Source organism: Eschscholzia californica, unplaced genomic scaffold (assembly GCF_041429995.1).
Source record: "Eschscholzia californica isolate CP2 unplaced genomic scaffold, dmEscCali1.0.p SCAF_2, whole genome shotgun sequence".
Classification (NCBI taxonomy): Eukaryota; Viridiplantae; Streptophyta; class Magnoliopsida; order Ranunculales; family Papaveraceae; genus Eschscholzia; species Eschscholzia californica.
In genome coordinates this window covers 23,899,986-24,044,164 of record NW_028238309.1, presented here as the reverse complement: position 1 = coordinate 24,044,164, position 144,179 = coordinate 23,899,986, and the positions used below count along the sequence as shown (strand labels likewise).

The 144,179-nt window shown below is 35.9% G+C and overlaps 2 protein-coding genes, 4 long non-coding RNA genes and 2 pseudogenes across 8 annotated transcripts; 3 read left to right on the top strand and 5 right to left on the bottom strand.

Moving 5' to 3' along the window:
• Positions 1 to 40,439: 40,439 nt before the first annotated feature.
• Positions 40,440 to 40,982, top strand: LOC147557050 (secreted RxLR effector protein 161 pseudogene; annotated as a pseudogene).
• Positions 40,983 to 56,200: 15,218 nt separating this feature from the next.
• On the bottom strand, positions 56,201 to 58,339 carry LOC147557049 (uncharacterized). The gene is made up of 2 exons (XR_015235006.1): positions 57,725 to 58,339; positions 56,201 to 56,642 (listed from the first exon to the last, which is right to left on the bottom strand). It is a non-coding gene; the product is annotated as an uncharacterized LOC147557049 (long non-coding RNA).
• Positions 58,340 to 80,571: 22,232 nt separating this feature from the next.
• LOC147557048 (uncharacterized) lies at positions 80,572 to 82,701 on the bottom strand. 2 transcript variants are annotated; one of them, XR_015233834.1, is made up of 2 exons: positions 82,077 to 82,701; positions 80,572 to 80,985 (listed from the first exon to the last, which is right to left on the bottom strand). It is a non-coding gene; the product is annotated as an uncharacterized LOC147557048 (long non-coding RNA). The 2 variants fall into 2 exon arrangements; XR_015233833.1 differs by having other exon boundaries at positions 80,572 to 80,998; positions 82,077 to 82,679.
• Positions 82,702 to 89,928: 7,227 nt separating this feature from the next.
• On the bottom strand, positions 89,929 to 91,140 carry LOC147557047 (uncharacterized). Its single transcript, XR_015235025.1, has 3 exons — positions 91,007 to 91,140; positions 90,849 to 90,888; positions 89,929 to 90,265 (listed from the first exon to the last, which is right to left on the bottom strand). It is a non-coding gene; the product is annotated as an uncharacterized LOC147557047 (long non-coding RNA).
• A 5,275-nt stretch (positions 91,141 to 96,415) lies between these two features.
• LOC147557046 (uncharacterized) lies at positions 96,416 to 97,437 on the bottom strand. The gene is made up of 2 exons (XM_086664112.1): positions 96,662 to 97,437; positions 96,416 to 96,554 (listed from the first exon to the last, which is right to left on the bottom strand). The coding sequence occupies exons 1-2, from the start codon at positions 97,353 to 97,355 to the stop codon at positions 96,520 to 96,522; spliced, it is 729 nt and encodes a 242-aa protein (XP_086520238.1). The 5' UTR covers positions 97,356 to 97,437; the 3' UTR covers positions 96,416 to 96,519.
• A 7,882-nt stretch (positions 97,438 to 105,319) lies between these two features.
• LOC147557045 (uncharacterized) lies at positions 105,320 to 110,262 on the top strand (annotated as a pseudogene). The gene is made up of 11 exons (XR_015233832.1): positions 105,320 to 105,649; positions 105,906 to 105,988; positions 106,060 to 106,195; positions 106,885 to 107,378; positions 107,468 to 107,515; positions 107,915 to 108,089; positions 108,176 to 108,288; positions 108,376 to 108,472; positions 108,640 to 108,859; positions 109,079 to 109,223; positions 109,488 to 110,262. The product of XR_015233832.1 is annotated as an uncharacterized LOC147557045 (transcript).
• A 137-nt stretch (positions 110,263 to 110,399) lies between these two features.
• On the bottom strand, positions 110,400 to 113,705 carry LOC147557044 (uncharacterized). The gene is made up of 7 exons (XM_086658739.1): positions 113,650 to 113,705; positions 113,138 to 113,380; positions 112,387 to 112,446; positions 112,177 to 112,250; positions 111,355 to 111,429; positions 110,941 to 110,967; positions 110,400 to 110,782 (listed from the first exon to the last, which is right to left on the bottom strand). Exons 1-7 carry the CDS (start codon positions 113,703 to 113,705, stop codon positions 110,733 to 110,735), a joined length of 585 nt encoding a protein of 194 aa, XP_086514865.1. The 3' UTR covers positions 110,400 to 110,732.
• A 4,428-nt stretch (positions 113,706 to 118,133) lies between these two features.
• Positions 118,134 to 130,428, top strand: LOC147557043 (uncharacterized). Its single transcript, XR_015233830.1, has 2 exons — positions 118,134 to 120,045; positions 128,370 to 130,428. It is a non-coding gene; the product is annotated as an uncharacterized LOC147557043 (long non-coding RNA).
• Positions 130,429 to 144,179: the final 13,751 nt, after the last annotated feature.

Below are 144,179 nucleotides of genomic sequence, written 5' to 3'. Positions count from 1 at the left end.
CACCGGAACTAAATAGAACAGGTACAATAACTAGTTCTCATGTTTACTCAGTATAGAAGTGAAATAAAGTACCGACCAGTGAAGGGTATTACCTTTGATAGAACAGCATGCCAGTGTATGAGCTTGATTTTCTAGGTTTTTATCAAGGAAGTAAGCGGAATGTAAACTTACATGATATTCAATTTGCATGCAATCTTCATCGTGTATCCCAGCAACATAACATCACCACATTCAGCCGGTCAAACAAAATTACGTATAACATTTCAAGTCATCAGAATGCCAACATTATAAGAGAAGTAACCTAATCGCCACTTAGGTCTGTTAGAAAGGTTGGAGTTCTAAACGCAATTGTTGAACTAGTATTTCCTCAATGGTGTCCGAAAGGATTGAAAGATTTTGCCTTTTTTGTACATCCAAGGAGTTCGCCAGTTCCTAAATACAAAATCGGCAACATATCAATAACCACTTAACTAGTATAAAACCGACAATGCATATATATATATATACAGGAACTGTTTAGTCTAATATCATATGATACAGAAACCCCTAAACCCTCCTACATATGTGTGCGTATCTCAAAGTGTTGTGCTCTGAAAGACTTTTAGATCTGTTCAGCAATAATATAATGAATGTTAGTTGGATGCGATAAAAAAATCCTGGTCTTCTAACCTAACACTATTTTTGCTATTTTCTTTCATTTTTTGTGTTATTTTCCAAAGACAAAGAAACAATGAATTCTTATTCTAGTCCGCTATATAGTGGTCATTCCTGAGTAGATTTTCCCTCGAATCAACAATCACCTTTTCTTGATAAGAACAAGAAACCAATCAGCAATTACTAATCGGGGAAGGCACACAAATAACTGCTATAAAATTAGTAGCTACGATTACAACTCACCTCGATCTTGCAAAGAAAGCTTAATGAGATTCCCTTTGAAGAATCATAAGAGCTCTTCAAGGAGATCAGCTTCAACGGGCAATTTGTTATTGGCCAACTCTGCGACATCTTAATGAAAGCATCGATTCCCCCTGCAACATGAGAGGGCTTGTTATTTGGTCGAAATTTTAAGTGTAGAGACGGTTTGTACAGCTAGACTCTCACATAGAATGCTGATGGGGTTCGGCACAACATCTCCCCTTCTTGGATTGGGTTAGCTACGAAGGCGTAAATTAATCGGTCATGATCTACGTTTATTTCTATAGGCCAATTAGGTATTTCTGTTTTTCTAATTGTACTTTTTCTATAGAACAACCATTCATAAATCAAAAGGGCCATGATACTGATCACTAGGTTTGACATTTTACTATTTCGGAAAACTATGAATTTACATCTTCATTGAAGTTTGAGGATGTATGATTGTATTTATATGCATAAAATTAACAAACTCAGAGCCAGAAGATGTGAGCTTTCACAAGTTCAAGAGTTTACATTACTTTTTGTATGAAACAATTGTGTTCATGTAAAAAAGATTTTGGTTTTTAGAATTTAGTAGAGTTAGATGTCATGCTATGTAGTTCCAACACATCTCATGCAGCACCATACGGCTTACAACTCGACTGCAAACTCGACGTTGTCATATATCTCTGACGATCTGAACTTGGTTCCAACTATCCCCAAAATTGGATGATGCTTAATGTCACCACGACATACCATCCTGAAATCCCATAACGTGAGCTGATCTCTTCTCAGCATCCTTGAGTGTTTTAGGAGAGTGCCTATAGTAAGGCAACATTCCCAGGTCCCACCGTGATTTTGTATTCTCCCAGGCTATTGTTTTCTTTTTAAATTAAAACCCCACTTATTAGAAACCCTAACACCAACCATTCTCATCTTCTTTTTCCACCATTTTCTAGAGAGAGAAAGGGTGAAGGAGTTCAAACAAATAAATAAAAAGGTGAAATCCAAGAAGGGAAGGAGGAATCAAGGTGTTGGTTATTTTTGATTCGTTGGTTCTTCGTGTGGGAGTTCTTTTCATTGGTAGCTTTGGATTGAGGTAGGTTTCTTCTTCCCAATGATTTTAATAGCCCTTTCATAGGAAATCAAGGGATTAGATAGTATTTATAAACCCTAAACTATAAACAAATCAAATTAGGTCAGGGTATCACCAGTTACGGGTTAGAGAGGACATTCCTAAGACTGCATTTGTGACACGCTACGGTTCCTATAAGTTTTTGGTTATGCCGTTTGGGTTGACAAATGCTCCAGTGGTTTTCATGGATTTGATGAACCGTGTGTTTCGGGATTTCTTAGATAAGTTTGTCATTGTATTTATCGATGGTATCCTTATCTACTCCCGAACTAAGGAGGATCCTGAAGATCACTTGCGACTGGTACTAGAGAGATTCATGGAACATCAGTTGTATGCCAAGTTCGAGAAGTGTGAATTTTTGCAAGAAGAAGTAAAGTTCTTGGGTCATGTTATTTCTCGCGTTGGAGTATCAGTTGACCCTTCTAAGGTCGACGTAGTGTTTAATTGGAAACAACCCACATCAGCGACGGAGGTTCGCAGTTTTCTAGGTCTGGCTGGATATTGCAGACGGTTTATTAAGGGGTTCTCGAGTATAGCAGGGCCATTGACGAACCTAACTAAGAAAGAAATTCCATTTCGATGGTCTACCGAGTGTGGCCAGACATTTCAAGAACTGAAGACGAGGTTGACTACTGCACCAGTTTTGACCATTCCTGAGATTGGTGTTCGATTGGTGATTTACACTGATGCCTCTATTCAGGGGCTGGGTTGTGTTCTTATGTAGAGTGATAGGGTGGTTGCCTATGCCTCGAGGCAGTTGACAACACATGAGCAGAATTACCCGACTCACGACTTGGAGTTGGCAGCTATAGTGTTTGCTTTGAAGATTTAGAGACATTATTTGTACGACAAAAAATTCGATCTCTTTACCGACCATAAGAGCCTCAAGTATCTATTTTCTCAGAAGGAGTTGAATATGCGCCAACGTCGGTGGTTGGAGTTGATGAAGGAGTATGAGTTTACACTGCAATACTACCCGGGTAAGGCTAATGTGGTAGCTGATACCCTAAGCCGACAACCGAGGGGTATCATAGCAACATTAATGATGAATCAGTGGAAGATGTTAGTGAAGGAGATGTCCTTCAACCAAGGATGCAATGCGATCAATTTGTCGGATAGGACAATTGATGAGGAAGATCATCAAGTCCAGTTGATTTAGGGGTCGTAGTGTTTAGCTAGAAACCAACTACGATCGTCGAATTACGAAGTAATTCGCGGCTAACTTCGATCGGATCCTACAACGAGTTACATAAAGAGTGTCAATTTGATTGGAGGATATGACTAGAGGGATGAGATATATAATCATGGGAGAGTCCCATAAATATGTCTCATAGGCCTAAAGGAAGTTTAGGCAAAGATAGCATAAAAGCCTCGAAAAGGGCTTTTGGGCCTAAATCGATTGGAGCACTTTTAGGGATCGGATTGGGCAGAAATTTGGTGGGGCGGTTCCTACCGTAAGGAAGGTTAAATCTGCCAATTTTGGCTAGGTTCGACCGTCACCTCCTCAAAGAATTGAGAAAATATCAACTAGTTGCTATTTTCGACTATTTTCTTAATCTTATTCAAAACGGTCTTTTAGGAAACCAAATTAGAGGTGGATTCTAATTAGGGTACTATATAAAGACTCTTAGGTCAATGAATAAGGTGTGGAATTTCTCTCATAGCTTTCTTACTCTACCAATTCAAGTAGAGAAGAGAAAGTGAGCTAATTCCCAACCATCTATCTAGTCAAATAAGAAGTAGTTCTTCATCCAATTTGATTGCTCGGTGTCCCAATTATAGGAACTATAACTGGAGCTCTTGGTCTTCTCGAAAGCGATTGGAAAGGTTCGAGGGAAAACAAGCGACTAAGGTAATGATAAATCTAGTTTTACTTAGTTATCATTATTGGCTTATGCATGTGATCCTGAATATACTAATGTTAGACAAATGATGTCTGAGATTCCGCTTAGAACATTAGTAGACTACGAAACCCAATAGTGGCTTCAGAGCCTCTTGCACTTAGCTAATTTTGTATAAGTTTAGGACAAATCTATGCTTGTTTAGATAGATAGTAATGTTTAAAAGTGTTTTAGACATAAGAATTTGATTGATTTTGATTGAGATTCAAAGAATTTTCAAATTGAATTCAAAATCGTTCTTTGAAAAGTTTCAAAAACATAGATTTTGATCCAAAGTTGGTTTGATTAAGAGTTTTTTTTGAGTTTTGGAAACTTTGAAAAACAAAATTTGGAATTTCCAGTAGTGTTCTAAAAGGTTGAAATAGCAAATATGATTCGCAAAAGAATTTTTTTTTTTTGGAAACAAGGAGCTTTTTAGAAACTCCTAAGATCCGGCCAGGATGCTTGGGAAGCTTCCTAGCCGGGCCAGGACCTGCTGGAGGACACGTCTCTGGAAGCGAGCAACAGCTCCCTGGACCCGATGGTCGCGTCCATGGCACCCGAGTCACTGCTGTGACTCGGACTCGACTAGACGCGTCTAGAGCATAAACTGAGACACCTTCCCAGGTCCGGTCTTGCACCAGACGCATCTAGTATGCGTCTGGAGCATAGACCCGCGTCCTGGCCTATGTCCAGGACGCGATCAGGGCTACAGATAGGTCCGGCCGTGACATGCCGGCCTTTTGGTCGTGCCATGTCCGAGCCATGTCTAGGCCCATGTTTGGCCTAAACCGGGACTTGTCTTGGACTTTTGTCAAGACTTGTCCCGAGTTTTTCGAGCTTGGAAAGAGGAAATTTTTTTTTCTTTATTTTTAGAAATAAGACATTAAGATGGGACAAACCGAAATAGAAATTAGGTTTTTCAATTTGGGACGGAGGGAGTAATGGAAAACTCTTATTGATAAAATCGGTTTCCGATTATGACCCACTTGTTTGGAGAATCGTACCTCATTCTTCATTTCCTGAATGAACACTCTGAAAACATCGGATTATCATCAATCAAGTTCCGATGATGTTGAAATACTCAAAATTCCTAACCCAATTTTCGATGAAAGTGGGTGTGGTTACTGCAATGAAGACCAATTAGAGGAGTTACGGTTCAAACACCTTGAGATTCTGCTAACAACATTAAGTGGCACCATACAACCCAACATTAGCTTGAGTGAAAAAATACCTAATGATTATGCCCATGCAATGTGGGGGTGAGAATTATGCCCTTGAGCCCGACCTCGTCCACGGGCACTCGAGCCCAACGACGATCATGGACGCCTTTGTCTGTCTCAGGCACAACCCACCCAAGCTGTCAAATTTTCGTGGACGGGCATGAGTTAAAACCTCTACTCGCATACCCGTCCGTGCCTGCACCCACTTAGCGTCACCCATTGATAACCAACCAAACTAGAGTCGATTTCAATCCAAAGAGCAAATGAAGTGGTGTAATTTAGAATCACTGATCTTGTGTAGTTGTATTCAATTAGAAAATTGATTGTTTTGTTTAATTACTAGAATCAGAGAATTGAAGAAATCAGATTCGTAGGTTTTTTTTTTAATTAACAGGGGTTATTGTTGGAGGTATTGGGTTGATTTCTAACATAGAAGATTTCTTGGAGTTGGTAAAACTTCAGCAGCATATGCTACTCACTTTGCCATTGTTACTGGATGCGATTGGGGTTGGTACAATTTTTTTCCTTTTGGATCTAATGGGGAGTATGGATGAATCTATGTATTAATTTGTTCATCTAAAGATGTTTTGGATCAAGAAATATGTGTTATTGATTGTTACTAAGGGTTAGGACTAGGCCCTAATTCTTTTTTCTTTTACATTAATGAATAATTTCGGGATCGCTTCGATTTAGGGTTCCCATGACTATTCAAAGCCATATGCATAATAGGAGTCCTAATTGTTGAGAGCTTCTTAGACTAGTGATCCTAAAAAGTCATATTCTTAATGTGTGCGTAACTTAGAGGGTGTTTAATTTTTACACTTATTAAGTGATTTTCACTTAATAAGTGTGGGCCGGCAATTTTAGAACGTTTATTTTTTCACTTAATAAGTGAACATCACTTCTAAGTGGTGCTAAAGTAAGTGCAAAGAAAATCACATGTCCATAATTTTGAAGTTTGCAGCCATATATTGGAATTAGCTGCAGAGAATTTTGACTTTAGCATTTAAATTGTCATATAAGAATACCTCAGTGCCGTTATGTTAGGTGGATGACCTCTACCATCTTAATGTACTTGGATTTTATTGCTAGCTTCAGTGAAAAAATGCCTAATGATCTAGTTTAAGCCTTAAATAGTGAAAATCGTAGTAATGCATCCATTTTCACATTTCAGGTGGTCAACTTGGTGCAATCAAATACTTTATGATGTTTGCTATGGCAGGGACCATAGCAGAGTTCGTTCTTCCGCGATTCAACCATTTATTGCAGGAAAAGAAACAATCTGTACTTGGGGATAGCAAGAGTGGTGAGTGGTTGAAAATACCGGAATCGTCACCCATCCAAATACTAGACGAAGAAGCCCTTGCTGCAAAACGTGCTCGTGAAGAGTTATAAACTCAATGAGTGATAGAATGTCTTATTAACACTGTTTTCGCTTCTGTGAACCAGAAAGTTGATAACATTAAGATTGATAACCGCATTATGTCTTTCCTTTTATGTGTCTTGCCGGCATTTGAGAATCTACATCTGTGAACCAGTTGAAGAGTTACAAGCTGAATAAGTGATTAAATGTTTTATTAACACTGTTTCTGCTTCTTCCTTATGTCACTGGGATGGATGGCATAAAAATGCGTATAAACTAGATGAAGAAACCCTTGCTGCAAAACGTGCTCGTGAAGAACAACTTCAAACAGTTCTTGGTAATGTTAACAAAAAAGAAAGTTGATAACATTAAGATTGATAACCGCATAATGTCTTTTTTTTCTGTCTTGTCGGCATCTGAGAATCTGCATCTGTGAACCGGTTGAAGAGTATAAACTCAATAAGTGATTGAATGTTTTATTAACACTGTTTCTGCTTCTTCCTTGTGTCACTGGGGATGGCATAAAAATTACAAGTTGATAAAGGGACTATTTATTCAATTTCTTGTAAACGTGTATGGGCTATAATGATTGGAAGAGGTATGAGATAGGTAGATATATAATACAACTCAAACTGTATAATGGGTTTAAGATGGTTTTATACCAAAATTTTATAAAGTTGGATGGACTTGGCTGTGTTTTAAAATATCTCAGATCAATATAATATACAAATAGGCAGTAATAGCCTTCTTATACAGCAGTCAGAAGGTTGAGCTATCGATTCATTAAAACCTTCGATCTAGGGTAACAGTTGAACCATCAGTGGAGAGATCCGTGTAAGTGATCTAAACATTGAGACGATATAGTATTAGATTTGCCTGTACTGGCCTATGCCCTACATCAATGACTTGTAAATATTATTCTAAAGATGATACGTGAAATATGAAAATTCTATATACATTGGTTGCTTGTGTTTAGGTTTCAACAGGTTTAATTGATGATTTCTAAGTTTGGCTTTGAGAGATTCAATGTGAGTATCTGGTCATCTAGAACTGAGGATGTGTTCTATGAGGCTCTAGCCTATTAATTTTGGATCTTCTGTCATTTTTGTTTTTCTTTTCCTTCACGACTTTTAGTACAGTTGTTTTTCCTGGTTTAGAATCGACTAATAGAGACAAGATTTTGAACCGTAAACCCAAAAGTTTGGCAACTTTCAACCCAAAATCTTAAATGCTTGATATTTTAAAAATTATAATTACATGATGTGCAGTATTACAATTCTATTATAATAGGGATTTAGAAAATAAATAATACAGTAAGTAATACCCAGTCTATCATCTTTATTTATCACAACCTATGATCTTTATTTATCACAACATAGGACACAAGGGTTTTTTCTTTCAAAAGTTCTTAACTACAGGTGATGTTGAAGATCATATGGGGCTTCCTAATTATTCAGAACTTAGTAATGATGTAATCGCACGACACGATCAACTCAGATCTAGTTATTCTGTTTATCTCTTGTATCTTCTATTAGTGTGTACAGTTTCCTTCAACATCTCAATTGTTTTCTCATTGATATGTTTTCTAAATTTCATTTCTTTCCTATATCTTTTATTAGTGTGGACAATTTCCTTCCACATCTAAATTGCTTTCTCATTGGTATGTTTTCTAAATTTCATTTCTTTCGTATCTTCTAATCTCATCTAATGCCTTTATACTTACCATTTGGAAGAATAAAATAAAATAAAGGTTTAATTACATTGTCATTATAATCATGTCTAATGAAATTTTGTGATTTATCATGCAGAATGTATTCTCCATTAAACTAGTATGACCATTTTATTAAATCGGAAATGTTGTTTGGGGCGACAAGCTCACACCTACACACAAGTGACCCAATGAGGCAACTGGAAAAATTTATTATAATGATCTGATTTTTTTTTTATTTATCATGCAGATATCTTAAGTGTGTTTTAACTAACTTCATAGCTCAAAAAACTCCTTAAACGGAAGAAGTTGCAACTGACAAAGTTAGTGCTAAAGTGATAAGCAACTAAACTAAATGATATGTTTTATTTCTCTTAGTTTCCACCAGTATTCTAGCAAGAACTTCAATCTCATCTAAATTTGAGAAATCACCATTCTGCCTCATATCATAAATGTAACTATTAAACTGAAAACCAAGTAGCGTAGTGTCAAGATTAAATGAATTGAAGTTTGTAAGAATTTAGGATAGATGGATTGAATGAATTTTATAGGTTTTAGGATAGTTAATTGATTTTATATGAATTTAGGATAGTTAAATTTAATAATTTCGGAACATAAAATTAAAACACTTCAAAAGTATGAATTGTGAATTAAACCCAGAACCTTAGGGTCACCCGTCTACATCGCAAGGACCATTGAGCCACACTTTAGTTCATGTCATCTTTACGCATGCACAGGTTGATATAGAGTTATTAACACATATAAAAAAAGTTAAAATACTTAATGAGAGACTCAAACTCACAACCTTACAACTCATGCCGAGTTGTGACCGATGCCTTAACCACTAAGCCAAAGCCTTCTTCATGTCACTTATATATATCATTAGATACACAATTATATATATATATATATATATATATATATATATATATAATTTACTACCATTACTTTTTTTTTCGGGAGGATCAGGCCGCACCCCCTCGCACCCACATAGATTCTTCCCTAAACAAGCATATGTATAAAACCTCTGAATTTTCAACCAACTTCAGCTATTGATTTATAAGAAGCCAAATTCCTTCTTAAGCTAATAGTCATTTCAAAATTCTTGGAAACTGTAGATGAATCCCGAAAATTGTTCCACATTCTTTACGTATCCTCACTATTGGGGAGGTAAGAGCGACCCACCTTGAATCGTTGAAGAGAGAAGAGCGACTCGGTTGGGGTTGAGTTTCTTTTTAAGAGAAAGAAATGGCGAAGTCGTTTGGAGAGGGATATTTTTCTTATGATCTGGACCGTAAAAGAATCAACGGTCCTGATCTGTTTCTGGTGGAGGGACTGAAGACAAAACACGCTAGAATCATGAACTGAAGTGCGAAGTTTTTAAAGGCTGAAACCAACCCACGTGAATTGTGAAATCGTGCTAGGTGTCAGCGCTTCATTGGGTCGCTTTTCTGTAGGTTTGGGGCTTTCACGCCAAACATCATTTCTTTTTATTAATTTACCAAGATGAAAAAGATATAATATTAGTATTGTGTTTGGACGAAAGAATCATGAATCCACGTGTTCATGAATCCATGTGATTCTTTTTATTTGTTTAATAATTAATAAGAATCTTTTCATTCTTATAATTTTCTTTTCAAAAAAACTACTAATCATATGTGTGTGGTTCATTGTTTCTCATAAATCCCTAATGGTGTTTTGGTAAAAGGATTGTCACTAGTGTATAGGGACACAATGTCTTCTTTTTTCGTGTCTTGTAAATAGGTAACTCTGAATCTGTAGCTGAGTTATAAATGTGAGAGTAGTCACACATGGGAAAAGTGATAACTAGCAACCAAGAATATAATATATAGTTCCTCTCCACTCATTGCCAATTGATTTGAGTTGGATGAACACAAACTTAACAATAAACTAAATAAGTGATTGAATGTTTTGATTAACATTGTTTCTGTTTCTTCTATATGCCACTGAAATGGCATAAAGCACAAGTTGATGAAAGGTCAGCGATAGTCACTCAGCCAACACTTTGCCGACTACGCTCTTTAGCGGATGAAAAGAATACATCTATATAATAAGGGAGAAAGATATTTTTTTTCAGTCCTCTCAATGGCTGAGATTTAATTAATTTGACCAGTTTATTTTTTATGGCTGACATTTAATTTCTCAAAATTTGTTGGTGGGGATGCAGAGTAAAAACGATCTAACAATTGAGATGAAATTAATACATTTCAAAGGGTAAAAACCAAAAGAGACCAAAAGAGTCAACTATTAAAGTTGACTAAATTAACAAAGAGTAAAAATAAAGGGCCAAATTTAAATTATTTTCGGTGGTGAGTCAGATTGTGGTGCTCCTCTTAACAGATTAAGCACCCTTCCTTACTGAGGCTTTTTAAAACCATGAGAGTCCGAAGTGCCAAAACAGATAGTATCACTTGCAGGTCTGAAGGCTAGTTTGCATCACTCTATAAACGTTATCAACACGATTAGCTCTACTGCGATATGTTCTTCGAAGGGCGTGTTGTAAATCAATCTCACATCAGTAGTGAGCCGGAGTGTGGTGCGACTCTCAAGAGGTTAAGCACCATTTCTTAGTGAGACCTTTTAAAATTGCAAGATCTGAAAAGGCCAAAACGGACAGATGAACATATACAATTGTAATCATGGACACCAATTCTCCGCGAATGTAAAAGGTAAATTTCTTTTTACAAATAATAAACTTAGCCAACATCCAAAATAATCCTAGTCGATTTTTTTTATAAGAATCTAAATTGTGTACTTCCTGTTCTGAAATAGTTTTAAGCAAGACCATACACTGGGGTTGGACCATTGGTCCAAAAAGGGGGCCAAAATGAAAATCCCACCCAAAGTTGCCTAAAAATGAAAGGGAGGTCCAATGTGTCAGTTTGGGGGTCAAAATTACGTAAAGGGCCCTTAGAAAATAAAGTATTTACCGTTCATGCCATCGAAAATTACAAAATTGCCATCGAAAATTCTCGGAAAACGATTTTTTTTCTGAAAAATAATCTGACAACCCGTCCATCAGAATCTGTACTGTTCAGAAAATTACGGAACAGCCACCGAAAAATTCCCGGAAAACGAAATTTTTTTATTTACTGGAAATTTTTTTCTGTACAAGACATTTTTGCTGGGCGGGAATTTGAAATTTCGTAAAAAAATTTGAAAATTTGGGCGGGAATTTGAAATTTCGTTTGAAAATTTCAAAACTTCGAAAAAAAAAATTGTGACCGGGAAATTATTTTATTTACTGGAAATTTTTTTTCTGTACTAGACACTTTTGCTGGGCGGGAATTTAAAATTTTCAAAAAAATTTGCTCGGGAATTTGAAAATTTCAAAATGTCGAAAATTTCAAAATTTCGAAAAAATGATTTCGTTTGAAAATTTCAAAAATATTTGAAAATTGGAAGTTTTTGTGTACGGGAAATTATTTTATTTACCGGGAAGAGATGGTTTGCTGGGCGGGAATTTGAAATTTCGTTTCAAAATTCCAAAAAATTTTGAAACTTTGAATTTTTCGTGTACTGGTAAATTATTTTAATTACCAGTCAGTTTTTTTTCCGAGGAAAACGTTAGCATGTCCCGTCCAAGTGCAAGGGGGGAATAAAAAAAAAACTGACATTTGGACCTGCAACTAATTTTTGGGCAAGAGTGGATTTTTTTTGGGTTTACCCCCCAGATTTTGGACTGTTGACTCAAAAAACTCAAAAACTAATCTTTAATCATACAATCTAACCTAAAATTTAGTACTCCCTCCGTCTCATATTAAGAGTCTCACTTTCCTTTTGGAGATGTCTCATATTAAGAGTTCCACTTCCTTTTTTATCATATAAAATCTATTTACTTTCCCACAATTCCCTTACCTTGAGTCAACTATAATTTGTTGGAATTTGTTTTTACAATAAAAGTACTTAAATAATTAGTGAGGTGGGAAAATGACACTCTCTTTAGTTTAGACTTTTTTTCTACAATAAATAAGGGTATAAATGGAAAAATAAAATTTATGAAAAAAAGTTGGAGTTTCAAAGCGAGACTCTTAATATGAGAAGGAGGGAGAATTAATTATTCATAATTAATAGGTTTTGTCGTCACTAATAATTTGAGATAATGATGAATTGAGAAAATAAATAAAATTTGACAATGAAGAGAATTAAATTTGTGACTTCATGCTCGAGGTACAAGATGTTTAACAACTAAGAGCATCTCCAATGGGACACTCTAATAAACACTCTAAAAATCTAGTTGTCAAGTGTCAAATAAAGATTCTCTTTCCTAGTGTCAATATAGAGACACTCTACATTTGTTTGGTCTCCAATGGAGATCTCTAAAATCTCTTACTTAATACACATGTCCCTCTTCAATTCAATAGATAAAAAGTAGTTGAAAAGTAAAGTTTTCTATTGGTTGAAATAATAAAGTAACACTTAGAGAGTCTCAAGTAGACACTCTCATTTTAGAGATTCTCTCTCTAGACACTCTATAATAAATGTGTCCAACTCATAATAGAGTGTGTAACAAAGTGTTCCATTGAAGATGATTTTTTAACAAAAACTCCAAAAAGTCATATGTGGCACTCTAAGTGTTAGAGATTGAGTGTCCCATTGGAGATGCTCTAAGTAGCTCTTTTTCTTTGAAATCATTTAAGAATTTCAAATTCTTATATCAATTTGGTATTTAGATATCTCTAGTTATCTGAGAAAACCTTTTACTTTGAAGGGGGCTGGTGCGATCGCATTGGTTGCGTCCCATTAAACACAACATTGAGGGTCACATATGCACGACCAAATGGGTAGGTTTCCAATGTCAATCTTTGTTCTTTTTAAATCTTTTTGTTGTTTTTTTATAGTTTTCCGAGACAACATTATTTTTCGTGTAATTGTTTTATAATAATTAATTGAAAAATCTACGATAATTTCTTTTATTTCGTACGAATCCAAGTTGTGTACTTTCTGTACTGTGAAATAATTTTAAGCACGATCATACACATTAAAACTATACTAGTACCATGAGAAGATTAATCTTTAAACACAAAAACTAACTTAAAACTTATTAATTATCCATAACTAATATGCGTTGTTCAATACAAAAAAATAGTTGTTGTTGTAACTAATAGTTTGAGCCAATAATGAGTTGGGAAAATAAATAGAAATTGACAATGAAGAGTATTGAACTTGTAACTTTGCGCTCGAGCTACAAGATGCTTAACAACTAAACAAATTTTTGTTTTTTAAATCATTTAAGGCTGTCAAATTCTTCCATTAATTGGGTATTAGGTGCCCCAACTCTTTGAGAAAACATTGTAGTTTGAGGGGGTAAGGTGCTATCGCATTGATTGCACCCCTTTAAACACGCCGCTAATGGTCACAGAGCTACGACCAAATGAGCAGTATGTCCGGTAAGAAAAGATCTTTCGGAAATAGCCATAAAATCTTGGATGCCCCATAACGAACATAAGTTTCCTAACATGGACCTTTACTACTTCAGTATTCCTTCACTCAAGTCTCTAGGCACTTTTCTTTAATTATTTATTGATCTGAACTTGTCATATTTAGCCGTCTTAATGTTATAGGTCTCGCCCATAAATGTTATATGTCTCGCCCATAAATGAGGATAGTTTTGACTTTAGAAGGAAGTTTCTTGTTCTTGATCTAAGTGGATTGCTTGTTTAGGTTGAGAGAAAATCATATCAGCTTGCGGGTATTGGCGTCTGTCAATGACTTGTCAATATTATTCTAAAGATGCTATTTGAAATATGAAAATTCTATACCCATTTGTTGCTTGTGTTCAGGTTGTAAGATGTCTTTTTAAGAATTCCTTAAGCGTTGCTTTGAGAAATTTTAATATGTGAGTATCTGATCATCACGAGCTGAGTATGTGTTCCATTGACGTATTCATTTTGGATCTTCTAAGTCATTCTTGTTTATTTTTATTCGTGTTGATGACTTTTTAGTACCGTTATTTTTCCTGGTCCATTTTTTAATGGAAACATTTTTTTAAACTGTTTTTCGAGAAATAAAACACGCGCTTTTGAAAAAAACGAGTTAAAAAAAATAGTTTCTTGAGAAAAAAATTCTAATAATTAAAAATCATGGAATTCTTGTTAATTACCAAATAACCAAAAAAATCACAAATTTCATTTGACATGTAGTTATGATGACAAAGTAATTAATACTTCTAGTGTATTTTATTCTTCTAAATGTTAAGTATAAAGACATCATATGAGATGAGAAGATAAGGAAGACAATGAAATTTGGAAAGCATATTAGTGAGAAAACAATTGAGATGTTGAAAGAAACTGTACACACTAATAAAAAATGTATAAGATAACCGAAATTGTCGTGGAATTATGTTATTCCTAAGTTGTATAACTAGGAAGCCTAGTATAATCTCCAATGCCACTTGCAAAGTTGCAATTAACAATTTCTGCAAGAGAAGCCCATGCATTTGGTACTAAGTTGTGTTGAGCAAGGACGATACAGTCACATTATTTGTTATTTTTTTAACCCCTCTTATTATAAAATAATAAGTTGGTTCTTCCTTAAATTTTGATTGAATTTGATTCTATATTTCTTGAACAACATGTAATTATAGTTTGTAAAAATAATCAATCATTTATGATCTATGATGGATTATACTCATTCACAAATGGGTGTTGGATTGAAAGTTATCAAACTTCTATAAAGAAATACACTTTTCCATTATTTGTGTTGTGACAGAGCATTTAAAAAACTTCTATTCTATGATTTTTATCTATGTTAATAATTCATTAATAAAAGGAAAACAAAAAAGCTACCCAACAATATTACATGAAGTAAATTGAGACAAAGTATCAAATATATGAATCTCATATGCCCCCATTGCCACCACCTTCACCTAGCTAGTTAAATCATTTTGTGAAGAACTCGTCCCAGTCCTTCTACGAATTCGTCGACAACCACCATTTCTATGAAATCTCTGAGGACTATAAATCTTGCCAACACACAATTCTACACCAAATATTATGCATCTTTTCTTTACACGATAATGGTCCACTCCGAAATATTTATTATTGTCTCCCTTATTTAATTTGTAAATTCGAAGAATATCATCCCTTTCTATTTTATGATGCTTATAAAATTTTCTCCAACTGTTTGTCAATGCATAACTTTGGCTTGTCTTCCAGTACTCAAACTTCATCTCCCAAATCTTGTTCTGATTGTCTAGAAATCTTAAACTCTTATTATTTTTATTCGAGCTTTCTGCTTCGAACATGGACGGAAAATGTTTTACGACATCCTCTTTTTTAAGTACAAGTCTATTATAATCTCCAACATCGCTTGCAGTTAATTCTTTTTCAAAGAGTAATTCTCCATCGATGCTAGGTTGTGCTAAATAAGGATCATATGCAGACTTTGTTTCTTTGATATCAACTTCGATATTAGATAGTGCAGAAGTACTCATCCCGGAAGCAATGCCACGAAATTCGGGTCTCATGTAGATACAATGTCTAAAGCTATCTGTGTTGGCGGGTTCAGGAAATTCTACTATACCCAAACTCAAATTAAGTGGATTTAAATCAAAGAAACCGGTTGTATTATAAATCGGGTTTGGGTGCACTTTGGGTGGGTGTAAACCCGACTCAGATTGATCATAACTTGAATTTTCTACTGAAGTTGAACCAAAATTCAGACTCAGTTCAAGTGAAGCAGAAACTGACCAGTTTTTGTTTGGCTCTTCATATAGATTTCGGCTCCAAGTCTGGTGTGGATTTGGGTAAGCAGCCATGAGAATAAAGAAAACAAAATTTATAGAGAGAGAAAGATGAAGACGAAAGGTTGATCGAGACAGAGAATGGGGAGAATCAGTGGGTGAAATTTATAGCAGGTGGGTTTTTCCTGATTGAAGTCTAAAATTGGGAAACTAATCACTTGCTATTTTCTAGGATTACAAAATAATTAGAAACTCCTTTTTTTTTTGAAAGAATTAGAAACTATTGAATTGAATAGGGAACGAAATTACATCCCGGTGCTATTCTGTGAAGGGTGCCGTTAAAAGCATCCGCCAAACTGCTGTAAGCACCCGGTCAAAAGCACAAAGGGATGTGCTAAACGCACCCGAAGCACTTGGCGGAAAAAGATCCCAAAAGTCTCATCAACCAAAGGTCAGACATAAAAAAACGGAGTCAATTTACTTTACAATTCATAGTACTGATTCTACAAAAATATCATGAGTGTAGAAGTATTTAATTTGATTTCTTTGTGTTGGATTGTACATCCAATTCTATATAATTATCTAAAGTCAAACTTTTCTAATTTTGGATAGTTTGTGGCATCTGTCAAGTGTCTGTTTAGTTGATTATGGAGGTGGTTGTGGTGGTGGTGGGTGCAGATGTGTTTGTGGATTGTGTTGGTGATGGCGGCTATGGGTAAAGCAATTATTACTCCAATACCTAACCTAACTACTTTGAGAATACCATGGGCGCCTAAATGAAATAGTTAAGAGTCTACTTATTGCCTCTATGGTGCATGAGTATGTTTACTAGTATTACCCTAGTTGTAGTGCATCCACTCCGAAAACCCACAAGTCGCAAAATAGAAACCACTCTGAAAATCCAAAAGTCACAGGATCAATACTAGGTGGTGGTGAAAATACATGGGTGTTGTAACACTTTGACTTACTACTCTTTAATGGGTTTTTATGCAAGTGTTTTCATTTGATTCTTTTTAATGTTATTTTCAAGTTTCAGTAAGATAGTAAGATGGCATATGTTCCTCCACATAAGAGGCATTTGGAAGTGTCAAATGGCTCATCACCCACTCCATATTTGCTTGTTCACGAGCTTAAGGAAACCTTGAAATTCAGATCTTCTCATTCGAGTCAAGGGAGTAGGAAAGATAGACTAACTTCTCAAGGTGAAAATTACAATTTCTAAATAGTTAGTTTGTTTAATTTCAAATGTTGTGTTATTGGGGTATAGCTGAAAATTTAGTAATCTTCTTCTCTTTTATAGGTGAAAAAGATAGTCTAGAATCGGAGCAAAAGGATATTATATCGTCGATAAATCAGGATAATTTAGACTTCAGAAGAAAGCTTCTTGTTCTTGATCTTAACGGATTGCTAGTTCACGTTGAGAGGAAATCGTATCAGAATAATTGTACTGGACTTTCACAATAACTTGTCAATATGATTCTAAAGATGTTAATTGAAATATGAAAATTCTATATCCATTTGTTGATTGTTTTTAGGTTTTAAGAGGCCTTTTTGTGATGATCTACTTAAGTTTTGCTTTGAGAGGTTTAATGTGGGTGTCTGGTCATCAAGAACTGAGTATGTGTTCCTCTCAAGTCTCACCTATTCAATTTAGTTCTTATAGGTCATCTTGGTTTTCTTCGTGTTGATTACTTTTTAATACTGTTATTATTCCCAAGAAATGGAAATGAATGACCAATAATATTCGTTTTCATTTTTCGATCAACCCTTTACAGGAAAAGTGTGAATGAAGTGGTCCATCTTGTAATGGGGGACATGAAAAATAAGCTGCTTTTTATTTGGGTAAGATCATTTCATAATGCCTTCAATCTCCATTTGGAGTGGTTGATTGATTTTCGCTCCTATTCTTTTCCCTCCGCAGAATGGATCCCATTGCACCCAAACAGGACTTGGAACTATCGATAATAAGTATAAACCTTTGGTATTGAAGGAGCCACGAAAACTGTGGGATAATCACGAAAATAGTCTTCCATGGCAAAAGGGAATTTATAATGAATCAAACACTTTATTGCTTGATGATTCTCCATACAAAGCTCTTCGAAATCCTGTAAGTTAACTTCCTTCTCTTCTTAGTTCTTAATTATCCTCTTTTTTGCCGTATAGTCGGTGGATTACATTAAGTTTACACTTCACAATACACACACCCATATACTTTCGTGTCTCTACCGCTTCACTTATTTGTGTGGTTTATGTTATTTAGCTGCATACTGCTATCTTTCCTACTACATATAAGCGGGGAGATATAGATTGTGAGAGGCGGTTTAGATGGCTTAAAATTAGGCAGTTTCCAAATTGGATGGTTTCCAATTTTGGTTCAATTTGGAGTGGGAAATTCCAATCCCACCGGCTTATAATATATATAAATAGGGGTTTGAGTGCTTGTACTCAACACATCAACAACAAACACAACAATTATTCTTTAGAGAGAGGAAGTGAGAGAGAAATTTTGTTCATAGTTTTGAGCGGTGTTTAATTTCTCGGTCGTCGAAGATCTAGTATAGAAGGTTATTTTCTATACGGTACCATCTTGGGACGAACTTGCGGGTTGTGTGAGTCGTCTTCATCTATCATTCAATAAAGTTTTCTTGTTCGCCCGAGGACGTAGGCTTTAAGCCGAACCTCATTAATTCTGTTCGTATATTTAGATTTTGGCTTAGCTTTTCGATTAATTTTCATAATCGGATCAATTTCTGAGATAGGTTCGATAGCTTCCGCGAACTTTTAGTACTAACAATTGGTACCAGAGCCTTGTTGAGATTGAACGAAGAGAAGATGGGATCGAGAAGTGGTACGGTCAAATCAGGGAAATATGAGATAGAGAAGTTCAATGGGAAAAATGATTTTTCTTATTGGCGGATGCAGATTGAACGAAGAGTGCTTGTATTCAACATTGGGAAAACAGGGGCGATGGCGCAGCGGAATAGAAGTTTTCCCTACTTGTATTAGAATATGAGAAAAATATGTAAAAATAGCGGCAACAATAAAAGAAAAACAGAAAGTAAATAAGACAACAATTTTAACGTGGAAAACTTTCTCAATATGAGAAGTAAAAATCGCGGGACAAGTAGTACACTCCAAATCCACTATAATAAATAAAAATCGCGGGACAAGTAGTCCACTCCAAAGAATCAATCTAACACGAAGAAAACCTCACAAGAAAGAGTAAAACAACCCAGAAACTTGCAGTCCAAACGAGTCTGAATTCACTAGGATTCCGGACACCAAATACCAATCCAACTGTCCAAACACTAGATAAACAAGTCAGGAATACCTCTGTCAAATTTAGCTCTATTGGGAAAGATCTCACCATGGGATTGTCCAAACACCGAAGACTGTACGTGCTGAAAAACTCAGCTCTACTGCATGCCTCCTCTCGGCAGACCTCTTTCTCTCTCCTCTCCTCTCTTCTCGCATGCGTTTCTAATTATGTTTTTCACACTTCTAAATTAGTTTAAGGGTAATATGTTATACTCCCTTTAAACCTAATTCCATCGACCCATAGAAAATCAACTTGATTCAACACTTACAACATGATATAACCACATTCGACAGTTTAGATTAAATTATGTAAAACATATCCAATCATTAGAAAGCTAAAAAGAAAACTAGTAAGCGCTTGTGTCTTTTATGAAGGGTCGGACCTCTGATCGCATTTGTTGAACTAGTATTTCCTCAATGGATCTGAAAAGATTGAATTTGCCTTTTTCTTGTAGATAAAATGAATTCACCCGTTCCTAGATAAAAAAATCATCTACACTTTTTAACCACTCAAACAAGTCAAAAAACGATAACAGGCATATTTAGTGGGATTGTTCAGCATAAATTGTATAAATATCAGGTATTATCAGTTTCTGCATCTCTCTGCAGATGTAAAAGTGTTATGCTGTGGATGCCCCTTAAAACTCGTCCGAGATAATATAATGTATAGTGACCTAGCTGTGTTAAACGATAACAAAATCCTGCTATTCTAGGTGGTTGATTCAGCTATGACGGTGTTAGATAACTTATCGCGGATGCTTACTCGTGGGTGATAATATAATGTATAGCCGTATAGGCCAACATCCAACTAGCTCTTTTTTCATAAATCAGTTGCAACATTCATCATTAGTTTGATATCGCACTATTTTGTTAAAGTGAGTAAATACACAAAATTAGAATATATGTCTTCTCTAAAGTTCGAAGATGTTAAATCTGCACAAAATAGCGCCAAGTTTTATCAACTTAACTTGTAATTTTGTTTTGAATGATTATCATTTTAGTATTAGCCTCTATAAATGTCCAACAACTCGTTTTGTTTTGAGGACCTAATTCGGTTTGTTTGTTTTTCAAAACTATCACTTATCTGCCGCATCTATTTTTCTCTCCTCAACCTCACTCAGAATGTGTGTTCTGTATTTGTATGCATAAAATTAATTCGAATTAAAAAAAAGAATATGATATTGTATCAAAATTCAAGAGTTTTACCTTGTCTTTTAATTTTATATGAAACAATTGTTTTCATGTGAAAAGAGTTAGATGCCCCCCCACCCCCAGGCATACTTTTTTTTGTTGAAAGGGAATACATTAATATTTAGAAGTCTTTACGATAAACTAAGAATAAAAACATAAATACAATAAGTAAAGAAATACAACAAAATATCAGAACTGAAGAAGTGCAAATTATAACTTCGGTTTGTAGAGCAGTCTTCATTCTGTAGCTTGCAAGGCTGGCAGCTCTTCTTGAGTAAGATACAATATTTAAACTTGAGAGTCCGTCTGGTATCTATAAAGATGAAGCTCGAATGTAACTTCTTGTAACACTTAAGATGGATTAAGCATACACCCAACATTTCCGGAAGAAACGAGGGTGTCTGCAAGATGGAATCATAAGATGATTCCGGGGTATCCCGTCAGTATTCTCCATGTACAGAGACCATATCCGATCGAAATCTACAATGTAGAAATAGTTCAGACACCTGGGAAATGGGATCGCCGTCATAGCCCGAGTATGAATACCCTGCTAATCCGACATAAGTACACAATAAAATTGCGTAAAAGGGTGGAAGTGAATATGTTACAGAACTTAGATTCAGAGGTACACCTATAATATCACCAAATTCACAAGTACTCATCAAAACGTGAGTTGGAAGATAGGTAACATAAACTTCACGACGAGTATGGAGCTTAAGATGCAAAGTATGGTGTCGTCCAGGATCAAAAGGTAAGTTAATACTGATATTGAATCTCTTATAGGATAAACGGTATGAACTCATGATCCACAAAGTTAGTCGATGGATCCACATAAATCCAATATGATTCCAGGAGGTGAAAGCTATTTGGGTGCAGTAATGGAATACGATAGGATGAGGTGAAACCTAGGGTTAGTACATCGATTACCATAAAAGGGATGAAAAACACCACCATATGTTGGGCTCTAAGCTCGCCCTCTAACGATACAAAGCTAATCATCAATGCAGATTAAATGCAGATTACCATAAAAAGGAAGACATTCAATGCAGATTAAATGGGTATCTATGAGGCAAGATTGGGTGCTAATAGGTTGAAGGTAAAGACTCCAAATTGATAACAGTCAAGATGGGGGTGTAATAAGCTGAATTAAAAAGACTACAAATTGATACCTAGATGAGATGAATGATCTCTACTGGTACAAGAAGTGCAATGATCAGATCTGAGAACAACAAATCTATGGTTCATATAGATTCAACGGAAGTAGAAAGAGATGAATAGATGATGAAAATAAAAAGAGTTAAGATTCAGAAAGACTTCCCTCTGGAGATGTCATGCTGCTACTCTTCTAGGGTTACTAGTGCCTTGATTTGATCACTTTTCTTCACCACTAGCTTCCAAGATAACTTTCCCACGCTTGACTTAGTGATTATTCCTTGTTTTTGTATTGGTCGGATCTTTCTCTATAGTTGGCCTAATTAAGGTTTGGTTGTTCGTATGAGGAGAGGTGGTTGGTGTGAGTTGGGAGTGTGATTGCATGTGGGGTTTGAGTGGTGTAGATGATGATGTAGAGGAGATTTGTTGATGTTTTAGGGTTTGTTGTAGGAAAGGAGAAGGGAAGAGACAATCACTTGTTTGCGTCAGCCGGGTCCTTCTCTCTCCTAAAAAAACAGCCTTCCAATGTTTCAGTTACAAAAATACCCCCAGGCATACTTGGGAGGATGAGAAAGTTCACACTAATTAAACATTTAATATCTTTTTTCATGTAGGTAAATTAATAAAATGTTCTCAATGTCACACTAATTTAATGTACAATACATTCTCCGTGATAAATCATAAAATTTCTTTTGAAATGCGAATATAATAAAGAAGTAATTAAGACTTCCATTTTACTTCTCTTCCATATGAAGAATGGAGATGAGATCGGAAGATAGAAAATCAAAAGATGGATAAATACAATTTAGAAACTTATCATTGAAAAAACATTTGAGATGTTGAAGGAAACTGTAGACATTATGTTACCTTTAAGTTGAACTATAACAAGAAAGAACAGTAAAATAACACTATTAATGCTAAATATTTATGGTTCTTAATTGGATTAGAAAGCCACATCTCTCTATCTCTTTCTATTATGTAATTGGGAGAAAATTTACTTCAACAACAACAACAAAAAGAGCAGACTATTTTCGTAATCAAATGCGACAATTTGTTTTTAGTATAGTAAAATGAACATAAATTAGAGTGTTAGGAAACTATCGTAGAAAAGTAAGTGAATATTATGTTCTTTTTTCCATCCTTTTAATTCTAAATATTGGTCTTTTAATAGTTGATACAGAGAAGAGAGGAGTTGGTGTTAGTTGTCGTCAAACTATGGTGGTAATGGAGGAAGGAAGGATAACAGAGGAGGATAAAGAAGAATAAGATTGATTATATTCCCTTGCAAAACCAGTCCTATGTCATAGAATGAGTTGTCGTTGTCAGCAACGGGTTTTGTAAAGTGAGAAAACAAAGATGATAGAATTGCTTTTGAAATTGAGAGAAAAAATGTGAAAGAAATTATTGACACTAAGGTTCTTTTTGTTTTCTAATTTTTTTTTTCAAATCTGAAATCACAACTCGGTCCCATTTGAAACAAAGACCAAATATTTGAAATGGCATTTATACCTCTGTGATTTAAAAAATTATGTCTCATAATCAGATTTCACCACCAAAAAACCACCACCACAAACTACCACCACCACCACAAAATGCCACCACCATATAACACCACCAACATGACCACCTACAGGACCACAAAACCACCACCACCACCACCATCACCACCACCACCACACCACACCACCACCACCACGAACCAGATCGCCACCACCACAACAAACTAGCACCACTACCACAAACCTAACTCCATTGTCACAAACCGAACTTCCACAACCACAAACCACACCAGCACCACCACATACACACCACCAAGAACACCATCACCCACGACCACCACAATAGGAAGATGCTTGAACCCTCATGGTGATGTTACTTGAAACTGTTGTCGGACCTGGCGAGGCTTCTTTGTGAACTTTGGTTGCAGACCTACCAGGTAGTTAGATGGGCGGGGGGGGGGGGGGGGGGGGGGGGTGGAGAGTAGTAAAGAGAGATGCATAAACTAGGGTTTCTACGGGAGAAGAAATATATAGTTTATAAATTTAGGCTTTTTTTAAGTTAAGATGATGAAGAGGACATAAATGTCACGTTTTTAATTCAGACTCAATAATTCAGATTTGAAAAGCAAACATCTGTTTTGTAAAACAATTCAGTGAATTCAGATTCAGACAAAAAAAATGCAACCTAAGTTTGTATAGTAGAATTAGTGTGTTGAGAGCCAAATTAGGAACACCGCCAAATACATAAGCCATATTTTCTAGTTTGTAAAAAATTTGGGGCCAAATTGGGATAAACTCATTCAATTAGTTTTTCACAATTTTCAAATTACGTTGCTCCATAACATTTTGGAGATCATCTTTACTTCCAATAAATTGTTTTGGTAAGTCTAATTAATATCAACAACATTTAATACAGATATACTTGACCTGATTCTGCAAAAGTCAAATGTCAAATAATGCAACATAAAATTTATTTGGCCATTTTGGTTTCAGACTATCTCTTATTATAGAGTAGGGGTTTTTTTATTCGTAAGCGGATTAAGGGGCCAACTTCAGTTGGTTGGAGTAGTTACTAAGTCGGTGTCCACCCACTAGGTCTCGAGTCAGAGACACAGATACTATATAATCTTTCTGAAAAAAGGAACTATCCCTTATCATAACTTGTGCTATAACAACTTGCGGACATGAACACTGGAACCAGAGAAAACAGGTACAATAACTAGTTCTCATGTTTACTTGATATAAAAGTTAAGCAAAGTACCGAACACTTAAGGATATTACCCTAGATAGAACAACATGCTAGTGTATGAGCTTGATTTTCAAGGTCTAATTCAGCCTATAGAAAGACCTTCCACCGTCTTCCACAAGACACGATATCACAACCCGAAAAGATTACGTACACTGAGTTTCCAAAATTCGCCCCCAAAAGATTCAATCAACATTCATTCTTTCAGTGCAAAGAGCAATCTGACTGTCTTGAGCGTCGAAGCAATTTTCGAACCCTTTGCAGGTTTTCTCCCAAGTTTACTAGGAGCGGGGAGTAGGAACATGAACAGGAGAAAGGAATTTTTATCAACCTAACGGAATATTCAATCATAATGGATGTTGTCATGCAACAAGTCCATATTTCTTGAGTAGTTAACGGAAAGCCATTTTTCGATATCAGCACATGCCAGTGTATGAACCTGGTTTTCTAGATTTTAATCAAGGTAGTAAGGGGAAACATGCAATCCTTATCGTGCATCCTTGATATTGGGAAAACGGCGTGTGACGGTGCAGCGGAATAAAAGTTTCCCCCATTTATGTTAGTTTGTGAGAAAAATATTTAGAATAGTCACAACAATAAACGAAGAACAAAAAGTAAATAAGACAACGATTTCACATGGAAAACCTCCTCAATAAGAGAGGTAAAAGCCACAGGAGAAGTAGTCCACTCCAAATCCACTATAATAAGCAATTGAATTATAAATTACGTCCTCCTTGTTCCAATAGAACAAATCCAGAGACTCAGACTCTAAAAAAAATCAATCTAACATGAAAAAAAAAACATCACAAGAAAGAGAAAACAACCTGAAAATTTGCAGTCCAACACGACCCTAGATCCACTAGGATCCAACAACCAAATACCAGTCCAATTGTCCAAACACTAGATAAACAAGTCATGAATACCTCTGCAAAATTTAGCTCAATCGGAGAAGATCTCGCTGTCGAATTTTCTGAACACCAAAGACTTTACGTACTGAAAAATCCAGCCCTGCTGCAGACCTCTTTCCCTCTCATATCTTCTCTTATGGGTATCTAATTGTGTTTTTCGCACTTCTAAATTAGAATAAGAGTAATATATATATATATATATATATATATATATATATACTCTCCCTTAACCCTAAGTCCACCGAGCCATAAAAAATCAACTTGAGCCCGAATATGGTTTACTACACCAAACCCAACTAGAAAAAATGACAACACTTGCGACATTATACAACCACATTCTACCGTTTGAACTAAATTACGTAAAACATATCCAATCATTAGAAAGCTAATATCACAAGAGAAGAAAACTAATCAATGCTTGTGTCTTTTAAGAAAGGTCGGACCTCTAAACGCATTTGTTGAACTAGTATTTCCTCAATGGCATCCAAAGAGATTGAAAGGTTTTACTTCTTTTGTACTCCCTCCGTCCCAGATTAAGTGACCACTATTCTTTTTTTAGACGTCCCAAATTAGGAGTTTGATACCTAATATATCATACAAAATCCCTTACTTTTCCATGAATACCCTTTCTTTGATATTTTCAATATATAGTGCATTAATTAAGCTATTTAAGACATTTGACAATTTTCAATACAAGTATTGGTTTTGGTTAATGTTACTCAGACTCCCAAAGTACAGAAAAAGTCAAGAAAGTAGGCATTTTGGAGTCTGGGTTTTATGTCATTTCACCCAAAGTAAAAGTGATTTACAAATTTGGTGACTTCTGGTGCCTACTTTTTTGACTTCTTCTGTACTTTGGGAGTCTGAGCAGCATTATTCATTGGTTTTTCTTTGCAATCTTTCAATTACTCCGAGAAAAGTGAATTACTTCAAAAAAAAGTTTCATGTACTTTCGGAATCGAAATTGTAATCCTTGAATTACTTCAAGAAAAGTTGTCAAATAAATAAAAGTAAAACTGGAAGAAGAAAAATTATAAAAATAAATTGGATTACCAATATGGGACTCTTAATTTGGGACGGAGAGAGTACATCAAATGAACTCGCCAGTTCCTATATAAAAAATCAGCCACATTCTAACGACTTGAACAAGTCAAAAATCGAAAAGGCCGGACTGTTCGGTATATATTGTATAGTATGAGATGATATAGAAAACGATAAGCCCTCCTATCTATTTTCGTAGAAGTAGAAAAGTATATAGATGCACTTATTATCACTTTCTGCGTCCATGTGCAGATGTAAACGTGTTTTGTTGTAGATGTCCATAAAACTCGCCTACGATAATATAATGTGCAGTGACCTAGCTGTGTTTGACACGATAACAAAATCTTGCTCTTCTAGGTAATTGATTTAGCTACGACGAGGTTAGATAATTATCACATGCTCCGGGCTCCTTATTCTCTTTCCATGGCCGGCCCAAACAAGTTTGGGGACCGAAGCTAAGTTGGGAATAGGGACCCTCTTAATTATAATCAAGAAATAAAAATGAAATTCTTTAATGTTGCTTGAATGTGGGTTTGATCCTCACAGACCATCAAACAAAATCCATGAACTTATCCACTAAGTTAGAGTTCCAATTTTGTCAGTAGTTTAATTATTATTCTATATATTTCCTTTATACTAGCTCATTAAACTCCAAAGAAGAGGCCCTTACCTATGTTGGGGCCCAAAACAACCGTTTTGGTTGCTTTGGACCCGGTCCGTCCTTGTCTCTTTTCATAGGCCAACTAGCTCTTTTGTAATTGTACCTTTTCTTTTTAAAAGGAATATTCATAAATCAATAGAGTTGAAACATACATCATTAGTTTGATACCGCACTATCCTGTTAAAGTGAGTAATATACAAAACTAGAATATATATCTTTTCTTAATTTCGAAGATGTTTAATCTGCACAAAATGGGACCAAGTTTTAACAACCCAACTTAGTAAGTTTGTTTTGAATTAATGTCATTTTGGTTCTCAATTTCTAACTCATTAGCTTCCATAAATGTCTAACAACTAGTTGGGTTTTGAGAGTTTAATTTAGTTTGTTTTTCTCAAAAGTATCACTTACACGTCTCATCCATTTTTCTCTCCTCCACCTCACTCAAAATGTGTGTTCCGTACTTGTATAGATAAATTAATTCAAGTTCCAGAAAGAAGATATTGTATAAAACTTCAAGAGTTTACCTTGTCATTTAATTTTACACGAAAGAATTGTGTTCATGTAACATACTGGGGAGGATGAGAAAGTTCAAACTGATTAAACATTTAATATTATTTCTATTTCATGTAGGTAAACTAATGAAATATTCAAAGTGTTCACACTAATTTAATGTACAATACATTCTCCATGATAAATCATAAAATTTTCTTTGGAATGTGAATATAATAAAGAATTAATTAATACTTCCATTTTACTTCTCTTCCATATAAAGATAGGAGATGAGATGGGAGGATAGATAAGCAAAAGATGGATAAATACAATTTAGAAACTTGTCAATGAAAAAATATTTGAGGTGTTGATGGAAACTGTAAACACTAATAAAAGCGATATGAATAGAACCAAAGTATACAAGTCAGACGATGAGCATGTGGGTAATTATACATGACGCATCCTTGCAAGTGGTTTACCTTTAAGTTATTTTATAACCTGAAAAAAAAATGAAAATAAACACTACTAATACTAGATACTTATGGTTTTCACTTAGATTAGAGAGTGACGTCTCTCCATCTCTTTCCATTATATAATTATGAGAAAATACACCGGAGCAGCAACAATGGTAGTAGGCAGGGCCGTGTGGTTGGGGGCGCGAGCAGGGCGCTCACACTCGCCCCCACCACTAAGGGCTCACTTTTAATTAAAAGTATAGAAAAATGAACACAAAGTAGAGGGTTAAGACAATGTCGTCCAAAACTAAGGTGAACATATGTTCATCTTTTTTTCATCCTTTTAATTTTTTAATTTTCTCTCTAATAAAGTTGTAAAAGTGGCAAATCAATTGTATGGAATTGTCGAGTTGATGTAATTTAATCTCGAAAAAATGTAAAGAATAAATAGTATTCACTGATAGTATACCTGGATTTCAATATGAATCGATCAATTGTTATAAAATTTATTCTAGTTACAATTTATTACTTAATTGTCTTTTCTTAGTTTCTTGTGCGGCATTTTTTGTAATCTTCAAGGCCTTCTGCTCATTCTTTATCTAAAATAAGAACTAATGCTAATTCTCCAAGGCTTTCAAGTCATTTCTAGAATAAATTTTTCTATTTTCTCTCTTTATTAACCGAAAAATAATTGTCGATGTGATCAATTGACAGACAAGTGGTGCTAGAAAAAACTCTTTTCTTCTTCTTTTCACTTCCCTACTATCTTCTCTTTCCACCAACACCATTGTCACAACCATCATTCTCTTTTGTCCTCTCTTAATCAGTTGAAATGAAAAATTTAGATTAGTTGAGAGAGACAAGAGAGAATTTGATGTTGATTAGGGTCGAACTGTGGTAGTAAAGGATAATTGAGTATAGAGGAGGTTAGCGAAAAGAAAGATAAATTATTTACTTTTAAAACCAGTCCCTTGCTATAGAAAGAGCATTGTTGGCAACTGGTTTTGTAGATTTAGAAAACAAAGATGATAGAATTACTTCCCAAACTGAGAGAAGAAAATGTGAAAGAAATTATTGACATTGAAATAGTTTTGGCATCAGACAAGTAGACCCCATATCTCACTTTTTGTTCCTTCTGGTCGCCTTGTAGAGAGTAACTCCAATCCGGATAGTTTCATCGGTTTCTCCATCCCAAACTCCACCATGAGCATCAAACAACTTCTTTTCGCGAACTATTGCATCATTTTCGGCTTAATTTCCTTAGACAATATTTCTAATCTCAATCAATTTCTTACCAGTTTTCGTTCGGCTTCGGGCAAAATAATCAATTTTGTCAAATCTAACATTTTTCTCTAAAAATTCACACCCTATGTTTAAATGTATGATCATCAGAACTCTTAAAAGTCAAACAGGCCTCCTTAACGGATAATTATCTTGGCACCAAACCCTTCATTGGTGCTCGCAAAATCCAATCATTCTCCTCCATAATCTCTCAAATCCAGAATAAACTTGTCAAATGGCATGTTAACCTCCTCTCCCAAGCGGTCACACCAGCGTTATCTCAACGGTAGCGGCGGTCGTTCCCCGATACGAGATGCAGTGATTTGCTCTCCCCAAGAACATAAGCAACAACATTGAGTCCGTTCAACAGACTTTTTGGTGGGAAAAATTCAAAACCAATCACACTATCAAGTGGTCATCCATTTGTTTCTGCCAAAAACTTGGGGGCTTGGGGATCCGCCTTCCGGGATAGAAAACCAGGCCTTCCTTAGATAGCTGGCGTATGCTCACTGAATCTAACGCTTTGCGGGTTAAAATCCTGAAAGCTAAATATTTTCCGACTACGCTCAGGCCAGTTTTTTTGAGGACAAGTTTCCTTTCACTGATCGTCAATCGACATTCTCTACCTACCCCGTTCACTCTGCTTACATCGGACGCCTATTACTTCAGTCCAATCAACGATACTCACTCGCCTCATCCGGACTTGTATACTCTCCCGTCTTTGGTCGATGAACATTCCCACTCTTCTACTGACGCGACGACCCTCCCACCTATTGTGCAAGACACTTCATCTTACGTTGCTTCTCCATCAGAGGAATCTCACGAGCTTCCTTCTGACACTATTATTCCGTCGCAGGGTATTTCTCCTCTGCAAAATGATTCTCCTCCGAAGTACCCTTCACTTTCGAACTCTAACACCACCCCGGTTTCAGTTGCTTCCCCCCGAAGAACTTTTATCCTCTTCTCAACCAGTCCGTACAACGAGACGTCCTGCCCATCTGGTTGACTATCTTTGTTTTTGTACTACTGCGCCTACGACTTCGACCAAATATCCCTTAACTGACTATGTCAGTTTTGATAAATTTACACCTTCCCATCAGGTATTTCTTACTTCTGTTGTCAACACGGAAGAACCCACATCCTATTCCGCCGCCAAAGTTTTTCCAGAAAGGCGTGCTGTAATGGATAAGGAAATTCAAGCTCTTGAACAAAATTGAACTTGGTCATTAATTTCCTTACCCCCAGTTAAGAAACCAATTGGTTGTAAATGGGTGTACAAAATCAAATACCGCTCAGACGGATCAATTGAAAGTCATAAAGTGCGACTCGTTGCTAAGGGTTATACCCAAGTTGAAGGCATCGATTATCATGATACTTTCACCCCAGTCGTCAAACTGGTCACTGTTCGTGCACTTCTTTCCGTTGCTGCCATTAAAGATTGACCCCTCCAGCAGTTGGATGTGAATAATGCTTTCCTCCAAGGTGACTTGGATGAGGAGTCTACATGACTATTCCGCCTGATTTTTCCAGGAAATCCCTTTACGGATTAAAATAAGCTTCTCGACAGTAGTTTGTTAAATTTTTTACCAGCTTACAGACTGAAGGTTTTAAACAGTCATCTTTTGATCATTCCTTGTTTTTTTTTTTTGATGGTCTGACTGCCATTTATGTCTTAGTTTATGTGGATGACATCATCATCACCGACAATAATGTCTCGAAAATTTCATATCTTCAACTACGTCTTGAAAAACGTTTTTCTCTTAAAAACTTTGGACGACTTCAATACTTTCTTGGAATCGAGGTGTCTCGTTCCCCGAAAGGCATTTTTCTTTGTCAACGCAAATATACGTTGGACACTCTTCGCGACTCGGGTTTCCTCGGAGCTAAACCAAGTCTTTTTCCTATGGAACAAAATTTAAAGTTATTACGTACTGATGGTACACCATTAGACGATCCGACTTCGTTTTGACGTCTTATTGGTCGCCTTCTCTATGTCACGGTGACTCGTCCTGACATTTCCTTTTCTGTTAATTACCTTAGTTAATTCATGCATAATCCTCACTCCAACCATATGTATGCGGCTACTCGAGTTCTTCGTTATTTGAAAGGCACCATGAATCATGGTCTTCCTCTTTCTTCGTCCAGCACTCTGACTGTTAGAAGTGACTCGAATATGGATTGGTATCGAACCCGGTTTACGACCCGCCAACCCGTTTACAAGAATTTTGGAATCGTTAGCGGAGCTGATTATTGAGACAGAGCTGGTATGCGAAGCAAGGTTGTGAGGCAGAGCTGGACTCCGAGACAGAGCTGGGATGCTGAAGCTAGGCTTATGTCGGTGATTAGTGTTATTTGTGTATAATGTCGGTTGTAGAGAGAGTCGGTTGTAGAGAGAGTCGGTTGTAGAGAATCGGTGAGGCAGTGGGATTAGGGTTTAGTGGCTACATAAACTAAACCCTAAGGAGATATCAGTAAGCACAATCTCACGAATCTCTTGTGTAAACTTGTTTGCTTATCATAGTGGAAATCATCGCGCCGTTATCGCCGTGGAGTAGGTCTCACCAACCGAACCACGTAAATCTCTGTGTTCTGTTCTTAATTGTTCTTTATTATTCCTATTACTAGTCTTGGATTACTCGTATTGTTCATATTAACCCCGATTGGGCATAACACTGACCATTTCCGATTTTATCGATTCTGATTGGGCCAGTTGCCCTATCACCCAGCGCTCGACCACCGACTACTTCACTATGCTTGGTTCGAGCCCGTTGTCTTAGAAGTCCAAGAAACAACTGACTGTTTCCCGATCCTCGGCTGAGGCAGAATATCAGGCTCTCGCTACACTCACTCCGGAACTGCAGTGGATGAACTATTTGTTTCAAGACCTCTGTGTCCCGATTCCAGAACCTTTCTAATATGGCGGTTACGCATATTGCCGCAAATCCTGTCTTCCATGAACGAACCAAGCATATCGAAATCAATTGCCATTTCGTTCGTGAGAAAACTGAATCTGGTCTTATTAAGACGACTCACCTTCGCTCCGCCGATCAGATAGTCGACATCTTTACGAAACCACTTGGTTCTGATCCATTTCATCGGTTAGTCTCTAAGTTAGGCTTGATTCAGATTCCTTCCTCTGCTCCAACTTGCGAGGGGGTGGGGGGGGGGGGGGGGGTGGGGGTGGTATTGAAGTATATTGAAGACAAGGAAGATATCTCCCCAAGATAGAAAGAAATACAAAATATGGCAATTGTAGTTTATTGTTCCCATTTTGTGTTGTTTCCTCTTTGTATTGTTTCCTTATTTACAATTTCTCTACAAACCCTATTGTACACTCTGTAAATATGTACTCAATTCTATCAATGAAATCACCTTTGATTATTATAAGCTTGTGCGTTCTTCAATTTAATATACTTTTCCACAATTTTCAAATTATGTTCCTCCATAACATTTGCAGATCATTCTTGCTCAGAATAAATTGTTTCGGTAAATCTAATTGTTACAAACAACATTTAACACCGATATACTTAACCTCGTATAAGTGTAAGATTATGCAAAAGTCAAATGTTAAATAATTGCAACATAGAAGTTACTTTGGTCATTTTGGTTTCAAACTATCCTTTATCCTGCCAATAATACTTGGTTGGAGTAGTTACTGAGTTGGTTTCCACCCTCTAGGTTTCAAGGACGAGACACATATACTATATTATCTTTCGGAAAAAAGAACTATTCCTTATCATAACTTGTGATATAAGTACTTGCGAACATGAACACCGGAACTAAAGAGAACAGGTACAATAACTAGTTCTCATCTTTACTCAGTACAGAAGTGAAATAAAGTACCGACCAGTGAAGGGTATTACCTTAGATAGAACAGCATGCCAGTGTATGAGCTTGATTTTCTAGGTTTTTATCAAGGAAGTAAGCGGAATGTAAACTTACGTGATATTCAATTTGCATGCAATCTTCATCGTGTATCCCAGCAACATAACATCACCACATTCAGCCGGTCAAAAAAAATTACGTATAACATTTCCAGTCATCAAAATGACAACAATAGAAGAGAAGTAAACTAATCACCACTTAGGTCTGTTAAAAAGGTTGGCCTTTTTTGTTGAACTAGTATTTCCTCAATGGCGTCCGAAAAGATTGAAAGGTTTTGCCTTTTTTGTACATCCAAGGAGTTCGCCAGTTCCTAAATAAAAAATCAGCAACATATCAATAACCACTTAACAAACTCAGAGCCAAAAGATGTGAGCTTTCACAAGTTCAAGAGTTTACATTACTTTTTGTATGAAACAATTGTGTTCATGTAAAAAAGATTTTGGTTTTTAGAATTTAGTAAAGTTAGATGTCATGCTATGTAGCATCTTTGAGTGTTTTAGGAGAGTTCCTATAGTAAGCCAACATTCCCAGGTCCCACCGTGATTTTGTATTCTCCCAGGCTATTGTTTTCTTTTTAAATTAAAACCCCACTTATTAGAAACCGTAAAACCAACCATTCTCATCTTCTTTTTCCACCGTTTTCTAGAGAGAGAAAGGGTGAAGGAGTTCAAACAAATAAATAAAAAGGTGAAATCCAAGAAGGGAAGGAGGAATCAAGGTGTTGGTTATTTTTGATTCGTTGGTTCTTCGTGTGGGAGTTCCTTTCATTGGTAGCTTTGGATTAAGGTAGGTTTCTTCTTCCCCATGATTTTAATAGCCCTTTCATAGGAAATCAAGGGATTAGATAGTATTTATAAACCCTAAACTATATACAAATCAAATTAGGTCAGAGTATCACCAGTTACGGTTAGAGAGGAGGACATTCCTAAGACTGCATTTGTTACACGCTACGGTTCCTATGAGTTTTTGGTTATGCCGTTTGGGTTGACAAATGCTCCAGTGGTTTTCATGGATTTGATGAGCCGTGTGTTTCGGGATTTCTTAGATAAGTTTGTCATTGTATTTATCGAAGATATCCTTATCTACTCCCGAACTAAGGAGGATCATGAAGATCACTTGCGACTGGTACTAAAGAGACTCATGGAACATTAGTTGTATGCCAAGTTCGAGAAGTGTGAATTTTTGCAAGAAGAAGTAAAATTCTTGGGTTATGTTATTTCTAGCATTGGAGTATCAGTTGACCCTTCTAAGGTCGACGTAGTGTTTAATTGGAAACAACCCACATCAGCGACGGAGGTTCGCAGTTTTCTAGGTCTGGCTGGATATTACAGACGGTTTATTAAGGGGTTCTCGAGTATTGCAGGGCCATTGACGAACCTAACTAAGAAGGAAATTCCATTTCGATGGTCTATCGAGTGTGGCCAGACATTTCAAGAACTGAGACGAGGTTGACTACTGCACCAGTTTTGACCATTCCTGAGATTGGTGTTCGATTGGTGATTTACACTGATGCCTCTATTTAGGGGCTGGGTTGTGTTCTTATGTAGAGTGATAGGGTGGTTGCCTATGCCTCGAGGCAGTTGACACCACATGAGCAGAATTACCCGACTCACAACTTGGAGTTGGCAGCTATAGTGTTTGCTTTGAAAATTTGGTGACATTATTTGTACGGCGAAAAATTCGATCTCTTTACCGACCAGAAGAGCCTCAAGTATCTATTTTCTCAGAAGGAGTTGAATATGCGTCAACGTCGATGGTTGGAGTTGATGAAAGACTATGAGTTTACACTGCAATACTACCCGGGTAAGGCTAATGTGGTAGCTGATACCCTAAGCCGACAAGCAAGGGGTATCATAGCAACATTAATGATGAATCAGTGGAAGATGTTAGTGAAGGAGATGTCCTTCGACCAAGGATGCAATGCGATCAATTTGTCGGATAGGACAATTGATGAGGAAGATCATCAAGTCAAGTTGATTTAGGGGTCGTAGTGTTTAGCTAGAAACCAACTACGATCGTCGAATTACGAAGTAATTCGCGACTAACTTCGACCGGATCCTACAACGGGTTACATAAAGAGTGTCAATTTGATTAGAGGATATGACTAGAGGGATGAGACATATAATCATGGGAGAGTCCCATAAATATGTCTCATAGGCCTAAAGGAAGTTTAGGCAAAGATAGCATAAAAGCCTCGAAAAGGGCTTTTGGGCCTAAATCGATTGGAGCACTTTTAGAGCTCGGATTGGGCAGAAATTTGGTGGGGCGGTTCCTACCGTAAGGAAGGTTAAATCTGCCAATTTTGGCTAGGTTCGACCGTCACGTCCTCAAAGAATTAAGAAAATATCAACTAGTTGCTATTTTTTACTATTTTCTTAAACTTATTCAAAAGGGTCTTTTAGGAAACCAAATTAGAGGTGGATTCTAATTAGGGTACTATATAAAGACTCTTAGGTCAATGAATAAGGTGTGGAATTTCTCTCATAGCTTTCTTACTCTACCACATCAAGTAGAGAAGAGAAAGTGAGCTAATTCCCAACTATCTATCTAGTCAAAGAAGAAGTAGTTCTTCATCCAACCACCATTGGTGTTCTAGCTAGCAACAAGGTGGGAGATCAATTTGATTGCTCGGTGTCCCAATTATAGGAGATACTAATGTTAGACAAATGATGTCTGAGATTCCGCTTAGAACATTAGTAGACTACAAAACCCAACAGTGGCTTCAGAGCCTCTTGCACTTAGCTAATTTTGTATAAGTTTAGGACCAATCTATGCTTGTTTAGATAGATAGTAATGTTTAAAAGTGTTTTAGACATAAGAATTTGATTGATTTTGATTGAGATTCAAAGAATTTTCAAATTGAATTGAAAATTGTTCTTTGAAAAGTTTCAAAAACCTAGAGTTTGATCTTTGTTTGATTAAGAGTTGTTTTTGAGTTTTGGAAACTTTGAAAAACAAAATTTGGAATTTTCAGAAGTGTTCTAAAAGTTGGAAATAGCAAATATGATTTGCAAAAGAATCTTTTTTTTGGAAACAAGGAGCTTTTTAAAAACTCCTAAGATCCGGCCAGGATGCTTGGGAAGCTTCCTAGCCGGACCAGGGGCTGCTGGAGGACGCGTCTCAGGTAGCGACCAACAGCTCCCTGGACGCGATGGTCGCGTCCAGGGCACCCGAGTCACTGCTGTGACTCGGACTCGACTAGACGCGTCTAGAGCATAGACTGAGACACCTTCCTAGGTCTGGTCTTGCACCAGACGCATGTAGGATGCGTCTGGAGCATAGACCCGCGTCCTGGCCTATGTCCGGGCCATTTCTAGGCCCATATTTGGCCTAGACCGGGACTTGTCTTGGACTTTTGTCAAGACTTGTCCCGAGTTTTTCGAGCTATAAAGTGGATCTTTATTCGAGTGGGAGTTTTATCCGATTTTTCTCCCGCTTCCAACCAAATATTTCCAAAATTAACCCGGGCCATTCATGGGCCAAAACGGAATTTCTCTTAAATTTGATTTTGAAACTCATAAGAATCAAAACCAAGACACACCATTAGTCTAATTCTTCGAAAATAGACTTAAGGTCCATACATGACATGTCGATGTCCACAAGAGTATCTCCCGGATATACATGCATATATAATTGTTAGCTTTGAAATATTATATGATTGCATGTGATGTGAATGCGGAAACTAGTATGACCATAGAAAGTATTTCTTTATTCTTGTTTTAAGCACGGATGGGTGCAAATTTGTAATAATTTTAATTTCAAGTTTACACGATCTGCAAATCGTTTAAGTCTTGTAATTAGAGTTTAGGGTTTATGAGTCCATTGAAGAAGCTCAAGGATGTGATCTAAAGGAGAGCGGGAGAAATCAATGGAGGTTCAATGATGGAGATCTAGACGAACCAAAATACGAAACAAGATGCGAACCAAAGGAGATTAGTTCTTCTAGGTTAGGAGCCATACTATGATCCATATGTGCTTGAGTTACTTTCTCGCGCGCATTTACTTACTTATTTACGCTTTATGTCATGGATGTTAGGCTAAGTAGTTCACTATAGACACACGCCAGACTAGCGTAAAAATCCCTAAAAGTAATTTTGAGTGAAGTGCCTATCTAGATTAAGACACTCGTTGCGCCCTTGTTCGTGATGGTGGGTCTACCTCCGCAGGGTGCCATCTCTATCTCAGGACAATGCGGGTAGGCCTATCGCAGCGGCCTACACGTCTAAATGGTTCCACTCAATGAGATCAGCAAAAGCGTTTTGGATACTCAAGGCAAAAGGATGGATTTAACATAAAATATGTAATCCATCAACCGAGAGTCATAAGGTATGACCAGTGAAGTAGTTCACTCACCTAAATCGATGGGAATTAAGGGTAGGGCCATAGTCCTCTTAATCCTTGAGAAATGGGATCTCGGAATCGCATTATTCAATCAGGGACATCTTTCTTGAATAATGTGGCAAAAACCTGAGTCTTTTTGCAAAAAATATCGAATGTAATAGTTAGCAAAAGACTTTTTCTGTTTCATGTAGTTTTACTATGACAGAAGTCAGTCTTTTCAACCTATGTGCAATCCTCGATGAGGATAAATTGAACATGGACAACTTCCACGATTGGGAAAAGAGATTGAGAAGTGTTCTCAAGTCTAGAAACAAAGAAAACGTACTAGATACCCCTATTCCAAGGATAACTGCGACCTCAAAGGTTGAGGAACAAAAGCAGGCCAACAGTATCCGAATGAAATCGGTTTTAGTAACTTGCCTTATGTTGGCTACCATGGAACCTAGTCTTCAGAGGAGATTCAAGAAAATGGATGCGCACACAATCATCTGATGATTAAGGGACATGTCCCAAAACAAATCACGGTTGAGGAATTACGAGACTTCCAAGGCAATCCGGAATGGCATTGGAATGTCTGAATAAAAGAAAGAACTTCAACTGATTCAGATGAACAAAGGGAAGAAGGAAGGAATTCACGTTTCCAACCAAGGTATCTATGTTATCGAAGTTAACTTAACAAATATTTCTGATTCCCCATCATGGGTATTTGATACCAGATGTGGTGGTCATATCATTTCTGATATGCAGGAACTTAAGGGAGTCAGATATTGATCTAAAAGGGGGTTGGTCCTACGTGTAGCAAATAGAGCAAAGGTTGCTGCGAAAGCTGTGGGAACCTATAGTCTACCTTTGGAAACTGGTCTAGTTTTAGAACTTCATAATTGCTATTATGTATTTTCTATTTCTAGAAACATTATCTCTGTCTTAGTTTTAGACAAAGAGGGATATCACCTATTAATAAAAAATCGGCGTTGTTCTTTATATAAAGGTGAAGTATTTTGTACCAGTGCTAAGTTATGCAACGGTCTCTATATGACAAATATTGAGAAGAAGCCTTTAACATAAAAACCGAAGGGCTACGATCAGATGATTCAAACCTAAGTTACCTTCGGCATTGTCGTTTGGATCACATTAGTCTGACATGCATGAAGAAGCTTCATAAGCATGGACTTTTAGTATCATATGACTTGGAATCATACGACACGTGCGAATCATGTTTAATGGGTAAAATGACGAAATCTTCCTTCAAAGGAAAAGGAGATCATGCCAAAGAACCATTGGAACTCATACATATGGATGTATGTGGACCGATGAGTACTCCGGCATGAGGTAATTTTGGCTACTTCATAACGTTCACGGATGACTTCACTCGTTATGGTTACATAAACTTGATGAAGCATAAATCCGAATCGTTTGAAATGTTCAAACAATTTCAGAATGAAGTAGAGAATCAACTTGGAAAGAAAAGAAAAGCCATCTGATCCGGTCGAGGTGGTGAATATTTGAGTCGAGAATTTGATGCTCATCTTAGGAGTTGTGGAAAATTTTCTCAACTCACTCCACTTGGAACACACCAGATGAATGGTGTTTCCAAAAGGAGAAATTGCACCTTGATAGACATGGTTCGATCTATGATGAGTTTAGCCAATCTTCCAAATACGTTCTGGGGATATGCTCTGGAAACGGCTGCTTTCACACTTAACCGAGCTCCGTCAAAAGTTGTAGAATAAACGCAGTATGAGTTACGGTTTGGATAAGTTCCAAAGTTGTCTTTTCTCAAAGTCTGGGGATGTGAAGTGTATGTAAAACGTTTACAAGGAGATAAACTCGCACCCAAATCAGACAAATGTCTCTTTGTGGGCTATCCAAAAGAGACAAGGGTTTACTACTTCTACCACGAATCCGACAACAAAGTGTTTGTTGCTCGTGATAGTGTCTTCCTTGAAAAGGAATTTATTTCCAAGAAGACAAGTGGGAGAAATGTAGATATCGAAGAAATTCAATATGAGCAACAAATAAACACTGATATGGAGATATCAAGAGGTTTAGCGGCTCCTATCTATCCACAAGAGATGGAAGAGGATAATGAGGTCGAGTTGGAGGAACTCATGGAACCTCCCGCACAAGTCGAACCAAATTCGCAGGAGACATCTTAAGTACTTGAGAACACTCCAAAAGTTGCTCAAGCCCCTCGTAGGTCTCAAAGGCTCAAGGGTTTATCTCAGAAAACAGACATCCCACTGTTAGAAGATAATGAGTCGAGTACCTACAATCAAGCTATGGAACTTGATCGATTTGCTCGATGGTGCAAAACCAATCGGATGCAAGTGGGTGTTCAAAGTGAAAACTGATAAGGATGAAAACGTTAGCGTTTTCAAAGCTATACATGTGGCAAAAGGATACAAACAGATTCATGGTATAGACTATGATGAAACCTTTTCCCCTGTCGCAATGCTTAAATCCATTCGGATCATACTACCAGTTACAGCTCATTATGATTATGAGATTGGCAAATGGATGTCAAAACCGCCTTCCTTAACAGAAAATTGGAAGAGGATGTGTACATGACACAACCTGAAGGTTTTGTAGATTCCAATGATAATGGAAAAGTTTGCAAGCTTAAGAGATCCATTTATGGACTAAAGCAAGCAAGCCGGAGTTGGAATCTTCGATTCAACGAGGCAATCAAAGAGTTTGGTTTCCTTAAGAATACAGAAGAGTATTGTGTATACAAGAAGGTTAGTGGGAGCAACCTAGTTTTCTTGGTCCTTTATGTCGACGATATATCAATCATAGAAACGACATTCCGATGTTGGAATCAGTAAAGAACTGGCTTCAGAAATGCTTTTCCATGAAGGATCTAGGGGAGGCAGAATACATATTGGGCATCAAGATCTATAGGGATAGATCGAGGAGGATGATTTGACTCAGTCAAGAAACTTATATAGGAAAGATTCTTCACAGGTTCAAAATGGAAGACTCTAAAACAGGATTCCTTCCCATGTCACATGGCATAGTGCTAAGCAAGAATCAGTGTCCTAAGAGTCCTGCTGAGCTAGCATACATGAAAGATATTCCTTATGCTTCGGTAATAGGATCAATCATGTACGCCATGATCTGCACTCGCCCATACGTCTCATATGCCTTGAGCATGTGCAACCCTTACCAATCGAATCCAGGCGAAGCGCACTGGGCCGCTACCAAAAATATTCTAAAGTACCTGAGAAGGACTAAGGATCACTTCCTGGTATATGGCGGGGAAGATACACTCGAGGTTGTAGGCCATGTGGATGCAAGCTTTCAGACAGATAAAGACGACTTCAAATCACAGCCCGGTTACGTCTTCTGTCTGAATGGAGGAGCAGTGAGTTGGAAGAGTTCCAAGCAAAACACTATTGCAGACTCTACCACTGAAGCAGAATACCTAGCAGCCTCGGAAGCTGCAAAGGAAGGAGTTTGGATTAAGAAGTTCGTAATACAACGTGGTGTCGTACCTGGCATAGAAGAGGGAATAGCGCTTTATTGTGACAACAATGGAGAATCACCCAAGCTAAGAAACCTAGAGCACACCAGAAATCCAAACATATCCAAAGGAAGTACCACGTGATTAGGGAAATGACAGACAGAAAGGATGTGGTCATTTGCAAGGTCATACGGATGACAATGTTGCAGATCCGGTAACTAAACCGTTACCTTAGACCAAACACAACTCACACAAGAGGGGCATTGGTATAAAGCGCATTTAGGAATGGCAACAAATTTAATTTGGATTCATAAAGGAGTTTATGTACCTAATTACTTACATTCGATAAATAAAATAAAAAGAGTTTTATTTTGTCCTTAAAATCTGGTTTAGATTTTTAAGAGACAGTCTATAGATAAAGAAGTACTCCGAATAGGCTTGTCAGATACGTGATCTGGTGAATGAAACACTATTAAGTGAACTTGGAGTTATTCATTATCAATTTCCTAGTCTAGGTCATTGCATGGACAACAATGACTCATGAAGACTAGCACGGGAGGTCGGTGAGATAGCGCAGTTTCATGGGCTATAGGAATAGTTTATTCGACTCGACTACGTGGGTGTATAATAGTGATTATACGCTGGATAACCCTCAATATGAGAAGTACATAAAGAATGATGAAACGTCAAAATACTTCTCATAAAGACAAAATTGGAGAGATTCCTTAAAACATGAGTGTTCCGCTCATCTTATGTAAGGAATGTCCGACTTTGGTTCCGTTAAACGCCGCGCCGTAAAAGGAGGTTATAAAGGCGGATACTGGGAAGGACATAATAGACATGAAGCTGAGTGGGAGTGCAAGAATGGATTATGTCCTCCTAATTATATTAGGATACAGTGTCCTCGGACCACCACGAATAACAACTGAAAATGCATGGTCGTGCTCAAATGGATTAAATGTTAATCATTTGTCTTTACAGTTGTACTCGGAATCAAGAAAGTCTGAATGACGTGACGTATCAAATGGGATACTAAGTGACATGTGAATCGAGCATTGCACTTGTTCTAAGTACAAGTGGGAGTCTGAAGGAGATGTCCTTCGACCAAGGATGCATGCGATCAATTTGTCGGATAGGACAATTGATGAGGAAGATCATCAAGTCCGGTTGATTTAGGGTCGTAGTGTTTAGCTAAAAACCAACAACGATCGTCGAATTACGAAGTAATTTGCGGCTAACTTCGACCGGATCCTACAATGGGTTACACAAAGAGTGTCAATTTGATCGAAGGATATGACTAGAGGGATGAGACATATAATCATGAGAATATGTCTCATAGGCCTAAAGGAAGTTTAGGCACAGATAGCACAAAAGACCCGGAAAGGGCTTTTGGGCCTAAATCGATTGGAGCACTTTTAGGGCTCAGATTGGGCGAAAATTTGGTGGGGAAGTTCCTACCATAAGGAAGGTTAAATCTGCCAATTCTGGCTAGGTTGGCCGTCACCTCCTCAAAGAATTGAGAAAATATCAACTAGTTGCTATTTTTGACTATTTCCTTAATCTTATTCAAAATGGTCTTTTAGGAAACCAAATTAGAGGTGGATTCTAATTAGGATAATATATAAAGAACCATAGGTCAGTCAATAAGGTGTGGAATTTCTCTCATAGCTATCTTACTCTAGCACATCAAGTAGAGAAGAGAAGTGAGCTAATTCCCAACTATCTATCTAGTCAAAGAAGAAGTAGTTCTTCATCCAACCACCATTTGTGTTCTAGCTAGCAACAAGGTGGGAGATCAAGTTGATTGCTCGGTGTCCCAAGTAGAGGAGCTACAATTGGAGCTCTTGGTCTACTCGAAAGCGATTGGAAGGTTCAAGGGAAAACTAGCGATTAAGGTAATCATCAATCTAGTTTTACTTAGTTATCATTATTGGCTTATGCATGTGATCCTGAAGATACTAATGTTAGACATATGATGTCTGAGATTCCGCTTAGAACATTAGTAGACTACGAAACCCAATAGTGGCTTCAGAGCCTCTTGCACTTGGCTAATTTTGTCTAAGTTTTGGACCAATCTATGGGGAAAAACCCCTGTATTCAAATTCTCATTTCTCAATCTCTTCAAATAGACATTTCTTGCTAAAATTCTTTTTTAACCATGGAAATCATACATTCATTAGTTTTAGTTAGTAAAGAAAATCCTATAAAAAAGAACCATCATTAGAAAAAGTCTGATTTTGATTATTAATTTGATAGTTTGAATCTTACCAAATGGACAGTCTAATGTGGGCGCCAGGAATATGAATAAGATACTACTTTTCGAAATTTGAGTTTAAATATGGAAGCATGTGAATTATTTAAGGAAACTAAAAGGGGAAAGGTTTATAATAACTTGTTCTATCATAGTAGTGTATTAATGAAATAATGGTACAAGGTTTTGTCTGGTTTACACCATGCAAACTGCATGTGGCGTGGGCGAATGGAAGTTTAAAGGCACCCACATGTATGTATCATCACTAGGAGCGTAGGAGCCTTTATTTTTGTTTCATACCGGAGACAATCCGAAGGATGATCCAAGGCATCAGATAAAACCCGTGGATCAGTATCTCCTCCCTTCAAAATATTGTGGTTGTTCCCTCCAAATGTGATTGTTTGTTAACAATCGCCTTCACATATAAATAAGCCATTAAATCAGACTTCTAAAACTACTTCGAATTAACAGAGTTTAAAGCATTCAAGAGGTCTTCAATACTTACTGATGACGTTCCGAAAAGGTAATCCATGTTTATCCTGGGAGACAAATGTCTATGCTGGTGGTACAATAAACAACGTGAACTATTGTCTTTTAGGAAAGAGATGACTCGCTTTCGTTCTAATTAAAATAGGTTACGCACTTTGTCCTCGTTTATTATTTTATCATCTAAAATACAATTCCCATCAGGAATTTAAAACATAAAACGAACAATCTGTTTTTTTTTAGAATTTTTATTTAAATCGAACTTGTTTATCTCTGATTAGTTTCAGAAGAAAATTATCGTTGTTGAAAGAAACATGACGATAATAGAGTATACTACAAACAACAGTTAGGGCGCCCGGTGCTTATAGATTTGTCGGCTCTTATAGATAAACTAGTTGTTGGGGTCGGTGCATATAGAGTCCCTTGGTAAAAGTAGTTTGGCCAGGTGTCTTTCGAACACCCAACTGTAAATAGTGATATAAGCTATATTAAAAGATATAAACTATACAAGTTGGCTCATGAGCCTGCGGATAACTCAACGTGCAAGGTTGTTATTGTTATGTCTAACAGGATTAAGAAGCCATACCTATATCTTTTGCTAACACAGTTGGGAGAAAAGTCATCATACACGACACTTTGTTTATAAGAAACAAAAGTGGTGCAGAACTAAGAGCATCTCTAGTGCAAAACTCCATCTTAGAAACTTGGTGTGCCCCATAAATTTTCTGAGTTTTTCTTAAAAAATCATTGATGGGCCTAGAAAGTTTCCTTAAAAGGTCACCACCCGCAAGTATACGGGCGTCAAGTGATAGTTCCGCTAAGACCGGTTCGTTCCTCGGGGACTAAGTCAATCTATTCTGGAATCCTATAACTAATAAGGTTTTCTTTTGAAATTGATTTTTGTGATGAGACGATAAAAATAACAAACTTGATTAAAACAACGGAAATATAATTAATGGAGAAACTTATGAGGAGAAAACCTAGGGTATCGGAATCCACCTTAACGTGTATAAATCGTGACCTAATCAATGACAACTCAAATCTTTTTTTTTTATAACTCAAGGAAGGTAGCCAATTATACCGACATCGGAAAATCTAAGCTTTTTAGAACAAACACACCTAATATTTTAATTTCAAAACACACATTCATAAGACAATCAAACTATTAACTATCCAACCTTAAGCATGAGACATTAAAGACACTTAGTCTAAATATGACACATCAAAACATAAGCATAGTTAATGAGAGAAATATCATGAACTAAGTGAGAAAAATGAAATTTTCAATATAAAAGCATCTCGAAGATATTCGTTGTGAGAAAATGGCCAAATATTTATACAAAGCTAAGGTTTCATCCTAACCCTAGATTAATTGGTTAGCTACTCATAATGGAAGAGATTAATACTAATAAGTATGAAGAATAAGAAAGAAACATGGAAGAAGAACTAAACTTTTATCACAGAAAATGATATTCTGTCTGGCAGCCAAACGCTCTTTTGGAGAAAATTATTTTCAGCACCTAGGAAAATTATTTTCCAGCAGCAACTCCGACCCAAACACAGTCTTCTTCTCCAACAGGGAGCTCTTTCTCTCTCTACTGTTTCTTTCTTCTTCTTTTTTTTTTTTCTTATCTCAATCCAAAACAATGAGCATCAACAACTAAAAGAAGATGATTAAATTAGATGAATAACCAGACACAATCTTCTCTCTCTCTCAACAATTTCTGATTTCTCTATCTCTCTCTCTACAATTCTTTTTCTCTTTCTCTCTTAATACTCTTTCTCTCAATAAAAGATTACGAAACAGAACAAGAAGAAGAAGAAGAAGAAGAAAGATAGGTGATGGTGGTTTCAGTCCCTGTTCTAGCCGTGAAGAGATGTTCCCACTCTGTCTCTGATGTTCCAGTTATAAAGAAATCCAACCCGATTTGAAATCCTCTGAATATGGTTAAAAAATCAATATGAATACTTTCCTTCTTCTTCAATTGAATCTTTCCCACAGTCTCTTTCTTAAAGAGAAAGAAATCTCTTCACTCTTCAACTCAACTTACTTTCCATCTCTGATAAATTTCTAAGGATCCTTCTGTTGTTAGTAGAGATTTTCCAACCAGTAGCAAGAAATCAGCTTCTCTTCTCTCTCCAAGAAATCTGCAATCAATCTTTTGAGATCTCCCTCTTCAATCTCAACCGAGAGCTCGATTATGAAATAACTCTATCAATTTCCATCTTAGCTTTTCTCAATGGCTCACGATCCCTCTCTCTCTCTCTCTACTTTCTTTATTTTCTCTCTACTGTAAAATGTAGGAGATAAAGACGAAAGAGGGAAAGAAATAAGATTCCCTTAGATTTGGGAATCATCCAATCAGGAAAGCTTGCTGGCTATGCCGTTAGTTGTCACTAGGAGCTGATACTGTACACCTCGGAAGACTGAAGAATAATGCAACGCATTCCCAGATAATGCCATGTGCACGGGTGAAATCCAGGCCAACTGATCTTCTTATATGATTTTAGATACATAATAATATTGTGGGCGCGGATACACACGATCAAGTTCCAAATCCCGAATACCATCCCGCTCAGCCCACCAATGTCGCGAAACTTTCACCTCGCCGTCAGATTTGCGCCACGTCTTGTTGGAAGATTTATGTTGGCCTTTGGTCAACAAATTTGGACCCAAACTTTGACTAACTATAATTCTCCCATCAGAGTTCCGATTGGACTCTCGTTTTCGTCGTTGGGTTCGTCTTGGATTCTAATTTCTATCAGAGCATCAACATCAGCCAATTCAGTGGACTATCATAGTCACCAAATAACCATAATGCCCTCAAGAGTGTCTTTCTCCCGTTTTTAACAATTTTCGAACTCAATTTCGTAAAAGACACCTCGACAAATGAAACACATAAATCATCAGAGTAACTGCTCGAAACAGACTAACTAGCCCAAGTTAAGAGATTCAGAAGGGACATTTTCATGTCTCATCAAACATCCCCAAATTTAGATTTTGCTAGTCCTCGAGCAAAACAGAAAAATACAACTAAATCTATTTCACCACTTTCGTAAGGAATCACGATTGCACTTAGCCCGTGCAACAGGCCGTTAAACCTCTAAGTTTCCCTAGAGGACGAGTTTTGTCTCGTGAGGGTTTGCAGTGAATATACCTACAAAATTCAAAAATCTCAAAAATGCAGAAGGGTCTAAATATAATATGGACTAAAATTGTTTATCCGGGAGACTTTCGAAAGATAATAGAAATGAAATCCAAGTCGACCAAACCATACAAACGCTAAAAATCCCTTCACTAATAATCTAGACTCGAAGTGCATGTGACCAGCCAATATGAATACCATTTCGGTTCAGAACAGACAAAACTTTGATTACTTTCTCGATACATTTCGCCTCGACTGTTGCCTCACGGTCATACACTCAAAAATTTAAGTCACTCAAAAATGGTTCACTCTATGTGTTAGTATCAATATGAAGGAAAACTCAACACATTAAAAAGACGGACTATAATTTTTGTGAAAGACTGATCTCATTGGAAGGAAACAACCACTAATACGGAATGGTGAAGCTTACCAACTCTTCTCACCTGATCTACTATCTAACGGTGTTTCCTAGAGGTCAATAGAAACTAGTGATAATGTGAACTAGAACTCCTGAGAACTCGACGTCTTCAAATCTTGAAGAACTACTACTTCAAGGGATAAACAATTAAACTAAACAAACGTTTTTTTTTTTTTTAACAGACTCTGGTAATCATAATACAAATAAGACTTTCTTCACAGTTTCCTTGGGTATAATTCTCTCCACTTTGCTTCATGCCTTTTTTTCAGGGTTCTAAATGGTGGATCGAGTTTCTATCTTCCTCTAGTTGACACTGTTTTCAAGTTTTCCAGACTACAAGAGTAAGGTTTGCATTCCTGAGGACATCCCTATTGGTTGTAAAATGTGAACTCAAGAGATCAAATGAGCTCTAATGAATATTGCGAGGTTGAGTAGCTTTTCACTCTACTCGGAGTTAGCACTAAAGAGATCACTCAAAACAAAAGGAAAGACTCAGAATCTCACATAGGTTTAGTCTCCACTAACGATCGATTAAGTTCTCTCGGAAAAGTCAACTCTTCACCTATCTAACACTCACATGGCTAGTGCACAGACAACTTCAAGACTCGAAATTCATGAAAAAACCATTAGCAAACGGATAGCTCAATCAACTAGACTGTATAACTATTACCAAGCAAAAACAACTAGACTCACCTTTTCAATCCAAAAATTAAAAAATTTGAAAAATTTTAAACCCTTTTGAATTTTTGAAATAAGGACTTAGTAAAAAATTCCCTATCCCGAAACTTAAACAGAACATTGTCCTCAATGTTCTGAAGACCATGCAAAAATAACAGGACGTAAGGAAAGATGTTACCATATTCAGAAGTCCTATGCATGGGTTGCCTCCCAGAAAGCGTTAAGTTTAACGTCTTCAGTCAGACGATATAGATGATTCAACAAACCTTAGGTAACAGCTTCATAAACCAATAGGCGAAACATCTGAGGATCTACCCGAAGTGATTAGTGAATGATAGTCTCACACTTCTATAAATATGCAGCAACATCGGTGAGACTATTGTGATCAGAGGGAAATCTCCAAACGTAGACGACAGAAACGTCGTTAAGTTTAGCAATGGAGTAAAAGAAGTATAGTCCTGATAGAAAGGATCTATGTAGGGAGAAGAAACCAAGTGAGAGATTGCACAAACTTCTAAACATGTTTCTGAGGGACACGATGCAAGAGGATCTAGAGGGCTATCAAAAGCACCCAGAGTTAGACTAGAGATTTCCAAAACAGGTGCACTGAGTTCTTCCAAAGGAATCACTCGATTAACAGACTCAAGCTCCCTGGAAATTGGTTTTGATAAACCTTCTGTAATTTCTTTTATCATGATGTAATCAGGGTCCTTGAAGAATTTTGGATCTTCACCTAAGTCAAACGAGTCATCACCCTAATTTAATAGATTGAGCACCCATGACTCATCATCTTCGTTTCTAGAAAGAGTTTCGTGTTTATCCATAAGATTATAGATAAAACGAGAAGGTGTTGATTCCGAAGATGACATGACCTCGACTTTTCACTCCTCTGGACTTGGCTCGAAAGTTTCGTCAGAACTAACAATTGACTCATACGAGGGAAGTGGTGACTCTATGGTTGGCAAACTAATCGACTCAGATACTAATAAGGAGGTAGACTCTGATATGTTATATATCTCATTACTCGACTGAGTTGTTGGTAATGCATCTTGAACTAATAACTCTACCAAGTTCAACCCATTGAACTCATCCATGTCATCAGGGAGAAGTCCCGCATTAAAAATATTCATCTCCACTGTCATATTTCCAAATGACAATATTAAAAGACCACTTCTACAGTATATGACAGCATTTGATGTAGCTAAAAATGGTCGACCCAAAATGGCAGGGACTTGACTCTGGGTGTCATGAACTGGTTCAGTATCCAAGATGATGAAATCTACAGGAAAGATAAACTCACCAACTTTCATCAAAACATCCTCTACTATGCCACGTGGTCGCCTAATAGACCGATCTACCAACTGAAAAACTACAAAAGTGGGTTTTATTTCTCCTAACCCTAATTGTAAGTACACAGAGTACGGAAGAAGGTTGACACTAGCACCTAGATCTAACAAATCTCGTTCAATCTTATGGTCCTCTATAGTGCAAGGTAATGTAGGGCTTCCTGGATCTTTGTACTTAGGTGGAAGGTTTTGCTGGATGATAGAACTCACTTGTTGAGTCAAGAAGACCTTCTTATGCACATTCATCTTACGCTTTCTAGTACATAGGTCCTTAAGGAACTTGGCGTAAGCTGGGATCTGTTTAATTGCATCTAGTAATGGCATGTTAATGTCTACTTGTTTAATCATTTTCATTATCTCCTCATACTGAGACTTTTTTTTTGCCTCTACGAGACGTTGAGGATATGGAGCTCTAGGAATGTAAGGCTCAGTAACTACAGGTGGTTCTTCAGACTCAGGAGTCTTCTCAGACTTATCACTATGGACTCTGGTTGGCAAAGAAGAAGGTTCATGATCTATTTCACTATCTTCAGGAACTCCTACCCTATTATCAATTACTCTACCACTTCTAAGGGTGGTTACTGCATTGGCTTGATCCTTTGGTTGTTTACCTAGTGTACCTTTTGGGTTTTTCTCAGTTGACTAGGAAACATACCCTTTTCTCTCTGGCTAAGGGCTTCTGAAAGTTGACCTACCTGGATTTTCAGATTATTCAAGGACTGGTTGGTCTCTACTTTGCTTTTAGCTAGTTTAATGAAAGCCTCCTCTAGAGAGTTCTTGTTCCCCGGAGGATATTGTGCACTACGCTGAGCATAGAGATTCCTAGAGGCATTAAACTCAGGAGGGTTTATTGAACTGCTAGGTTGACTCTGGTTTTGACCCTTGGACCAAGAGAAATTGGGATGATTTCTCCAACCTGGATTGTACGTGTTGGAATAAGGATCATACTTCTAACGATTGTCTGGCCTAGAGGTTTGATAAAGAAAACTAGCATGTTCTTTTTCACCATAACCAAATAACAGGGTACACTTGTTCCTTGTATGAGAAGGGTCTCCACAAACGGAGCACGGATAAGAGATGGATTCATTTCCAACACACATGACCTGAGTGGGATCCTCCCTGAATGTTTTAGGCTGACCAAGCTCTAGGGCTTCTATCCTTCTAGCCATAGCGGCAAGTTTGGTTTCTGAATCATCAATCCTACAAATGCCACCTCTAATCGGAGTAGGATTTTCCCTAGTAGGGGGTCCTCTAGAAGTTTCCCATTGGTGGGATTTCTCAGCTAAATCTTCTACAAATGCCATGCAATCATCGACGGATTTATAAGTAAAACCGCCACCACATGATGACTCTACCATGGATGTTGTGGGATAATCTAGTCCATCATAAAGAATCTGGACTAGTATGCTTTTTTCATAACCATGGTGTGGACACTGCAGTTCCAGTTCTTCAAATCTCTCAAGATATTTATAGAGAGATTCTCCTTCTTATTGCACAAAATTGTTAATACTTTGCCTTAAAGAGGTAGTTTTGTGCTTAGGGAAGAATTTTAAAAGGAACGAACTACTCAATTCTTCCCATGTTGTGATGGAATAAGGTTATAAGGCATACAACCAACATTTTGCTTTCTCTTTCAAAGAGAAAGGGAATAACCTAAGTCTCAAAATTTCATCAGGCATATTGGGGGCATCCCGGTTGCATTCTGAAATGAACTGATAGCGATTAATGCTTCGTTTTATTCCGAATCACACGCTTAACTCCGAAATATGTACATAACATGTAAAACACATAAAAATCATTGATAACACTCGAAACTAACTAATTAGTCTAAGTTAGGCTCTGCAAATGTGACATTTTCATATCACATCAAGATCCCCAAACTTAAACTTTTCTAGTCCTCGAGCAAACAAAACAAAATAAAAGCCTAACTCACTTTTGGAAGCATCCCGGTTGCATTTAGCGTATGCAACAAGCCTTTAAACCCCTAGGTTACCCCTAAAGGACGAGTGTTGTCTCGTGAGGATTTCCATAGATGATACCCACAAACATCGAGTTTCAAATACACAAGGATCCAACATCCAAATCATAGATGAGCATGATTCATATAGTAAAGGGTTTCAGCATGTCAACACATAATGAATCAAGTAAATAAGCTCATGTAAACGCTAAAGACCTCTTCACTAATGATCTTACCCTAAAGTGTTAATGTCATACTATAATGAGCAACATCTATGTTCCGAAGTCACAAAACCTTGATTCCTAAGTTAGTACATTTCGCCTCGACTTCGGCCTCACGGACATACACTCCTAAGACGAAATCGCTCAAGAATGGTTCGCTCGTATGTGTGAGCGTGATCACTAACATAGACTCAACACATAAAAAGGGGTGAGGACAACATTTTGGAACGAATGATCTTCGAAAAAGAATTAACCACTAAATAGAGTGAGGAAGCTCACTCGCCCTTCTCACCCATTTTACCCTCTAAGAATGCTTTCTAAAGGTTAACGGATAATGGAGATGGATGACGATGGAGGATTCCCGAGAATGTCGAACTCTTCATGATAGAACCTCTTAAGCACTTCCACATTCGTTTCTTGCTTCGAATACTTATTCATGAACAAAAACACCAACAGATATATACAATCACATCACTCACACAAAAGAGCTAACACATGCTCAAACATACACATAAATCACTTTATTTCACATTCTTCTTTCTTTCTTTTTTCATATCACTTTTTCTTTTCTTTTCTTTTTCCTTTTTTTTCATTCATTTTTTCTCTTTTTTTTTCATAACACAAATACAATCAACCAAAACAAAATACAACACACATAACTCTATATTCGTGCAATCAACTATTCTTTTCATACTTGCTTTTGATATTCTTCATTCTTTACTTCTCATGTCTTCATTCTCGGAGTATAAGATGATGGATGGTGATGGAGTATCCGCCTCCCTCTAGTTGACACTCTTATTGGATTTCATGGACTACAAGAACAAGGTTAATTCGCTATCCTAATGTCACTCCTAGTGGCTAAGAAAATTGAGCACATGAGATCAAATGAGCTCTTTTAATAGTTACGAGGTTGAGTAGCTCTTCATTCTACTCGGAGTTAGTGCGGAAGAGTACACTTGAAGGACAATTTAGGCTTTGAGCTCTCACATAAGTTAAGTCTCCACTAATGACTACTCTAGATCTCTTAGAGATGTTTCTTCTTCACTAAGATGTTACTCCCATAGTATAACACAAACACTCAAAGACTCGACTTTCATGCAAAGACCATTAGCAATCACAAAACTCATTAACTCGACACATATGCATCAAAATTCTTAAAACTATCACTATAATCACAAGCATATATACTCAAAATGTTCAAAAATTTTCAAAATTTATAAATTTTGGCTAATTTGAACCCTTTTGTCTTTGAAACCCATGGTCATGCATTGGTTATGGTCAAATCCCGCATCCCCTAACTTAAAACTAACATTGTCCTCAATGTTCTAAGCATACACTCACCAAATAATAAAGAGGCACATCAATTTAAAGAGAAGAGTGGAGAGATATTACCATAACCCGAAGGAGATAAAAGATGATACTACCAAGACTCATGTATAACGAGGTTCCAAGTTGATGCCAAGCTCACGCCATCCCCAAACTAGGAACAACCCATGTCTCAGAAGTAAAATATATAAGAAATGCTCCTAAAATATCAACAAATATCATGAGAATGAAGCACATAAAACACACGGCCATATAAAACATACCACTAACGCTGGTATACACGAGTGCATCGAGCTATGCAATTAACCTTTGATTCTCTTGCTTTCACACAAGAGCACGAGTTATGTCTCGTGGAGGGTTTCCAGAGATGTTACCTACAAACATCAAGGCCCATCTCAATTGGCCTTACGATCATAAAGCAAAAGACGGAAGATTTGGGGGTTAACCCAAAGAAACCTATTTTCAAATGGTAAAAGTCTCACAAGAATATTAAAGGAAAGAAGTGCAAATGAGACGAAAACCGAAAAGAAGCCATCCCCAAACTTAGTGGATGCACGGTCCACTAAGTAAGCATGAATGCTAGGGCGACGACTAAGAAGTCGTCAAAAGGATCAATATATAAGTGAAGGGAGAGGAGGTCAGTCGAAGGCAAAAAGTCATCCTCAAGCTTAGTGAATAGAATATCCACTAAGTCCCTACACATGCTAGGGAAGACGTCCGGAGTGTCTCAGAAGGGGTCAACAACCAAGTCTGAGATCAAGTGGAAGGTCGAACTAGACTCTAAGGATAAGGCAATAGGCTCGGGGACCAAATCAAGGTTCATGATTTCCGTAGGAAAATAATCCAAAAAGTATCCGCTATCTCTTTAACTACTATGTTATCGATGCCCTTAAAGGCATCGGGAGCCTCAAAGTTGGTTGCAACACCTTCACTTCTACATAATTCATCCAAGTAATCACAAGTGCTAAAAATTGGAAAGTTCAACATCGTGTGATCCCCGAACTTGCTCATAGAGCTATCATCCTGAACATTAAAATCTAGTGTGGTCCTATTATGGTGAGATGACAATGGTCGAGGGAGTGAGCAATGAGGGTCATCGGTCAATTCAATCTCAAATGGTCTATCAGGAGCTTCTTCGACATTTAACTTAAGACTAGAGTTAGGTGTATTACCCTCACCATCATTCATAGTTTCCTCTTGAGTCTGGGGTGCGCAAATCCCTTCCTCCTCGATGATAGGCTCCGACTCAATTCTATCAACAATATTGAGAATCCATTCCGTGATCTCTTTTATATCTCGATTGAATCTAGTTTGATACTCTAAAAATGCTTGGAGAGTATCTTCAGAAGTCTCCTCGTAATAAGGCACATGAGTATAACTAGACAAAGACTCTCGCGGAACACGGATCATGGGACAATACTCGGTCAAATGGTCTAAGCTCGCACAAATAGCACAAACTGAGCTAATGGTCTCCATGGTCCTTTCTTCACTACCTTCATGTAGATACCTAGACTCGACTCCTTGAGTGGAGTCATCGAGTCGGGAATTGTCATCACTAAGTGAACCGTTCATATATGCTTGTCGATAGTCACGAAGACTTCGACGCGGTCGATCAATACTAATATAACTACGGTTATCATCAAATGACAAATCCATACATGAAGGTGTGGTCATTCCGAATTCTTGTCGATAGTCTCGAAGACTCTTACGGGTTTGATTACCCTTATGTTCATAATCCCTAAGACCATATTCATGACGAGTCTGACCGACTCCATACATCCGTCGATATTCACCCATGGTCATCCTAGGTCGGTCAGGCTCAACTCGCCTATTCCTAAAACTAGTAGGAACATTCCTATATAAGTTTGAGCAGTCTTGATGACTTGTAGATGGTCGATTAGTGTTGAAAATTCTTAGGATAACGTCATCCTCATCATCATCAAATGACCAACTTGCCATGATATCACAATATTCAAGGATGCAAACACACAATCACAAAATGGGAACTAACACTTATAAACTAAACAATCACACACAAGTAAAAAAAGGAAGAGAGAGAATGCGATACTATCGAGTGATCCTCTCGTTTCGTTTGCCTCTTTGCTTAACTTCTCGATTCCTTCCTTTTCCTTCGCCTTTATGTCACTTTGACTCTTTTCTTAAAACGGTACCTAAAAAAAAATGAAATTAAGAAAGTACAAAATAAAATAAAGACGTCTAAGAAGCAAATAACACTAAACTAATGTACAAAACAACAATCTATATCCTAACTACTAAACCTATTCCCGTGCGTCCCATGTTGTCGTCCCGAGTAAACTGAGCAGCAGCTCCGCGTTTTGGAGATCCCGAGCAGCAGGTCTAGTAAACCCGAGCTGCTGCAAGCTTTTTGTTGTTCCAGGTGGAACAACTGCAACCGCGGCCTTCCCAAGCCGTGTTGCAGCAGTCCCTACCTGCTGCTCGGTCGGCCAAAGCTAGGTCGGCCTAGTGTAGTGGCCAGCCGAGCTTTGGATGGCTACTCCTTCCCCCTTCTTCTCTCTTTCTTCTCTCTAGCAAACCCTCAAGTAACTCAAACCCTAAATTTTTTATGTAGAACTCTAGCCTTCTTTTCTCTCTCTTGTTTGTTTTGTTCTTGATGAAGAAGATGAAGAATAGTAGCCTAAACTACTAAAACCCGAGACTACTTTGACTTAGTCAATTCATTTATAATTTGTTGACTTTAATCCATAAAGAGAGGGTGCTCATATAATTCTTCCTTGTCATTCTTCTTTGGGTTTTGCTTTAGGCTTGATTTAGAAACCAAGAGGTGCCTGATGAGTCATGAAAAAGCCGCATTTGAATCTCTTAATTTGGGTTAGTTAGTCTATTTCGAGCAGTTACTCTGATGAATTGTGTATTTCTCTTTCCCAGGTGTCTTTTATGGAGTTCAGTGTGAAAAACGGATACAATAGAGAGAGAAAGACGTGTGAGGGGTAATTTGGTCATTTTTTGGTATTGGTGCTCTGGAAATTTTGGCAAATATTGACACTCGGATGAAAATAGAGTTCAAGACGAACCCGTAGGCAAAAGCAGAACTCAAATCGGATTCCGGATGAGAACAAGAGAGTGGGTCAAAGATCGGAGTCAAAATTAGTTGACCAGAGCTTTAAGCAACACGTGGCGGATTCAGGAACAAGGGATGGACGGTAGATGTGCATTCCGGTACACATTCGGGACATATAGGACGTCGCGCGGGACTTTCCCAAGAACGTGATTTGATACTCACGTGTATTTAAGCTTCGGTACCCCTGGACAATATCCGACGAACGAGGTAACTCCCTTGCTGATCTGAAGGATCTCCTTTGGTAAATGCATTGTAATCCGAGAAATCGTGCTACACTGAATCTTAAGATTCTACCAGCCAGTAACGATTAGTCACGCAACAACTACTAATTGACGCCAAGATTTTAGGCAGATCCTCTTTCTCTTTCTCATCTTTATCCTCTCACTTAGGAATATCTCTTTTCCTTCCTATCCATTCTATTAAACAAAGAATCAGAGAGAAAGAGAAAGAGAGAGAGAGATTTCTTTCTCTTTAAGGCAGAGAAGAAAACTGAGATTGAGATTGAAATTGAAATAAAAGAGAGAAAGAAATCTTAAGGGAAGAAGTGATTTTGGGATTATGAAGATATCATCTCTACTTGTTACTCATATGGCTGTGGTTTTTAAAGAGATGGAGGGAGAGAATTTTATGTGACTGAAGAATCAGCAGAATTGTCAATAGAAGGAAAGATGAGCAGATTTCTAGTGAGAGAAAATTGAAGAAGGAAAGAGAGTGATTGAAGAAGGAATCGATTGGGAAAGCAATATCTCTCTGATCTCTTCTCTCTCTATATGGAAGTTTCTACAAAGATCAAAGAGATATTAAGAGGAGATATGACAGCAAGGTTTCTGGTTCAGTTTTTCTTCTTCTCTCTGTATTATAAAACAGTGAAGAAACTGTTGGAATCGGAGCCGATTTTGGATCGGTTAAAGTCGTCAAACTCAGAAACGAAGCACGCCATTGCGTTCGTCTCGTCGAGCTCTTAAGTTTAGACTCAAGAATCACTCAAATCCGATTTCCGGATGAATGAGATATTCAAGTTTAAAGTTTGATCGATTTTTGGTTGATTTAGGGACTAAATCGCAATCAGGAAAAGTTGGTTTGGGGGCTATTTACGCAAAGAGGACACGTCCAGATCAGACGGCCCAAATCCCAGCCGACACGTCTGTTGCTAAAGAAGTGACCCGCCACTTTACTTTCCAACAGATGCGTCCCTAAAACCCAACAGAAGTGTGTCCCTTATGAATGCATCTATTCGAAACCTATTTATAGGACCCAAATCAACTCCAAATTTCAATCCGTTTTTCCCAGAGGGTCAAGCATTGTTAGAAGATCATATTAGAGTATCTAAGAGAAAGATTTTGTAGAGTTTTCAAGGAGTTTCATTAGCAAGAAGTTTGGTCCATTTGCATAAGTCAGAGGTTAGTATACTTTCAAGTTCGACTGCTTTCTGATTCGAAGTACCATTGAATCGAAAGGTTAATCGTTGTATCCTGGGAGACAAACGCCGGTAACTGTTTGGTACTATACAGGGCGTCAATTGTCTTAAGGAAAGAGGAATACCTCGCCTCGATTAAAAAAAAAAAATTCTTCTTCTTCTTATCCTCCGATTTTTCTTTTTCTTTTTAGTCTATCTGATTTCTTAATCGAAGACATTCTGATTTTCCAAATCAGAAGTGTGTTGATTTTTTAAAGTAATAAATCAGTAAACACAAAAGGATACAATTCCTCTTTCCGATCTTAAATCGATAGTGAGATTCGACTACGAATCATCTGTTCTGGATAACAGACATTATCGGTTAGAAATACGAAAGATATTGAGTTGTTCTATTCCTTAGTTTTTCTCCATTAATTTGGAAAGAAAGTGTTTTTGATTGATTTACAAATAAAATCAAAGTAGTAACCAGTTTCACCAGTGATTCGGTTATAGACTCGCTGAGTCAACTCGTTGAATCGGTCCACCGAAACCAACAGAAACATAACCAGGAGCATCTGATCTTTGGGCAATAAAATAGGGAGCTTTCTCCTTGAACCATTTTTTGGTCCTCTTAGAGCTTCATTGAACATTTAGAGAGAGAGAGAGAGAGAGAGAGTTTGTTTTTCATCTACTTTTCTGTAATTTTTATTTTGTTCTTTTTGTGAGAGAAAATAACAAATAGAATAGAGAGAGAGAGAGAATTGTAACAGAGAGAAAGAGAAGGTTGTAACAGAGAGTTATATAAAAGAAAGAGTTTTGATTGTGATAATCTTCTATTCACTATTGTCTCTTAATATTTTCGGCTACAGTAGAGAGAGAGTGTTTGAAGAAGAAAGAAACAGTAGAGAAAAAGAGAAAACAGAAAGTTAGAGAGAGAAAAAGAGTTGGGGAAGACGAGAAAATTGCTAGGAAAATGATTTTCCCAGAGAGAAAATGCTTCCGAGAAGATGAGAAAACGGCTCCCTTAGGGCGCGTTTGGTTAAATCAGTGAGAAAAACTTTATCCTTCTTCCATTTTCTCTCTTATATTTCATGTGTAGTTTAATCTTGTTTCATCAGTAGCTAAAACTTTCTGAATAGGGTTTATCATGAAGTTCTAACATATTATTTTTGATGATATTTCTTTCATGTTCTAATATCTTGAAGTGTTTTGATTTTTATAAAAGAATTCTTAGTTTCAATGGACGAATATTTCTTCATTAGCTATACTTTTAGTTTGACACATCATACTTAGGTTAGGTCCTTTGATGGTGTGTGCTTATAGATTGATAGTTAATAGTTGCGAGTTCGATATTTCGATACTTTGAGTTTTCACTTTAGGATTATTCAGCTTTAATTCGAATATTTTGCGGGGTTTGGTACTTTCGGTTACCAAAACTTGAGTGATAAAAAAGATATGAGTGATTGGGTCGTCGTTAATACTTGTTAAGACAGATTTTAAAACCATAGGTCTTCTCCCCCCATTTGATTTCACCTTTTTAATCGTTTTAATATTTTATTTTAAAACCAAAACCAAAACCAAAATCAAAACCAAAAACCGTACTAATTCTAAGTTTTAGAATAAGTTTAACTAGTCTCTGAGGAACGAACCGGTCTTTCCGGAAATATTACAACTTGACACCCGTGCACTTGCGGGTGTAGACCTATTTAAGAAACTTTGTAGGCCCATCAGTGCTTCCATCGTTGTCTCTACATCTTCAAATTGTCACAAAGGACTAAAATACCCTCGGACTTCTTTCTTTCATAACTTCCTCGTCTGAACTCGGAATTGACTTCCGTTTTCACTGCCGGACTCGTCATTGACTCCACTTGTCAATTGATTTGCTTGAAGTCTTTTTTTCTCATTTTTGTCACATGAAATGATAGCGATTAATGCTTCGTTTTATTCCGAATCACACGCTTAACTCCAAAATAGGTACCTAACATGAAAAACACATAAAATATCATTGATAACACTCCAAACGGACTAATAAGTCTAAGTTAGGCTCTCCAAATGTGACATTTTCATGTAACATCAGGTATCATTCAAGTGCCTCATCCATTTTTCTGTCTTCCACCTCACTCATGATGTGTGTTCTGTATTTATATGCATAAAATTAAGGGTTCATGGGTATATAGACCAAAATAATGTTGAAAAAGGGTATAGGGTCCAATCTTCCCAAATAATGGGTTTTTAGTCCTTTTGCTCTTGGGACTAAAAATCCTTAGTATATTAGACAAAATACCTTCCATGTCCCTAAACAAATTTCGCGGGATTTTTTAAAGTGGGGCCAGACCGAAATTCAATCGGCATATTGTAACGTGATTTAGGGTTTAAAAAAGGGAAAAAAAATGATATAATTTAAACAAGATTTTCTCTCTCATCTATCATCTATTTTGAAACCGCATCAAAACCTTTCCTAAACAGATATTTCCAAATAAATTTTCTCTCTCTTCTTTACAGATTTAGAAACCAAATCAGTTTTCTCTCTCTTACTATGTAATTTTTTTTTATTCAAATAAATTTTCTCTAACTTATTAACTTAACTTTCAGATTTGGAAAGAGTATATTTTCTGGGATTAATATACAATACGTATATATCACTTTCTCTCGCTTAACTTTCAGATTTGGAAAGAGTATATTTTTCTGGGATCAATTTAGCGTGATTTGGGGGTTAATATACATAACGTATATATCACTTTCTCTCATTTAATTTTCGTTTTTACTTAAAAATAACCAAACATCCTTTACAAATTATGAAACATGTTCATAAATTATGTACAATTTACGAACATTACAGCAGCATTTGTTTTCGTTTTTACTCATACATAACCACACAGCAAATACAAATTATGAAACAAGTTCGTAAATTATGTGTTATTTATTACGAGGAAACCATCATTTGTCATGTATACAACGTAATTTATCCAATATTTCACATTATTTATGCCAGAACTTTATTTTTTTTTACATAGGTACTGCAGTATCTTCTCAACTATCTGAGTCATTCAACAAACAACAGTTACACGCTTTAAATCATTCTTGACAAAGGGACTGAATCTTCTCTGATGGAAATCTAAACAACGGACCAACTTCAGTAAATATTTTATCCCAACCATCAGATTTTAGTTTCGCAGTCTTACTTAGGTTGCATGCTTATGTAGGAAATTCCACCAGTAACAGCAAAACTACAGAAAGAAAAACATATACATCAGTCAACAAAACATATAATTTACCAGAAACGACATGTATAATACAGTAAATTATGTATAATGTTTTATAAAATTCATCATGTGTTGGAGACAACAGAACTTTAGTTTGAATAACAAAGCTACTATTATGTAAAAAAAATATATTTAAAGTGCAATAAATTACATATAATTTTTGGAACATTACATTCTGTTACAAAAAAAAAGTACGCAATGTTCTCTGGATCAGAAATGGTATCGTTACCAGATCAGATATAAAAAAAAATGTTCTAAACATCAAAATCTGTAACCTAAATCTAATGAAGAATAAAATAATACATGGATACAAACATAACATAATCGAAGATAATGAATTAGTAAACAAGGATTTAACATTAACATTATAGATCGGTTATGAAGATCTTAGAGAAAGAAAATCATGAATAATGATGAATATTTGAGAAGATGATACAGAGATGAAATCTATTATAATGAAAATCATAAATATCTTTAAAGATGATGATGAAAAACATTAGAAAGAAAGATTAAACTTGTTACATTAACTTCATAAGCAACTGTAGATCTTAACAAAGGTACGAACCTGAATCTTTTCGATGGAAATCGAAATCAACAATGGAGTTTTCAGCTGGTTTATTGGATTGGAATGAGATCTGAAGCTTCTTCAAAAAGATAATGAATATAGGTTTCGATTTTAGGAAGAGAAAAAATTATGGTTTCCGATTTTGATTAGAAATGAAGATAATGGTTTTGGTTATTAAGATCGTGATTGGAGAGAGAAAGAGGGAGATAAAATGGAAACCGAATATTGGTGGATTTGATTAAAAACGGAAGTTTTTCATTATATGTAAGGTTAGATTAGTTATTATGAAATTATAAGCATCCTAGAAATTTGGGTTTTTCTCTCGAGATGGATACAAATGGTCTAGATATCTATTTGTTTTAATATTTTGGTTTATAAAACCATTTGAAGTTTAGAGTGGATTAAATGTGTTATTAGGGGTAGACCTTTGGGTTATAAGCCCAAAAGTTATAAAATTAATTCGAATTAAAAAAACGATATTGTATAAAAATTCAAGAGTTTACATTGTCATTTAGTTTTACATGAAACAATTGTGTTCATGTAACATACCGGGGAGGATGAAAAAGTTCATACTAATTAAACATTTAATATTATATCTTTTTTATGTAGGCAAATTAATAAAATGTTCAAAACGTTCACACTAGTTTAACGTACAATGCATTCTCCATGAGAAATCATAAAATTTCATTTGAAATGCGAATAGAGTAAAGAAGTATTTAAAGACACCAGAATGAGATCGGAAGATAGAAAAGCCAAAGATGGATAAATACAATTTAGACTCTTATCAATAAAAAAACATTTGAGGTGTTGAAGAAAACTGTAAACACTAATAAAAGTGATGTGAATAGAAAAAAACTATACAAGGCAGACTATAAGCACGCAGATAATTAGAAATGGGGTATCCAAGCAAGTGGTTTACCTTTGAGTTACTCCATAACTGTGGAAAACAAGGAAAATAAAAACAGTTAATACTGGATACTTATCGTTTTCACTTGGATTTGAGAGTGACATCTCTCAATCTCTTTCCATTATATAATTAGGAGAAAACTCACTGCAAGAGCAACAAAAAGAGCAGACGACTTCATTAATCAAATGCGACAATTTGTTTATAGTATAGAAAAATGATCAGAAATTAGAGGGTTAAGAGAATATCGGCCAAAACTAAGGTGAACATCACTTTCATCTTTTTTTTCATCCTTTTAGCTTTTGATTTTCTCTTTCATTAAAGTTGTAAAAGTAGCAAATGAATTGTAGGAAATTGTTGAGCCGATGCAACTAATTTTGAGAGAATGTAAAAAAAAATGGTATTCACTCGTAGTATATAAGGAATTCAATATGATTCGATCAATTGTTATAAAATTTATTCTAGTTGCAATTTGTTGCCGATGTGATCAGTTGGCCGATCGATGGCTGACAATTGGTGCTAGAAAAATATAATCTTTTCTTTTCCCTCCTCTCTTGCCTTTCCACAATTGAAATAAAAAAAATTGGAATAGTTGAGACAGAGAGACAAGACACAAGTTGATGTTAATTGAATGGAGAATTGAGAATAGATAACGAAAAAAAATACCAAAAACATAATAGAATGAGTGTAGTTGGAGCCAAATGAAAAACCTTATGCTCTTTCTGTCCAACTGAAAATCAAGTTGCCTACCTACCGGCACACTCGAAAGTTACCAAAAACATTGATGTACCACTTGAATTCTGTGTTGCTTCGAATCTAATAGTAAGTCAGTTGACAATTGAGAAAAACAACACATTTTTTGGTATTGAACATTAATAATATTTAAACAAAGCCTACTTCCATAAAAAAAAAAAGGGAAGCCTAGTACCCAAATATCCATAAAGATAAAATCAATGACTTGCACTTTCTTGCAGTTTGTTCAGTTTATTGTATTTTCTTTATTTTGTGTCTAGCATTTTTGTAATATCTAGGGGTTTCTTTTCATTGTTTATTTAACATATAAACTTATTCTCGAAATTAACCTTTTACCGTTTCTTTATGTTAAAATCATCATGTTAGGGGGCTTGTCCAACCCACCAGATTTTAATGGGCCGACAGGCAAAGGCCACCTCGAGTTTCGAGCAATTTGCTAGCGCATCAAATGAACTTCAAACAATTCGCTAGCCCATTGAACATAAGCATTTTGGGACAGGTTTCAAGCACTCTGTTCTATTCCATCCCTTAGGTAGGAGTCCAGGTTTCTTGTCGTTTGGTCGGTTAATTGTGTTTTCTGTATTTTTTGTCTAGCATTTTTGTAATATCTAGGGCTCTCTCCTCATTGTTTATCTAACATACAAACTTATTCTTGAAATTAACTTTTTATCGTTTCTTTATGTTAAATTCATCATGTTAGGAGGCCTGGCCAGCCCGCCAGATTTTAACGGGCCGGCAGGCAAAGCCCATCTCGCTAACCCATTGAACACAAGCATTATGGGCCAGATTTCAAGACTCTGTTCCATTCCATCCTTAGGTAGGAATGCACTTTTCTTTTTCTATTGGTCAAGTGGCTTTCTAGCTATCTATACGCCATCACTGAGCAAATTAACTGCCCATCACTACAGTTTGTCAGGGCATGTTTTTTGGTCGAAATTTTAAGTGTGGAGCCTGTTGACTCGTTTGTATAGTTACACTCTCACATAGAGTGCAGATGAGAAAATTGGGGTGAGAGGGTCCACGCCAACCCCCCAACCCTACCCTCATGCGAAAATGTAAGTGTACATACGAGTCAGGTGTCTACATATAACATCTCCGTTTCGTGGTGGGTTGGTTGAGCTGGAAGGAGTAAATTAATTGGTCATGAGCTCGGCTTTTTCTATATGCAAATTAGGTTGTTTTGTGATTGTACTTTTTCTTTATTTTTCTATAGGAAAACCATTCATAAAACAAAAAGTTTACATTGCATTCTTCAAACTATGAATTTATATCTTTGCTAAAGTTTGGAAATTTATTATTGTATTTTATTTACATAAAACTAACCAACTCTCCATCAAAATATTACAAAAGTTCAAGAGTTTAACTTGTAGTTTAATTTTTCTATGGAACAATTTTGTTCAGATAAACAAGTGTTGGGCAGTTTTGTAGACACATCCCACAGGTGTTATAGGCACCTCCCAAAGGTGTTATAGGCACCTCCTTCTTTCACAAATTCTCTCTTAAAATTTTCCTTGAGGGAAGCGCTTATAACACTTATAGGAGTCGCTTTTAAATCTTCCCAAAGGAGTATGGTTCTTAGTATAAACTAGTAGAATTGGATGCCTGTTATGAGTTATCCAATATGAGATCCTATAAAGACTTGCCAGAAAGGGGACTCATCAGGAGGATGAGAAAGTTCATACTAATTAAACATTTAATATTTTTCTTTTTCATGCAGTATACTAATAAAATGTTCACACCAATTTAATGTACAATACATTCTCAATCATAAAATTTCATTTGACATTAGATTAGAATGACATCAAAAAAAAAAAAATTAATGATTCTATTTTACTTTGTTCTTCCAAATGTTAGATATAAAGACATCATGAGATAGAAAGATACTTTCAACAAAAAAAAAAAAAAGATAGAAAGATAAAGAAAAAAATGGATAATTCCAATTTAGAAATATATCAAATAGATAACACTTAAGATGTTGAAGCAAACTGTAAGAATGCTTCTATAGTCACCAAGTGAAACTGTTGTAAGCGGACGACCTTCTCATTGCTAATTTCAGCTCTATTTTCTTCTAAAACAAAGGTTTTATTTGTTCTAAAACAAAATCGTACATAAGAGTGCACTACTGCTGACAACCTACGACAAACAATAACACCCACACCTACGAGAAGGAACTTCAATTTCAAATTACTTAGAGGAATCGTAAAAAGAAAGGAATCGATACAAGTAATTAATTGATAAATAGGGGTCTAAAATTACTTACAGAGAAATCAAATAGATATACTTACTATTTAGGAGAAATTATCTCAAGTTGAGTGAAAATCCAACATCATGAAAACCTAAAACATCATTGAAGAATTTAAGAAAAACTCAAATCCTCATCTGCCCTAAAGGTAAATCAAGTGAAAAATGATCAGATTCTTTCTCAACAGTCTAAATCATACATTCATTAGTTAGTAAAGGAACCCCATTAAACAAAACCCCCAACATTAGAAAAGCTCTGATTTTAATTATTGATTTGATAGTTTATGTCTTGCCAACTGGGCAATGTAACGTGGGCATTAGAGAGAAGTTAGTGTTTGAATTGATAATCCATTTGGTTCGAATAAGACGTTATTTTTGAAGTTTGAGTTTAAATATGGTGACATGGAAACATGTGGAATATTTACGAAAAGTTCCACATCCGTTATCATACTAGAGTATGAATTAAACAATGGTCCAAGGCAAACCGCGTGCACATATGATCGTCGCTAGGAGCGCAGGAGCCTTTATTTTTGTTTCATACAAGAGATAATCCGACGGACAAGATTAAATTTATATCTGACCGTTGTAATCAACTATAATCCAACAAACAAGATTAAACCCGTGGATCGGTACCTCATCGACTCCTCCCTTCAAAACATTGTGATTGTTCCCTGCAAATGTGACTGTTTGTCAACATTCACCTCCCACCAATAAATAATCCATGAAATCAGACTTCTAAAACTACTTCGAATTAACAGAGTTTAAAGCTTTAAGAGTTCTTCAATACTTACTAGCATTTGAAAGATTTTCATATCCAAGTACCTCCGATCCGAAAAAGTAATCTGTTGTATCCTGGGATCTGTTGTATCCTGAGAGACAAATTGCCTATGTTGTTGGTACAATAAACCGGGGAAATTTTTGTCTTAAGGAAAGCGATCACTCGCCTTGGTTCCAATTAAATAGTTTTTGTTCTTTATCCTCGTTTATTATTCTATCATTTGAAATACAACTCGTATCTGGAACTTAAAACAGAGTACGAACAATCTGTTTTTTGTTAAGGATGTTTTTATTTAAAATCCAACTTATTTATCTCTGATTAGTTTCAGAATGAAATTATCGTTGTTGAAAAAACAGTACGATAAAACAGTATACCACAAACAACATTTTGGGCGTCAGGTGCTTACAGATTTGCCGACGCCCATAGATAAACAGATTGTTGGGGCGATGCTTATAGAGCCGCCTGCTAACAGTAGTTTGTCCCGGTGCCTTTTAAAATGCCCTGCTGTAAATACTAATATAGGCTTTAAAAAAGATAAACTATACCAGTTGGCTCATGAGCCCGCGTATTACTAGATAGTAGAAGAACAAGAACGCGCGAGTTTGTTACCATTGTGTCTATAACATGATTAGGAAGTCATATCTATCTCTTTCGCTAATATAGTTAGGTGGAAATTCATCATACACGACAATTTGTTTATAAGAAACAAAAATTGTACAAAACTAAGAGCATCTCTAATGCAAAACTCAATCTTATAAATCGTGGATCTAGAACTTCGAGGAAGTTTCTTCATAAAGCCTCCACGACTCTCACTCTATCCCCATCTCTGTGTCTTTCCTCTCACATTTCCGACGAAGGAAGTGTTTCATTTTGCCAAAACCCCCTTCATCTTAGACGAAGGAAAATGATTTCGCTTGAAACTTTAAAACCACAAGGGTGTGAAACTCTTGAGCCCATGAAACCTCTTCCCTTCACCTTCATCTCAGACGTTAGGGATTCTGGTGAATAAGAACCCTTCTTTTTGCAAGAGTAATGAGAAGAAAGAGTGACAATGGTGGCGGGCATCCAAGATTTTTTTCAACCAAAATATTGGATTCACCTAAACAAAACGTTATTATCCAAAGTCGCATTTTAAATTTATCTTCTTTTGATCTTTTTGAAAAAAAAAATTTGCAAGGCTAGTAGGGGCATCCGAATTTTAAAAATTTGTGTTCGGGAATCAAAAGCTTAATGAAACTTTTATTTGGGTCACACGTTTTTTCTGACTAACAAAAATTTAGAACCCGCGATCAAGGATTTCAGAGCCCTCGAGTACTTTAAACCTTCAAGCGAAATAATTTATGAGATTTTCACGTAAAACACTTTCCACTCGTTTGATTCGAAGAGGGTTTCATTTGTCAGTTTATGTAAATATTATTTATTTTGTTTGGTTAAAAAATGTGACATTTGTGTTTTCTTATGTTAAAAGGCAAGACTTTTGTATTTTTTTTTGTCAAAAATCAAAATCCAATATTTGTTGCAGCCCTTTTGCAAACGGTTGCAAACTTCTTGCAAGCCATTACACCCTTCTTTTATCGTTTTTTACAAAACAATCGTTCATATATCAAAAGTGTCACAATGTTTATCATTTAGTTTTCAACAACAAAAGAAAGTTATTAAGTTTGACATGGCACTATTGATCTAAAGTGAGTAAATATACAAAACTGGAATTTATATTTCTCTAAAGTTTGATAACGTTTAATTTACACAAAACTAACAAACTAGAGCCAAGCTTTTACAAAATTTTAACTTGTAATTTAGTTGGATTAATACTATTTTGGTTTTCCATTTGTGACAGATTAGCTGTTTGAGCATCTGTAAATGTCTAGTAGGTCGGTTTATTTCTAAAACCTCACCTTTTTCGTGTTCATATCAAATGTATCCTTGTGGTCTGTTGCAATTTTGATGTCTTTTTTATTTATAAACCTCAACCATTTTTTTGTCCTCCACATCACCCTCTCGTTTGGATGTATGGTATCCGCATAAACAAACAAATTCAGACCGAAAAAACTCGGGTTTTACCAAAGTTGAGGGTGTCCCTTGTAGTTTAATTTTGTACGAAACAATTGTGTTTATGTAAAAAAAAAAAAAGATTAATTCTGTCTTGGCCCCCAATTTGTGACCAACTAGCTGTTTTGGCTCTCATAAGTGTCAGACAGTTCGTTTTGACCCCTATTGTTTCGGCAGTTCGTTTTGGCCCCTATTTTTATCAAACATACCCATTTTTCCCCTGTAGGTTTTTTTTTTAATTCTTGTGAACAATTTTTCTTTTCTTCAAATTATTATTTTTTTTTTTTGAATATCTTCATTTTCTTCTTATCTCTCTATTTTTTTCAATTCCTCTCTGACTTTCTCTCCCTTCTCTCTATTTCTCTTCCCTCTCTACCACAGTGCCACCATAATCTCTCCGTCATATCATCTCTATCTCCTAATTCTTATTCCAAATAAATCCCAAACCAAAATAAAAAAAATTTATATCCTAATAATTGTTACAAAAATAGGGAAGGAGGAAGATATAAATCTGAGAGAAAAGGAAGTTCAGAAGCACAACTTCTACCGTGGCATTGTAAACTTATTACAAAACTAGTTGTCCCACCGACATTATTTACCCTAAGCAGGATAACGATTCACACAAACCTACACAGATAAAAACACAACAAGCTTCTTAAAGGAACTGAACAACACGAGTGAAATTGGGATCCTTCAAATCAAAGTTTGGAAAGATGCCCATTCCAATTCCAATGGATTTTGATGCTTGATTTATGCCATAATGGTTAATTTTAACCTGATCACAAAAGGTATTGATTTACAACCCTACAACAATTAATTTGAACTTGCTTACAAAACTATGAAGAAAGCCCTAATTTGCAGGCTGCCATGGAACTCTAGGTAGATCCAAAACCCCCAGTTTGAAAACCCCAAATTTGAGTGCCAATACATAAATCACTTTCACCACAACTACCAAGAACCATGGTTTCAACTCTTGTTGCAAATAACTATTGGGACCATAACCCTCAAAAATTAAAAACACTAAGTGGTGGTGATATGGTGATGGTGATAGTGGTGGTAAAGATTTCTTCCAACTTTGTATTCCAACCGATTTACATGTTTAAAATCTGAGTTGTCATGACCTGGTGATGGTGGTGGGTGGGTAAAGATGGTGGTAGTAGTGGTGGTGGTAGAGAGGGAATAGAGAGAAAGTGAGAGGGAAGAGAAAGAGAACGCTGAAGAGAGATAAAGTGGGAAGAGAGAAATTAAAGAAATAAACTAATAAAGTATTTCACCAAAAAACTAATAAAGTAGTTAAAAGAAAAGGAATAAAATCTCTAAAATAATAAAAAGAAGCATAAATGAATTTAGAAAAATGCCACAAGGGCAAAATAGGTATATTTGATAAAAATAGGAGGCCAAAACGAACTGCCGGACACAATAGGGGGCCAAAACGAACTGTCGGAGACTTATGGGGGCCAAAACGGTCAGTTGGTTGCAAATTGAGACCAAAACGGAATTAACCCAAAAAAAAAATTGATTTTTAGTATAAACAAGCATTAGATACACTCCTCTGAACTTAACCTATAGCCCGTCCTATTAAGACTTGCCTGAAGGATGGCTGAGGAGGATGAGATTGTTCACACTAATTAAACATTCGATATTTTTTTTTCATGTATGTAAATTAATAAAATATTCACAATAATTTAATGCAGCACACATTCCCCATGAGAAACCATAATTTTCATTTGACATATGATTATATTGAAATAAAAATTTCATTTTCTTTTATTCTTTACGATGTTATATACAAAGACACTACATGAGAACCAACAATAGAAAAAAAAAACTAAAAAAAGAAGTAGAACATAAATTCAAGTTAGAAACATATTAGTGAGAAAACACTTTTTGAGATGTTGAAGAAAACTGTAAACACAAATAAAAAATATAGTAAGTTGTATAAGTCTGCCCATGAGTCCAAGGATAATTGGAAGTACGTTACCATTATGTTATGGTATAACTAAGAAGCAAAAAGAAAATAAACACCAATGTCAAACACTTCCTATATGTATTTCTCTAGATCATGTAATTGGGAGAAAATTCAATACTTCCAATGTGTATTGACTGATTAAGTAATTTGAATAAAATTATTCACAATATAAGAATAAAAATGAACCTAGATTGAGAAAAGGGTGCGGAGACTAGTTTCTTTTTTTAATATGGGATTATCTATTCTAAGAATAATAGCAAATGTGTTTGGTTACAGGATTCCTATCAAATGTGGATTTGGTAGGAAACAAGAATCTTTAGTTTATTTGGCTATCAAGAATCCTATGACTCTTGAATCCTAATGATCCCAATTCCAAAATTTGTATTGGACTAAAATCTCATCCTACCCCCTAGAATTTGCTAGGATTTCGGATTAATTTATCTAGATTTCAAAACATAAAATCCACAAGATAATTATTTAAAGAATTTGTTTTTGAAGTGTTTTTTTCCGAAACTCATTTTTTTTCTTCAAAAAACCGTTTGTTTCCAAAATTCAATTTTTTTCCCCGAAAATCGATTCTTTCCCAAACAAATTTTTTGCTGAAAATTGACTTTTTCCTTGAAATTTGTTTTCCTTCAAACCCGTTTTTCTTTACCGAAATTTATTTTTTCTCGACAACCATTTTTTTTATGACTGAAATTTCCTGAGCACTTTTTTGCTTTGTGAAGACCGGTATTCGGTGAATTATTTTTTTTGGAAAAAACGATTTTCGTGAAATTTTTTTTTATGAAATCTCGGTTACCGAAAAAAATGGTCTTCAAAAAAAATTTATTTTGGGAAAAAATTTCGAGAAAAAAACGTGTTTCGAGAATAAGGTTTTCTCAACATTTATTTAAAAAATCGTTTAAAAATACTCAAATAATTATAAATCATAGGATTCTTATTAGTAGCCAAACAAACCAAAAGAGTACTGCTTGAATTCATTAATCCACAAGACTCATGATTCCGCCATCCAAATGCACCAATATGAAATTGTTGAAAGCATGTAACCTTCCAAACAATAATAATTATTATTAAGTTGCTTCTTTAAATAATGTCAAAAAAAATAATATTCACTAATAATCATGCATTTCTTTACTCGAAATAATTTTAATTTTTAATCGTTAGCGAGCCTCGAACCATTGACCTCTAATGTGAATACTAAATCTCTTACCATTCCAACCAAGAGATGTAGCACTCCTCAAAATAAGTTGTTTTGATAAATTTAATTAAGGATTTTTGAGTGAAAGGTCCAATTTTTTTGGGGGTAAAACCAAAATAAATCCAACCTTGCCAAAAAATGAGTTTCCAGTCTAAATGTCAGGACAACTCATTGTTTCCTGATTTTTTTTATCCCCCTCTTGCCCTTGGACGGGACATGCTGACGTTTCCTGACAAAAAAAAACTGGATGGTAAATAAAATAATTTCCCGTACACAAAAAAATTCAAAAATTCAAACGAAATTTCAAATTCCAGCCCAGCAAACCATCTCTTCCCAGTAAATAAAATAATTTCCCGTACACAAGAAAATTCCAATTTTTTTGAAAATTTGAAATTTTCAAACGAAATTTCAAATTTTCGGTACAAAAGTGTCTAGTACAGAAGAAAATTTTCGGTAAATAAAATAATTTCCCGGTCACAGCAAAATTTTTCCCGGTACAAAATTGTCTTGTACAAAAGAAAATTTCCAGTAAATAAAATAATTTCCCGGTGCGTCAGACAATTTTTCAAAAAAATTTCGTTTCCCGGGAATTTTTCGGTGCCAATTCCGTAAATTTCTGAACAGTACAGATTCTGATGGATGGGTTGTCAGATTCTTTTTCAGAAAAAAAAAATCGTTTCCCGAGAAAATTTCGATGCCAATTTTGTAATTTTTGATGGCATGAACCGTAAATACTTTGTTTCCAAAGGGCCATTTCGTCATTTTTTTTCCCAACCTGACTTTTTGGACCTGCCTTTCATTTTTTGACTACTTAGGATGGGAACCCTATTTCTTCCCTCATTTTGGATGGTTAACCCAATCCCTCTTTAATTAATCCACTAACATACTTGACCTCGCATTAGTGTAGGATTTTGCATAAGTTAACAGCCGAATTTTGTATAGAAAATGTAGATTTCTTTCCCAAAATGAGGGAAACCTATTTCTTCCCTCATTTTGGATGGTTAACCCAATCCCTCTTTAATTAATCCACTAGCATACTTCCCTCATTTTGGATGGTTAACCCAATCCCTCTTTAATTATCCACTAGCATACTTGACCTCGCATTAGTGTAGGATTTTGCAAAAGTTAACAGCCGAATATTGTATAGAAAATGTAGATTTCTTTCCCGGAGAGCAGATGAACTTTACAAATCTAAGAATGATGCCAGATCATGGGCGGGCCCACATAGAGGCCCGTGGGGCATAGGCCCCCGCAACTCTATTGTGTGTGATTTGTACTATGTTGCACTAGCCACGTTATGTATTTTTTTCTGTTTCAATAACAAAATATTTTCCTAGCTTAGATGGTGAAAGACTTAGACTATTTGAGTTACATAAATGTCACAGGATTGAATCTCATACACAACCATTTTTCCTAGAATTTTTACCACTTAACGTTAAATGAAAGACTTTTTGGTTTGAACTGATTTCTTATACAAAAATTCCTTATGAAGACCATGGTGGGCTTAATTTGGTTCTTACTAATTGGGCTAATTCATATTTGACCTCCTCAAAATGAACGATTTATTAAAATAGTCTAGTAGAGATGATAAATTTTCCAACTAACCTCAAACATTTTAACCTTGTCGGATTTTTCTCTTTTTTGTTCCCTTACGATCACTTCCTATTCATCGTCTCCTTCGTCGTTTTATCTTAGTCTTCACCATTATATCTTCATCTCTCTTTCATTTTCTTTGTTTTTTGTTTTAATATTTCTTGCAGAAAGATCCCCCAACCATATTAGTGAGAAAATTAAAGATATAGTTTGTTATACGTCAAAAATACCATGGAATATCTTAACTATAACTACAATTTTATTGATAATGTGCTTTTCGATTCTTATCATCGTATATTATGGAATTAGTTCATTGACATTGACTAAAAAGTGCCCCCACACATAAAAATTTCTGGCTTCGCCGCTGTGCCAGATAAGGGTCACTCTGGTCATTCTAATTCCACACTATCCCTTATCAGTCGATGATCCTTAGTTGGAGTGGTTACCAAGTTAGTTTCCACCCACTATGTGTTGGATTCGAGACAAAAATACTATATTTCATTTGCGAAAAGAAGAAATCCTCTTATCATATCTCTCCATGTCAAAATCATTAAACTGTTGTATACAGAGATGTTTCCTGTGTGTTGTAAATATTGGACGGGTAAATAATGAATACAGAGCAAACATTCTTCTATATGGACATGTATACATGAACATCAGGACTAGAGAAAACAGGTACGATAACTAGTTCTCATGTTTAATCGGTGTAAAAGAGAAATAACACGATTAAAAGATAGTGTACAAGATAGTTAATGATATTACCCTAGATAGAATCATGCCACTGTTTGAGTTTCATTTTCTAGATTTTAGTCAATGCACGAAGGGGAAGCATGCAATCCCCATCGTGTATGTTGGGAAACTAGGTGCGACGGTAGAAGTTTTCCCTACTTGTGTTAGTTTGTGGAAAAAATATGTAGAATAGTGGTAGCAACAAACGAAAACATAAAGTAAATAAGACAACGATTTTAACGTGGAATACCTCCTCAATATGAAAAGTAAAAATCACGAGACAAGTAGTCCACTCCAAATCCACCATAATAAGAAATTGAGGAACAAACTACGTTCTCCTTGTTCCAATAAAACAAATCCAGAGACTCGTACTCTAAAAGAATCAATTTCAAAAACGAAAAAAACTTCACAAGAAAGATTAAAACAACCCAGAAATTTGCAGTCCAAACGACCCTAAATTCACTAGGATTCTGTCCACCAAATACCAGTCCAGCCGTCCAAACGCTAGATAAATAATTCAGGAATACCTCTGCAAAATTTAGCTCAATTGGAAAAGATCTTATCTTCGGATTTCCTGAACACTGAAAGTTGTAAGTGCTAAAAACTCAACCCTATCGCAGACCTCCGCTTGGCATACCTCTTTTCCTCTCCTCTTATGTGTTTGTAATTGTGTTTTTTCACACTTCTAAATTAGATGAAGGATAATACATATATTTACTCCCCCTTAAACTTAATCTCATCGACCTATAGAAAACAAACTTGAGTCCAGTTTTAGTTTTTATAACCAAATCAAACTAGGTTTTCCCACTAGGAGGAAACCCCAACACTTCCAACATAATATAACCACATTCGATCGTTTAGACTAAATAATGTAAAACATATCCAATCATAAAAATCGTAAATTCTAAGAAAAAATATTTAACTTCTAATTTGTTCTTTGTTTTACGTTAAAATTGATGTTTTCGAGTGTAACCAATTTGATAGTGACCTCTTGATATATGTTGTTTTTTTTATTAATTATAACTTGTATACATTCAAAACATACAAAAAAAAAAATTAGAATTATGAATCAAACGAAAAATTAAAAAGTTAAATTGAACTTGCTAATGAGATTAAAAAATTCTTAGAAAGACCGAAATTAGAGTGTTATGTCAGCCGGGAAACTACAAACTAGATACAAAAATTCATGGGAAGACCGAAGTTGGAGTGTTATGTTTGGCGTAGTGATATAAGAGTCAGAAAAAAAATTAATAAGTGCAAAGCTATTTTCGTAATACAGAATTAAGGATTCACTAATATCTAACCAAAAAAAAGTATCACTAATTAGACATTAGGGATGAGTCGCTAAATTCCAAACGATAAACCCTTCTATCAATTTTTGTAGAAGAAGAAACCGGAGAAGAAAAATATAGAGATGTACTTATTATCACTTTCTGCATCTCTGCGCAGATGTAAAAGCATTGTGCTGTGGATGTCCCGTAAAACTCGTCCACGACAATATAATGTACATTGACCTAGTTGTGTTCGACACAATAACAAAATCCTGTTCTTCTAGGTGGTTGATTCAGCTACGACGAGGTTAGATAACTTATCACGGGCTCCCTACTCTCTTTCTATAGGCCAAATAGCTCTTTTTTAATTGTACTTTTTCTTTTTTAAAAAGAATATTCATAAATCAAAAGAGTTGGGACATTCGTCATTAGTTTGATACAACACTATTATGTTAAAGTGAACAAATACACAAACCTAGAATACAAATCCTCTCTAAAGTTGGAAGATTTTTAATCTGCACAGAAGTAGCAAACTTAAAGCCAAGAGTTTAACACGTAATTTGGTTTTGTAATTGTGTTTTTGCCGGTCGGCGACTCTCTGTCGGCAACAAAGGAGGGTGTGTTGGATAAAAAAATTATTTTACACCTTCCAGAATTTTTCACCCCACATAGTTTTCTTATTTCTCTAAGTCACCCACCTTTTCTAATATCAAGATACCCAAGCCACGTGATTAATAGTAAATAAGAAAAAGATAAAGAAAATTCAGATGAGCCAGACTAACCCGTCGGTTCAAAATCAAACCCAGACCAAGCCCAGAATATAACACGAACTGCCCTGACCGGCTGACCGTCATCTGTATGTGTTGGGTCAAATCCATGCAGATCGATAAACAACACTACAAACAATCATTCATAAATCAAAAGAGTAATGATATTTATCATCTAATTTGAAATTGCATTATTCTACCCAAGGGAGGAAATACATGAAACTCTATATCTTTTCTAAAGTTCGAGGATATTTGATTTGCACTAAAGTAGCAAACTTAAAGCCAAGAGTTTAACTTCTAATTTGGTTTTGAATCAATTTACTTTTGGTTCTCAATTTGTGACCAATTTTTTTTGTTTTCAAGCAGTTCGTTTTGGCCTAATCTTTTTTGTTTTTCTTTTTTCAAAAGTGGCTAGCATTTTTTTTTGGGAGAATTTGACATACACCCCCACTATTATATGAATATTAGGACTACACCCCCACTTTTTCAAAACTTTTGATATACACCCCCACTTGGACGGAAACCGTCAACTCAGAGTTAAGTTGGGTGTGTGCGAAACACACGCGCCAACCATGACAATTTTACCCTTTTGTAGTTGTTGAAAAATTTTGAGCGATTTTGACATACACCCCCACTATTATATGAATTTTTGAACTACACCCCCATTTTTTTGAAAAAACAAAATTTTTCAATTTGCCCTCCAACGATCATCTTTTACCTTTTGTCTTATAAATTTATTTATCTTAGACAAGCTAAAAGGTCAAAGCGAAAGAACTATTTTGTTTTTTCAAAAACAAATAAGATAAATAAGTTCCTCCCATATAAGATAAATAGTTCTTTCGCTTTGATCTTTTAGCTTGTCTAAGATAAATAAGTTTATAAGAAAAGAGGTAAAAGATGATCGTTGGAGGGCAAATTGAAAAATTTTGTTTTTTCAAAAAATGGGGGTGTAGTCCAAAAATTCATATAATAGTGGGGGTGTAAGTCAAAATCGCTCAAAATATTTCAACAACTACAAAAGGGTAAAATCGTCATGGTTGGCGCGTGTGTTTCACACACACCCAACTTAACTCTGAGTTGACGGTTTCCGTCCAGGTGGGGGTGTATATCAAAAGTTTTCAAAAAGTGGGGGTGTAGTCCTAATATTCATATAATAGTGGGGGTGTATGTCAAATTCTCCCTTTTTTTTTCATTTACCCACTTGTCCATGGTCTGTCTATCAGCTTCTCACTCGAATGTATGGAGTATGTATTTATCTGCTTAAAACTAGTAAACTCAAGGCCAAAAGATGCAAGCTTTTGCAAAAGTTCTAGAGTTTGGCTTGTAGTTAAAAATTTTTTTGTAAGAAGCAATTTTGTTCATGGAAAAAGGAGTTTGTTTTTAATATAGACTAGTAGAGTTTGATTTCCTGCTCTTAACTAAACTAGTTGAGATTGGTTTTCAAGATTTGCTGGAAGGATGACTCAGTGACGAGGATGAAAATGTTCATACTAATTAAACATTTAATGGAGTATTATTTTATTTTCATGTAGGTAAATTAATAAAATGTTCAAAATATTCCCACTAATTTAATGTAGAGTACATTCTGCATGAGAAATCACAAAATTTCATTTCACAAATCATTATTGTGACAATAATTAATACTTCCATTTATTCTATTCTTCTAAAACTTAGATATAAAGACAATAGATTACACCCTAGATAGAAAACAAAAAAAATAAAAGGATATATACAATTTAGAAACATATTGATGAGAAAACACTAGAGATGTTGGAGGAAAATGTAAACAATAATAAAAGTTATACTGATGGAGATAGACTACACAACTCATCTTACGTGCCCGCAAACTACCCAGTATGAGGCGAAATTGATGCGCAATTATGTTACTCTACTAAGTTGTAGTATAACTAGGAATCAAAAGATAAAACAAACAATATTAAACTTATGAAAATGACAAGATTGTCTCATGTCGGGTTTTTATTATATAACTAGGAGAAAATTAGTCTGGTAGGATAACTTGTTTATCAGTAAGATAGAATTATAACACCTACACTCTGTTTCCGTTTACTCGGTTAATTGTTTTTCTCTATTTGTTGTGTAACATTATAATAATATCTTGGGTTTCTGCCCATTTTGTATCAGTGAGATAGAATCTATAACACATAAACTTATTCTCCAACTCAAGCACTATCTTAGCCTTTTACATTTTACTTATGTTAAAATTATCATGCAGGGTAATATAACATAATGTAATACATATCTTACTAAATAACTTTTGCGGACGAAACAGATAAACCGAGGTCATATTTAGTTAGGACCTGTACCAATTTGGCCCTCGATTACAGGATTTAGTCTTTATATCTATCAAGTATTCTCGTTTAGCAAAAAATTATAATTTGGTTAGTCAAACATAACCATCAATAATCTATATCTCTTCAACTTTTTAATAATTCCAAAATGAAAGCATTAATGGAGAGGTGATGGTGAGCTACCGAGCTAAAGTTCACTAGTACTTCTAACTTGTTAGGGTCCAGGCCTACCCACCAAATTTTAACAGGTCGGGCGGAGAGAACCGAGCTAAAGTTTCAAGCAGTTCAATAGCCCATAGAACAAACTTCTGGCAATTTGCTAGCCAATTGAATGTAGGGCGGATTTCGAGCTCTCCCTCTCCATTCAGTTCCTACATTACTTAGGACTCCACGTTTCTCTTTCTATAGGCTAAGCGACTCTCTTTCTATCCATAGGCCATGATTGAGCCAATTAACTACCCACCACAACGACTTATTAATTAGGATTTGTTGTTTGGTCGAAATTTTGTCAGTTGTCTACATATAACATCTCCCCTTCTTCTTGGATTCGGTGAGCTACGAAGGGGCAACTAAACGGTCATGAGCTCCCTTTTTTTTCTATAGGCCAATTAGGTATTTTTACACAAGTTCAAGAGTTTGCCTTAGTTTTTGACAGAGTCATGACACTTACCATTGAGTTTGACATTGTACTATTTTGACATTGTTACCATTGAGATTGACAATTAGGTCAATTGGGTATTTTTACATGAGTTCAAGAGTCATGACACTTGCCATTGAGTTTGACATTGTACTATCTTAGAAAACTATAAATTTATGGGTTATTTTCCAAATGGCCCCCAACTTTGTGACCAACTTCCTGCCTAGCCCCTTAGATTAACAAAAATACCCATATGGCACCCTTTTTTAAGATTTCGTTATAACACCGTTAACCAGTCAACATTTCTCTCTCCTCCATCTCATAACCTCTCTCTGCCACCTCATCTTCTAGCCAACTCATCATCTTCTCCGGCGAGAGTCGCCGGCCAATTTCCGGCCGACGATTTCAAATCTAAAAAAAATAATTATTTTTCTCTCTCCCTCTCTCTCTCTAAAAAAAATAATTTTTTTTCTTTCTTTCTTCTCTCTCTCTCTAGAACCTTTAACAGATCTGTTGAAGGTCGACCGGACCTTCATGTGACATAATAATCGATTAATTACTTTGACGATTTTTAATTCCGAAGTTATTCTTGTGATTATCATATACCAATGATTTTTTTTATATCATTGTGATTAAATAGTCGATAAGTTACTTCGTCGGTTTTTTTTTTCAAGATAATTTTGTGATTATTTCTCACATTCATCACACTTCTAACATGGGGTTACAATAGAAGAAAAAGAGTTGAAACCTTCATGGTAGATTATGCGAAAAAGCTATGTTCGATATTTATTTTATTTAGACCTAAATTAGGTCTGAAATTGAAAATCATATAGTTCTCAACCAAAATCCCAGATCTGGTTCGTTTTGAAACAACCAGAATTGATTTTTCTCCGTTACGAAAAAGTTAAACGATACAGATGATTCAAACCCATATGCCTAGGGATTATTAGGTTGCTGTAAACTACTAGCAAGAAGAACACTTTAAAAACAACACGTACGCTATATATAGATGATTCCAACCCGTATGCTTAGGGTTTTTATTGTTAAAGGCCATGATGTAATCTTCCTTCACCAAAAATACCCAGATATGTAGGGCTTATTAGAGCCATTTCCCATGGTCAGAGCAGTGTTACCCCCATTCATCAACAAGAATGATTTTAAAATAAGGGTAATTTCTAGAAAGGTCAAAATAATAATGAAAATGAGTAGAAAAGCACAAAACATTTGAAAATTATTATTCAGGTCAAAAAGTGTGCAAATACTAAAATACTCCTTTTTGTCATTTTGTGTAACTAAATTCTTTTATTTTTCTTTAAATTTTAAATCGATACAACTTTTGTGTGAGATGTCGGATCCTTATAAAAATTATATATTTAGAAATGATTTTTCATTAGCTTTCTAGCAAGATCTACTTTCAATACTTTTTTCCAAAAAAAAACCCCGTTTTTTTTCCTTTACGTTTTTCTGCAAACGTGTTTGCGAAAATCTGTTGTGCAAACGCGTTTGCAAAAATCTGTTGTGCAAACGCGTTTGCAACAATCTGTTCTGCAAACGCGCTTGCAAAAATCTGTTCTGCAAATTAACGTGTTTGCAACAATCTGTTCTGCAAATTAACGTGTTTGCAATAATCTGATCTACAAACATTTGCTTGCATAATGTAAACTGCAAACTGTGTTTGCAAAATATAGATTGCAAACATGATTTGCAAGCTTTGTAGAATATAATATTTAGTTGTATATTTTGCAAACTCGATTTGAAAATCGGTAATATAAACTAAGAGTATGTGTACGAAATCTAGTTTTTTTACCCACACAAAGTATCCATGCTCTTTTCGGAGCTTTTGTGTTTTAATTCTTGTCCCGAAAGATTTTTGTAAGAGTATTGTTTAATTCATGCTCCCCATTGGCCAAGTGTGATCTACGGGTCGTTTCTCATTTCTTGCTTAGTGGTTGATATATAATTTAACTTCTAATATTTGCATTTTTTTTTTCATTTTATAATTTGTTTACTTGCAATCTTTTGTTGCAAGTATTAAATGATCAAACCTTTGCTATCAGGGTTTTGGTGGCCCTCTTCACTACTTTCATTACAACACCTATCGTTATGGTTTTATATAAACCATCAAAAAGATGGCATATAAACCATCAAAAAGAGACGGCAGTGCTAACTACAAGAATAAAACAGTAGAGAGAAAAGATACAAGTACCCAACCTAGGATTTTCTATACAAATCTAAAATTTGATTAATACTTGTCTCGTTTGCTAATAACAAAAGCTAACCTAATGGATAAGGAGGTCAGACATTTAGCATCTAATTGCTAATTAGGGTTTCATTAGCTATGATAAAGAAGGTTTTAATTAGCAAGTCAAAGACATAGTATTTGATAAACCATATTTTTGTATTCAACATATAACCTTAGTGACAGATAAATTTGAGTTTCAAAATACATATATTCGAAGGAAAAAGAAATTATCGAATAAAAATCCAGAGATAACAGTGTAAGGAAGACGTATTATTACTACGAAGCCAAATTCAGTAAAAGAAAGGTAGTTGGCCTTTCTAAGTTGTGTCCAGAAGAGGGTAAAATAGAACTCACACCCACCCCACCACCTTTGTTCCTTTTAGACGATGAGAGACGATTCTGTGACCAATCTTCCAAGCTTTTGCGATGCAAAGAGTTCATTCGAATACAAAGCCTCTTTTCTCGGATTATCTGCTCTGCATTTTTCCAGTCCTCGGCAATGCCAAGTTCGACTAAAAGACCACATGTTACTGCAACACTTCGCCCATGGCCTACACCACATTTCTTATATATAATAAGTTTTAGATTGCAGCTTTTCATTATGCAAACAAGAAATGTTTTACAACACAAATTTCATGGAAGGAGAATATAAACATATGAAGCTACTTGACAAAGTTACCAAGTGTTTATTAGTTGAGTGAACAAAATTTTCAGCTTTCACTACACCCCATATCTTTTCTTTCGGAAAGAAGATTGGATGTTACTCCTCGGACCAATTTACAGTTTCATACATCTAGAAGACTAGAACCTATGCAAGACGTGTTATGCTTTTCTGTTTCGATTTATGATAGACAGGATCACAGGACCACAAGAATAACAAAAACCTTCTTTCTTCTAAGAGCACCGTTCACTAAATATTTCAGTTTTGCACTTCAGCTTGATCGACAAAACGGAAAAACTAATTTTTGGCAGGTAAAAATCGACTCTTATTCAGAGAATCACATGTGAGAAACTCTCGTACTATTAGCTTAACAATCAAACCGGCTTCTTCCTTGAACCGTGCCAATATGTCATGCTTACTGTTTTTAGACCAAAATGCTTCTATAACTCTATAAGATTAACCTCTCGCTTTTAAGTGAACTCATTGAGAGCACGACAAATTAACTAAGCTTGAAAGCATTCTACTAAAAAATTTCACCTTAAATCATTGATCAAATCAAATATCTAATATATGCTCCATATAGGGGATAAAGTCTGAAGGATGGGAAGATAAATTGCTATCCAAAATGGTGACTAATATCATCGGGAAACAACTACAAAGATAGTCCAACAACAAACATCATTCTTCAAATATTCATCTCTTTGTTTAGAGCTCAAACAATATTTGCTTTTGGTCGGAGCTTACCTAAATTCACGTGACACTCAAATGCAAATATACGACTCGAAGACCAATACATCGTAGATTTATTTTTTCGTTAGCAAATGATGAAAAGATTGAAATAAATTTTCTATCTTCCATCTTCAAATCTCTCATCTAACTTCTATGGTTATTTTGTTATTTACTAAGAATGATAGAAAATATGAACTCAAAATTGACGAAGAAGCTACTATCAACATAGTTAAAGAAAAGTTGAAATTCTACCGGATATCATAGTGTTCCAAAGAACCAAATCTGTTTTGGAATTTCTTCGAACACTTTCCATGCATCTAAAATACCAGACCACACTTACAATACAATCGGTCAAACCACTTCCAACATGAGAGTTTTGATGAAATCCAGTTTTAATTATGTGAAGTGGCAGCAATAGTTGTAGGAAGCAATTTATACTCTTCCCCAGTTGTATTATTAACATAAGATTTGAATTTACCAAATTGAACCTTCTTGCATAAAGTTAACATCAGCAAGATTGATCTTACCAGTAAATTCCCCCGGAGAGAGAGAGAAATCTGAGTTCATCTTAAAGCATAAAACCATATAATTGATCAACTTATCTATCTGAAAACGGAGCTAATTAACAACATAAGATCCATGGTCACCAAATTTAGGGTTTCGTTTTTCTAGGGTTTGTATCCTCAACATCATACACGAACCTGAACTTAACTTTTGTAGAATCAAGAAGAAGAAGAAGTCGAAGACAAGAAGCATCGAAGAAGAAGAATCAGAGAAGAAGAAGGAAGAAAAAGGAACCCCTCAAAATTTCAGAATTTTTTTAGAGAAAACGGTTTTGGAGGGTGGGGTTATTTTGGGAATGAAAATAAAAAGAATTGAGCTTATTGATAATTATCAATATTATTTCAAACTTTACCTATTATTACACATAAAATTTTGGTAACTTCTACTTAAGAGCATCTTCAATGGGACACTCAATCTCTAACACTTAGAGTGCCACATATGACTCTTTGGAGTTTTTGTTAAAAAATCATCTCCAATGGAACACTTTGTTACACACTCTATCATGAGTTGGACACATTTATTATAGAGTGTCTAGAGAGAGAATCTCTAAAATGAGAGTGTCTACTTGAGACTCTCTAAGTGTTACTTTATTATTTCAACCAATAGAAAACTTTGCTTTTCAACTACTTTTTATCTTTTGAATTGAAGAGGGACATGTGTATTAAGTAAGAGATTTTAGAGATCTCCATTGGAGACCAAACAAATGTAGAGTGTCTCTATATTGACACTAGGAAAGAGAATCTTTATTTGACACTTGACAACTAGATTTTTAGAGTGTTTATTAGAGTGTCCCATTGGAGATGCTCTAATAGAAAAAAATCTAGGTTTTTTTAGTTATTATGATAATTTTTTCACCCTAAACAATCGTTTTCCCTTTAAAATATGAAGAATGCTCTAGATAATTATGTATTTATTCTCGAAATTAGCTTTTTATTTTATCTCATCATGTTAGGGGGCTTGGCAAGGCCACCAGATTTTAACGGGCCGGCAGGCAGAGTCACCTCGGGTTTCGAGCAGTTTGCTAGCGGATCAAACGAACTTTAGGCAATTCGCTAGCCCATTGAACACAAGCATTCTGGGCCAGGTTTCAAGCACTTTATTCGATTCCCACCCTTAGGTAGGAGTCCAGGTTTCTTGCTGTTTGTTCGGTTATTTGTGTTTTCTTTATTTTTTGTCTAGCATTTTTGTAATTCATTGTTTATCTCACATATAAACTTATTCTCGAAATTAACCTTTTATCGTTTCTTTATCTCAAAATCATCATGTTAGGGGGTCAGGCTAGCCCACCAGATTTTAACGGGCCGAGAGGCAGAGCCCACCTCGAGTTTCGAGCAGTTTATTAGCGCATCAAACGAACTTTAGGCAATTCCTAGCCCATTGAACGCGTGCATTCTAGGCTGGGTTTCAAGCACTTTGTTCGATTCCCACCCTTCGTTAGGAGTCCACTTTTCTTTTTCTATAGGCCAAGGGGCTCTCTAGCTATCTATACGCCATGATTGAGCAAATTAACTGCCCGTCACTACAACTTGTTAGGGCACGTTTTTTGGTCTAAATTTTAAGTGTAGATCCTGTGGAATCGTCTGTTCATTTACACTCTCACATAGAGTGCAGATGAGAAGATTGGGAATGTATTGTTGTATTCATTTGCATAAAACTAACCAACTCTGAGTCAAAAGATGCAGAGTTGTTAGTTTGTTACAAAATTTCAAGAGTTTACCTTGTAGTTTAATTTTTGTATCGAATAATTGTGTTCAGGTAAAAAAGTGTTGAGGAGTTTTATAGGCGCCTCTCAAAGGTGTTACAGGCACCTCCTTCCGTCACAAATTCTCTCTTAAAATATGCCTCGACGGAATCACCTATCACACTTATAGGGTCTCTTTTAAAACTTCCCGAAAGAGTTCTTAGTTTAAACTAGGATGAGAAAGTTCATACTAATTGAACATTAATATTTTTCCTTTTTCATGTAGTGAACTAATAAAATGTCCAAAATGTTCACACCATGTTAATGTACAATGCATTTTCCATGAGAAATGATAATATTTCATTTGACATAGGATTATAATGATTACTAGTAATTAATGATTCTATTTTATTTTTTTTCTTTCAAATCTTAGATATAAAGACACCATATAAGATAGGAACATGAAAAGAAAGAAAAAAAATGGATAACTACAATTTAGAAATACATCAATGAGAAAAAATTTAAGATGTTGAAGGAAACTGTAAATACTTATATTATCTATATTAAAAGAGATAAATTGTACAAATTGGCTCACTAGTCTGCGGATAACCGGATACGAGACGAACAGGGAAGTGTAATCCATTACATCTGTAAGAGGATTAGGAAGCCATGTCTCTCTAGCAACCTCCCTGGTGTTAGTTATGAGAAAATTCAGACAAGTCAATTTGTTTATAAGAAACAAAAATGATGCATAACTAAGAGTCTAAGGCTACTCTATATTTTTTCTGTTTCTTTTCTATTTCCTTAGTCTTCAATTTTCTCTTCTAATAAATGTAGCAAATAAATCATGTGAAGTTGTTTCAAGACTTCAACTTGAGAAGATGCAATGTAATCTTGGAAAGTCCCTCTAGGTCGTGTCTCTCAACAATAAAAATAACACTCAAATAATAACAATTATGGACTTGTTTCTTTAAAAAAAAGCAAAAACAAACAATATATTTACGAACCATATCAATGGAAACAGGTCATTTGAATCTGCTCATATGGATTATTCAATAGGATGTACACTCAATGAAGTTTATAGGGTTAATTGTCTTTTCGTCATTTCTTATTTGCTATATTTGTAATATCTATAAGTATTTGCTAATTATCTATCTAACCTACAAAGTGATGGTTATTCTAAAAATTGAACACTATCTTAAGTTTTCACTGTTAAAATCAACATGCACAACATATATTGTAATAGCTTCTACAGTCCGTTTTACTCATGAAGTAACTGAAACGTTGGTAATGTCAAATTGGGCAAAGCTAAGTGTGAGTGATGAGTTTTGAACATGAAATGTTTTTTTTTTGAGTTTGGGACATCAACAAACTTTGATTAAGATTTCCATCAAAAGATAATGACGTCTAACAAACGGTAACATTAGTTAACTTTAAAGAAAGAAAAACGTAAGATGACCCCAAACACTAATTTTTTTTGTGTTTCTTTTAAATGTATCATTGTGGTACTGTTGTAATTCCGATACTTTTTTATTTATCTACCTCAACCACTTTTTTTCTCCTCCACATCACCGTCTCATTTGGATTATGATATGTATTTATCTGCATAAAACAAATAAACTCAGATTAAAAAAAACGTGGGCTTTTACAAACATTCAAGGTTTCGCTTGTAGTATAATTTTGTATGAAACAACTGTATTTATGTGAAAAGATAAATTGGTTTTTAGTATACACCTATAACCCGTTCTATTAAGACTTGCCTGAAGGATGGCTTGTGGGATGAGATTGTTCACACTAATTAAACATTTGGTATTATTTCTTTTTCATGTATGTAAATTAATAAAATGTTCATGCCCTAATTTAATGTAGAATACATACCCCATGAGAAACCATATTTTTCAGATGTGATATATAAAGACACTACATGAGATTGAAAGATAGAAAAAAATAGAAAGAAATAACATAGATATAAATTAGAAACATATCAGTGAGAAAACACTTGTTGAGATGTTGAAGAAAACTGTAAACACTGAAAAAAAACTACATTAACAGAGTAAGCTATAGGATTCAGTCCATTAACCCAAAGATAATTAAAGGTTAGATAAAGATACAAGTATGTTACCACTATTTTTATTGAAGTAATAGCAAGAATAAAGGAAGAATATTTTCCTTCTTCCATCAACCAACTACAATACACGAAGAATATTGTTTCACTATTTAGTGTCCTCCTAATTTAGCATCTTTGTAATATATTTTTCTTTTCTGTAATTCTTATTCATGTAAAGTTCTCTATTAATATTGGTTCTTACTATCAATGAAAACACCTTTGAACTCTAAATTATCTTTGTGTCTCTCATATAATCGAGAATTTAACATCCACATTTCCCTTTCTATAGGCCAAGTGACTCTTTCTATCCATGGGACATAATTGAGCCAATTAACTACGCACCACAACTACTTACTGATTAGGGCTTGTTATTTGGTCGAAATTTTAAGTGTAGAACAGTTTGTACATCTAGACTCTCACATAGAATGATGATGGGGTTTGGCACAACGAGTCAGTTGTCTACATATAACATCACCCTTTCTTCTTGGATTGGGTTAGCTACAAAGGGGTCAATTGATCGGTCATGAGATCCGTTTCTTTCTATAGGCCAATTAGGTATATCTGTTTTTCTAACTATACTTTTTATATAGAACAACCATTCATAAATCAAAAGGGCCATATCATTGAGTTTGACATTGTACTATTTTGGAAAACTATGAATTTATATCTTCATTGAAGTTTGAGGGTGTACACGACTGTATTTATATGCATAAAACTAACAAACTCAGAGCCAAAAGATATGAGCTTTTACACAAGTTCAAGAGTTTACATTACTCTTGTACGAAACAATTATGTTCATGTCAAAAAGATCTTGATTTTAGAATATAGTAGAGTCAGATGTCATGCTATGAACTCAACCTTATAGCTCATCTTGTTAAGGTAAATTAAAATTACACATTTAATATTATTTCTTTCCATATTATACACACTAATTTAATGTAAAATACATTTTGCATGAGAAATCATAAAATTTCAATTGGCGTACAAATATAAGAATTTTTAGGTTCCTAGTCCAAAAATCTACCCCTAAACACACATTTAGTCCCCCCTAATATTAATATAGGATTTTAAGCCAAAATAATAATTATAATGGATATTTAGTCCAAATTATTTAAAGTATATCTAGACTTCAAAGTTAAAGTGTTTTTCTGTTGAAAAATTCTTGTTTTGTTTCATAAATTACCTGTTATTTATTGTTAAAGTTTCATACTTTATTTTATGTTTTCCATACTTTATTTCATTTTTTTTTATATGTGTCATACATAACACGTTATTTATCAACAATGTTTCCTCCAAAACGAAAAGGACTAAAAACCTATTTTCTGGGAAGATTGGACCTTAAACTTTTTTTGAACTTTATTTTGGACTTAATACCCATGGACCCCAAATATAATGAAGTAGTAATTAATAATTCTATTTTCTTTTTTTCTTCCATATGTTAGACTAGACATAACCCGTGCCTTCGCCACGAACGAAGTCGTGATAAATTAAAGGTTGAACGGGTATAAAAGAGATGGAATTTTGAATGAGAAAGTGATAACTTTATCTATAACCAAAAAATGATGTTTGTCGAAAAAGTCTTTACGTGTATAAAGATAGTCCTTCTGTCCTTACAATTACCAACTATTTATATCAAATTGAAGTGACGTGCCATGAGGTAACAACCAAAACTTACCTACATCACTAAAAGAAAATGTACAATGAGGGGTAAATATGATATTTAAGTTTGAACTGACATATTTCAGAATGAAAGATCGAAAACTAATACCTAAATATTTATAGTTCACGACAATCAAACTTCCACTTAGTTTTTCTTTTCATGCTTTTGGACAACAGACAATATAAACTAGATGTGATTTGGTTCGAGACCAGATCTCCGCTCCAGCTAAGGGGCTCCTCCCCTTCGACGGTGAAGAGAGAGAAGAGAGAGAAAGAAAGAGAGGAGAAAAAAGAGGGAAAATAAAAAAAGAATGAGAGTCGCCAAAGATGGTGGAGGTGTCATCGAAATTGGTGGTGGAGGTAGCCAGAGTTGATGGTGGTAGTGGGAAAGGAAGAAGAGAAAAAAAGTTGAAAAGTATATGGGTTCGGGTGTTCGGAAGAAACAAAAGGTTCAAAATTACTTTTGTTTCCACCCAAAACTTTGCACCGTGGAAAATTTCTTTATTTCCCCGTAACACCGACCACGTCTAATTTTGTGTAAATTAACTATTTCATTTCTCATTTATGTCAACTTTAAGGTTAGTGTATGAAGCAACCTCCAGTTACAAATTGACCCAATTGGGTTACAGGGCAACTTCATCTGGACACCTAATAATTAACATGTTCGCTTTTATACCCTCGTTCACTGCTACCTCGACCACTACCATTTTTTTTTTCTCTCTTACCAATCTCTCCCATCTCATTGTTCTGGTAAAGGGTTTCTCCCTCGTCTGAAGAACATGAATTGATCTCTTTCTTCAAATGAAGGGTTCCCAACTAAGAGAATTCTATCTCTGTTCGGGACAGTGAGGAATTTTTGTATTGGAGAATGACGGAGAGGAAAAGGATAAAAAGTAGTAGTACGCGAGGCAGTGTTAGTGGTGATAAAGACGAAGATAGAAGATTAAAAACACAACCATGTTAGTTTTTGGGTCTCAGGTTGGCCTCTCAAGTTATTGGGAGGTTCTCAACAAAAAAAAAAGTTATTGGGAGATTTGCTGTTTGGACCCCCTTTCATATAATCCACTTGCTGTTTGGACTCTCTTTTTTCAGAGTTGCATTTTGGACTCCCTTTTGACAGAATCAGTATCAATTTTACTGCGTTTTAAAGAATTTGGGTTGATCTTGAGACCTAATATGAAGAAAATCTGTTATTGGTTCTGTTATGATCTTGTGTTCTTTCTTTGTTTTCGTGGGGTTTCTGTTTCATTTTGTTATAAAGTTTGGTGTAATTATGTCAATAACAATCAGTAATTAAAGATTGATATTTATGTAGATATAATAACACTTATTGGATTCTGATTTTACCAGTCAATTCCAAAAAGAAGCAGCTGTGATTCGGCCCGGGTGACCCGGGCACCTAACACAGACATCCTGAGTCCTGACTACTTGATTCCTAGGGTGCAGGTCCAGCTAGCCCAAGTCGTGAAACGGGTAACCATGAGCCATCATGGACTCTCGAACAATCCAATTTGGGTGACAGGCTCTCGAGCCATTTTCCCACCCCTAAGGATACATATCTATCCATAATTCCATATCAAGAACCAAAAGCCACCTAAATCCTAAAAAATTGGAATTCACTTTCTAACAACTATTGATCAACATTACAATAATGAAAAACATTTAAATAAGTAACCAAGACTCATCATAATCATCCAAGTTCAACTCTACCCACATAGTATTTCATCTTACTTGAACACACTAGATTTTAAGTGATTAAATAGGTGGTGGGGGTAAATCTAGTAGGAGCCAAAACCCAACACAATCATCTGAATCTAAGCTCTCTTGAATGGCAAGAAAATGCAACCCTCCACATGCTGTCTTTGCTGCTTCCCAAGCTTCAGACTCTTTCGTTGTCATTGACGTCTTCTTGTAAGTGGCGTAAACGTATCGGGTTGAAATTCCCACGGATAGGATCAAGCAAGCACGAGCTGTATCAGCTTCGTCTGAGCAGCAATTGGAGTATCTTGGCAGTAGCAATTGGAGTATCTTGACAGTAGTTTGCTATTTCAATGAGTACAAATTGTCCGAAAAATATCAAAATAACATCAAAATGAACACAAGACAGTAGTTTACTATTTCAAACAACATCAAAAAACTAAATGGTTCGAAAATTCATTAAAAACATGGCTACAAATAAAATTCTTCTCATGTAGCACCAAATGGTTCGGCATTGAATAATACGACAAAATAGGGTCAATCAATTGTTCACAGTAACATTAATTGTTACATTACTATTACGTTGATTTCTTCCAACTTCTTTTGACGCCGTTTGCGATATGTTGATGTCGCCATGCTTTGATTTTCCTCTTGGCTTTCCGGTCGAAGAACCACTCGACTTCTTTCGTTTCTTGGTAGCATTAGCAACCCCTTCACTAGCATTAGCAGTCCCTGCCATATTAATATAAGAGTGGGTAAGTATACTATTATGTTCTTGGATCTTGGTTTTAATGTGCATATTCACCAAGCTAGCTATTAGAATGTAGATAGTATAAGCTTCTCATGTACTAGTCTCTATAGGTGGTAGTTGTGTAGAACGTCGAGTATACACCATATTCCTACGTTCTCTGTTTTAATGTCGACGTTTTCATTGGCTAAGTAAGAAAGATGAAATCAATACATATTCAGTATTCTATCATGGCATTCTATATAAGAAATGTCTATCACAAAATTGTATGAATCTTAAGATTAAAACAGAAATGTCTATACAAGAAATGTCTATCACAAGAAATGAAATCAATACATATTCAGTATTCTATCTGGAAAATGGAAGTTTCTATAATTAAATTCTATCATGACATTTTATACAACAAAATCAAAGCTTCAATTGAAGGTTTCTCCCAATTTTAAGAACCCTAAGATTAGAACTAACCTAATTTAAAAAAATTCCAATTTTCAGAAACCCTAAATATTTGAACCCAAAATTGTATGAAACTCGTAATTTGTAGAAAGGTGAAAGCTAAAAAGAACTTACAGCTTAGTCGAACTTGTTATACACATCTTCCAATCGATTTCTGCAAAATAAAATTTAAAATTAGAGCCCAATCGATGTCTGCAAGAAAAATACTCAAACTTTTAGAGAGAGAATGGAAGAAGATGGAGGAGATGAAGCTCGATTTCTTTCTCACTCACTAAGTGATACTCGGTTTCCTTGTCGTACTCGATTTTGGTTCCCAGTTATAGAGAGATAATGGAAGAAGATGGAGGTAAATGGAGGAGATGAAGCTCGTTTCTTTCTTTCTGCCAATCGATTTTTTGGTTTTAGATGGAAACGGGTTGCATTTTACCAGAGTTTGGTCTCGCGGGTCAATGTTAAGGGTTAGTTAACTTGTGGTTAAAAGAATAGGTTGGGTTAGGTGATGTGGAGGGTAATTTAGTATTTCTCATATAGTTAGGGTAAAATCGTATTTTCATCTTCAAAACATTTTTAAACCGTTATATATAACTATTTATTTGAAAAAGGGAGTCCAAAATGCAACTCTGGAAAAAGGGAGTCCAAACAGCAAGTGGATTATATGAAAGGGGGTCCAAACAGCAAATTTCCCCAAGTTATTTGGATCGTCCATCAGCCTTTGGTGCAGCGATTGGACACCCATCTTAAGTCCATGAGGTCGTGCGATAGAGCCTCGGTGAAAGCGGTTTGCATAATCAAGATTATGTAATTTAGGCTATAAATAATGTAATAATTTGTCGGACTTTAGGCCTCTTTGTTGTTGGGCTTTAAGCGTCTTTCATTCCTGATTTAAATTAGGCGGTTATCGTGCTTATTACATCTTCATGATGCATCAATGTCTTGTTGTAACGATTAACGTAGTCTACGTAGAAATTTGGTTTGAAAAAAATTTAGGCTAGTCCTGTATAGATTCGAATCCTGACTCCGCCCTTGATCGTAGCCGGATTCTCAAAAAAAAAATATTATTTAGATCAAATTAAATTGATCCATCCTCAACAAAAAAAAAATGAAAAATTAAATTAATCCAAAATCTTCATGTCCCCCCAACCAGAAGTGGATGCCCCATAAACAAAAGCCAAATGAAACCCGACATTAAATTGTCGGACCGGAGAATGAAATGATGATGACAACCGGTTCCGAGTATATACTTAACAAAGGCTAATGATCGACTAAGAGAATCCCAAACCAGTTCTTATTCTTTTGCTTTGCCAGAACCATTTCGCCGGAGAACAAACCCTACTCAATTAAACGTTAATACCTGCATACGTTCTCTAATTTAAGGGACAATTACTGAAACCCCCACCTTTTCATAATACACATTACTGAAACCCCCACCTTTAATTAATAATTACTGAAACTCCCACTTTTTTGGAATTTCCGTCAGATTTAACTTATTTACGCCGTTAGTACTTGTGAATTGACTAAAAAGACCATTAGTTAAACAACACCTACCTTTCAGTGACCACATAGTTGGGGCGCCTTGGAGCAAAAATGGTGAGGCGCTTATAACCACAACCCAAACTCCCTTCTCCATTCGACCAGCAAACGAGGAAGCAAAAAACGAAGGCTTCATCCCTCCTTTCAAATGCCACCATTACTAACGAAGACTTCAAGCTTCACTCGTTAAGCTGCTTCAAACTCCCCAAATCCAGGGTTGATGCAACTATCTCTCTCTCTAACGATTTGGAGAAGGATTTATGTCTCACTAACAATTTCGAGTTAAGAAGGTTTAGTTAGGGTTTTCTCCAGGTGCTGTCTCTCTCTCTCTCTCTCTCTCTCTCTATCTTTTATTGAGTTGTATCACTGTAGAAGTGAATATTTTGAAGGAATTGAACATACCCATGTTAGAAAATTAAATTCTAATAGTGCGAAGTTACATACCTTCAGCCATTGTTGATTAAGTGATAAACAGGAGATCAAAGATAATCACAGAATACTGAAGTTCTTCTAACCCCAATCCTCTCCATAAGTTTTTTTTTGTTGTGTTTATGATGGAGAGACACAAGCATTAATATAGGAGGGGTTAGGGACCTTCAGTTATGGTAACTACTCCCACTTCTTTTCCATCGAATAAGGGGTAGTGGGTTGGTTATTGTAACCAACTTTATCTCCCAAATATTCTTAATACCCACGTAAGCAATCATTTACTGAATTCAAATCAGTAAATTGGTCAAAGCCAATAGAGGGAAATTAGGAATGTGGGCCACCCTTAGTCTCTAACAAGAGACATGTCCAACATTCTCCCACTTGGCCCACATGCTATATTTCATAAGTACATGGGTGATGGACTGTATGGCCAAACAAACACTTAGATTGGGATATCACTCATTCTTAATTAAAGAACATATCACACGAATCATAGCGGTCACATTCTGATAAGTGAATGCTTCCTTCCATGTATTACAATGCATTATGTTCTCTAACTAAGCACTTGATGAGCATAACTTCCGAATGAGTAATTTCTGACAAAATTATTCAGGTCCTCCTTTAATATCACAATGGATATAAGATGGTTATTCTTTATGTGCACGAATAAAACTATTTATTCAAAATAACCGAACACCTTAAATAGTCAAAGAAAGTACATGTCAAGCATTACATAAGTTAACAAAGACCCGTACGCTCCACATGATCTAAGAACACTTGTGCCGGCAACGCCTTAGTCATGGGATCTGCAATCATTAACTTAGTACTGATATGCTCAATGGCCACCACATGTTCCTTAACTTTATCTCTGACAAGAAGGTACTTTATGTCGATATGCTTACTTCTGCTTCCACTCTTATTGTTTTTAGAGAAGAAAACCGCAGTAGAATTATCACAAAGGATCTTTAATGGTCTCTCTATAGTATCGACAATTTTGAGACCCGAAACAAAGTTTTTCAACCATATTGCTTGTGTCGTTGCTTCATAGCATGCAATGAACTCTGCCTCCATAGTAGATGTTGCGAGGATGGTCTGTTTGGTACTTCTCCAAGATATAGCTCCTCCAGCAAGAAGAAAGATATATCCCGAAGTAGATTTTCTTGAATCTACGCATCCCACAAAATCTGAATCCGAATATCCAACCAGCTCCAGATGGTCAGTATATCCGTAGGTCAGTCTGTAGTCCTTAGTTCCTTGAAGATATCTCATAACTCTTTTCACAACCTTCCAATGTTCTTTCCCGGGATTGCTTTGGTATCTTCCTAGCAGTCCCACCACGAAAGCAAGATCAGGTCTTGTGCAGACCTGTGCATATAAAAGGCTGCCTACTGCTGATGCATATGGAATGTCTTTCATCTCCCCCTGTTCCAATGCATTCTGTGGACATTGACTTAAAGTCAATTTTTCCCCTTTAGCGATTGGCGCTACAAGTGATGCACAGTTATGCATCCTGAATCTTTCCAAAATTCTTTCGATGTAGGCTTTCTGAGATAATCCTAAGGATCTTTTAGATCTATCTCTGTGAATCTCTATGCCTATGACATAAGAGGCTTCACCTAAATCCTTCATCTCAAAATTCTGAGAAAGAAATTCCTTAGTCTCATGTAGCAATCCCAAATCACTAGTTGCAAGTAAAATATCATCTACATATAGGACTAAAAATATGTATTTGCTCCCACTGACCTTAAGGTATATACATTGATCGACAATGTTTTCTGTAAAACCAAAAGAGGTTATAACATTGTGAAACTTTAAATACCATTGGCGGGATGCCTATTTTAGTCCATAAATAGATTTCCTGAGCTTGCAAACTAAATGGTGATCGTTTTTGTCACGAAAACCCTCGGGTTGAACCATGTATACCTCCTCTCCCAAATGACCATTAAGGAATGCTGTCTTAACGTCCATTTGGTGTAGCTCTAGATCGAAATGAGCTACTAAAGCCATAATAATCCGCAATGAATCCTTCGTAGAAACCGGAGAGAAGGTTTCATGGTAGTCTATGCCTTCCTTCTGAGTGTAACCTTTAGCTACAAGTCTAGCTTTATATCGTTCGACGTTTCTGGAAGAGTCTCTTTTGGTTTTATAAACCCATTTGCAGCCAATGGCCTTAGACCCTTTCGGTAACTCAACGAGATCCCAGACTTGATTTTTAGCCATAGATTCCATCTCTTCCATCATGGCATCATACCAAAGTGCAGATTTTTCTCCATTTATGGCTTCTGAAAATGAATTTGGGTCACGTTTAGGCCCAATGTCAAAATACGACTCTTGGAGATATACCAGATAATCGCTAGAAATAGCTGGTTTTCTTGTTCTTGAGGATCTCCTTAGAACCACATCTTCATGCTCAATCTGTGGAACAGGTTCTTGTGGGATTTGTTCTTCATGAACCGGTTGCTCTAAAGTTGGTTGTTGTGCAATTATGTCAGGTTGACTTCTTTGCACAATGACCAAATCTCTAGTATCCACAGGCAACTCAAGTTCCTATCGTTTTTCCTCAAATTCTATCAGTCTAGGAATATCACTCCCACTTGAATCAAAATCCTCAAAGAACTTAGCATTTCTAGCCTCAACTATTCTTTGGGAATGTGAAGGACAATAAAACCTAAATCCCTTAGAGTTAACTGCATAGCCAATGAAATACCCACTGGTTGTCCTTGGATCTAATTTCTTTATGTGAGAATTGTAAATTCTCACTTCTGCAGGACAACCCCATATGTGCAAATGACTTAAACTAGGTTTCCATCCGTTCCATAATTCAAATGGTGTCTTAGGAACGACCTTTGATGGAATTATGTTTAAGATGTACACTGCAGTTTTCAAGGCTTCACTCCATAAGGATAAAGAAAGATTAGTGTTACTAATCATGCTCCTCACCATGTCCATAAGAGTTCGGTTCCTCCTTTCGGCTACACCATTTTGTTGTGGTGTGCCAGGCATTGTATATTGAGCAACAATGCCTTCTTCCTCAAGGAACTTAGCATATGGACCAGGCATCTGACCATTTTCTGTGTACCTTCCATAATACTCCCCGCCTCTATCAGACCTTACAATCTTTATTTTCATGTCCTTTTGTTTTTCTACTTCTGCTTTAAAACTTTTGAAAGCATCAAAAGCTTCAGCTTTATCAAACAGAAGATAAAGGTACATGAATCTTGTATGGTCGTCAATGAAGGAGATAAAATATCTCTGACCGTTGATACATGGGGTAGGAAAAGGTCCACATATGTCAGTGTGTATGATCTCGAGGATCTGAGAACTCCTTTTGGCACCCTTAGAAGTCTTGTTTGTCTGCTTTCCCTTTATGCAGTCCACACAAGTACCAAAATCAGTAAAATCAAGAGTTTTTAAAACTCCATCTTTCACTAATCTCTTTACACGCTCAATGGAGATATGACCTAATATTCTGTGCCATAAAGAAGAGGAGTTCTCATCGATCCTATTACGTTTAATACCAATATCTGCATGCATATTTAAATAATTATGCTCGAAAGTGGGGTCTAGATCAATTCTGTACAAACCATCAATTAAAGTTCCACCACCAACAGAAAAATTATTTTTCAAAATACGAAAATATGGTTTCTTGAATAAAAATTCATAATCAACATCCACAAGTTTTGAAACAGAAATCAAGTTTCTAGAAAAAGATGGAACATAGAAAACATTGTTTAAATCTAAAACAAAGCCAGTTTTCAAAATTAATCTAAAAGTCCCCACAGCTTCGACTTGAGACCGCATCCGGTTTCCGGAATAGATGCCAACCTCATTTCCTTTCGGCTTCCTTAGGTCCAGAAAGCCCTGCATGGTATTAACAATATGAATCGTAGAACCGGAGTCAATCCACCAAGTATTAGTTGGGGCATCAACAAAAAACGATTCATGACATACACAAGATATGAGATTACCTTTCTTTTCGAGCCAGTTCTTATACTTGAGGCAATCTTTCTTTTCATGTCCAGCCTTTCTGCAGAAGAAACATTTCACCCGTTTGCCATGATGCTTTAATGGCATAGTTTCTTTGTTCTGCACATTCTTGACACGTTTGCCCTTCTTGGTACTTCCTTTAGCATGAGAAACAAAATGGGCACTTTCAAGTTTCTCATGTTTCATCATCTCTTCCTCTTGAACACACATGGTCAGAAGTTCATTGATTGACCAATTTTCCTTATGTGTGTTGTAGAAGATTTTGAAAGGCCCATATTCCTTATGAAGAGAGTTAAGTACCAAATGAACTAAAAATGACTCAGGAATCTCGACTTTAAGGGGTTTCAGCTGAGCAGCAATGTCCCTCATCCCCATAATGTGCTCACGCACTCCTTTAGAATAGTCAAAAGTTTTGTCTGAAAGTCTCTTCATTAGGGTGCTGGCTTGTGCCTTATCTGAGCGAACAAATTGTTCCTCAACCGCTTTGAGAAAGTCTTTTGCATGAGGGCAATCAGGTATTGAACCCTGAATACTCTTATTCACACGAGACTTAATGAGCATCAAACTTAGGCGATTAGATCGCTCCCACCGCTCATAGTCCAACCTTTCCTGAGGCGTACTTGATTCTGTGGGGACGGGTGGTGCATCCACACGAAGCGCCAAATCCAAGTCCATACACCCCAAAGTGAAGAGAACACTATCTTTCCAATCCGAGAAATTATCACCACATAAAATAGGAATACGAGAAGTATCATTCATAAAAGCAGTAGAAATAGCTGCAAAAGAAACATTCAAGATATGAAATATTTGTCTTTGTTCTAAATCAACTAATGTCAATTTAGTAGTAAATTCTAACCTTCCTGTGGGCAGAGGCTACAACTGCATAAGAATTTACTATACTTTATTAATAAGACTAGTATAAATAAAATATTAAACCCGTAAAATTTTCATACCTGTGGGCATAGAAAATACACATCTAATATTTCATTTTACTATCCTATTCCAATATAACTTTACAAAATAATTATCTCCCTGTGGGGCAAAATAATTATTTATAAAAAATTATATTGCAAGTGGAAACGTCATTTCAACTTGATGCGATAAATAAAATTAATTATCGCACATCTACATGTTTTAAGATGCTGTGGCTACTCTATAAAACATGCAATGTCCAAAATAAATGACAATGTTTCCATATTCATGAACAATCCCTCATGCAGTTTGACATACACTTATATCACGTTTTCAAATAAATAAGTGACATGTCAAATTGCCAACCGTAAATAATTAGTGTAACCTTCATGTCAAATTGCACTTATAAGCTTGTCATTATGTTCATGTCATTTGGCATACATTAATATCATGTCAATATATGAATATATGACATATCAAATGATCGAAATAATTGCATACAACTATGATGATAATAACATATACACCATTTACTTCTAGTTGTACATTACTTATAATATCTATCTCTTAATAGATGATGAGCAATAAGATCCTGAATTAGTTGTATTATTGGTTCCAAATAAACTATAAATGCCATCACAGTGAAACAACAGAGATGACATGAATTATATTTGACAAACCATGTAACAAAATTGGACAAATTATATAACAGGAACTTAATGTGTCAAGGAGAAAGGCCAAATAAACATGTACCATAAATTAGTTAAGATTATTCTCTCCCTGGATATGGTTTTTAGAGAAAGAGAGAAACAACTATTATTTAACTAAAGTGACTTGTAGTTTGTGTTGAATCTCTCTTAACCTTTAATATCTATGTCCAACGATATAGAGAGAGAGAGAGAAATAATAAAATAAATTAAATGACAGTAAGTTTGTTATGAAACACATGAAGCTATCCCACGATTTTAGTAACTCAACTAATTCGTACACATTAAAAGGGACAAGAGATTAAGCAAATCTACAATTCTCAACCGAACCATGAATCCAAATAGATGAAATTTGCTTTTACCAAGTCAAACAAATTGAACACATAAAACCCAATCGAATTTTCTTGAAGATAAAATTTAAACATAAACTTTTGGGTTGAAAATCTACTAGGTTTCCTCCCCGTCCTACGGACGGGGAAGATCCCTCTTGGCTAACGCCTGAGAAAATAAATAAATTTAGATTACAACATTCTTGGAAAGAGAATAAAGAAGATAATGGAGAATAAATAGGGAGAGATATTAACTAACAGTTGTAAATCTGACTGAAATTGGTGAGGGAGAGAAATACGTGGGGAGAGAAATACGTGGGAAGTTAAATGGGAGAGAAATACGTGTGAAGTTAAATGGTGAGGGAGAGAAATATGTGGGTAGTTATGTAGGGATATCCTAACCACTTTTGGTCGTTTTATATTATTACCCTTCTATTTTGAAGGGATTTACACGAAAAGGGATTTTATAACAGCCATTAGATGTGATCTTTATGAAAATCCCAATAAAAATAGACGGTCAGACTTATCCCCTGGATAACCGACTGAGCTGTTTTAATATGATAGATTTGACAAACCATGTAACAAAATTGGACAAATTATATAACAGGAACTTAATGTGTCAAGGAGAAAGGCCAAATAAACATGTACCATAAATTAGTTAAGATTATTCTCTCCCTGGATATGGTTTTTAGAGAAAGAGAGAAACAACTATTATTTAACTAAAGTGACTTGTAGTTTGTGTTGAATCTCTCTTAACCTTTAATATCTATGTCCAACGATATAGAGAGAGAGAGAGAAATAATAAAATAAATTAAATGACAGTAAGTTTGTTATGAAACACATGAAGCTATCCCACGATTTTAGTAACTCAACTAATTCGTACACATTAAAAGGGACAAGAGATTAAGCAAATCTACAATTCTCAACCGAACCATGAATCCAAATAGATGAAATTTGCTTTTACCAAGTCAAACAAATTGAACACATAAAACCCAATCGAATTTTCTTGAAGATAAAATTTAAACATAAACTTTTGGGTTGAAAATCTACTAGGTTTCCTCCCCGTCCTACGGACGGGGAAGATCCCTCTTGGCTAACGCCTGAGAAAATAAATAAATTTAGATTACAACATTCTTGGAAAGAGAATAAAGAAGATAATGGAGAATAAATAGGGAGAGATATTAACTAACAGTTGTAAATCTGACTGAAATTGGTGAGGGAGAGAAATACGTGGGGAGAGAAATACGTGGGAAGTTAAATGGGAGAGAAATACGTGTGAAGTTAAATGGTGAGGGAGAGAAATATGTGGGTAGTTATGTAGGGATATCCTAACCACTTTTGGTCGTTTTATATTATTACCCTTCTATTTTGAAGGGATTTACACGAAAAGGGATTTTATAACAGCCATTAGATGTGATCTTTATGAAAATCCCAATAAAAATAGACGGTCAGACTTATCCCCTGGATAACCGACTGAGCTGTTTTAATATAATAGATATTAATATTTACCTAATAAGTAGGAACCAGATTTATTTCCTAATACTTCTCTTTACTTAGTCAAAGGATATTGTTATCTAATTCTCGATTAATTTAATAACAGTAAAGAGATATTAGTTCAATTAGGAATTAAGTGAGTTTTGATTTACAAAATATAATCCAACAATATTATTTCTTTATATCTAAACTTAAATGATAAATCAAGATCTTAGGTTTAGATATCATAATAATTTTAATACTAATCAACAGGGCTAAAGGGTGGCTCTGATACCAAATGTTAGAAAATTAAATTCTAATAGTGCGAAGTTACATACCTTCAGCCATTGTTGATTAAGTGATAAACTGGAGACCAAAGATAATCACAGAATACTGAAGTTCTTCTAACCCCAATCCTCTCCGTAAGTTTTTTTTTGTTGTGTTTATGATGGAGAGACACAAGCATTAATATAGGAGGGGTTAGGGACCTTCAGTTATGGTAACTACTCCCACTTCTTTTCCATCGAAGAAGGGGTAGTGGATTGGTTATTGTAACCAACTTTATCTCCCAAATATTCCTAATACCCACGTAAGCAATCATTTACTGAATTCAAATCAGTAAATTGGTCAAAGCCAATAGAGGGAAATTAGGAATGTGGGCCACCCTTAGTCTCTAACAAGAGACGTGTCCAACAACCCATTTCTTAATTCAATAACATTAGCAGGATTTGACTTGGATCATCAGATTGCACTTTTTCCCCTTTCCTCCAGACCATAGCTCATTATACTATGCCTTTATGGTGTTTGGTTTTTGAAATAAATTGTTACATGGGTATGTTTATCCATTTCAATTGAGCAATGATTAGTAAGGTTGATTAGTGGAGGAATAAAACAATAATTATAGTGTTATAAATATTGTCTTCGAATACACAAAGAAGATGAAAAGAAGAGGGATGGAGATTAGAGGCTTGAAACATGTACTAGGTACACTTTCCTTAAAGCAATATTTGCCCCCTCTCATCGAGATTACTTGAAGGTTACCAGGCAAATTGCTTCCCAAGATATGACAAGCCTTTGTGAAATTGCATCAAGTAATTAATGAAGATTTCACGATAGGAGCATAAGAACATTAAGATATGGCAAAGATATTTGTTGACACAAAACTAATATAATAGTTTCTTCTCTCTCAAATTCTCTACACTTTGATATATGTTGATTACTAAATCAGATTTGATAAACACTTATTTATAGAAATCAAAAGACATCTATAATGAAAAGTTGTATCTTCTCCAAAAGATAATTATTAGTTATTAAACTTGAATTCAACTATTAATGTGAATAGTCACAATTATTTACAAAACTCTTTCAACTTTGAATTCAAACTATTATTGTCAATAGTCACAATTATTTACTTTTAACTTATAATTAGTATAGTAGTAATTTTATTAATATTGTCCAAAAATTCCAACAATCCCCCACTTGGACAATTATAATAAAACACCTTTGCCAAATATGATTATAGTAGTATTTATGCATAAAGTATGGTATCTTTCGATTTGAACCATACCTTAGTGTAAGTGCACAAAGTTTTATCGAAATACCAGGTAACTTGTAGCTTTGAACTAGTTATTCCTTGTGATAAAACCGGTTACACCACACACACAATACAGTTTGTTCTTTTGCTCCACACATTTCTCGCTTAGCACTTATATGGCCATGTGCTTCTTGGTTTCATGAACTCTCCTTAGATAAACTCTAAATCTAATGAGAGGCGGCACCACCTCTAAGTTCACATAGTTGAAGTTCTTCCAGTATCTTTGCTACTTTAGAGATACTTGTCTTTGACTAAACTTCATTAAGAGTTTTAAACTCAACCTCAGTCCGTAGCAACCAACACTTATCATCCTAGATAGGGTTAGATAATAAAATTTTAAGTGTTGAAACTAGTCACTTATCAATGACTTGTTGTTACCCATTGAACCTAAAACTAGTCATTTCCTAGTGTTAGGTTGGGTTGCCGTCAATGGTGACTTTTATGTAAAGAGTTTCAACCCCATCTCTCTAGATGTAAAAGTTTAAACAATCTCTCGTCAGAGATTTGATAAACAATTTCTATTTTGCAAATGAAACACTATTAATTCCATCTTGAATTAAGTATTTCACATAGATGTCTACATTTTGTTATGTCCTTTATCATATGTACATATTTAAGTGACTTGATCACTATTATAAATTTTTTCTCAAATCTTTTTTACATATTTTCAAAATTACTATTGGATTCTAAAATCCGAGAATCTAATTATGTTCAACACATTTTGAGTATATAATTTTCTTTACTTTTTCTAAATCTCATTTAGAATCGAAAAAAATTTTGTTCTTCTATGAACATGTAACAACAATCATCTTGATATTAGATTGGCCACTCTAATGTCAAGATTGTTACCACTTTGTTCATAATGATTTTCTACATCTCATAAGAATCATCAACTCAATATATGAATATATTATCTCTTTCAAATATCATCTCATGAAAATGAATTACCCCACTATTTTGAACTTATAAGTTAATATACATTTATGTAATCCTCATCGATTTACAAATATTAACCCACTATTTTAAGTTTTGTGTCAAACAGTAGGCAACCCCCCTTTTTTTTTTACTATACATGTTATCATGATGTTATGTTCTTCATCAAATAGAAAAAAAAAATGATGTTATGTGATCCTTTAGGAGACTCATACAAAGAGTACTACCACAAAAAAGAGAACGAGTGACTCTACCAGGAACGTTGCCATACGGTTCAACATCTCTGTCACTCCTCTCATAAACATGGACATGTACCATTTTTTAAATATAGAGAAAATGCATCATCTTTGGGGTATAACTCCTAAAAAATAACCAATCTGCTATGTCTTGGTCTCCATGTCCAAAATGAACAAAATCTCCGATTTGAAATGCTATATCCATTGTTCCATACTTCCATATGAATGTCTCAAGCATCTTTATAAAGAACCATGAGTTCCTTTCTCTCTGTTTATTGTTGGATAACAGACAATCCCCATGTCCCTAACATCCAAATAATGCCAACTTAGTAATTATTCTCCATTTCAAATACTTGGCCCTCTGATGTTCATAATCAAAGTCTCTCGTGGAACTAAAAAAAAAAACTTGTAACATGTAGATGGATCTCATCTTCCTATCCAAACATAAGCTTATATTCCCTCCAACTCGAACTACCCGTTAGAATGAAAAACGAGTCACTTTCCAGAGACATGTCAAGAGGTGTAATGGTGATTAAATTAAAGGGATGTAACTTTTCATAACATACACTCTCTTGTAGTACTTGTTGGATGTGAATGTATAAAATGATTCTAGTGATATAAAAATAATTTGAACGTGTCCAACTTGTCAATGATAGGATTGATTATTACTCAAGAGGTCTGAAAATAATACGTTTAACACTGGTCACCATCCTACCAAATCGAAAATCAAAATTCACTCTATAATGCAAGATGCAAATAATTGAGAAATCAGAATTAGATAAATAAATAAAAAAAAACTTATCTGATGTATGATTCTTTTTTTCTTTGTATCATATCTTCGTCAAGTTATTTGGTGTTGATATCCATCTCCATGAAAACTATTAGTCTAAACTGTGATATTTTCTTTGTTTTCTTATACAATGTTATCTTCATGCCTGAATAGGATCAACTGCTTCATTTTTCAAAACAACAAAAATATTGTCTAATGCCAATTCCCGTGTGAAATTAGCCATTGCTATCTATCTCAGGGAAAATGTTTTGAATCCCACATAAAAATGAAACTTGTCCCATACACAAACCATATTCAATTTTATTCTTGTCATAGTACTCTCCATCTCTATTCAAATATTGCTTTAAGATTGTTATAAATATTGTCTTCGAATACACAAAGAAGATGAAAAGAAGAGGGATGGAGATTAGAGGCTTGAAACATGTACTAGGTACACTTTCCTTAAAGCAATATTTGCCCCCTCTCATCGAGATTACTTGAAGGTTACCAGGCAAATTGCTTCCCAAGATATGACAAGCCTTTGTGAAATTGCATCAAGTAATTAATGAAGATTTCACAATAGGAGCATAAGAACATTAAGATATGGCAAAGATATTTGTTGACACAAAACTAATATAATAGTTTCTTCTCTCTCAAATTCTCTACACTTTGATATATGTTGATTACTAAATCAGATTTGATAAACACTTATTTATAGAAATCAAAAGACATCTATAATGAAAAGTTGTATCTTCTCCAAAAGATAATTATTAGTTATTAAACTTGAATTCAACTATTAATGTGAATAGTCACAATTATTTACAAAACTCTTTCAACTTTGAATTCAAACTATTATTGTCAATAGTCACAATTATTTACTTTTAACTTATAATTAGTATAGTAGTAATTTTATTAATATTGTCCAAAAATTCCAACATATAGTTGTTGTTAAGTGGGTGAAGATGGGGTTTGAGCCATTAGTTTGGTACTAAAGTAGTTCAGAATGGGTATGTTTATCCATTACAAGAGTAGTTAAGAATGAATTTTAATTTCACATGAATGTATGAACTAAAGTACCTTCTATTAGTCTGAAATTGATGTAATTACAAGTTAGGGTTAGTCTGAAATTTTAATTTTTTGAAAGAGGGTTTATGCAAACTAGTTTTTAGTGTATGAAACCTCCTGATTTCAAGTATGAAATCTTGCATTTTTCGAAATTGAAATCGAAATTTTTTAATGTATGAAGTTTGTAGGGTGGTTTCAAACTTGGGTTTAAATAGAAAAAATTGCATAAAAAAGAGCAAAAACGGCCAAGAGGTGGGGGTTTAGTAAGTGTTATGAAAAGGTGGGGGATTTAGTAAGAGACCAAGTCTGTTTAGAAAAGGTGGGGGTTTCAGTAAGTGTATTATGAAAAGGTGGGGCTTTTAGTAAGTGTATTATGAAAAGGTGGGGGTTTTAGTAAGATGACAAGAAAGTAATATTGAAAAATAATAAGTTAAATCTGACGGAAATTCAAAAAAGGTGGGGGGTTCAGTAATTATTAATTAAAGGTGCGGGTTTCAGTAATGTGTATTATGAAAAGGTGGGGGTTTCAGTAATTGTCCCATAATTTGATGACCGATTTGTTTTTCGAATCCAAAGGAAACATATCTATTAAAAGTGATAAAATCACAATGATACAAGGATAGAAATTGTAATTACTCTCCTCTGAAGACTTCATTTGAGTTGCATACCTTTAAATGCAAAGTATTTGTTGAATTCACTTGTAGATCCGCAATTCCTTTCATGTTCATATCGTTAGAGCTTTAATGGCGGTTTCCAGATATCTTAGTAGAGTTAATTGGCTCTCTAACGTTAGAATCGAGTTCAAAACCTACTACCCATTTCAGTTCGTGTCAAGGAGAAGCTGCTTTTCTGATTCCAAACTTTCCGGTGGTGAAGATGAAATCTTGCCGGTTTTAATAGTTGGTGCAGGTCCTGTTGGTCTTGTCCTCTCCATTCTTCTCACCAAATTAGGTATTCATTCTGAAACCACAAAGATCCTCAGCTAAATCATCATACTAATTTCAAATTCCATTCCTTTGAACAAGTTTATAAATTTGAGTTATTAGTCTTGTTGATGATGTATTAGCTATTCTTACTTTAGTACAAAATGCATATCCCAATTCTTGTTTTAGTTTTAATCCTCTTGAAAATGTCATAATTAACTTAATTTTTTTTCTTTGATGTCATAAAGTTAGAGAATTGAAGTTAAGTTCATGTTAATGTGTAGGGATCAAATGTGCAGTTTTGGAGAAAAGCAAGAAATTTTCTCAGCATCCACAAGCACACTTTATTAATAATCGATCTATGGAGGTTAGTATTCGTAAAACTTTATCGTAGTAAACAAATATAACCCTAGTTAATTAATAGAAACTTCCGTTCAGGTGTTTCGCAAATTAGATGGTCTTGCCGAGGAGATTCAAGTGTTGCAACCACCTATGGATCTGTGGAGGAAGTTTATATATTGTACTTCTCTCTTTGGTCCTATTCTTGGGTCTGTGGATCATATGCAATCCCAAGGTATAACTCATATTTTTTCCTGCTAATCTATACTCAGAACCTATATTTTTTAGTGATGAGTTTTGCTACAACTATTAAACGCTATAACCTTTGTTAAGGGGTTGCCCACAATTTATTGTAATTCCAGAGTGTAAAGTCTTCTTTAGACTTCTAAGGCCGATGGGTACTACACAAACATTGTGATGGGACCCCATATTTCATTCTCATGCTCTGCATTGCGTTCTACTCTTTGAATAGATACTCGTCTACAAAATCGGTTATGGGGTTTCAACATATTTCTCCCTGGGTGAAAATTAACTAGTTCAGAAGAGAGAGTTTTTGTATCCAAGCATCCGACTTGGTTGAGTTTGGCGCCAGAGATCCATTCTTTTTGTAATAACTTGTCCGCGAGTAAGTTAATGAAAAGAGTCTCCACACTCTTCTGGACAACATATGATTCTGTATTTTTTGTTTGTACTTTTTATAAAATATGTTTATTACTGTTTATAGGGTCTAGAGGACAATGGTAGACCATATTGTCCATGTAATGTGCATGTTGGGCTCTTATCCTTGGTTGGTGGTTTTGTTTAAAGCAATTTACTTTTAGATTGTAAGGTGAACTTACTTTTAAGATAACTCTATTGCCAATCAGACCTGTATTGTGAATCAAAACCATCAACAGGTTCATACTAACAATTTCGTATTTCCAGATTTTGAACGTGTAGTCAGCCCTGTTTCTGTTGCACACTTCTCACAATACAAACTAACAAGGTTATTGCTCAAGCAATTAGAGAAACTCGATTTTCGTATCTGTAAATCCGATATACTTGGAGGTCCTGAAGGTGAGTTGATTGGTGAAAGAAAGATACTGCTTGGGTATGAGTGTTCATCCATTACTTCTACTGATAATAGTGTTGGGGTGGGTGTCACTTTTCTCGAGGGTGGACAAAAGGCAGAAAGAAGTATCCGCTGTAGTATTCTTGTTGGTTGTGATGGTGCTCGAAGTACTGTGAGAAAGCTTGGCGGAGTAACCATGACAGGTGAAAGGGACTTGCAAAAGCTTATTAGTGTCCATTTTTTGAGCCAGGAACTTGGGCAATACCTACTTAAGGAGAGACCTGGAATGTTATTCTTTATCTTCAATATGGAAGCTATAGGGGTTCTTGTTGCACATGATCTAAACGAAGGAGAATTTGTGTTGCAGGTATTACACGTCTTGAATATGTATCAAATTGCCTTTAGCTGAGCGCTGGTTTCTTACTAAAGTGTTGCTTGATTTGGATATTTTCGCAGTTACCTTTCTATCCTCCTCAGTAGAATCTTGAGGACTTCAATGACAAGGTATTTCCATTATTTTGGAAGAGGCACGTCAAATACCATATTTTATAGGAATTTTTCCAGAACTCCCTTGTCCAAATCGTTTTTCTCAAAAAGGGTCCTTCATTCTTTTAGGCTTCAGCTACTTATTTAAGATTTGCACATGCACTGGTTTGCATGGGATTTCCCAGTTTACATGGTTTGCCAGGCCTAGAAAATGGCATGTATTGTTTAACCAAAGCCAACAACAAATTGAGTCTTCAGCCTAATTTCCTGATATTATATTTCATAAATTTTGATTTCTTTTGCATGATAACATATTAACATATGCTTGCAGTAGGATTAGGAGACTATCATCTTCGTGTCGTGGGAGGCTTTTTTACTCTACTTTTGCAGTTGTTGACATTATTGGCACTTTTGCAGGAGTGCGAAGAGTTAATATTCAAGCTTGTTGGGCGGAAACTTGTGGATATTAACGTCGTCGGTATAAAGCCATGGGTTATGCATGCTGAAGTTGCTGAGAAGTTTATTTCTTCTAATAACCGAGTGATTCTTGCTGGAGATGCTGCTCATCGTTTCCCGCCAGCTGGTGGTTTTGGTAAGTCACCTTTATTCGGCATTTTCTTATAAAAAAATCTCTTCCATTTCTTCGTCTGGTGTTAGAAACTGCGAATAATTTTGTAGGAATGAATACTGGTATCCAGGATGCTCATAACTTAGCATGGAAAATTGCTGCTTTGGTTAATGGTATTGCTCCACTCTCAATTCTGCGAACTTATGAAACAGAACGTAAGCCGGTATAGCTTTTCCACTGTGTTACAATTAAATCATTGACTACTTTTTTATTGAAAAAGGATCCTGAACTAATCTTGAAAATTTCACAGATTGCTGTCTCTAATACTGCACTTAGCATTAAAAATTTCAAAGCTGCTATGACAGTTCCTGCTGCTCTTGGTATTGACCCAACTGTTGCAAATTCAGGTAAAAACATCACTTCGATTAACTTCCAGCTGGTTTACTAGTTTAAATAAATTTTCAAATCTCTTATGCTCTTCTGTGATGATTTAAGACGCCCTTTTTCTTTTACTTGCTTTGAGGAAATATCTTATACACCATCTCACTCTTGCTTTCGTATACTGTTTTTGCAGTACAAAAAATAATTAACAGTGGGTTCGGTTCTATTCTACCTACTGGGTTACAGAAAGCAATCTTGGATGGAATTTTCACGGTAGGACGTGCACAACTTTCAGAGTCTGTTTTAAACGAAAACAACCCACTTGGATCTTTGTGGCTTGCTAAATTAAGGCGTATATTCGACGAGGGAGAGAGTCTTCAACTCCAGTTTCCAGCCGAGGATCTTGGCTTCAGGTTTGTGGATGGTGTTAATTTTGTTACTTCAATTCCCCTAGAAGAATATTCTGACATTACGGCTGAGAAATTCAACGCATTAGCCTGTTAGGTCAGTCGGTAAAGTTTATGTATGTGAGGTTTCACGTTTCATGACTGATTCAGGTGAAAACAGAAGGAACGAGATGTATTTGGATTTTGAAGATCTTGAAACTATTTAACCTCACTTACTGATTGTAGGTACCTTGAAGGAGCTCTCGTTCTTGATGGTGATATAGAGGTGGAAGCTCCTACTGGTCGTAGGAGGGAATATGTTCCATGTGCAAAACCTGGTTCACGGTTGCCACATATGAATGTTAGAGAACTGAGGAAGGAATCCACCGAGGTGCGTCAATTTCTAATTATATAGAATCCTTTGTACAAGTATATTTAACATGTGGTACATGTCGGTTTGGTCCAAATCCATCTTTTTTTTTTGTTTCGGACAACCATAAGAAAAGGAAGAAAATAGTACAACACTTAATCAGACAGATCAGACCCTATCATCTTTGAAGTTTTGTAGGTTTCATACATATTCTGAATCACATAACCTTGGGTTACTACAAGAAAATAGCAATTCCCTTTTTTTACTTCAATCTTACTGTTGTAGGAGACGTTTTCGACATTGGATCTCATATGTGGAGATAAACTCGAGTTCCTCCTAATCATAGCACCGGAAAAGGAATCGTATGATCTTGCTCGAGCTGCATTCAAGGTAGCTGAGGCATTCAAAGTTTTTCTCAAGGTATGTGTCATTTGGCCTCACGGTTCTTTTGATGATGGTGTCAATGGAAGTGTAGGGCAATTAGGGTATTATCGAAACTACATAGATGTTGAGGAAGTGAAAACATCGTCTTCATTGCCGTCATGGTGGGAAATCTGTAAGATGACGAACAAAGGTGCCATTCTTGTTCGACCAGATGAACACATTGCTTGGCGTGAGAAGTCGAAAGTTGTCACTGATCCTGTTTCAGAAATGAACAGGGTATTTTCTCTGGTACTTGGAATTAAGAAAAAACACTTCTACTAATATATTACAAATGGGATTTCGAAATCTCAAACCAGAAGACCAAGTGTGGAGGTTGTGTTCTTACATAATACTTTGGGTACATAAAATCATGATCATTTAGTTAAAGCAGCAGTGAGAGCTTCTGAAGTTGAATGCTGTAAAACCTCAATTACCCAGTCCAGATGTAGAGGCAATTGTTCATTTTTCGAGGTAGTTTTTACGATCAAAATTGTTGTAATAATTTTACATCAATATGATGTACTATAAGTTCTTGGTACATTAATGTGGTGATAATTTATGTAACTATAGAAGCTTAAGAAATTTGAGAGATTTTAATTTCAACAAGAAAAATTGAGAGATTTTTCTCAGAATAAAATTCATTCCTTCCTATTTTTTGTGGTGTTGTGTCCTTTTCGTGTTTAATCCATCTGACTTTGTAATGTTCTTGAAGATCAATGCACCTGTGCTGATGGAACTGAAGTCTGTGTAACTCTACCTTTAATATTTGCAATATAAAGGTAATCAACGAAAGGTATTATTTTCCTTGTAATTAGTGGGATTGAAATTAATAATACCACTGGTGCACAATTATCAAGTTATTTTATGAGATTCTGTCTCTTCAACTCTTGAACAAGAAAAGTGCGGCAATGGGGAAGAAAAGAAAAGAAGAACAAGAACAAGCTGAGCCTCGAGCCTGGAGCCGAACCAAGACCACAGCGTGGAACCTGGAGCCGAAACAAGACCACCCATCTTTCTCAATTGCTACCTTCTAGGTGTCTCTTAGACTCCTCGTCCTTAGTCCTCTTAAACACCATGATGTAGCAGCAGAAAATATAGGGTTTAAGCTTACAGCAGCTTCAGTCCACCGGTAACATCATCCACCAAATCAGCAGGTCCTGCTCAAGCATAAGAATAAGATGCAGAAACACATCAAATTGTCAAACATTTGAAGCCCACCCACGTCCGGTTAACATCCCACACGTAATAACTCAACTGAAAAAAGAAAACAACCATATACTTATCATCTAAAGCATGTAAAAAGGCTAGAACTCACCGAGAATAGCCATCACTGTACGTGAATCTGAAAAAGAAAAAATGTAATAAACTCTGAATTAGGACAAGATTCAAGAAGTAATCTAAGATGGTTGGTTACGAGCACACTTTTCGGATTATCTAGAATATTTCACGGAACAAGATTTACCAAAAAAGTGTTTTAGTTCTATTGCCTTTCTTATTGTTTTCTCTTTTCCATATCTGAAAGCCATGTCAATATGTTTGAAGAGCAAGGTAAGTGGATCCACTAATTTCATTAAATTTGGAATGTTTTCCATGAAGAAAAGATGAATGAAGTCAGCCCTGGGCGGTGGTGGAGAAAAGAATTTAACTGTGAGTGTAGAAATCAAAAGAGTGGAGCCTAAAACTAAACAGTTAACCTAATGAACAAACCAGGGTTCATTAAGAAACTCACTCGGTGCAATTTGTGTTCGGCCAGCATCAATTGTAATATGGGTGGGTAACTTTAGTGACTTGGCCCGTTCCTGCACTGATCATCACAGATTCGATTAAAAAACACGAAAGAAGAATATTTTGACCATGAGACCATCAAACAAATATAGAAGTAAAGCTATGATCTTCGGGAATTAGCCAATTACCATGAAACAGGTCTTAATACTACTATTTCACCCAATAACTTAACTAAAGAAATACGACAAAACATGTTTAAATCTTTGCGACACATTGTTTCAATGTACTAACCTAATATTTGATACTTACAATGAGTTTAGTCGACCAACTAAGGAATGAAATTTTGTGGAGTACACAATGGAAGTGGATTAGTGGGGCTGAATGATTAGTTGCTTCTACAAACATAACAAGTTAGTTCATTGCGAAAGATATCATGAGCCTTCCTACTTATGAATGAAACTTACAACCTTTGTTACTTTACAATATTATTTCGATTTGCTAACATCACAAATTTGCATTTGCCTGAGCCTCTATTTTAACTATCAAGTAGCAAGTCAGCAACCCTTGGTTGGAGTGGTTATCAAGTTGGTTTCCACCCTCTAGGTCTCGCGTTCGAAACACGGACACTATATTACCTTTCTAAGAAAAACTAAGTAGCAATTTAGCATCATCTTGTATTATCACTTGGTACTCCAATTCTCCTTTCCTTTTTATTCCATTATAACCATATGCCTAGTATAACTCAGACGCAGACAAGAAGATTAAAAAGAAAATAAATATTTGATATTTCTATTGTACCCTAACCGTGATCAACTTTTCGAGGCACTTAATTGTAAAGTTAGCAAGTCTTCCTCACTCTCACTTGTAAGAACTACCTTAACTTGTCCACACATCTCCCACCTTCAAAGAACAGACACTCAAATGTTAGAGGTAAGGACACCACAAAACAAATAAAAACAAGAATTAAGCCGTAACAAAATCAGGCATACTTCGACATGACAAACACTTGGATAAGATTTTCAGAGTAAGAAGATACCTGTTTAAAGCTTTTGGTGCTCTTTGGACAAGCTTTTTGTAGAGGCCCAAAGTTGCATGACTGAAACAGACAGTTACAAAGTAGAGAATTGAATATACATCACATAAAACACGAATAAAACTAACACGAAGAAACGTCCTCAATAAGCTCAATACAATGAAGATAACATAGCCAACTTAATCGCCAATTATTTACCAAGTGAAAAAAAATTAACTTCATGAGATGAAACAATTATTTCAATTCCAGAAAATAATCGTTCACAATGGGCCGTATCAGCCGAGAACGGCGTAGCACTCCAATTTGGGATCCTGCTAATAACAATCTCGTAGAAGGGAACGGATCTAGGATCATAGTCGTAGAGACTAGAAGTACCAAAATACGACTTATCCCAGGTTATGTGTGTCTTTGCTTTTAATAAACAACATAGGGACTTATTATATTCTTGGCATACTAAACCAAACAAAAATCTATCATGTTAACTAACCATTGGCAAAAAAACGAGAAATCACCAAGTCCTGGACCAGACCTTCCTCGTCATCAATTCTTCCTTACCACCAAAATAAAAAGGTATCACGTTACTCATCGGCAAAACACCGCAACTTCGGGATAACAATTTTGTCATTTGGTCATAAACCCAAGATGTTAACGAGCATCGACACAACATTCATGGTAAATAACGAGGTACAATATTAATCATCGGCAAACCACACCATTCATGATAAACGCAAACAGTGTTACAAGGGTAACCTACCTACATTGAGCTGCAATTTTTCCTTTACCCATCTTCAAGTCATTCCTTACAACCAACACCATTTTGAAGTCTTCAAGAATTTCTGCAAGCTTTTCAATCTCTAATGGTGTTTTGGCCGGTTGTCGCTTTTTTTGTTTCCCATATTCTTTTCGATGATCAGTAACTAAAGTTTCTTTAGCATTAGTAAAAAACTTAAACCAGTGTTTGTCAACTCCAGTTGGGTATTTCAGATCAATATCACTCCTTTCTCAGTTAGGTTGATTCAGTTTCTATTCCTCGCTCTATTCATGAGGCTCTTCAATATCTTAAGCGGGCGGATGCCATGCAAGCTGAAATGGATGCCCTTCAACATAATCAGACATGGGAGTTGGTTGGTTTACCTACTGGAGAGAGAATAGTGGGATGTAAGTGGATTTTCAGTGTGAAATATTTAAGTGATGGTGACAGATATAAAGCTCGTCTTGTCACGAAAGACTTCACTCAGGTGTACCAGGAAAGGACTTCAATGCTACCTTTGACCCCGTTGTGAAAGTAACCAGAATGTGTTTGTTGGTATCTCTTGCTGCATCTAATTCATGGCCTCTTTATCAACTTGATATCAAGAATGCATTTTTTAATGGCGATTTATCAGAAACCATATATATGGACCCTCTACCGGGATTTTGGGCTCGGGGGGAGTATTTAGGGAAAGTTTGTCACCTTCGCAAATCCCTATATAGTCTTAAGCAATCTCCTAGAGCATGGTTTAGTCGTTTTAGTGATGTTGTCAAATCTTTGGGATTTTTGCAGTGTCACTCAGATCACACATGCTTTATTCGTCGTTTTCAGGGTCATTGTATTATTCTCTTTGTTTATGTTGATGACATAATCATTACTGGAGACGACTCGTCTGGCATCGTCCAAGTAAAAGAAGCTCTCGGGAAATTGTTTGATATGAAGGATTTGGGACTTCTTAGATATGTTCTTGGCATCGAGGTTGCTCAATTTTGTCGAAGAATATCCTTATCTCACCGGAAGTACATCATAGTCCCAAAATGGGTCTATTCCCCCAAGTATACGGGATCAAGTTATAGTAATTCTCAGAAGTCTGGGGTCAATCCTCAGGGATAAGTAAATTTGCCTTAAATTTTAAATTAACACCCCTTTCGTAAAATTGATTTGATTTTGTTGAAAACTATTTTAAAAAGACAAGGATAATAGACTAAGAAGAATGAAAACAAGATGGGACAGAAATCTAGGTTTTTTTATTCCACCACATAAATTGACTTTCTAAACATGCACTTAATTAACTAATCCATTTTTTTATATAACTCAAAATCTAACATAATGAACTATTTAGATTTCAGAAGATATTCTTTATTAACACATTTCATAATCATGTATTTCTAATTGACTATCATAAAAATACTATACTCTTTTAACTACCATTCATCATCTAACAAGCATATTCCATCTAACAACTTAACGAAAGCATGAGATATCTAATTAGAAAAGAAATGGGAGAAGAAAATATGATAGAAATAGAAAGTGGATCTAGAAATTAGAAGTAGAAAGAAATTGAAAATAATTGATGAAGGTGGCTAAAGAAAATGGAAGAATATAGGATTTAGGGTTAGAAAATAAGAGGGAAAGAGAGGCTAAGAAGATGGGTTAGAGAAAGAAAGGGTTAGAGGGGTTGAGAGGGATATCCAAGTCTACCCAAGAACGAGAAGAAAAGAGTTATATATATTGCTTGGCGACTAGGGTTTTAGGGGATATGGTTGAAAATGGTAAAATGAGAAGTTGTGGTGAAAAGAAGGGTCATTTGTCAATTGGTTATAGGCTGGAAATAAAGTTGGACAAAAAGGAGGGACGAGAAGGTAATTCTGGATGGGGCTAGTAGGGAAAAGAGAGACACTTATCGGCTGGTGGGAGTGGCAAGCATTTTGTCTGTTAGGGCTTTAAAGCAGGTGATTCAGTGTGTTGCGGATCATGTAACTAAGGTGCAGCATGAACAGAAGCCGTCAGATGTGGCTGACACAGATCTGGATGGATATGAGTGTACGGGACCATTGGGAGTAAGTTGTAGCTGAAGCACCGAATTTTGGCACATCGACAAATGTAAAAACATAGCTGATTAACTAAAGTTGTGCAGCCTTTCACTTTTTTTTGGATCCGGAACAGCGAAATTCATACAAAAGAATAAAAACAAAACATCATTAGTCATTGTTGCAAAGCTAGTGTAAAAGTCAACGTACTTGAATGAGAATAAAATCACATGAGAACCTTAAATACAAATTCAGTTTTTTTTTTTTTTTTTTTTTGTTGAACCAGTTATTCATTAAAAATTAAAGCGTTATTACAGTATTTATCAACTAACATACAAGGAATATTATTCCACTTCTTGCTCATATTCTTCTTTCTTGCCTATCTCGCTAATTTGTCTGCATTCAAGTTGGAAGTTCTTCTGATGTATTTGAATTGCACCGTTTCGAAATTTTTCCTGCTATCTCCGATGTGGATAGGTGATTGCCAGTGAACTGAATGACGTTTATTGTGCAGATGATTGATGAGATTCATGTTGTCGCTTTCAATGATAATGTACTTTAGGTTCTTTTCATTCGCCCATTCTAAACTGAATAAAATTGCCATTGCTTCACTTTCTTCACTATTCCTAACTCTTGCGGTTTTTACCTGCGCTGCTATGAATTTCGATTCTGCATTATGAGCAATTAAACTAATTCCATATTGGATGTTATATTCGTAAAATATGCATCAACATTTATCTTAATAAAGTTATTTTCCGGCGGTTGCCATTTTTCGTACGTTTTGTGATTATTCTTCTGATGTTTAGTATTGATTTTTGGAAAGTTTTCCATTCAGTTTCAGTAAGATCTTACTAAATGACCAGAGGAAATGTACTCTAAACAAAGTTAATCAAGGTGTTAGGTAGAAAAGGAACAAAGATAACATGTCTAATGCTTAAAATGAAGACTAACATCCCCAAACGTTGGGACTCTATATTGGCCTAATCTCTATGTCTTTACTCCTTAAATAGAGTAACACTCCAAACGTAAATCACGATTCAAGATTCTATATTGGCATTTTTGTTATTTTATTAGTTTTAAATCGATAACTTATTATTTTTATTTATTATAACTTCTAAAATGTTATAAATTAAATATAATTAATTTGTATTATATATAAAAGGGTTAATTCTGTTTTGGCCCCCAATTTGTGACAACTCACCGTTTTGGCCCCATAAGTGTCTGGCTGTTCGATTTGGCCCCCAACTTCCTGTTTGGCCCCCAAATTTTTTTTAAGTCTCCCAATTATACCCTCATGACAATTCTGTAATTTGATTGTGTTTTTTTTTTTTCTCTTTTTCCACCTCACCTCCATAACTTTTACATCACCTTCTTCAACATCAGACGCCGCTGGAGAATGTCACCGGCCAGAGACTTTCCGACGACCTAATTTTTTTATTTTTTAAATCTTCTCCTTATTCCCCAACCTTTACATTCTTTCTCTCTATCTGTTCTTTCTCTCTCTTCTCTTCCATTTCTCCCTCCTCTTCTCTCTCTTCTCCCTTCCTTCACCTCATTCTTCACAGTTCCGACGAAGTGTTTCTCTTCGCCATCGTCTGGATCTGGGGAACCCTCTGGATCTTGGGCTACCAAATGGGTAAAGGAGGGGTTTGAATTTAGCTATCCATGTTAGGAAGAAAGCTATAAATCCTCCAAGAGTGACAATAGTTAGATACAAAGGAAGAGTTACAAATAAGTAGAAGATTGGGAGGAAAGAGACAAATCTGAATTTTCCTTGTGGGATGTTTGAAGGTATAAATTAATAGTAAGTTAATGATATGAAAGCTGAGATGCATACCTTTATAAAGTTCTTGATGTCATCCTCTATTGTTGTTTGTTCTTCTTCTTTCTCTCTCTACTTCTCTCTTCTCTTTTGTTTTTCTCATGAGTTACTTATAAGGATTAAGGATATTGACTTTTTGATTAAAGAAGAAAACAAAAGGTGTGTATCTGATTTGCAAATAATTAACAGCTTGGAGGATTGATGGTTCCCCATGTTAGTTATCAATTGTTTTAGTTTAATTATCAACCAATTTGAAAAGCTTTGGACTTCATGTTCAATATTTTATTTAGTTTTGGGTGCGCATGTGGGAAATTTTGTGAACTCAATGAGGTCGGATTAGGGCAATCCTTTGCAATTGAAATCAAACCCTTGTCAGATATTGAAGGAGACAGGCATAGGTCAAGTATCTTCAATATGTGGTGATGGATCATGAAAATGTCCCATCTGAGTCGTTTAATTTAGTCGAGTTAGTTCGTTTCGGGTCTTTATTACAATAAAATAGTTTGTTTTCTTGATTAAGTGTCTTTTGCAGAGTTAGGTATGAAAACGGTTAGAAACAGATACAAAGGGTAGTTAGGTCATTTGCAGTCAAGAACATTCTGGTAATTTGGCCAGGGTCAGTTCGTGGTTGAAAAGTAGAGGTCGAGACTTTCGGTACAAAGTCAAAGATGGGTCAAATGCTGTTGACTAGGTGGGAGACTTTCGGTAGACATTCGGGCACGCGGTATGGAGGAAGAAATGTGGCGCGCTTTAAAGGCCGGTTCATCCAATTCCCGTATATCCGTTCAGCATCGAAATGGACCCTCAGAGTATGATTTCGTGTTTCGGACGCATCTTAACTCTGTGCACCCAAATCCCACGTTTTAATCTTAAATGCCCACTTCTGCATTTTCTTCATCCAACGGTCCAAGCATGATGTCGCACCTCAACTGATCGACGGAGAAGCACCATATCAGCCGAATTCGAACCAGCAAAAACCCTAGCCGCCATTAAATTGTGTATTTTTAGGGTTTTTCACATTTTTAACCCCTATAATTCCAAATATGGCCCTATCCTTTTATCTTTTCTACCATTTAACCAAACAAAAACCCTAACCCAATCTATAAATAAATCTCTTTCTCCTCCATTAAGCTCTAGACTTAAAATCCCTCTCAAAAGGCTTCCTTCTCTAATTTCTAAGCCACTTCTCCTTCTATCTTCTAACCCTAAAAACCCATCTTCTTCTACTTTCTCTACCACCTTCATCTCTTCTCTCTAATTTCTTTCTACTTCTAATTTCTTCATCTAAACTTCTAATTTTTCCATAACTTCTTTTCGAAATCTATTTCTCTTCTAAATTTCTCTTCTATCATCTTCTAAAAAAGCTACTATTTGGAATCTTTGGTGTATTATTATTGAACACATTTGGAGCTAATATTGAACATCAACATGGAGGCACATGGATCTATGGATCTAGATCTCCTTTGGTGATTTCTTTTCATTTTCCATTTGTAATTCCATTTAATTGTAGTTTAATGAATATTTTTCTAGATCCAATGAATAGCTAATCTTATATTTACGGTTTATGATGAAACCTATTATGGATCTTTTTAAGATATGTGATTTTATTAATTAAACCTTTCGATTGTGCATTAATGTCTTTAAATACATGAATATGAAATGCTTTTATCAAGAATACCTCCCGAAAGTTATATAGTTCATTATATTAATTTTTGAGTTGTGAAGAAAGAGGCTTAGTTGATTAATTATATGTGTTAAAAAGTGAACTAATATGGTGAATTCTAAATCCTAGATTTTTCTTTCTCATCTTACCCCATTCCTATTTAGTTTGTCATTGTTTTATTATTTTCAAAACTAAATCAAATTATTAAAGGTGGTGTTCATTTAAGATTTAGATAAAATTGTTTGTCCCTTGGAACGATTTCCCGATTTAGAAACTTTACTATAACTTGATCCCTACACTTGGGCTATGGACTTATTTTAGGCCTATCAAGTTTTTGGCGCCGCTGCCGGGGATAGGTTTAATTTTATTTTCAATCTTGAATTGGTTTTTTTTTCTTCTTGTCTCTTTTGATTACTTTGACTTGCTTTTCCTTTCATGGTGTAGATTCACAAAGGAGCTAAAGGGAGGGAGCATCAAGGAAGAGGAGATCAAAGAAGACTTTTTTAAATTTTAGTTATTTTAGTACTTTATTTTGGTGAGAGAGTGTTATAATTTTTTTGTATTTCTTTACTTTTTTGTTTTGTATTAAGGACTTTATTGTTTTGACCCTAAATTGGAGGGCATTTAATTTTGTAACCGAAACTAAGAAGCCTCGGGTCGCACACTTGCGGGAAGAGTGGTCCGGGTCGTCTACAAAGGTCGTCGCCCGTCTTGAACGGGAGGTAACTTCTAGATCACCCACGAATCTCCTGTAAGTGGGTACTCGTGATGTTTTTTCTTGCCTAATTGATTGTCGAACTGTTAGTTTAATTATCATATTAGTAAGGGCATTAACCCATTACAAGATAGGAGTCGGATTTCATCACCGGTCTCTTGCCCATCTAGGTAACAACATTGCGCGATCCCAAGCCTCACTTAAAATTAAAAATCGATTTAGACATTGGTCAAGGGTAACGAGCTTATAGGACCTTCTTGATAAATCTCGAACTTGATTAGTATTTGGAGTTTTCCCAGGAAGAGAGAACGATCCAAGCGCACAATTCTTGATCGTTGTACTGTGATGGAGTAACTCCTTATAAGAATCATAGTTCAAGCTTTGGAAAGAAATAGAAGCTGTCTAGATCAATTTTTAGGTGAAAAAGACTACCCAGTCATCTAGATTGTGTCTAGGTTGCTTGGTGGAGTCAGCTTGCTTGCTTCGTTGTTTTCCTTAGGATCTTTGTAGTTTCCTTACTCCTTTTATTTTAAAAAAAAAAAAGTCTTCAAAAGAGTCCCTTGTCTTGTCTTTTGGTTTATGTCTCCTAGGTTACGTGATAAGAGGGGTCATTTTGTTAAGAGTCTGATTTGAGTGTTTTACTTGAAAACCTTTCTTTAAGCGAGACTATGGCGGATCACGGTGATTGATGAGACATGAAAATGTCCCATTTGAATCTCTTAACTCGGGTTAGTTAGTCCAGTTCGAGCGGTTACTCTGATGATTGGTTTCTTTTTCTACTCAGGTACCTTTTTCAGAGTTATGTGTGCAAAACGGATAAAAGTCGGAGAAATGCAGACTAGGGGTATTTTGGTCATTTTGTAATTCTGATTTCATGATCAGTATTAGTGCTCGGATGGAAAGTATAGCCCAAGACGAGCCCGTGGGTGAAAACAGAGGTCAAATCGGAGTCCTGTTGTGAAAACAAGGACAGGTCAAAGTCACGTTCAAAATCCGTTGACTTTGTGACACTTGGCGCACATCCAGGATGGGAATTAAAATATTGGTACACTGTTGGGCAGATCGGGAGTCATCCGGGAATTTTAGACCAATTATAAATATGGTGTTACCTGAAGCAATTTATTAAAATAGCCCTTAAGATCGGACGGTGTTCAAAGACTTTAGGACGAGATCGACCAATCAACGTGAAAACACACGGTGCCAAAGTTGCTTCTACTACACAGAATTTCTCCTTCATGCCAGCTAAGTAAATCGCGGGAGGAATAGTACCATTGACCAATTCAAATTAGCACTAGTGACAGCCATGAATTGGTATTACTCCCCACTTTTTGATTGGGTATATTTTCTAATATCCTCTTTATCTCTTTCCAATTTTTTAGCTATATTTCCTTAAGAAGAGTAGAGAGAAGATATTGGAAATCTTTTTAGCTATATTCTTCTCTCTACAAACTTACAGAACCGTGGGAAATAGCCGTCATATACAAAACATAAATGGAAATTGAGAGATCCACACGGCTGGAGATTAAGGTAAACAAAAAGGAAATGATTCGATTGAGAGGATTGCTACCCATATATGGTAGATTCATTGAGGAAGGATTCGGCTGTTTACATAATCTAGAGAGAGAGTATGTGATGGGCAGTCAATCACAGAGAAGATATGGAAAGAATTCGAATTAAAGAGAAAGCTGGAAAACCGAGAGAATGGTAATGAGAAGTTATGGAATCATAGAGAAGCAAGGAAAGTGTGAGCTGTTCTTTGATTTTACTAGGATAGAAACAGAGGAGATATCTTGAGGATTGAAATTAATGGAAAGAAGACAGAGAGGGACAACTGCAACTACTTCATTCTCTTATATATATTGAAGAACAGAGAGAAGGAAATTATCTCATCTTTGGGGGTCAAAAGCTCAACTAACAGAAAAATCAGAGAGAGAGAAAGAGAAACAGAGCACCATCATCTTTTATTGTAACATCTTTATCTTCTGTAATCTTTTCTTTTTTGTGAGAGAAAAGAGAGATTAATAGAGAGAAAGAGTGGCTGTAAAGAGATTGATAGAGAAAATTGTAATCAATCAAGAGGTTTAACAGAGTTCATCATCTTTTCTTCTTCTCCTGTTTTCTGATTTTTGTGAGAAAAAGAAAGAAACAGTGGGTTATAGAGAGAGAAAGAAAGATTTCAGAAAGAGAGAAACAGAAGAGAGATAGAGAAAAACGCTTGGAAAATAATTTTCCCAGAGGGAAAGTATTTCGGAGAAGACGAGAAAAGTATTTTCCTTAAGGGTGCGTTTGGCTGCCAGTGGAAAATAAGTGAGAAAAGTTCTGTTTTCCTTCCATTTTCTCTTATTCTTTATATTGATTTTAATCTTTGATCATGATTAGCTAAGACTCTTAATCTAGGGTTGATGATGAAACCATATTCGACCTTTTAGAAACATAAGTTATTTGGTTAATTCTTTAAATGTGATTTAATGTCTAAATTGTTTTAATTTGTCAAGTCGATTATCTTTTCACTATCTATGCTTTTAGGTTTGATGCATCGTGCTTAGGTTAAATCCTTTGACGATGCATACTTATTGATTGATAGATAGTAGTTTGGAAATTCATTTTTCAAAATAAATCAATTACAATTTCATGAGTTAAAAACCGATTTTATCGAAAACATCTCTCGGAATCAGGATAGTTCATTATCCAAAATTCTGAGTTATAGGAAAAGAGAATTTATTAGATATTGATTCTAAAAGTGATTTTATTGTGTGGATTCCAAAACCCTAGGCTTTCTCCCCCATTTGAGTTCATTTTGATTTCCGTTATTTTAGTATTTTTGATATTTCAAAACCAAAACCAAATCATTTTAAAAAATCTTATTACTTCCTAGTTTTAGAATAGATTCAACTAGTCTCTAAGGAACGAACCGGTCTTACCGGAATTATCACTTGACGCCCGTATACTTGCGGGTGGTGACCTATTTAGGGTAACCTTTCAAGGCCCATCAAGTTTTTGGCGCCGCTGCCGGGGACTAAGTTCAAAATTTTTTCTAAACTTGGAAAGTTTTTATCTTTGGTAAGTTTTTATTTTTGGCCACTTTGACTTGCTTCTCTATTTTTGGTGTGCAGGGCATTAAGGAGCGAAAGAGAAGGCACAAACAAGGAGGAGGGGTCGAAAAGAAGAAATTTACATTTATTTTTTTATTTTATTTTATTTTTGGTGAGAGAGAGACTTTAGACTTTCTAGTCTTTATTTTTGGATTTAAGTTTTGACCCTAATTTAAAGGGCATAAATTGTAACCGAAAAACCAAAACGAAGCCTCGGGTTCGAACACTCGCGGGGAGAGTGGCCCGAGTCGTCTGCAAAGGTCGTCGCCCGTCTCGAACGGGAGGTAACTTTCTCTAATCACCCACGAATCCCCTGTTAGTGGGTACTTTTTATAAGATCTTAGTAGTGCTTCCTCGGTTTTCGTGTTTAAAAAAAAAAAAAAAAAAAAAAAAAAAATGGACCAATAAAAAAGAATCGAGTGTAGTTTTTGCAAATGTCAATTCCCATCTTGTGATCGTGCCTGATCATCATGGCGCATTTTTCTAATGGTTGGACGTACCCTGTTGATGATGATGACCTTGATCTAAAGGGACCCGTCATCAACCGAACTGATATAACCTTAAGAGAATACCAACAGTTGCGTAAAGACTGGCTTAACCAACGTGGTACGACTCTAAGAGATTGTCAACGACTTAACGAGGGGAATAGGCTAGTTGAGCCTAACCGAACTGGTATGACCCTAGGAGAGTACCAACAGATGTGTAGAGACGAGCCTAACCGACCGGGTATGACATTTCAGGATTATAAACGAATGTCTAGAAACAGTCCGATTAGTGAGTGGAGTAGACCATATGAGCCTGATCGATCTCATATGACATTAGGAGATTATCAGCAAATGTGTAGAGATGGTCCGATTAGCGATGGATATGGTCCGACGCCAAATATATATGAGAGACCTTATTGTCCACACTATTCTGAGACCAATGACTTTAGAGACAGGTATGATCCTAATATGTACGGTGAGAGTTTTTATCAAGAGTCTTCATTTAATTACACTCGTGAGCCTTATTATGAGGAGACTCTTGAAGATAGATCTCGATCAGAGTCCGAGAGTCGTCTTATTGAGATTATGTCACAATTTGCGACTCAAATGCAGCAGGATACTGAGTCCTTGGCTCAACAGATGAAAATGTTTAAGTCGCAGTTATTCGCCGACGAGGAAGGGGGTTCACCACCCCAAACTCAGGAAGGTACTAGGTACGATGACGAGGTTAATACGTCTAACCCTAGTACTAAGTTAAATGTCGATGAATTTACTGATAATACCCTAGAGCCTGAAAGGTCTGATGACCTTGTTGTCTTGCTTCCTCCACCTATGTCATCTCACCATGATAGGACTACACTAGACATTGATATTCAAGATGATGGCTCTATGAGCAAGTTTGGGAATGACACTATTCTGAACTTTCCGACATTTGAGATTTGTAAGGAGTCAGCCTTAGATGAAATTCTAGGAAGGCATGATATTATACCTGACTGCGAGGCTTCAGATGTCTTTGAGGACATTGATAACGTTAGAGACATGTTAGATACTTTGTCAGACTGTGTACCTAAGGAAACCATGGACCTTGACCTGGTCCCCGAGCATATTGCCTTACCCTTAGAGTCTAGTTTGACCTTTCACATGGTCTCAGACTCGGTTGTTGATCCCTTTTGGGACACTTCAGATGTCTCCTCTAGAACGTCTATGGAAATAGTGGATATTCTATCCACTAAGTTTGCAGATGACTTTCTGCCTTCGACGGATATATTGGCCCTTCATTGTTATGTCGATCCTTTTGATGACTTTCTAGTCATTGGTCCAAGTATTTATAGTTACTTAGTGGACTGTGCATCCACTAAGTTTGGGGATTGCCCCTCATCTTTAATAGTCTCACATGCACTCTCTGCAATTCACAAAGATGTGAGACTATCGTTCACTGAAAACTTTGTGTTTTGGGTGGACCCACAGATGTATCGAATATTGGTTTACAGTTAAACACATATCTGTAATCCAGTAGGTTAATTCTTTTTATTTTTTCGAATCATCTGTTTCGTCTGGCTGAAGACGTTAAACTTAGCGCTTTCTGGGAGGCAACCCATGCAGAGGACGCTGAATCAGGTAATATCTCTCCCTTCATCCTGTTATTTTTGCATAGTCTTCAGAACATTGAGGACAATGTTCGGTTTAAGTTTGGGGATAGGGAAATGAATTTTTTGCTAAGTCCTTATTTCAAAAATTCGAAAGGGTTCAAAATTTTAAATTTTTGGATTGAAAATGTGAGTCTAGTTATTTTTTGCTTGTTAATAGTTATAGAGTCTAGTTGGTTGTACTACACTTTTGCTAAAAGTTTTTTCACGAATTTCGAGTCTTGAGGTTGTCTGTGCGCTAGCCATGTGAGTGATTAGATAGGTGAAGAGTTGACTTTTCTGAGAGAACTTAATCGATCATTAGTGGAGACTTAACCTATGTGAGATTCTGAGCCTTTCTTGTTGTTTTGAGTGATCTCTTCTGAGCTAATTCTGAGTAGAATGAAGAGCTACTCAAACTCGCAATGTTGAAAGAAGAATTCATTTGATCTCTTGAGTTCAAATTTTACAACCACTAGGGATGTCATCAGGAAGCGAACTTTATTCTTGTAGTCTGAGAAACTTGAAAACAGTGTCAACTAGAGAAAGATAGGAACCTCATCATTTAGAACCCTGAGAATAAGGCATGAAGCAAAGTGGAGTGAATTATACCCAAGGAAAGTGTTAAGAAAGTATGTTGTGTATTTTTAGTTTTATTACCAGAAGCGTATTGAAAAAAAAGAAAAAAAAAAGAATAGAAAAAAAAAAGAAAAGAAAAGGAAAAAAAAGGAAATAGAAAAATCAAAGAAAAAAAAATATATTAGTTTGTGTTTAAGTGTTTATTCCCTGAAGTAGTTCTTGAAGATTTGAAGACGTCGAGTTCTCAGGAGTTCTAGTTCATCCTTAGTCTATCGACCTCTAGGAAGCATTGTTAGAAAGTAGATCAGGTGAGAAGAGTAGGTTAGCTTCCCCATTCCATATTAGTGGTTGTTTCCTTTTTATGAGATCAGTCGTTCATAAAGAAATTTAGTCCATCTTTTGTAATGTGTTGAGTTTTCTTTCATACTCATACTCACACATTGAGTGAGCCATTTCTGAGTGACTTTAATTTTTGAGTGTATGACCGTGAGGCAGTAGTCGAGGCGAAATGTATCGAGACGGTAATCAAGGTCTTGTCTTTTCAGAACCGAAATGATACTCATATTGGCTGGTCACGTGCACTTCGAGTCTTGATTACTAGTGAAGAGATTTTTAGCATTTGTATGGTTTGGTCGATTTGGATTTCATTTCTATTAACTTTCGAAAATCTACCGCATAAACATTTTTAGTTCATGTCATATTTAACCCTTTTGGAATTTTGAGATATTTGAATTTTGTGGGTATATTCACTGCAAACCCTCACGAGACAAAACTCGTCCTTTAGGGCAACCTAGAGGTTTAACGGCTTGTTGCACGTGCTAAGTGCAATCGTGATTCCCTACGAAAGTGGTGAACTGGGCTTAGTTTTATTTTTCTGTTTTGCTCGAGGACTAGCAAAATCTAAGTTTGGGGATGTTTGATGAGACATGAAAATGTCCCATTTGAATCTCTTAACTCGGGTTAGTTAGTCCAGTTCGAGCGGTTACTCTGATGATTGGTTTCTTTTTCTACTCAGGTACCTTTTTCAGAGTTATGTGTGCAAAACGGATAAAAGTCGGAGAAATGCAGACTAGGGGTATTTTGGTCATTTTGTAATTCTGATTTCATGATCAGTATTAGTGCTCGGATGGAAAGTATAGCCCAAGACGAGCCCGTGGGTGAAAACAGAGGTCAAATCGGAGTCCTGTTGTGAAAACAAGGACAGGTCAAAGTCACGTTCAAAATCCGTTGACTTTGTGACACTTGGCGCACATCCAGGATGGGAATTAAAATATTGGTACACTGTTGGGCAGATCGGGAGTCATCCGGGAATTTTAGACCAATTATAAATATGGTGTTACCTGAAGCAATTTATTAAAATAGCCCTTAAGATCGGACGGTGTTCAAAGACTTTAGGACGAGATCGACCAATCAACGTGAAAACACACGGTGCCAAAGTTGCTTCTACTACACAGAATTTCTCCTTCATGCCAGCTAAGTAAATCGCGGGAGGAATAGTACCATTGACCAATTCAAATTAGCACTAGTGACAGCCATGAATTGGTATTACTCCCCACTTTTTGATTGGGTATATTTTCTAATATCCTCTTTATCTCTTTCCAATTTTTTAGCTATATTTCCTTAAGAAGAGTAGAGAGAAGATATTGGAAATCTTTTTAGCTATATTCTTCTCTCTACAAACTTACAGAACCGTGGGAAATAGCCGTCATATACAAAACATAAATGGAAATTGAGAGATCCACACGGCTGGAGATTAAGGTAAACAAAAAGGAAATGATTCGATTGAGAGGATTGCTACCCATATATGGTAGATTCATTGAGGAAGGATTCGGCTGTTTACATAATCTAGAGAGAGAGTATGTGATGGGCAGTCAATCACAGAGAAGATATGGAAAGAATTCGAATTAAAGAGAAAGCTGGAAAACCGAGAGAATGGTAATGAGAAGTTATGGAATCATAGAGAAGCAAGGAAAGTGTGAGCTGTTCTTTGATTTTACTAGGATAGAAACAGAGGAGATATCTTGAGGATTGAAATTAATGGAAAGAAGACAGAGAGGGACAACTGCAACTACTTCATTCTCTTATATATATTGAAGAACAGAGAGAAGGAAATTATCTCATCTTTGGGGGTCAAAAGCTCAACTAACAGAAAAATCAGAGAGAGAGAAAGAGAAACAGAGCACCATCATCTTTTATTGTAACATCTTTATCTTCTGTAATCTTTTCTTTTTTGTGAGAGAAAAGAGAGATTAATAGAGAGAAAGAGTGGCTGTAAAGAGATTGATAGAGAAAATTGTAATCAATCAAGAGGTTTAACAGAGTTCATCATCTTTTCTTCTTCTCCTGTTTTCTGATTTTTGTGAGAAAAAGAAAGAAACAGTGGGTTATAGAGAGAGAAAGAAAGATTTCAGAAAGAGAGAAACAGAAGAGAGATAGAGAAAAACGCTTGGAAAATAATTTTCCCAGAGGGAAAGTATTTCGGAGAAGACGAGAAAAGTATTTTCCTTAAGGGTGCGTTTGGCTGCCAGTGGAAAATAAGTGAGAAAAGTTCTGTTTTCCTTCCATTTTCTCTTATTCTTTATATTGATTTTAATCTTTGATCATGATTAGCTAAGACTCTTAATCTAGGGTTGATGATGAAACCATATTCGACCTTTTAGAAACATAAGTTATTTGGTTAATTCTTTAAATGTGATTTAATGTCTAAATTGTTTTAATTTGTCAAGTCGATTATCTTTTCACTATCTATGCTTTTAGGTTTGATGCATCGTGCTTAGGTTAAATCCTTTGACGATGCATACTTATTGATTGATAGATAGTAGTTTGGAAATTCATTTTTCAAAATAAATCAATTACAATTTCATGAGTTAAAAACCGATTTTATCGAAAACATCTCTCGGAATCAGGATAGTTCATTATCCAAAATTCTGAGTTATAGGAAAAGAGAATTTATTAGATATTGATTCTAAAAGTGATTTTATTGTGTGGATTCCAAAACCCTAGGCTTTCTCCCCCATTTGAGTTCATTTTGATTTCCGTTATTTTAGTATTTTTGATATTTCAAAACCAAAACCAAATCATTTTAAAAAATCTTATTACTTCCTAGTTTTAGAATAGATTCAACTAGTCTCTAAGGAACGAACCGGTCTTACCGGAATTATCACTTGACGCCCGTATACTTGCGGGTGGTGACCTATTTAGGGTAACCTTTCAAGGCCCATCAGTGATCAAGCTAGGGTCGAGAATCAACCTATCAGTCTCAAAGATTACATGCATCCAACTATGGTTTGTCGACCATCAGGCATTATGTTACCCCCGACTAATACTTATTTCCAATTAAAGTCGGGGATTATCAACATGCTTCCGGTGTTTCGTGGTCTAGAGAACGAGAACCCGTATTATCATGTTAGGGAATTTGAGGACGTATGTAAGACTATGAACGTCCCTAACTCGGTAGATGCCGTTACACTTAGGTTGTTCCCTTTTTCTCAAAAGGATAAAGCAAAGTCTTGGTTTTATGTCTTAAAACTAGAGTCTATTTCTACTTGGGCAGAACTTAGTGGTGAATTTCTACAAAAGTTCTTTTCCACGCATAAAACCAAATCTTTAAGGCAGAGTCTGCTTAATTTTGAGCAACTCGAAGGAGAGTCTCTCTATACATATCTTGAGAGATTCAAAGATATTCTACTAGAATGTCCACACCATGGGTTCGAAAAAATGAAACTAGTCCAATTATTGTATGAAGGACTAGACTATCCTACCATATCCGTGGTCGAGTCATTCTGTAATGGCGGGTTTTCTAATAAAACCGCCGATGATGTGGCATTAAAATGTCACATTTGGATCACTTAACTTCGATGAGTTAGTTATTTTCAAGTTTTATTTCTAATTATTTATAAGTTTTTCTTGGTAGGTACCTTATTTGGAGTTTGACGCTTCATTCGGAACAAAACGGAACATTTATCACATTTTCATCTCATGTGGAAGAGACTGAAAGGAAAGAGCACCAGGGGTATTTTGGTCATTTTGAGAAAATCAGAGGTTAGATGGAAAGTGGAGTCAATGGTGAGTCCGATGGCGGAAACGGAAGTCGAATCGGAGTTGGGAAGGAAAAGTTACGGAGGAAAGAAGCCGAAGGACATTTTTGTCTTTTCTGAAAATTAGAAGAAGTAGAAACAATTATGCAAGCACCCATTGGTTACTTAATGGAGCCCAAAATCCAAGGCCCAAGAGTTGAAAGAAAGGAGACAAATGAAGAAACTTGTAGGCACCCCCACCAAGTGACTTAAGATTTTGGAGAGTTTAGGCTTTGGGCTGCCTTTAGAAAAGGAAAGGGGGCAAATAAAAGGCAAAATCAGACTTAGGTCATCTTCTACATTCAAGTTCTAAGGTTTGCTAGGGTTTTTGGAGAGAGAGAGAGAAAAGTGGGTGAAGGATTCCGGCCAAAGCTCGGCCGGAAAGCTAAACCGGCCAAAGCTTTGGCCGGCACGAGAAGGGACGACAAAGGAGCATCTCGGCAGCACCAGACGGATACAACAACAACCCCGAATAGCACAACAGCAGCTGCTCGAGCAAGCTTCAAACCGTGGCTGCTGCTCGGGACTTAATCGAGAACTCGGCTGCTAACCAGAACGGCCGGCACGGAATCGACTTGCAGCAGCTCGGCTCTAGGGTTCAGACGAACAACTCGGCTTTCCCAAGCTAGATTTCGTTATTTCAGAGGAGCTCGGGACGCAACAGAGAAGGCAACACTTGCTTGGGAAACCATTCTTGGCCGAACCTTACTTTGCTTTTGCCGGATTCTTCTTGCCGGATCTAGGGCATCATTTGTTTGATAAATTCTTTTTGTTGTCTTGCTTGAAGCTTGGGTTGTTCTTCATTTGTTGTTTGCCTCTGATTTCGTTTCCTAGAGGGAGAAAGCTTGGTTTCAGCTTTCATGGTGGATTTTATGAGGAAGAAGATGACACTGACTGATAAGGGGAGGTCAAGTTCTGCGGACAGGACACCTATTATACACTGTTAAGGGGACCCCTGCATTCTGTTATAGGGAGATCGACAGCACTTCAACACATATATTTCCCGTCGATCTTAGTCTCGCGCCTCATCGGGATAGGGAGATTTTCACCTTAACTCATGTATTTCTTTATTTTCTTCCCATTTATTATTTGTATCGCCATGTCTAGCTAGCTTTTGTAGTCGGATACTCGTGAAACATGTTTTGATGTGACAAAAGAGTTTTATTGCTTTTAATGATAAAATCTTCCGGGTTTTTTAGACCGTTCATGGACTGGAATCTGAGTTAAACCAAGAGTTCGTTGACCAATCCAAGTAAATGGGTGAAGTTAACTAACTTTTCATGCTTATAGATCATTAGTACTAGTCACTATCGATTTTGTGGATCGAAGTATCCCTCTCATTCGATTCTTGCTCGACTCTTCCCGAATCTCTCACCTTTAGTTTAGTTAGCCTTATTTGTTTATTTATTTGAAATCAATCCAAAAACCCAACTTATTATCTTTTCGTTTTTAGTCTGAGTTAGTGACTGACACTTAAACCGGTGGGTTAGACTTTCTCGATATTCGTATTACCTTCCTATCTTCGTGGATCGATCCCGGTCTTACCGGGTTATTACTTGACGCCCGTATACTTGCAGGTGGAGACCTATTTAGGAAACTTTTTAGGCCCATCAGCCAAACGAGGACATGGCCTTCTTAGAGGAACTAGCCGTGCAATCTCATCAATAGGGAACTTCGAGGGATCTTGTCTGTAATGCATATAATTCAAGATGGAGAAATCATCTCAATCTCTCTTTGTCTAAAGGTCAATACTAGAGTCAACCTAGTACTTCTATGAACCATCCTGAGTTCGGTGCCCCTAGCGATCCTTATGCTCAATCCAGTGTCCAACATTCTTCTAAAAAGAAGACGACATTAGAGGACACCATGAACATGCTAGAGTTTATGCAAGCGACCACCCAAACATTGATTAGTCTAAAAAACCAGGTGTGTCAACTTCAAGAAGCCTTTAGTCAGAGAGAAAATGGTGAGGTTCTAAGTCAACCGGGGCAAGGATCAGAATGTACATTGGCTAGACAACCACCCGATCAAGCCAATGTAGTTACCACCCTTAGGAGAGGTAAAGTTCTTGACAAGAGAGTAAGAGTTCTTGAGGATAACAAGTTACACCCTCATGATAATCCTGAGAAGGCTCGTGAGTCTGAGAGTCCATCTCCAACGTTTGAACCTTATGTTCCTATAACTATGTTCTCTCAACGTCTAATAGAGTCGATGAAGTTACCTCAATCTGATGAGGTAGTGAAATTGTTCAAACATGTCAACATTAATATTCCATTATCATATGAGTTCATTGTTGAGCAAACTCTTGAGCCACTTTTAGAAGATCCAAAAGCTGAGTCTGTATTATTTCTTGATTCTCAATCTTTTACTACACTTAGTCATGATGATACCCTTTTGAGTCCAATTGGAGGTATTACAGAAGATGAAGATGATGAGTTATGGCTTGCAGAAATGTCTAAAGAGAGTGATGACTCATTTGACTTAGGTGAAATCTTGGAATTCTTTAAGGACACCGATGACATCATAATAAGAGAAATTTTAGAAAGTTTTTCAGAGTCTATACCTAAGTCAGACTCAAATGACCTAGTACCTAACTTGGAGGTGATTTTACAACGAGCCAGTGAGGTCATTTTAGAACCTCCTAGTTTGAGTGTTGATCTAGATGAGTCCAATCTCTTAAATAATTATGCACCATGTCCCTCGAAAGTTCAAGTTACCCCGTTGCAATCGCTTGTGAACTCTACCATGGTCTCTCAATCCATTTGTCATGTTTATGAGGATCCATTTTATCCAATGTCTTTTAACTTTAGTTTATCACCAAACTTAATGATTGTTGCTTCATCTAAGTTTGGGGATAACTCATTCACATTGGAAGTCTCACTTAAATTGCCATATCATTTCATGGATGTGAGATTGAGCCTTCCTGGATACATCATTTTTTGGGTTGACCCTCAAATCTTCCGATCATTATTTTATGGGGAGTCATCAACCCTTAGTCCAGTAGGTTTACAATAACTTTTCTTTTCTTTTTCTTTTATCATCGTCTGGCTGAAGACGATAAATTTAGCGCTTCTTGGGAGGCAACCCATGCTTCTGATATAGGACAGTGGAGTATGGTAATATCTTTCCTTTCATCTTTTTATTTTGGCATAGTCTTTAGAACATTGAGGACAATGTTCGGTTTAAGTTTGGGGATAGGGAAGAACTTTTGCTAAGTCCTTCATCTCGAAAATTTAAGAGGGTTCCAAATTTTTCAATTTTGACCAAAAATGTGAGTCTAATGGTTGTTTTTGGCTTGTTAATAGTTATAGAGTCGAGTTGATCGTACTATTCGGTTGTTAAAGGTTTTTTCATGAATATCGAGTCTTGAGGTCGTGTGTGTGCTAGCCATGTGAGTATTATGGAAGTGAAGGGTAGACGGTTTTGAGAGAACTAGATTGATCATTAGTGGAGACTTAACCCTTGTGAGATTTCTGAGCCTTTCTATTACCTTTGAGCCTACTCTTCTGCGCCGACTCTGAGTAGAGTGAAGAACAACTCAACCTCGCAACTTTGTCAAAAGAGCTCATTTGATCTTGTGTGCTCAACTTCCATAGCCACTAGGAGTGACGTCAGGATAGCGAATAAACCTTACTCTTGTAATCCACGAAACCCGATAATAGTGTCAACTTTAGGAAACGGATACTCCACCATCCATTCATCACATGACTCCCGAGAATGAAGGCGTGAAAAGTAAAGGAAGAAGAATGTGAAAGCAAAGTGCGAAAAAAGGAAAAGTTGATTGTTGAGAATACTAGTGTTGGTATTTGTATTGTTTATAGTTGTGTTTGAAAAAAATAATAATAATAATGAAATTGAAGTGAAAAATGAAAAAAAAAACAGAAAGATTATGTAAAAAGTTCATGTGAACTTTAGTTTGTTATGTAAAATAAGTGTTTGAAACAAAAAGCTAAGTATGGAAGTTGCTTGAAGTTCTCTAACATTGAAGGCGTCGACATTCTCTGGATCTCATCACCATTCATCTCATCATTTGTATCCGTTGACCTTTAGGAAACATTATTAGAGAGTAGAGTGGGTGAGAAGGGTAAGTGAGCTTCCCCATTCCATATAGTGGTTATATTCCTTTTCGTAGATCATTCGTTCTAAAATGTCGTCCTCATCCTTTTTATGTGTTGAGTTCAAGTTAAGTGATCACACTCACACATACGAGTGAACCATTCTTGAGAGGCCAAAGTCGAAGCAAAATGTATTAAGATAGGGATCAATGCTCTGTTTGTTCGGAACAAAAGTGATTCTCATTGTGGCAAGTCACGTATATTTCGAGTCAAGATTATTAGTGAAGAGATTTTTAACTTCTGTATAGTGTTGTTAAGTTTGACTGATTCCTATTAGCATGCTAAAATTTTCTAGGAGATAAACATATTTAGTCCATCTTAGTTTACTTTGAGCGCTTTTGGACCCTATTGTATTTTTGAAATGTTTTTGAATTTTGTAGGTACATTCTCTGGAAACCCTCACGAGACCACACTCGTCCACTAGGGGTAACCTAATGGTTTAACGGCTTGATGCATATGCTAAATGCAACCGGGATTCCTCCGAAAGTGAGTTAGGTTTTTGTTTTGTTTTGTTTTTCTCGGGGACTAGCAAAATCTAAGTTTGGGGATGTTTGATGGGCCATGAAAATGTCCCATCTGAGTCATTTAATTTAGTCGAGTTAGTTCGTTTCGGGTCTTTATTACAATAAAATGGTTTGTTTTCTTGATTAAGTGTCTTTTGCAGAGTTAGGTATGAAAACGTTTAGAAACGGATACAAAGGGTAGTTTGGTCATTTAAAGTCAAGAACATTTCGATAATTTGGCCAAGGTTAGTGCGTGGTTGAAAAGTAGAGGTCGAGACGACCCCGTAGGAGGAAACGGAAGTCGAATCGGAGTCTGGATGAGAGAACTAGACAAAGTCAAAGATGGGTCAAATGCTGTTGACTAGGTGGGAGAATTTCGGTAGACATTCAGTCACGCGGTATGGAGGATAAAACGTGGCGCGCTTTAGAGGCCGGTTCATCCAATTCCTGTATATCCGTTCAGCATCGAAATGGACCATTAGAGTATGATTCCGTGTTTCGGACGCATCTTAACTCCGTGCACCCAGATCCCACGTTTTAATCTTATCCGCCCACTTCCGCGTTTTCGTCATCCAACGGTCCAAGCATGATGCCGCACCTCAACTGATCGACCGAGAAGCACCATATCAGCCGAATTCGAACCAGCAAAAACCCTAGCCGCCATTAACTTGTGTATTTTTAGGGTTTTTCACATTTTTTAACTCCCGTAATTCCAAATATGGCCCTATCCTTTTATCTTTTCTACCATTTAACCCAACAAAAATCCTAACCCCATCTATAAAAAATCTCTTTCTCCTCTATTAAGCTCTAGACTTAAAATCCCTCTCAAAAGGCTTCATTCTCTAATTTCTAAGCCACTTCTCCTTCTATCTTCTAACCCTAAAAATCCATCTTCTTCTACTTTCTCTACCACCTTCATCTCTTCTTTCTAATTTCTTTCTACTTCTAATTTCTTCATCTAAACTTCTAATTTCTCCATAACTTCTTCTCTAAATCTATTTCTCTTCTAAATTTCTCTTCTATCATCTTCTGAAAAAGCTACTATTTAGAATATTTGGTGTAATATTACTGAACACATTTGGAGCTAATATTGAACATCAAGATGGAGGCACATGGAGCTATGGATCTAGATCTCCTTTGGTGATATTTTTTCATTTTCCATTTGTAATTTCATTTAATTGTAGTTTAATGAATATTTCTCTAGATCCAATGAATAGTTAATCTTATATTTAGGGTTTATGATGAACCCTATTATGAATCTTTTTAAGATATGTGATTTGATTAATTAAACCTTTTGATTGTGCTTTAATGTCTTTAAATACATGAATATGAAATGCTTTTATCAAGAATACCTCCCGAAATTTATATAGTTCATTATATTAAATTTTGAGTTATAAAGATGAGGCTTAGTTGATTAATTATATGTGTTAAAAAGTGAACTAATATGGTGAATTCTAAATTCTAGATTTTTCTTTCTCATCTTACCCCCTTCCTATTTAGTTTGTCATTGTTTTATTATTTTCAAAACGAAATCAAAATTATTAAAGGTGGTGTTCATTTAAGATTTAGATAAAATTGCTTGTGCCTTGGAACGATTTCCCGATTTACAAACTTTACTATAACTTGATCCCTACACTTGGGGTATAGACCAATTTTTAGGCCTATCATGTGGCAACCATTAGCAATCTCAATCAAACCTAAAGACTAGAGAGAAAAAAAATTATGATAGCAGATGGAAGTGAAGATGATGTTGTTTTATGTTACTGTAATTTGTATGGGTAATTTATTTTTGTATATCTATAACGTTTTATGGTGGAAACCAGAGAAGATTAGAAAGAAATTGAGAGATCAAGGTATATAGGGACCATCTCCTTCTCTTTTTACTGGTAATGTTTTGTGAAGGCGGTGAAGGGAGAGAGAAGATGAGGGAGAGATGGAAGAGAAGAGAGAGAAAGAATGTAAAGGTTGGGGAAGAAGGAGAAGATTTTTAAAAAAAAATTGGTCGCCGGCAAAGTCTCTGACCGATGACCTTTTCCGGCTGGTGACATTCTCCGGCGGCGTCTGATGTGGAAGTTATGGAGGTGAGGTGGACAAAGAGAAAAAAAACACAATTAAATTACAGAATTGCCATGAGGGTATAATTGGGAGACTTAAAAAAAATTTGGGGACAAATCGAACTGTCAGCCACTTATGGGGGCCAAAACGGTGAGTTGGTCACAAATTGGGGATCAAAACAGAATTAATCCTTCATAAAAACATTGAATTAAAAAATAAATATATTATATTAGAGATATTACAATGTGTAATACGAAAATATAAACTAAAATTGTTATTGTTACGTAATTACTCCCATAAAATTATTTCGTACTCCTATAAGTCTCCACCTCTGTCTCCACCTTCATACTCACCTCTTTCGTATAGACCGACTCTATACTCTCTTCCATGTCCACCACCTCCATACCCACTTCCAAATTGGGTAAAAATTGATGAAGACCCTCCCGCTTCAGTATTTGTCTAATACTGACTTGTTTTAGTTTTCGAAAATATTCACGTTCTTCTGAGTCTATTTTCTCTCATAATTACTCGGATGAAGATATCCAAGAAGATGACGCAAAAAGTTTTACTCAATTCCTATCTCGACACAAAAAATCAAAGATAAAGTGGGTCATTACGCGTTGAGAAATGCTTTGGTTGTGCATTTATGGGCAAGACGGGGTGATGCTTCGTCTTAGAAAAATGATTAAATTCTAAGACACGATATGGTCTTATTTATTATCTAATTTTGCATTTTGTTAAGTATTTTATTTTTATTAATAAAATTTAATTATATTAATTTATAATTAATTAAATAATGTTATTAGTTTATTAGAACAGGAAATTGGGTCTGTTTTATTTTGTTAAAAAGACAAATTAAAGTTTTCTTCTTCTAGGCACCATGAAAACTAAAGAAATAGGGCTTGAAGGACAATTTTAAAAGCCCCTCATTTTTTATACCTTAAATAACCTTTGTATTTAGGGACATTTACAACAAACCCTAATATTTGGGATAGGTTCTAAGTTAGAGAGAAAAAACGAGAACTCTGGGTTGGGCGATAGTTTTGCTACGGTTTCGATCGATTTTCTCTATCAAATCAACAATTTACTTTAGGTTTAGCTTTGAATCTCTGGATTTGGTGTTTGGAGTTGAATTTTATGGTTTTCAATTAGTTTTTGGGAAAGAGTTCTAGAGAAAGAAAGTACGTTTTGATCAACTATTGGAAGTTTTTCTAGGGTTTAACATTGTTTTCTTCATTATTGGACTCAGACAACAATGGAAGGAGAATCTGTTGTTTCAAGGTATAATTTCTTCTTACTTGTTTATTTTTATTCATCAACAAATATAATAAATATCTTGCACAATAGATTATGAGTTATGAATAATAATTTAGAGTAATTCACGATAATTTATTTGAAAATACAATTTGATTTTGATTTCTTCAAATTTTGTTCTATAAGATTAATTAAGTTTACAAGAGTTAGGAAGATGTTTACAAGACATTGCAAATTGTTTGCATTGTTTTTGCAGTGATTTGCAAATAGTTGGTTGTTATTTATTATAACTCATACCTGTTTCTTTGTTACAGTTTGATGGTTCCGACCGTTCTCGGAGTATTTCAACATGTGGCTAATTTTGTTTGTTCAAAGATTGGAAGTGATGTTACTATACTCCAATTAAAAGAGTTCTTATGCAAACAATGGAATGATTTGACTCCATCACTTTTTGAATGGGAATTTTGCTCAAGTGCCCCGATTTATGGTGCCAAAATCATTTTTGCCCCACCTCAAAGAGTTTTTGCTAAAATGCCCCTTTTCTAGGTTTTCAGATTTTTGTTTCCCAATTTACCCTCCTATATATAAGATATCTAGAATTTCTAGATATCTTTTGTTTTACCCCAAACCAGAGATAGAAACGAAATCTTCTTCTCTCTCTCTTGAATCTGGATATTAGCCCGACTTTTCTCAACCTATCGTCCATAATTTTGGGTTGAATGAATCTATGATGTCGTAGTAACTCGATTGATCTCGTTTTCATGTGATCAAGTTACCCCAAGTTAGATCCATAAGCTTTAAAAGCTTCTACTCTCTCTCTCTCTACCCAGAAACCTACAAAGACTCATCTTCATTGTCTTGAAACAGGTATTTCTTGTATAAATCTTCACAATGTGATATGTTTATGTTTGATTTGTATTGTATCAATTGATTGAAGACTAGGGTTTGATTATTTACATAATTTAGGGTTTATACTATAAACAATTTAGGGTTTTTTTAATTCGCGTTTTATTTTGTGTTTTATTATGTGTTTGATATTGAATGAAAGTATGAAAATGATATTAGCCGTAAGTAGGTTTGATTTTGGTTGGAATCCAATTGAAATTTTGGCTTATTATGCAAATCGGTCATGCCATGTCGAATTTATATCTAACCAATCGACACGAACGAACCGATTTTACATCCAGTAAGTTTATCCACCTTCTGTTAGCCGAATCGATATGGTCATGTCGTTAAGTAGTTATAACGAACGACACGACCTTGTCGATTATGTGGATATAACATCATTCATCAGAGTACTGTAAGTGTATGTCCAAATCATATGTTTTATATTGACATGGTCATCTATCTAATTGTGGTTAAGTTTCGTACATCTATTTACCTGTGTATTTTGTTTTTTGTTTTGAAGGAATTTCTTTCTTTTTGTGAGATGGGATCTCTTAATATATGGTTATTCCACGGGGGTGATTGGGAAAATGTGGATAAAAAGAAAAAAGAGTATGTTGGCGGACAACAAGGTGGGATTGTTTTAGAGGAAGGTGCGACCCTTACTATTCTTAGTGAAGTTGTTAGCTCAGAAGTTGGTGTAAATTTGGATATCGAATCAATGACTCTAAGTTTCCAGGTTCCCAGTATTTCCGAATTTGGTGCACCCATAGAAATACGTACCAATAAAGTTTTCAAATTTTATTGGTCAGTTGCAAAATCTCACCTCCCTAGATGTCTACCTCTATATGCGACGATTCAAAAGAGTTCAACAATAAAAGCTAGTGCAACACCATCAGTAAGTTTTGTACCTGATACTTTTTGCGAGAGAGGATCTTTAAGGGGTCGTGATCTTTTTTATTTTGATTTGAATAGTTATCCAAGTACCCCAAGGAACACCCCAATTAAAGACGAAACAACTCAGGTCGATGATGTGAATTTATTTCCCACACCTGAACTTAAAGAAGATATTGTCCGCACCGATAATGATATTCGGCCAGAAAGTAAGGGGAAGGAGAAATTGAGAAGAAACTTCATCCGTAATGATAAAGATATTCGTCATAACAAAGTTAAGGGCAATGAAATTCCGGTAATTAAAGATGAATATATAGTTGATTTAAATTGTTCGGAAATTTGGGAGTATTCCGATGATGAGCTGGTTGGTGTAGGGAATGATTCATCGTCAGATGAAGTGGAAATAGTTGATGAAAGTTTTTGGGGTGAAGGTCGTTATAAATTTGAGAAAGTTGAAGGAGATGATTGCGAAGACAATCATGTTTCTAATGAATCGAAGTTTCCAGAGCAACATTCGTTCATTGGTTGTGCGGAGGTAGTGGATTTACCTAAAATGTGTGGTGTACACGAAAAAAGTAGTGGGTATGACACTGATTGTTATTCTGTAAAGTGGAATGATGTTTTTAGAAGTAAACAAGAACTAAAGAGAAAGTTGAGTGTGTGGGTTATCAATACAAAATTTGAATATAAGATGAAGGAGTCGGATAAAAAACGCTTTGTTGCATCTTGTGTTGATGAGGATTGCGAGTGGTACCTACGTGCAACTACCATAGGTCAATCTGGTTGCTTCCAGGTTGTGAAGTTAAAGAATACCCACAATTGTAGTGTCATTAGCAATCTCCACAGGGTGCATAGACAAGCCACTTCCAAAGTGATCGGTGAGCTGATCAAAGATAAGTTTGTTGGTGTGAAAAGAATTTATAGACCAGACGACATAATAGCTGATATCCAACAACAAATGAGTGTTTCACTATCATATAATGTAGCATGGCGGTCAAGAGAGCATGCTCACAATTTGTTGAGGGGTGTTGTTGATGATTCTTATGCGATCTTGGAACGGTACTCAAAAGAACTTTTTCGTCTAAATCCAGTTACTGTGTGTTGTATTGAGAAAGATAGTTTGAACCATTTCAAATTTTATTTCATGGCTTTGGGATGTAGCATATATAAGGGGATTTCTGTGTGGCATCAGGCCTGTGGTTGCTGAGACGGGACATTCTTAAAAGCAAAGTACCTTGGTGTTTTGCATGTATGTGCTGGGATCGATGGAAACAACAATATTTATCCACTTGCATTTGGCATTGTTGATTCTGAAAATGACATGTCGTGGCATTGGCTCATGTATCAGCTTCGAAAAAGTATCGGTAATGTGGAGGATCTAGTGATAGTTTCTGATCGCCACAAGAGTATTGAGAAAGCCGTGATCGACGTGTGTCCCCGGTGCGATGCACGGAATTTGTAATTATCATCTTAATATGAATGTGAAGGCAAAATTCGGGCATGAAAATTTTAGTTCGTTGTTATTTAGAGCATGCAAAGCCTACAAAGTTGAAGAATTTGAAAGCATTTTCCTTCAGTTGGATATTGCATTTCCTCGCATTGCTCGTTACTTGCGTGAAGCTGGGATTGAACGATGGGCACGTGCTCACGCTAGTAAGAAACGATATGACATGATGACATCAAACATTGCCGAAAGTTTGAATAGCTTGATGAAAGAGGCGAGAGAACTTCCAGTTACACATGTTATTGAGTTCCTTAGAAGTACACTACAAGACTGGTTTTTTAGACGTCGTGAACAAACTACTTCTATCGGCACGATCCTTACGCAATGGGCATCAGACTTGGTGGATGAAAGGAAGTTGAGGGCCGAGCATTTAAGAATTGTACCAATTAGCAGTGAACAGTTCGAGGTAGGATATCCTCTTCATCGTGAGGTTGTGGATATGAAAAATAAGACGTGCACTTGTCGTGTGTTCGATCTTCAACAACTCCCATGTGTGCATGCTCTAGCTGTTTGCAAGTACAGATGTTTGGATGTTTTCCATCTTTGTTCAAGGTATTACCATCTCGAAACAGTCAAAGATGTCTATGCAGACTCGATTTTACCGGTGACATCGTCATTCGCATGGTCGTCTTCAGACGCTGCGTCTACCTCAAATATTAAGCCTCCAACTACACGTCGTCGAGGAGGAAGACCTAAGAAGGCGCGAAGAAAGTCTCGAGGCGAAGTCTTACCCAAGAGACAGGTGAAATGTGGGCGGTGTGGTCAGTTGGGACATAATCGTAAGACATGTAGAAATAACGAACCCGTTCCTACTTTTTGCAAAACTCTTCCCAAATGATTAATTGATGATGTTATGATTGTTTGATGATATTATGTTTTAAATGATTATAAGTATGTTTTAAATGAATATTTGTTACATGATAAATTCACAAGGCTTTGGAACTTCCTGTAGTGTAAATCGGTGCTTGTATGTCGATTTTGTCATATATTATCGATGGCTGGATGTCGCTTTGTACCGAAAATATGACCTAGTCTAACCGATATTAGTTCCAGTAACATATGAAAAATTATCGTTGCGGATCGGTTACTACATGTCGTTTCTTTGAAAGTAAAATCGATGTCATATCACCGATTTTTGCTACTGCATATAATTTTTTATTTCTTATGTATTCCATTTAGCAAATGCTATACCCTGGGGTTTATGATTTGGATATTTGCTTATGTGACATACATTCTTATTACAATGACACCATAGAGTGTAGGGTTTAGCTACTTGTGTAAGTTGATACCCATGCTTATAACCATACTATAGGGTATAGCCTTTCCATTGTATAGTCACATCCTTTGACCATAATAGTGTTTAGGGTTGAGCTATGGTGTACTGCAAAGTAGTGTACTTTTGTGTGGTCATTCATGTCACCATACCCCAAGAAATCAGGCTAGAAATTGTAGATAAATTAAGAGGTACTTGATATGTCTCATCCTTGACCATAGTACAACACCTTGAATAAGTTCCCAATATAAATTGGTTCATATGAAGAGTAGATAAACAACAACCCAAATAACAATTTGAATTTCAACAGTTTGTTTCCAACTCCAAGAGCATTTCAAGATGGATAGAAGTAACAACAAGTCACAAGAAAATGTTGGTAATCGTCGAAACATAATCACACCACGCATGAGAGTTCTTCTCTACAATGAACACGAACAATGGGAACTTCTACGGGCTGAATGTTACAGGGAGTGTATAAGAGTCCCTGCATTTCGAGATTTCTATTTAGATCCCACATTTCGTCAATACGAAAAAGCGCTTTAGCACCTAAGAGATGGAGTAGCAAGAATGAGACTTCGTTTACAGAGGCGTAGGTTATTTCTTTCTGGAGAGAGCACTAGTCCCCTAAGTTCTCCATTTGTTATCCGAACACAAGGTAGGCCATACACCGACATTGTCCGGATGAATCTAGACGGCATAAAAGGTTACACTGTGGGTTCGGACAATGAGGACGATCCAAACCTGGCGTCTGACTCATCTTCCGAATCGGAGGTTTGAATGTGGGTTAGTTTAGATTTAATATCGTAATTATTTTGTTTACGTATTATGAAAATGTTGATGTTTGCTTACTGATCGGCTCATCAATGTCTGATCGTTTTGTTGTTATGTAAGTCGACAATGTCCGGACGATTAGAAATATTAATATTATTAACTAGATATTTTATTACTCTTGAAAAGTTGCTCATACATAAAATCCACCATGGATAAATTTTTCAACTAAGCATCAATCATTTCTCCGCATTTGTTACACAAAAACATCTCCTTTTCGAAACAATAGCGATACGTTTTGTGAGAGCACTTTGACCCTTTGTCGATGCTGCTACAATCTTGTGTATCACTAGAAGAAGCTTCTTCATGAAAACTCCTGCAACCAGTCTCTATCTTTCCCATAAACCGAGGGCATATGCGTAGATCATGTCCCGATTCGTAGTACAAACAACAATATTTATTCTGAAATTGACAAACATAGATAAATTATTAAGTTGGCTAAGAAATTAGAAACCCCCCCCCCCCCAATACCATAAAAAGAACTTACATCCTCCTCCTCCATCTTAATTGCATCAGATAACCATTCGAATGCATTACATGAATTGTTCTTACATAAAAGGAAGTGACCCTTTCCTCTAACATCACCAGTATACATTGACGACATGAACCCTAGGCAACCGTAACCACATCCTACACGATGCCATCGACATTCGAAAAGCACATGCCCTTGCTTTTTACATGCTATACAAACATTTGCGTTAACGTTTGCCATCTTCCCCGGAGGTAGTTTAATCAATACAAGACTGATCATGAAAATTTCTCTATATATGTATAAAAAACGTAGCTTGCTCAACAAGCCATTTCATTTATTTCATTTATAACATAGGGTTACATTTCTTTATGACTTTGCTGCAAAAGTCATTTAATAGTTGCAGTGTGTAGTTAGTAGATGTGACAACACAACTTTTCCAATCCAAACACTAAAATACATTTATGAATTAAATAATAGATACTTAACGTAAACGACAAATTATTGTTTCTTTTTACATTTCGAACTTCGATTCTGTTTCATGATATCATCATGTTTTGAAACCACTTCTGTTTCTAGATCAAATTCTTCACATTTTCGACAGCTGGCGTATTTTTCCGGTTTTCCACTCATAGACATGACACAAATATCCATCCAACCACTACACAACGGGTTAACACATGGATACCCGGCCCAAGGACATTCAGTATAAGCATGATTATCTTCCTTACAATAGTAACAACAACTTTCCTTTTTTGATTTTGAAACTTTTAACTCCATAGCATCATCTAACCATTGAAAATAATCACACCCACAACTTGGCATTTCAAATATTTTCTACGACGTGACGGACCACTTTCAAACCGAAGTAGTTTTGCAATACCGATACACCCACTATTTGGACATTTTGAATACATCCAAGGACATTTTAATGCGGTATGCTTGGGAAGGTCACATAGTTGACATACAATGTTGGAAGACGAGGATGCCATATAAGATTAAAGAATGATTTTGTAGGTAATGAGAGAGAGAGTAAGGTTATTTGTGGGCATTGAACCTGTTTTATAATGGTTTCATCAAAAAATGACCGTTGAGCAACGGTCGTTTATTTTTCAAAAAGTTTGTTTCAAAACATTGTATAGCCAAATCAAAAAATCAAAAAAATGACCGTTACACAT

What these genes read in the sequence shown, in the direction of transcription:
- LOC147557044 (XM_086658739.1), bottom strand. Translation starts at nt 113,705, where the DNA reads ATGCAGCAAGAGATACCAACAAACACATTCTGGTTACTTTCACAACGG. An exon ending in CTTTCACAACGGGGTCAAAG is followed by an intron (nt 113,381 to 113,649) that starts GTAGCATTGAAG and finishes TAACTGAGAAAG; the next exon opens with GAGTGATATTGATCTGAAAT. An exon ending in CTTGCTAACTTTACAATTAA is followed by an intron (nt 111,430 to 112,176) that starts GTGCCTCGAAAA and finishes TGTGATGATCAG; the next exon opens with TGCAGGAACGGGCCAAGTCA.
- LOC147557046 (XM_086664112.1), bottom strand. Translation starts at nt 97,355, where the DNA reads ATGGACTTGGATTTGGCGCTTCGTGTGGATGCACCACCCGTCCCCACA. An exon ending in GAACTGGCTCGAAAAGAAAG is followed by an intron (nt 96,555 to 96,661) that starts GTAATCTCATAT and finishes AATACCATGCAG; the next exon opens with GGCTTTCTGGACCTAAGGAA.